The sequence below is a fragment of the Nicotiana tabacum genome, chromosome 4 (genome assembly GCF_000715075.1).
Source record: "Nicotiana tabacum cultivar K326 chromosome 4, ASM71507v2, whole genome shotgun sequence".
Lineage (NCBI taxonomy): Eukaryota > Viridiplantae > Streptophyta > Magnoliopsida > Solanales > Solanaceae > Nicotiana > Nicotiana tabacum.
The window spans coordinates 41,263,545-41,407,723 of NC_134083.1; positions in this window are offsets into that span (position 1 = coordinate 41,263,545).

The following is a 144,179-nucleotide window of genomic DNA, read 5'->3' on the forward strand; positions in this document are numbered from 1 at the left end:
AGTTTCGACTACGTTCAAAATCCTAAGACTTAAGCTTCCGTTTTAGGGACTAAGTGTCCCAAATCACTCTGAATTATCCGATAACTGAATTCAACCACGCACGCAATCAATACACATAATACGAAGTTGCTCAGGTCCTTATGCTGCCGAACGAGACTTAAATTCTCAAAACGATCGTCCGGGTCGTTACAATAACCAAAGGCAGATGCAGCCATAAAGAAACATCAACAAGGGCACTCCCGAGGCACCGCCTCGTAGTCCCAAATCATAAGTAAATTCACAATATCTCATTTCCTTATATCATCGCGGTAGCCTTCACATTTAATTTTTAATGAAATCATTTTTCCCAAAATAGCATCCCACGTTTTCACCACCCTATCATACCGCATGACTTCTAGTAGTTCCCCTACTAGACACGTGTATCAAGCCACCCTTATCTTATCGCATGCGTTTCAACACCCAGACCTTATACCACCGCATGCGTATCAATATCACAATATATCACAATTTGCACCTCAAGTGGCCAAATTTTTCAACTTGCCAAAATAAATCAACAACAACATTATTCTCCACAATAAGGAGCTCATGGCTCAATCCTAATGAATACGCAAATCTCACAAAAATATTTGGGAGGGAATAACTCAACAAAAATAATATTTCATAATTTTAACACGTTGCCTCAACACCAACTTTTAAAATGTCAAATACTTCATATTAATAATATTTAAATTAAGAAATTCAACCTTCAAATAATGCACAGAATAAAAGAAATAAAGTTTCAACTAAACAGGTAAAGCAATTAGCAAGAAAAGGTCACGCAAATTTAAAATATAAAAATAGATCAATGATGACGAATACAACAGGATAATAATTTAATTAATATGTAACAGAGATCTACACAATTTAAAAATATAATCTTCAACATTTAGCCAGTGTACACACTCGTCACCTCGCGTACACGACTTTCAACATATCACAATTTCCATATCAATACCAATCCTAAGGGGGATTTTTCCCACATAAGGTTAGACAAATCACTTACCTCGAACCGAGTAATTCTTTACTCTGTTATGCCTTTGCCTCACGAATTGGACTCTGAAAGCCTCGTATCTAGTCACAATAATTCGATTCAATCAATACAAACTATTGGAATTAATTCCATATGAAAATACTAATTTTCCAACAAAATCTGAAATTTAACTCAAAAATTGCATGTGGGGCCCACGGCTCGGAATCCACGGGTCGCTGATTCTTATACTTCACATGCTGGCAATTTAGGGAGCGAGCTACATATTCAACTATGTCTTTCTTCTTCCGCCTCTTCCAATAGTGCTGTCTCAAGTCCTGATACATATTTGCTTCACCCGGATGAATGGAGTAAAATTGTGAGCCTCCTAGAGAATAATCTCACGCAAACCATCTACATTGGGCACACAAAGTTTTCCCTGCATCCTAATACACAGTCATCTCCAACAGTGACTTCCTTGGCATCACCGTGCTGAACTGTGTCTTTAAAGACAAGCAAATGAGGGTCATCATACTGACACTCTCTGATACGATCATAAAAAGAAGAATGAGAAACCACACAAGCCAAAACTCGGCTCAGCTCGGAAACATCCAATCTAACAAACTGGTTGTCCAATGCCTGAACAACCAAAGCAAAAGGCCTCTCTGCTACTTGTAAATATGCTAAGTTGCCCAAACTCTCCGCCTTACGACTCAAGGCATCAACCACTACATTGGCCTTCCGGGGGTGATAGAGAATGGTGATATATTAATCCTTAAACAACTCCAACCATCTCTGCTGCCGCAAGTTAAGATCCTTCTATATAAACAGATGTTGTAGATTCCGATGATCGGTATAAACCTCACAATGAATACCGTACAAATAATGTCGCCAAAATCTTCAAGGCATGAACAATAGCTGCTAACTCAAGGTCGCGGATCGGATAATTCTTCTCATGTACCTTTAACTGTCTGGATGCATAGGCAATCACCCTACCGTCTTGCATCAACACTGCACCGAGACCAATATGCGACACATCACAATACACAGTATAAGACCCTGAACCTGTAGGCAACACCAATATTGGGGCTGTAGTCAAAGCTATCTTGAGCTTTTGAAAGCTCTCCTCACATTCTTTGTTCCACCTGAATGGAGTACCCTTCTGGGTCAATTTGGTCATAGGTGCAGCAATAGAAGAGAAACCCTCTACAAATCGGCGATAATACCCCGCCAAACTAAGGAAACTCTGGATCTCCATAGCTGAGGACGGTATGGACCAACTCTGCACTGCCTCAATCTTCTTCGAATCTACCTTGATCCCCTCGCAAGAAACTATATGACCCAAAAATCTCACTGAATCAAGCCAAAATTCACACTTTGAAAATTTTGCATATAACTTCTTTTCTCTCAAAGTCTGAAGCACAGTCCTCATGTGAGGCTTATGATCCTCCCAGCTCTGGGAGTACACTAGAATGTCGTTAATAAACACAATGACAAATTAGTCAAGTTGTTGGGGCATTGGTCATCAAATGCATGAAAGTTGTTGGGGCGTTGGTCAGCCCAAAAAACATCACAAAGAACTCGTAATGACCATACCAAGTCCTGAAATCAGTCTTCGGGATATCTGGCTCCCGAATCTTCAGCTGGTGATAGCCTGAACGCAAGTCACGTTTTGAGAACACTCTGGCACCCAGAAGTTGATCAAATAGGTTATCAATATGTGGCAATGGATACTTGTTCTTCACTGTAACCTTGATCAACTGGAGGTAATCAATACACATCTGCATAAAACCATCATTCTTCTTCACAAATAAGACAGGAGCACCCCAAGGAAATACACTAGGCCAAACAAAACCCTTATCAAGTAGCTCCTGTAACTGCTCCTTTAATTCCTTCAATTCTGCTGGGGCCATACGATATGGTGGAATAGAAATGGGCTGAGTGCCTGGTAACAAATCAATGCCAAAATGAATATCCCTGTCGGGAGACATACCCGGAAGATCCACTGGGAATACATATGGAAAATCCCTTACTATCGGAACTGATTCCACGGTAGGAGTATCAACACTAACATCTCTCACATAGGCCAAATACGCATCACACCCCTTCTCAACCATTCGTTGTGCCTTAAGAAATTAAACAACCCTGTTAGGAACATAATCTAAGGTACCTCTCTACTCTATCCTCGGTAGACCTGGCATAACCAACGTCACCATCTTGGTGTAATAATCAAGGATAGTGTGATACGCCGAAAACTAGACCATGCCTAAAATAATATTGAAATCCACCATACTGAGCAATAATAAATCAGCTTTGGTCTCAAAACCATTGATAACAATCAAACACGACCGATACACGCGGTCCGTTATAATAGAATCACCTACAGGTGTAGATACATAAATAGATGAACTCAAAGAGTCATGGGGTACGCCCAAATACGGGGTAAAATAAGATGACACATAAGAACAAATGGAGTCTGGATCAAATAAGACTGATGCATCCCTATGACAGACCGGAAAAATACATGTGATAACAGAATTAGATGCAACTGTCTCCGTCCTAGCCGGAAGGGCATAATATTTGGCTTGGCCTCCCCCTCTAGGGTGACCTCTACCTGTCCGACCTCCACCTCTAGCTGGCTGTGCACGTGGAGTGGCAACTGGTGCAGTAATCATTGCTTGAGAAGCCTGGGGGCCCTGTGGAATTAGTGGTGCCTAAGAAATCTGTGGAGGTGCACCCCTCATAAGTCTGGGGCAATCCCTCATTATATGACGAGTGTCACCACACTCAAAATAAGCCCTAGGAGAATGTGGCTTCTGAGACTAGCTCGTGCCTGATCGGCTGGACTGACCGCTGAAAGCACCCCATGCAGGAGGTACAATAGATACTGGCGATGCATAATATGGAACCTTAGGTTTGGGAGGAGCCGGAGTACTGCTGGAAGCTAAAAGTACTGAATGAATAGGACGACCCACATAACCTCTACCATGACGGGCTACAGCTGGGGCACGAGAACTATTATATGTGCCAGAATCTCGAGGTCTCTTAGCTTCCCTCTTTTCTCTCTCCTGATCCGCATAACCTCCAATCTCCTAGAAATTGACCCCACCTGTTGGTATGTGATGTCCATCTCTAGTTCTCGGGCCATACTGAATCTGATACTATGGTAGAGCCCCTCAATAAATCGATGAACCAGCTCTCGAACAGTAGCAACCAAGGCTAGTGCATGCCTAGCCAAATCACTGAATCAGACTGCATACTCTGACACGGTCATATAACCCTGGCACAACTGCTTAAACTCTACGTGCCATGCATCTTTGAGACTCTGAGGAAAATACTTCCTCAAGAACATATGTGAAACCTGAGTCCAAGTGAGTGAAGTTTCCTCGACCAGACTATCCAAATCGTATGCCACCACCATTAGTAGGCCGCTCCTCTAAGCTGGAATGTCATTAAAGAAACCCCACTAGAATCCACAATACTAATAGTACGGAGGATATGGTGACATTCCTCTAGAAAACCCTAAGCATCCTTTGAAGCCAAACTGTTGAAATTGGGAGGGTGGTACTTTTTGTACCTCTCGAGCCTGAGCTGCTCCCCATCCGAAATTGCTGCCCTAACCCTGGGCCGAACTGGGACAACTGGCTGCACTGGTATAACCTCTAGAGCATGGTCAACCTGGGTCCGTGGATCTGGGGTACGGATGGCGGGAGTCTGTGCTCCTCCCCCGGTCTGAGATGTGGCAAGAGCAAGTGAAATTAACCTTGCTTGAGCTAGAGTGCCAAACATGCTCAAAACCTGGGCAAGAGTCTTCTTAAGTGCAGGAGTAGTAACAGGTGTCTCAAGTGCCTGCTCTAGAACTGAAGCTACAGGTGTCTCTTGTGCAGTAGCTCGAGCGGGTGTTGTGGTTGCACCACGTGGTCTTCCTCAGCCTTTGTCTCGGCCTCTACCCCGGCCCTGGCCTCTTGCGGCTCCAACAAGGGGTGTGGGTGTTTGATCATCGGATCCAGTTGTGCGTGTCCTCACCATAAGTGAGGGAATGGAAATACAATGTTTTAGAATTTCGAAGTCAACAATTGCGCACAATAAGGAATCAAAGAAGTGAACATTTTCCAAACAGTTCCATAGCCTCCCGAAGATAAGTACAAATGTCTCTGTACTGATCCGCGAGACTCTACTAATCCTGCTTGTGACTCATAACACCTATGAACCTATAGCTCTGATACCAACTTGTCACGACCCCAATTTTCCTCCGTAGGATGTCGTGATGGCACCTAGTCTCTAAGACTATGTAAGCTATCAATTATGCAGAATACAAAACTGAAACTCAAATCTCAACATATAAAATTAATCAAACCAAGATTCAAATAGTTACAACTCCCAAAACCCGGTAGAAATAAAGTCACAAGCCTCTAAGAATTTATTCTAAGTGTCTCTATATATCAGAGTCTAAAGAGAATAAGGAAAAACAACATAATAAGGATAGAAGGGGACTCCGAGGTCTGCGGACACTGGCAGATTTACCTTGAAGTCTCCGCGTACGGGTAGTTCACTGATGCCCGGTCTGATAGGAAGTAACTGGATCTGCACAAAAAGATGTGCAGAAGCATAGTATGAGTACACCAACGGTACCCAGTAAGTGCCAAGCCTAACCTCGGTAGAGTAGTGACAAGGTCAGGTCAGGCCCTACTAGAATAATAAAAGACAGGGTGAAAAGTTTAACAATATACTAATAATAATGACAATGGAAATGATCCAAGTAAGGGGGCATGTCACAATTTAACTCAACAAAAATAAAATTTCATAATTTTAACACGTTGCCTCCACACCAAATTTTAAAATGTTAAATACTTCATATTAATTATATTTAAACTAAGAAATCCAACCTTCAAATAATGCACAGAATAAAAGAAATAAAGTTTCAACTAAACAGGTAAAGCAATTAGTAAGAAAAGGTCAGGCAAATTTAAAATATAAAAATAGATCAATGATGATGAATATAACAGGATAAAATATATTAATTAATATGTAACTCAAATCTACATAATTTTAAAACATAATCGTCCACATTTAGCCTGTGTACACACTCGTTGCCTCGCGTACACGACTTTCTATACATCACAATTTCCATATAAATACCAATCCTAAGGGGTATTTTCCCCACACAAGGTTAGACAAGGCACTTACCTCGAACCGGTTAATTCTTTACTCCGCTATGCCTTTGCCTCGTGAATTGGACTCTGAATTCCTCGTATCTAGTCATAATTAGTTCGATTCAATCAATACAAATTATTGGTATTAATTTTATATGAAAATACTAATTTTCCAACAAAATCAGAAATTTAACTCAACCCATGTCTGGTCGCTTCTGCGACCTCGGCCTCAACCCACACCTGGTCGCTTCTTCGGACCATTTTCTCGCATCTGCGACCTCGGTCTCAACCCACACCTGGTCGCTTCTTCGGACCATTTGCTCACTTCTGCAAACTCAGCCTCAATCCATGCCTAGTCGCGACCTCGTCCTCAACCTATATTCTGCAGGTGCGATTGCACCAAAAGGCCAAAATTTCCAGCAGTTGTTTAAGTCCAAATTTCGATTCGATAGCCATCCGAAACTCACCCGAGGCCCCAGGGACCTTAACCAAATACACCAAAAAGTCTTAAAACAACATACAGACTTAGTCTAAACCTAAAATCGTATTAAACAATGCTAAAATCAAGAATCATACCCCAATTCAAGCCTAATGAAACTAAGAAATTTCAAACTTCTACATTCGATGCTGAAACCTATCAAATCAAGTCCGATTGACCTCAAATTTTGCACACAAGTCATAAATGACAGAACGAAGCTATTAAAATTTTCAGAATCGAATTCTGACCCTGATATCAAAAAGTCAGCTCCCCGGTCAAACTTTCAAGCTTAAATTTCTATTTTAGCCATTTCAAGCCTAATTTAACTACGGACTTCCAAATGACTTTTCGGACACATTCCTATGCCTAAAATCACCATACAGAGCTAATTGAATCATTGAAATTTTATTCCGGGGTCATTTACACATAAGTCAACATCCAGTCAACCATTTCAACTTAAGCTTTCAACCTTGAGACTAAGTGTCTCAATTCATTCCGAAATATCTTCGGACCTAAATTGACTATCCCGGCAAGTCACAATATAGCTATAAAGTACAAAATGAGTAGTAAATGGGGGAGCAATGCTATAACTCTCAAAACGACTGGCTAGGTCGTTACAAGAAGTTAGAGATTCTAGAATGGAAATGGGAGTGGATTACTAGGAATTTTGTTGTTAGGCTTCCACAGACTCAGAGAAAGTTTGGTGTAGTTTGGGAGATTGTGGATAGATTGACCAAGTCAACTCATTTCATTCTTGTGGTTACTACTTACTCTTCGGATCAGCTGGCTCAGGTTTATATTCGCGAGATTGTCAGGCTTGATGGCGTATTGGTATCTATCATCTCTGACCGGGGTACACAGTTTACATCACGGTTCTAGAGGGTCGTACATTGTGAGTTGGGTACTTGGGTAGAGTTGAGTACAACATTTTACCCTCAGACGGATGGACTGTCCGAGCGCACTATTCAGATATTGAAGGATATGCTTTGTGCGTGTGTGATAGATTTCGGGGGTTCTTGGGATAAGTTCTTTCCACTTAAAGAGTTTTCTTACAGCAACAACTACGAGTCGAGCATTCAAATGGCTCCATATGAGGCCTTATATGAGAGGCGGTACCGATCTCTAGTGGTTTGGTTCGAGCAGACAAGGATAGGCTATTGGGTACAGACTTGGTTCAGGATACTTTGTAAAAGGTTAAATTGGTACAGGATCAACTTCGTACAGCCCAATCTAGACAGAAGATTTATGCGGATCGGAAGGTTCGTGATGTTGCATTCATGGTTGGTGAGCGGGTCTTGCTCTGGGTTTCGCTCATGAATAGTTTTATGAGGTTCGGGAAGAAGGGCAAGTTGAGCCATAGGTATATTGGGCCTTTGATATTCTTGAAAGGATTGGAAAGGTGGCTTACAAACTTGTACTACCACCTAGTCTCACTGTAGTTCATCCAGTATTCTTTGTTTCCATGCTCCGAAAGTACCACGACGATCCATCTCGTGTGTTAGACTTTAGCTCAGTCCAGTTGGACAAGGATCTATCTTACGTTGAGGAACCAGTGGCCATTTTGGACAAACAAGTTAGAAAGTTGAGATCGAAGAGCATTGCTTCAGTAAAAGTACAGTGGAGGGGTCATCTGGTCAAGGAGGAAACTTGGGAGACCGAACATGATATGTGTAGCTGTTATCCTCATCTTTTCACCACTCCATGTATAATTCTAAACTCATTTGAGGACAAACGTTTGTTTAATAGGGGGAGGATGTAACGACCCGGCTAGTCATTTTGAGAGTTGTAGCCCCCTTCCTCCATTTACTGCTCATTTTGTACTTTATAGCTATTATGTGACTTGTCGGGGTAGTCAGTTTGGGTCCGGTGAGGTTTTGAAATGAATTGAGACACTTAGTCTCTAAGATGAAAACTTAAGTCGAAAAGCGTGACTAGATGTTGACTTATGTATAAACAACCCCGGAATAGATTTTCGATGATTCCAATAACTATGTATGGTGATTTTGGACTTAGGAGCGTGTCCGTAAAATTATTTGGAAGTCCATAGTTAAATTAGGCTTGAAATGGCTAAAATAGAAATTTAAGTTTGAAAGTTTGATTGGGGAGTTGACTTTTTTATATCGGGATCAGAATCCAGTTCTAAAAATTTTCATAGGTCTGTTATGTCATTTATCACTTGTGTGCAAAATATGAGGTCAATCAGACTTGATTTGATAGTTTTAGGCATCAAATGTAGATGTTGAAAATTCTTAAGTTCATTAAACTTGAATTGGGGCATGATTCATGGTTTTAGCATTGTTTGATATGATTTGAGGTTTTCACTAAGTTTGTATGACATTTTAGGAGTTGTTGGTACATTCAGACGGGGTCCCAAGTGGCTCGGGTGTGTTTCGGGGTGAGTTTTGAGGGAGTCTGGGCATTTCGGCACTATAATGATGTTTTGGGACAATTGAAGTGCGGAGGGTACATTTTAGAGTGCGGATGTGCAGCCGCAAACTCCCAAAGTGCAGAGGCAGTGGTAATTGTGCGGACTGCAGTTGAAATTGTGTTGTCCGCAGTTGAAATTGTGCAGTCCATAGAATTTCTCTCGCGGCCGCAGAAAGGAGATTTTCAGGTTTGATGGTCCGACTTCGGAAGCATATATCTTTTAATCTAGAAGGAATTCAGAGATGATTCAAAAACAAAAATTGTAGCCCTTTGAGTCTGGTTGCCAGAAAAGTATACCCTTAATCATTTGGATATTTGTACAGAAAGTTATGATCAATTTACTAAAACCTGGTAGTGCAGTCACACTGAAGTGTGGCCGCAACATTTGGACCGCGGCCGCAGAACATGGAAATGTGTGGACAGTAAAATAAATGTGCGGTCAGCACAATGAGAGGTCAGATTTTTGTACTTTATAAATGAGGGTTAGAGTATTATTACATAGTTGGACTTTGGGAGCTCGTTTGGTGGCGAATATTCGTGGGAATTTCAAGAAATTCATCGGGGTAAGTGATTCTAACTCGGATTTGGTTAATATACAGAAATATATCATTGTTTTCATCATTTCATAAGTATTTTGAGATGGAAATTTAGGGGAAATTTTAGAAATTTCATAAAATATTTTTTTGGGATTTAATTATCGATTCGGAGTCGGATTTGGGTGAAACTAGTATGGTTGGACTCGTAATTGAATTTGAATGGGTTGTCGGATTTTGTGAGTTTCATCGAATTCTGAGAAGTGAGCCCCACGGGTGATCTTTTGAGATAAATTTCAGGTTTTTGTTGAAAAATCTGTATTTTCATATGAAATTAATTCCTATAATTTGTATTGATTGAATCGAATTAATTATGATTAGATTCGAGTTGATCGGAGTCGGAAAAGTGAGGGAAAGGCATACTACTTGACCGATTGAGCTAGATTCGAGGTAAGTGACTTATCTAACCCTGTGTGAGGGAAATTCCCTTAGGATTTGATATTGTTGTAACATTTTGTGATATGTCGCTTACACGGGCTAAATTTGAAAATATCGGTTCTTGGTGAGTAGTCTTCTTTTAAATTCTTTAACTGAGTTGCTTTGGTATATGTAATGATTATGTTTAGCCTAGTATCACATGTCTACGTGCCTTAACGCTTACTTGCAATATGTGAAACATGCTTAGCTGAATTACCTACTTTCTTGATTTGATTTAAATCTTTAACTGTAAGATTCTTGCTGTAAATTCGTTATTCCTTCGGTTATTTGTTGCATATTTACTTTGAGACTACGAGGCGTTTCCTCGGGAAATCCCCCTGTACTGCATATTTACTTTGGGACTACGAGGCGGTTCCTTAGGAGATCCCCATGTACTGCATATTTACTTTGGGACTACGAGGCGGTTCCTCGGGAGCACCCCTGTTGTTTACCTCTATTTGATGTGTTGTTCACTCCTCAGTCATCTCATTATATTATTATATCCTCTGTCGTATATTTATTATTATTTTCAGTAAGGCCTGACCTGACCTCGTCACTACTCTACCAAGGTTAGGCTTGGCACTTATTGGGTACCCCTGTAGTGTAATCATACTACGCTTCTGCACATCTTTTTGTGCAGATCTAGGTATCTCACGACCCAAATTCTCACATGTCGTGATGGAACCTATCTCAATACTAGGCAAACCGACAATCTCAATAAACCACCATATCTTTGAAGTTTGAAAAAAAAATATTTAAATTCAGCAGAAGAAAACTCACAAATACAGATATAAACACTCCCAAAATCCAGTGTCACTGAGTACATGAGAATCTATATGTTACAAGTCTGTAAAATACGGTCTATAATAGTCTGGGGCCAAATACAGTAAACAAGGAGATAGGGAAGGAGAGACAATGTCTGCGAAACATGGCAGCTACTTCTGAATCTCCAGAAAATCAACTGTGCGAAAGAATCAGCACCCACTGTGTCCGGGATCACCTGGATCTGCACACGAAGTGCAGCGTGTAGTATGAGTATAACCAACTCAGTAAGTAACAATAATAAATAAGGAATTGAAACTAGTGTCGAGCATCTCAGCTAAGTCGAAATACATTGATTTCCAACATAAAAGGGGTAGGCGTGCTCTCAAGTTCAACATTTAAAATTTCACAGAAATTTCATATCAAATTTAACTGAAACAGAAAATAATATTTTTCCGAAATTTTCAAAATAGTGATATATGACAGCTGAAATGCGAAAAATAATGAAATCAATGCATCCTCTCAGAGTAACAGTACCTCAGACCTCCCATTCACTCCAACCTCACAGTCACTCTGTCCTTACAGTCACTCAGCATTCGTCACTCGGCACTGGCACTCGGCGCTCGCACTCAGCACTCACACTCAGTAGGTACCTGCGCTTACTAGGGGAGTGTAAAGATTTCGGAGGGGCTCCTTCAGCCCAAGCGCTATATCAAGCCAATCATGGCATTAATCAATGAAACATGTTGCGTCATGCATCCCGATCCATAAATATCCTCATAATTAGGCCCTCGGCCTCACTCAGTCATCAACCTCTCCAGTCTCTCGGGCTCAAGATGTCATGAAAATCAGCCCAAAAATGATAATATGATATATTAATAAATAGCAAGAGAGACTGAGATATGATATGAAATGAATGAACATGACTGAGTGTGAAATTACAATTTGAACATATAATTAAACCACAGAAATGACCCCAGTGGGTACCAATAATAACAGCATATGTCTAAGCATGATTTTTAATACGAGTCTCAGCTCAATTTTCTCTAACACATAGAGAATGTGGTATCAACATATTATTCAACTACACGGTTTCATGGAATTTGACCAAGTCACAATTCTTACGGTGCACGCCCACACGCCCATCACCTAGCATGTGCGTCACCTACAAACCAATCATATAACATATAATCTGGGGTTTCATACCCGTAGGACCAAATTTAGAACTGTTACCTACCTCAAACTGTGTAATTTATTTCGCTATGCACTTGCCACGAGAATTGGTCTCCGAAATCGATCTAGCCACAAATAATTAGATTCAGTCAATAAAATTTATTGGAATTAATTCCATAAGCAAATACTAATTTTCTAACAAAATCCGAAATTTAGCTCAAAAATCGCCCGTGGGGCCCACGTATTGGAACTCGACAGAAGTTACAAAATCCAAAAGCTCATTCAATCACGAGTCTAACAATAGAAATTTTACCAAATTCTGACATCAACTAGACCCTCAAATCTTCAAATTAAACCACGATGGTTTTCTAAATCTTCCAACTTAATTCACTAATTAAATGTTAAAAATAACCACGGATTCGAGTTATTTAACCAATATTGAGTTAGGAACACTTACCCCGTTGTTTTCCTTGAAAATCTCCCGAACATCCTCTCTCTCCGAGCTCCAAATCGATAAAAATGGTCCCATTTTCAGAACATAAACTCTCTGCAACACTCTGCCTAGTCATTTGCTCTACGTGATCGCTGACAACCACACTCGAAGCACAAACTTCCACTGCCCAGAAACTACCCTACGCGATCGCGGTGTCCTTCACGCGATCGTGAAGCTCAAATTCACAGGCCTACGCATTCCTGGTGTCCTTCACGCGATCGTGAATCTCAAACTCAGAGGCCTACGCGATTACAGACTCGTCCACGCGATCGCGAAGCATAAAATGTGTGACCTCCACTTCTGCTCCACTTACTCTACGCGAACGCGACCTTCTTCACGCGTTCGCGAATAACTGACTCCCACAGCTACGCGATCGCGGCCCTCTTCATGCGATCGCGAAGAACAAAATTGTCACTGCCTCAAACAAGCCTACGCGATCGCGGTTGCCTTCACGTGATCGCATAGAACAATTTTACCTCTGCCCAATCAAGCCTATGCGATCGCGGACCTTCTCACGCGATCGCAAAGAAGGAAACCAGTGATATAAAACCAGCATTCTTTAGCTGGAATGCAAAGTCCAAACTTGATCTGTTAGTTGTCCGAAACTCACCAGAGGTCCCCGGGACCTCAACCAAATATACCAACAAGTCCTAAAACATCATACGAACTTAGTCGAAGCCTCAAATCACATCAAATAACATCAAAAACACAAATTGCACCGGAATTCAAGCCTTACGAACATTGAAATTTCCAAATCCTACAAACAATGTCGAAACCTATCAAATCACGTCCGATTGACCTCAAACTTTGCACACAAGTCATAAATGACATAACTGACCTATTCAAATTTTCAGAATCGGATTCCGACCTCGATATCAAAAAGTAAACGCCTGGTCAAACTTCCCAAAAATTTGACTTTTGCCATCTCAAGCCTAATTCAACTACGGACCTCCAAATAATTTTCCGGACACGCTCCTAAGTCCAAATTCACCATACAGAGCTATTGGAATCATCAGAATTCGAATCCGAGGTCGTTTACACATAAGTCAATATCTGGTCAACTTTTCCAACTTAAGTTTTCAATTATGAGGCTAAGTGTCTCATTTCACTCTGAAATCCTTCCGGACCCGAATCAACTAACCCGGTAAGTCATAAAACAACTGTAAAGCATAACTTGAGCAGTAAATGGGAGAACGGGGTTATAATACTCAAAATGATCGGTCGGGTCGTTACATTCTCCCCCTCATAAACAAATGTCCGTCCTCGAACGGGTTTAGAATCATACCTAGAGTCTCAAATAGGTGTGGATATCTGCTCCGCATCTCCTGCTCAATCTCCCAAGTAGCTTCTCCGACTGGATGGCCTCTCCATTGTACCTTCACTGATGTTATGTTCTTTGACCTCAACTTTCGAACTTGCCGGTCTAAAATGGCCACCGCTCCACATCATAAATCAAATTACCATCCAACTGCACTATGCTAAAATCCAAAACATGAGACGGATCCCCAACGTACTTCCGTAGCATAGATACATGAAACACTGGATGAACACCCGATAGACTAGGTGGCAAGGCAAGTTCATAAGCCACCTCTCCAATCTTCTTAAGCACCTCGAACGTCCCAATATACCAGGGGCTCAACTTGCCCTTATTCCCGAACCTCAACACACCTTTCATGGGTGAAATTTTGAGCAAAACCTTCTCCCCAACCATGTAAACAACATCACGAACCTTCCTGTCGGCATAACTCTTCTGTTTAGACTGAGCCGTGTGAAGCCGCTCCTAAATCAATTTAACCTTCTCCAAAGCATCCTGAACCAAATCAGTACCCAATAGTCTAGTCTCACCCGGCTCAAACCAACCTACCAGAGAGCGACACCGTCTCCCATATAAAGCCTCATACGGAGCCATATGAATGCTCGATTGGTACCTTTATTGTAAGCAAACTCTGCCAGTGGAAGAAATTGATCCCAAGAAACCTCGAAATCTATAACACAAGCTCGTAGCATATCTTCCAATATCTGAATAGTGCGCTCGGACTATCCGTCTGTCTAATGGTGAAATGTTGTACTTAGCTGAACCTGTGTACCTAATTCTTGCTGCACTGCCCTCCAAACCTGTGATGTAAACTGCGTACCCAAATTTGAAATGATGGACACTGGCACACCGTGCAGACGAACAATCTCGCGAATATAAGTCTCAGCCAACCGCTCTAAAGAATAAGTAGTACCGACTGGAATATAATGCACGGACTTGGTCAACCGATCTACAATCACCCAAACAGCATCAAACTTTCTCAAAGTCCATGGGATCCCAACTACGAAGTCCATGGTAATACGCTCCCACTTCCACTCTGGAATTTCAAGTCTCTGAAGCAATCTGCCCGGTCTCTGAAGCCATCCGCCCAACTATATCTTTCTTCATTCGCCTCCACCAATAGTGTTGCCTCAAATCCTGATACATCTTTGCGACACCTGGATGAATGGAGTACCGCAAACTGTGAGCTTCCTAGAGAATCAACTCACGCAAACCATCTACATTAGGCATACATAGCCTGCACTGCAATCGTAATACACCATCATCTCCAATAGTGACTTCCTTGTTATCACCGTGCTGAAACGTGTCCTTAAGGACAAGAAGATGGGGATCACTATACTGGCGCTCTCTAATGCGATCATATAGAGAAGACCGAGAAATCACACAAGCTAAAACTTGATTCGACTCGAAAACATCCAATCTAACAAACTGGTTGGCCAAGGCCTGAACATCTAAGGCTAAAGGCCTCTCTATTACCGGTAAGTATGCTAGGCTGCCTAAACTCTCTGCCTTACGACTCAAGGCATCGGCCACTACATTGGCCTTTCCGGGATAATAGATAATGGTGATATCATAATCCTTAAGCAACTCTAACCACCTTTGCTACTGCAAATTAAGATCCTTCTATTTAAACAGATGTTGTAGACTCCGGTGATCGGTATAAACCTCACAATGGACACCGTACGCCAAATTTTCAAGGCATGAACAGTAGCTGCTAACTCCAGGTCGTGGACCAGATAATTCTTCTCATGTGCCTTTAATTGTCTAGATGCATAGGCAATCACCCTACCGTCTTGCATCAGCACTACACCGAGACCAATACGCGACATGCATCACAATACACAGTATAAGACCTTGAACCTATAGGCAACACCAATACTGGGGCTGTAGTCAAAGCTATTTTGAGCTTCTAAAAGCTCTCTTCACATTCTTCCAACCATCTGAACAGAGCACATTTTTGAGTCAATTTAGTCATAGGCGATGCAATAGAGGAGAAACCCTCCACAAAGTGACGATAATAACCGGCCAAGCCAAGAAAATTTTGAATCTCAGTAGTTGAAGATGGCCTGGGCCAACTCTGAACTGCCTCTATCTTTTTCGGATCTACCTTAGTTCCTTCACTGGACACTATGTGTCCTAAGAATGCCACCGAACTAAGCCAGAACTCACACTTAGAGAATTTGGCATAAAGTTTCTCTTCCCTCAACCTCTATAGTACAATACTCAAATAATGTGCATGTTCCTCCTGGCTACGTGAGTACACCAGGATCTCATCAATAAATTTCATGACAAATGAGTCAAGATACGGCTAGAATACAATATTCATCAGGTGCATAAATGCTGATGGGGCATTGGTTAGCCCAAATGACATCACAAGAAATTCATAGTGACCATAACGAGTCCTGAATGTCGTCTTTAGAATATCTGAATCCCGAATTTTCAACTAGTGATACCCGCATCTCAAATCAATTTTGGAGAATACCCTCGTTCCCTGAAATTTGTCAAATAAATCATCAATACACGGCAAAGGATACTTATTCTTGATTGTAACTTTTTTGAACTGCCTGTAATCAATACACATACGCATAGTACAGTCTTTCCTTTTCACAAACAGAACTGATGCACCCCAAGGCGACACACTAGGCCTAATAAACCCCTTATCAAGAAGTCCATGAAGTTTCTCTTTCAATTCTTTTAACTCAGTTGGTGTCATACGATACAGAGGAATAAAAATGGGATGAGTTCCCTGCACCAAGTCAATACCGAAATCAATATTCTTGTCGGGTGGCATAATCGACAGGTCTGCAGGAAATACATCTGGTAAGTCTCTCACTACTGGTACTGAATCAATAGTAGGAGTATTTGTATCAACATCTCTCACAAAAGCCAAATATATAAAACACCCCTTCCCAACCATACGTTGGGCTTTCAAATAAGAAATTACCCTGCTGGGAACATGATCTAGAGATCCTCTCCATTCGACCTTCGGCAACCCCGGCATCGCCAACGTCACGGTTTTTGCGTAACAGTCCAGAATAGCATGACATGGAGACAACCAATCCATACCCAGGATTACATTGAAACCATACTGGGCAATAAGAGATCAACTCTAGTCTCTAGTCCCCCAATAGTTACCACACAAGACCGATATACACGGTCCACAATAATAGTATCACCCACCGGTGTAAATACACGAACAGGTGAAACTAAGGACTCACGGGGCATATCCAGATAATGAGTAAAGTACGATGATAAATATGAATAAGTAGAACCAGGGCCAAATAATATAGAAGCTTCCCTGTGGCACACTGAGACAATACCTGTGACTACTGTATCTGAGGCAACGACATCTGTCCTGGCAGGAAAAGCATAGAATCGAGCTTGACTGCCACCTGATCGACCTCCCCCTCTTGGGCGACCCCAAGCTGACTGACCCTCACCCCGTGCTGGCTGGGGTGGTGGTGTAGTAACTGGTGCTGAAGTCGTAGTATGACTCCTCTGCTGCACTAGACCTCCCGAGTGACGAGGACACTAACTCCACATATGCCTAAATTCCCCGCACTCAAAGCACCTCCCCGGTACTAGTGGTGGTGCAGAATGAATCGGACCCCGAGAACCCGAATAACTGCTAGAAGCACCCGGTGCAAATGAACCCTGAACTAAAGGGGCATGGGACAAACTCTGGGCTGGGAGGGCACTGAGAGATGACTGACCATGATAAGAAGTATACGAACCCTGGACGGATGATGCAACACGGTGAACTGGATGACCGTCTGAGCATGTCTGTAAGAACGACCCCTACCGTGGTAAAAATGACCCACTGAAGGAACACCGCTGAAATCACCTCGACCACAAGGCCTCTTGGCCTCTCTCTCTCCACGTTCCTGACTACGAACCATCTCTATCTGCTGAGCAATGTCAACTACCTCATCAAAAGTAGCAACAGATACTCTCTCCCGAGTCATAAGTAATCGTAGCTGATATGTGAGGCCATCAATGAACCTCATAATCCTCTCCCTTTCAGTGTAAACCAACCAAACTTTGTGATGAGCCAACTCAGAAAATCTCATCTCGTACTGCATCACAGACATTCCATCCTGACGTAACTGCTCAAGCTGTTTACGTAGCTCCTCTCTGCGAGACTGCGACACAAACTTCTCCAAAAGGAGAATGGAGAACTCCTTCCATGTAAGTGGTACTGCACCAACCGGCTTGCACCTCTCATAAGCCTCCCACCATCTGAAGCTAGCTCCAGAAAACTGAAAATTAATGAACGAGACCCCACTAGTCTCCAGAATACCCGCTGTCTGAAGCATCCGCTGGCACTTACCCAGAAAACCCTAAGCATCCTATGACTCAGTACCACTAAATGATGGAGGTCGTAGCCTCCCAAGTCTCTCAAGTCTCATCTGCTCATCATGTGCCATAATGGGGACTACCTGGGCCTGAGTAATTGCAACTGGCTTGACTGGTAGTGCCCCCGGTATTTGAAGTCCATGTACTACCTAATATGGAGTACAGGCAACAGGGGTATGAGTACCTCCCCCGGCCCGAGAATTGGCAGGTGCGGCCTGAGCCAAAACCACCTAAGCAAGGCCAGTACAAACTGTCAATATCTGGGCCAAAGCCTCCTGAAGGCCTGGAATAACAATAGGCACAGCTAGTGCCTGAGCTGGCCCCACCTGCTCAACTATATCTGGAATCTGCTCTTGAGCTGGAGCAACTGGTGGTGCTACAGGTGCTGCTCTAACTGCTGTACGAGCTACACCTCGACCTCTACCTCGGCCCCGGCCTCTCGCGACCCTAACTGGTGGCACTGGTGGTTGACCGTCTGATCCGGTAGTACGTGTCCTCACCATCTATGAAAGAATAGAATAACAGAAATTTAGTTTCCGAAATCAACAAATTCGCACGACAGAATGCAAGAAGGAGAAATTTTCCTAAGGGTTCGACAACCTCTCGAAGATATGTACATACTCTCCGTACAGATCCACAAGACTCTACTAAACCTGCTCATAACTCGTGAGACCTATGTAACCTAGGCTCTGATACCAACTTGTCACGACCCAAAATCTCACATGTCGTGATGGCGCCTATCACAATACTAGGCAAGCCGACAATCTCAATAAACCACCATATCTTTAAAGTTTGAAAACAAAATATTTAAATTCAGCGGAAGAAAACTCACAAATATAGATATAAACACTCCCAAAACCCGGTGTCACTGAGTACATGAGCATCTATACGTTACAAGTCTGTAAAAATTGGTCTATAATAGTATGAGGTCAAATACAGTAAACAGGGAGATAGGGAAGGAGAGACAAGGTCTACAAAGCATGGCAGCTACCTCTGAATCTTCGGAAAATCAACTGTGCAAAAGAATCAACACCGACTGTGTCTGGGAGCACATGGATCTACACACAAAGTGCAGCATGTAGTATGAGTACAACCAACTCAGTAAGTAACAATAATAAATAAGGAACTGAAAGTAGTGACGAGCTTCTTAGCTAAGTCCAAATACATTAATTTCCAACATAAAAGGGATAGGCGTGCTCTCAAGTTCAACATTTAAAATTTCACAGAAATTTCATATCAAATTTAACTGAAACAGAAAATAATGTTTTTCCGAAATTTTCAAAATAGTGATATATGACAGCTGAAATGTGGCAAATAATGAAATCAATGCATCCTCTCAGAGTAACAGTCCCTCAGACCTCCCATTCACTCCAACCTCACAGTCACTCTGTCCTCACAGTCACTCATTCCTCACAGTCACTCAGCATTCGGCGCTCGCACTCGGCACTCGCACTCAGTAGGTACCTGCGCTCACTAGGGGGTGTACAGACTCCGGAGGGGCTCCTTCAGCCCAAGTGCTATCTCAAGCCAATCATGGTATAAATCAATAAAGCATGTTGCGGCGTGCAGCTCGATCCATAAATATCCTCACAATTAGGCCCTCGGCCTCACTCAGTCATCAACCTCTACAGTCTCTCGGGCTCAATATGTCATGAAAATCAGCCCAAAAATGATAATATGATGTATTAATAAATAGTAACATAGACTGAGATATGATATAAAATGAATAAATATGACTGAATGTGAAATTACAACTTGAACATATAATTCAACCACAGAAATGACCTAGTGGGTACCAATAATAACAGCATATGTCTAAGCATGATTTTTAACACGAGTCTCAGCTCAATTTTCTCTAACACATAGAGAATGTACTGGTATCAACAGATTATTCAACTACACAGTTCCATGGAATTTGACCAAGTCACAATTCCTACGGTGCATGCCCACACGCTCGTCACCTAGCATGTGCGTCACCTCAAAACCAATCACATAACACATAATCTGGGGTTTCATACCCTCAGGACCAAATTTAAAACTGTTACTTACCTCAAACTGTGTAATTCTTTATTCTGCTATACACTTGCCACGAGAATTGGTCTCCAAAATCTCGTATCTAGCCACAAATAATTCGATTCAGTCAATAAAATTTATTGAAATTAATTTCATAAGAAAATACTAATTTTCCAACAAAATCCGAAATTTAGCTCAAAAATCACCCTATGGAGCCCACATCTCGGAACTTGACAAAAGTTACAAAATCTGAAAGCTCATTCAACCACGAGTCTAACCATACAAATTTTACCAAATTCTGACATCAACTCGACCCTCAAATCTTCAAATTAAACCAAGAGGGTTTTCTAAATCTTCCAACTTAATTCACTAATTAAATGTTGAAAACAACCATGGATTCAAGTAATTTAACCAATATTGAGTAAGGAACACTTACCCGTTGTTTTCCTTGAAAATCTCCCAAAAATCGTCTCTCTCCGAGCTCCAAATCGGTAAAAATGTAAAATGGGATGAAGTCCCATTTTCAGAACTTAAACTCTATGCCCAGTCATTTGCTCTACGCGATCGCGGACAACCACACGTGATCGTGAAGCACAAACTTCCACTGTCCATAAAAGACCCTACACGATTGTGGTGTCCTTCACGCAATCGCGAAGCTCAAACTCACAGGCCTACGCGATCGCGGACTCGTCCACACGATCGCGAAGCATAAAACGCGTGACCTCCACTTCTGCTCCACTTACTCTACGCGAACTCGACCTTCTTCGCGCGTCTGCGAATAATAGACTCCCACAGTTACGCGATCGCGAACAACAGAATCGTCACTGCCTCAAACAAGCCTATGCGATCGCATAGAACAATTTCACCTCTTCCTAAACAAGCCTATGCGATCGTCGACCTTCTCATGCAATCGCATAGAAGGAAACCAGTGATAGAAAACCAACATTCTTCAGCTAGAATTCAAAGTCCAAAATTGATCTATTAGCCGTCCGAAACTCACTCGAGGTCCCTCGGACCTCAACCAATTACACCAACAAGTCCTAACACATCATACGAACTTAGTCGAAGCCTCAAATAACATCAGAAACACAAGTTGCACCCGATTCCGGGGCCATACGGAGCTATTGGAACCATCAAATCCCGATTACGGGGTCATTTTTCTCAAAATGTTGACCGAAGTCAAACTTGGCCTTTTAAAGCCAAACTAAGGAACAAATTGTTCCGATTTCAACTCGATCACTTCCAAATTCTGAACCAACCATCCCCGCAAGTCATAAATTAATAGAAGCACATACGGGGAATTTTATTTAGGGGAACGGTGTTCTAAAAGTCAAAATGACCGGTTGGGTCATTACATTCTCCACCTCTTAAACAAACGTTCGTCCTCGAACGGGTTTAGAATTGTACCTGGAGTGTTGAATAAGTGTGGATATCTGCTCCGCATGTTTTCCTCGGCCTCCCAAGTCACTTTCTCGACTGGTTGGCCACTCAGCTAGACTTTTACTGCTAAAATTCTCTTGGACCTCAACTAGTGAACTTGTTTATCAACAATGGCAACTAGCTCCTCTTCATAACACAAGCTATTATCTAGCTGAACTGTGCTGAAATCTAACACATGTGACAGGTCGGCATGATACTTCCGGAGCATAGATACATGGAAAATTGGATGAACTCCTGATAGACTGGGAGGCAAAGCAAGCTCGTAAGCAACCTCCCCAACTCGTCTCAACACCTCAAATGAGCCTATAAACCTTGGACTCAACTTCCCCTTTTTCCCAAATCTCATGATTCCCTTCATCGGCGAAACTTTCAAGAGAACTTTTTCAACCACCAGAAATGATAAATCATGCACTTTCTGATCTGCGTAACTCTTCTGTCTGGACTGTGCTGTACGAAGTCGCTCCTGAATCAACTTTACCTTTTCCAAGGCATCTTTCACCAAATTAGAACCATATAACTTAGACTCATCGGGCTCAAACCATCCGATAGACGAACGACATCGCCGACCATATAACGCCTCAAATGGAGCCATCTCGATGCTGGATTGGCAACTGTTATTATAAGCAAACTCGGCCAAAGGCAAGAAGCGATCCCACTGACCTCCAAAGTCAAACACACATGCCCTGAGCATATCATCCAAAATCTGAATTGTCTGCTCTGATTGCCCGTCGGTTTGCAGATGAAAGGCTGTGCTGTGCTCTACACGTGTCCCCAATTCACTCTGTACTGCTTTCCAGAAATGTGAAGTAAACTGAGGGCCTCTATCTGATATGGCACATGGTGCAACCACACTATCTCTTGAATATATATCTGGGCCACCTCTATGAAGTATACTTAGTCACAACCGGAATAAAGTGTGCCGACTTGGTCAACCTGTCAACAATCACCCAAACTGCATCAAACTTCTGCAAGGTCCGCGGCAACCCAACTACAAAGTCCATAGTGATGCGTTCCCATTTCCACTCTGGTATAGTTATCTGCTGAAGTAGGCCACCTGGCCTCTGTGCTCATATTTAACTTGTTGGTAATTTAGACACCTAGCTACATACTCAACTATGTCCTTTTTCAATCGTCGCTACCAATAATGCTGCCTCAGGTCACAATACATATTCGTAGCACCTGGATGAATAGAATACCGAGAACTGTGTGCCTTCTCTAGGATATTTTTCCTCAGTCCAGCCACATTTGGAACACAGAGAAGATCCTGGAGTCGTAGAACACCATCTGCGCCAGTAGTAACATCCTTAGCACCACCCCGTAGTACCGTTTCTCGAAGAACCATTAAGTGTGAATCATCAAACTGGCGAGCCTTGATCTGATCAAATAGTGAAGACTGGGCCACAACACATGAAAGAACTCGGCTGGGCTCTGAAATATCCAGCCGCACAAGTCCGTTAGCCAAGGACTGAATATCCAAAGCTAATGGCCTCTCCTCTGCTGAAATGAAAGACAAACTACCCATACTCTCTGCCTTTCTACTCAAGGCGTCTGCAACTACATTTGCTTTGCCTAGATGATACGGGATAGTAATATCATAATCATTTAGTAACTCAAGCCATATGCGCTGCCTCAAATTTAGATCCATCTGCTTGAACAAATTTTGCAAACTGTGATGATTAGTGTAAACCTCACAAGACACCTCATAAAGATAATGCCTCCAAATCTTAAGAGCGTGAACAATCGCAGCTAACTCCAAATCATGCACTAGATAATGCTTCTCGTAGGGCTTTAGTTGACGTGAAGCATATGCAATAACTTGTCCTTCCTGTATCAATACACAACCCAAACTTTAAGTGTCACAATACACTGTATACATCCCCAAACCGGAAGGCAACATCTGAAAGCTCACCTCACAATCATCGGACCATCGAAACCGGAGTACCCTTATGGGCTAATTTGGTCAAAGGTGATGCAATATATGAAAAACCCTCCACGAACCGACGATAATAACTTGCTAAACCTAGGATACTCATGATCTCAGTTGCGGAAGTGGGACGATGCCAATTCTGAACTGCCTCAATATTTTTGGGATCAACCTTAATGCCCTCGCCCGATACAATATGCCCCAGAAATGCTACAGACTCTAGCCAGAACTCACATTTGGAGAACTTAGCATATAGCTTTTGTTCCCGCAGCGTCTGAAGCACCACTCTCATATGCTGCTTGTGATCTTCCTTGTTGCGTGAGTAAATAAAAATATCATCAATGAAGACAATGACAAACGAATCAATATATGGTCTGAATACCTTGTTCATCAAATCCATAAATGTTGTCGGGGCGTTAGTTAAACCGAAGGACACCACCAGAAACTCATAATGACCATATCTAGTCCGGAAAGAAGTCTTCGGAACATCCGAATCCCGAATCTTCAACTGATCGTACCCCGACCTCAAGTCGATCTTAGAGAACACCCTAGCACCTTACAACTGGTTAAATAGATCATCAATACGCGAAAATGGGTACTTGTTCTTAATAGTGACTTTGTTCAATTAACGATAATCAATACACATTCGCATCATTCCATCCTTCTTCTTCACACATAATACCGGTGCACCCCAAGGCGATACACTCGGTATAATGAACCCTTTGGCTAGTAACTCCTCAAGTTGTTCTTTCAACTCCTTCAATTATTTTAGAGCCATGCGATACGGTGGGATAGATATAGGCTGGGTATCTGGAGCCAAGTCAATACAAAAATTAATATCACGATTAGGTGGCATGTCTGGAAGATCTGAAGGAAATACATCGGAGAACTCTCGAACTACAAGCACTGAATCAATAGTCGGAGTCTCTGCAGTAGTATCCCGAACATAGGCTAGATAATCTAAACAACCCTTCTCAACCATGTGTTGAGCCTTCATAAAAGAAATAACCCGATTAGATGCACTAACAGACGAACCCTTCCACTCCAACCTAGGAAATTCTGGCATAGCCGAGGTAAGAGTCTTGGCATGGCAATCTAGGATGGCATGATATGTAGATAACTAGTCCATGCCTAGGATGATTTCAAAGTCGGCCATCTCAAGCAATAGGAGATTTGCTATAGTTTCATAACCACATAATGTAATAATACATGACCGGTAGATCCGATTCAAAACAACAAAATCGCCCTCAGGAGTGGACACATAAACATGAGTACTCAAGGACTCACGAGAAACACCCAGGAAATGAGCAAATAGAGACGACACATAGGAATATGTAGACCCTGGATTAAATAATACGGTGGCATCTTTGCTGCAAACAGAAATAATACCTGTAATCACGGCATCTGAGGCCTCTGTATCCGGTCTGGCCGGAAAAGCATATAACCGAGCTGGAGTGCTAACTGGCTGGCCTCCGCCTATCTGACCTCCACCTCTAGGATAGCCCCTACCCCACATGTCCTCCATCTCTTGGTGGTCAGACAACTGGTGGAGCAATTGGTGCGGTAATCATAGGTTGTTGACCCTGCTGCACTGGTCTACCCCGAATCCTGGGGCAAAATCTCCGCATGTGACTGGGATCCCCGCACTCATAATAACTCTTAGGTGCGATGGGCTGCTGACTAAGAATATGGCCCAGGTGACCTGAATACCCACTGGAAGAACCCTTAATAGCCGATGGGCGATAAGAACTCTCTGGCATAACACTGAAATAAGGTCGCACTGGAGGACCCCGAGGAAGCGGTGGTGCTGGATATGGGGGCCTGCTGGACTGCCCTCTCACGAACTGACCTCTGCCCCCAGACGAAGCACCTTTGAACTCTTTAGAATATCTATAATGGCTTATCTCTCATAACCTGCTCTCGACTACGCTGACGCACACCCTCAATCCTTCGGGCTATCTCCACGACTAGCTCATAAGAAGTACCCATCTCAACCTCTCGGGCCATAGTGACCTGAATGCCAGTATGTAAACCCGCAATAAACCTCTACACTCTCTCCGCCTCAGTATGGAGTATCATAAGTGTATGGCGAGATAACTCAGAGAACCTCATCTCATAATCGGTTACTGATATCTGACCCTGCTGGAGCTGCTCAAACTAAAACTGCAACTCTTCCCTCTGGGAGGGTGGAATATACCTGTCCAATAAAATACGGGTGAACTTGTCCCAAGTCATGGGAGAAGAATCTGCTGGCCTGCCAAGAAGGTAAGACTTCCACCATCTACGGGCCCTACCCTCTAGCTAAAAAGTAGCAAAGTCAACCCCATGGGATTCCAATATCCTCATGTTGTACAGTCTATCTTTGCAACGATCAATGAAATCCTGTGGATCCTCATGTCGCTCACCCCCGAAGACAGGAAGATGTAGTCTAGTCCATCTATCCAATAGTTTCTGAGGATCGGCGGCTGCAGCTGGCTTGGTCTCAGGTGTAAATGTTGCCACTAGCTGGGCTCTACCCACGGGTAGTACACCCTAGGTCTGATATACAACAGCTGCCTTCCCATGAGATTGTGCGGTCGGAGTATGTGCTACCCCGCCCGCCTGAGATGTGGTCGGGTCTGCCGAAAATAAACCGGTTGGGTCATAGTGTCCATAAACCGCAGCATACGACCCATGACATCCTGGAATCCAGGTGTAGATGTGAAATCCACCGGAGCTGGCTCTGCCACAAGCACCTCGCCCTGTTGCTCAATAATGGGATCCTCTGCTGGACCCATTGGTGGCATAACTGGAATAATCCTGGGACGTCCTCATCCCCTACCACGAGTTGGAGCCCTCCCTCCGCCTCAGCCTCAGCCTCTAGCAATTGGGGGTGTAGCTCTTCCCTGGTTTGGAACCTCATTAGAGCGCGTTCTCACCATCAGTGAGAGAATAAGAGAAATATATTTAGTATTGCATCAATTTCACGATGGAAGATGAAGAAAGGTAGTTTTCTAACACCCTATAGCCTCTCAAAGATAAGTACAGACATCTCTGTACCGATCCGCAAGACTCTATTAGGCCTGCTAATAACTTGTGACACCTACGTGAACCTAGTGCTCTGATACCATATTGTCACGACCCAATTTCACCTATAAGTCGTGATTGCGCCCAACGTCATGGTTAGACCAGCCAAACCAGTAAATTAAACATACACCAATCATTTTTAATAATTTTCTAAGTAATTTTATTCTTTTTACTAGCAATATTAAAGGAAATAAAAAAGATACCGATTAATTTAAATCCAAGAAAAATAATCAAATCCCAATTCTACCAATGTGTGTGCCAATACCTGGTGTCACAAGTGTTTGAGCTTGTAGTAGATTATACAAAAATTATAAATATTGTCCGAAATAAAGTAGACAGAATAAAATATTTAGGAAGAGGCATCAGTTATTGCAGAACGGCTCAGAAAGTAGCTCACCACTAAGCCTCTGGATAACGCGGGTGTGCGTCGATAGATCCAACGATAGCACCTGTCTTAGGTTCTGCACAAAAAGTGCAGCAAGTGTAACATGGGTACGTAAACAACGTGTACCCAGTAAGTATCAAGCCTAACCTCGAAGAGGTAGAGACGAGAGGTCCACTTTGACACTTACTAAGGATCAATAATAATAATTGAAATAAAATAAAGGAATTATTTAAATCAACATGATTCATAGAACTAACAATAATCTTATTTAGCTAACAAAAATAATTAAATTCCTTAAAATGCTACAATTTCTAATCTATTAATTAAATTCACAAGCTGCAATTACAATATCAAGATATCCCGTAATTATTATTATTATTAGGCATGATTTCTGCCGAGGTCGTACGGCCCGATCTAGAGTGTCGTGTACACTGCCGAGGGATGTATGGCGCGATCCATAGATGCATCTATACTGCCGAGGCGTTCGGCCCGCTCCACAAGAAAGGAGGACATTTTCTTATGTACCTCCGGAATGAGAGTATATTATTATAAGATTAATTCGAGAGGATGAGAAATTTCTTTTAATAATTAATTAATTTAAACAGAAAATTAATTATATATGAGATTTTCATCTTTTACTATCTTTCCTAAAATTTCACAATATAGTTCAAATAATTTAATTAAATAAAGAAAATAATTTACGCACATAATTCATGCTTTGAGCCCTAAACTACCTGGACTTTAGCATAGATAGTAGCTACGTACGGACTCTCATCACCTCGTGCGTACATAGTCCCCACAATTAGCAACAATTATTAATTTAATCACCTATGGACTAATTTCTCCCTCACAAGATGTCACGACCGAAAATCCGTTTAAGGTCGTGATGGCACCGGACACCACTGTCAGGCAAGCCAACACTAAATAGTTAATTAAATTCTCATTTTAATATTTCTGAAATAGTAAATTTACTTTAATTTATCTAGTAAAAGATGAATTTACAGAATAAATAACAATGTTTTCCAATTTCAATACTGAACATCCCATAATCATCCCAGAACTCGGTGTCACAGGTGCATGAGCATTTTCTAGGAATTTAAAATAAAATACAATAACTGTCCGGAATACAAATTTGGACAGGAAAGAAAATACAATACTCTGAAGGAGACTCTACTGATTGCGGGTCGTACATAAGATGCAGCTCACCTAAATCCCCGTAATAACCGCGCCTTTGCGCCCACAAGGCCACTAGTCATATGTGTACCTGCACAAAACGTGCAGCAAGTGTAGTATGAGTACGTAAATCAATGCGTACCCAGTAAGTATCCTGCCTAACCTCGACGAAGTAGTGACGAGAGGTCGACTCCGACACTTACTGTGGCCATCAATAATATAATTAGTCGTGGATTTATTAAAAACAGCAGTAAACTCAAGAAAATCATGAATCAAGTAAACAATTCCTTTGTTAATAAGAGGTTTCCAAATTAACATTTCATCATTTATCAATTTATCTCAGACCAGGGAGGCAATATCATTATTTATAAATTTCAAGGAAAGCAATACAAGCATGCGCAAATCATGCCGAGGTCATACAGCCTGATCCAACAAATATTTAAACTGCGCACTGCTAGAGGGTCGAATGGCACGAACCATAGATGCATCCATTTAATTTGTCGAGGCGTTCAGCCCGTTCAGCAAAGATAAACACATTCAAACAATCAATCGAGAATTCATCAAGGGGGAATTATCCAAGGAAATGGAAATTGCTATTTTAACAGTCATGAAATGATGTTTAGCTTTTTAGAAAATTTATTTACCAAGTTCGATATGATTTAAGCATTTTAAATTGACAACAAGGTTGCAAATATTACAAGTAGAGCATGTTTTTTGGTCCTAGACTAACCGGACTTAAGCATAATAGTAGCTACGTACGGTCTCTCGTCACCTCGTGCATATGTAGCCCCCACAAGTAGGAGCACATATTGATTTATTTCACCTATGGGGTAAATTCCCTCTTACAAGGTTAGAAAGGAGACTTACCTCGCTCCGAAGTTCCATAACCGGCTCCCAAGCTATCCCAGGTCCAATAATCGTATTTCATCCAGTTCAAGCTGCTCAAGCAATAAACCACCTCAGATACTGCAAAAGCCTCATATGATGCCACGTTGTGCTAACAAGCTACAAAGTCGAATGTGATACATAAGGAAAACGAATTCTGGAATGAACTATTCAACCCACGTAACTAATTTAATGACCGAAAAGATGTTATGAACCTTTCTCAGAAATGAGACACAAAACACACAAGAATAGCTATGGGAAACTATACTCAACATCTCACTGTTGCGGCGTGCAACCCGATCCACACATGATACCGTTGCGGCGTGCAACCCGATCCAACTATGATACCCGTGGCGGCGTGCCACCCGATGCAAACAACATACCCGTGGTGGCGTGCCACCCGATCCACACATAATAATCTAAAGAAAACACACATTGAGCTGTAATGCTTATACTCACGAAATTCCCAAATATCAACCATAAGCACGTCAAGTGCATAATAAAAATCCTAGGGAGATGGGTAGCGTCATACGCTATAAAACTCAAGCACAACTAAGGTGCGATATATGATCTGCATCTCGAGAGCCATCTTTCTCACACAACACCACCGCTACACGGGACATCAACACACTGTACAAATAATCAAGCCATCTCACAACCCACATGGCACAATAGAGTATTACATGAAATAGTTGGCGATGAAATTAACATCCCACGCCCGAATACTCTTCCATAAGGAATGCTATGCTGAATGAACACACCCAGGCTGGTGTAGAGTACACATCCACATTTGGACCCATCAACGGACCTCGAACCGATTCTGATCATACCATGCTTGGGCAAAAAACCACTCAAGGATCCACAATGACCCTTTTTGCATGACACGCAAGAACAACCGTCGAATCCGGAACAAACTTCCACAATTCACAACTCACTAAATAGAGCGCTTTTTCAAGCCTAAACCCTCACATTAGCGATAGTACAAGAATCTCCATACTTGATTTCAATCTTTAATCAATCAAGTGACTATATCTCATACTTATACAATCTTCCCGTGGGATACGCTCCCACGACCTTCTGCACTAGGTAACAAGCCTGCACATCCATACCACCGGTCATACTAATGCCGTAAAGCGAATTAAGGATCCGCAAATCAGTACACAAAGCCTCTTACACATGACACGGATCTCAGGTGACGCTGAAGACAGTACCAGCTTACTCTAAACATCTGAATTCTTTCCTTCTCATCCGAGCTCGTGACATTCTTGTCAACATCGAACCGCAACCTTGATCCTCAGCTTCTGATTTCCATGCCGCTCACTGCATCTAACATGACAATACGTGAGAGTACAAGAATTCCATAATAACCCTTGATCCACTAATAGTATAAACACTCCGTCATATAGAAACCTTTCACTTAACTCATTTCAGGAGAACCATTGCAACACGCGACCGAATTCTCATAACCACAGAAAATACAACCCCAAGTAGTGGTCTAAACCACCATGACCCTTCCGGGATCCATCTACACATAACAGGCCATAATAACTCGAATGCCTCCAAGTAAAATCAATTATGATGGTCATCAAGCCTCGCACGTACCGCTACAACCACCTGTAAAACTTAACACGTCAAAGGAACTGATCATTGCCACATCATGCCGATTCAACCATTGCTAACCGATTCAACTTCTTTTAATTTACTCCGGGCGTGCCTTAGGAATAATAATAGCTCCATTCAAAACATAACGAACCCAAATCCACACTCATCCTGAGTGACCTTATTTCACGAGACCATGCTGTCTCAAAACCCATGAACTAACTCATACCCTCCTTGTGCTCACATTCGCATCTTCAACTGGTACACCCCTTATGATAATACCTCTATGAATCCGAAGTTATTTTCTCCCATTCCTCCAATGCTACACCGTAGACTGATGATAACATAGAACACTCCAAACCCCTTTCATAATCCACTGCAAAAACTCGATACTTAACCATACCACGGACGCGAAATCCTTAGGCACCGCACTTTAATTTTGAACCCACTAGGACCATTGTTGAGAGTCATCCACTCTTACTTGTTCCTAAATATAATCAAACTCCAAGGCCCTGCTGGCATATGAACACCCTCTCAAAGAAGCAACCGGCTGAATTCCTTTCCTTGTACATCACATCCACATGAAGTATAGACTCTAAGTCTTCCCAAAACCTGAACATAAACTGATAAGGCCAAATATAACGCATATTCCTCAAATTCTTTGCTCAAATTACCACTGATGTTTTCTTTCCTTAGTCGTAATAACCCACCAATACACCGATAATCAGAAATTGCACAAGTAGATAACCATGTAATCCAATCATAGACGGTGGGGCTCTCCTACCTAGCTTGAAGCTATCATTACATAACCCTGGAGCCTACCAAGATTCCTTCTTCCTCACTAACATGACCTTGCGCAATCGACCTGCCAAATTCCTCGAAATCTTCTTGTTAACCATTTCATGAACATTCTGAATCCCTAGCCACATTCACATGTTCGACCTCTTACCGGGTAGCTAGTAGAATTCTTCGAAGGAGCTTCATTAACACCACGCAACCGTTAACCTACTCAGCGAAAATAACCCACCTGTGGAAATTCCATGCCGACATCTTCCAACAACGCTGCACCGAGTATAATTACCATGAAACCAATAAACTATCCTGAGCCCATGCTCGTTCACCAGCTGTACAAGTCCGTTCACTCCTCGTGGACATCAACTAAAGGTGCGACAATACATTTCAATCCAAAGTCATGTTGTATCATTCTTCATATCAAGCAACTCCTTTCCGTCGTATCCAACCTTTCTCCGTATAGCAGACAATATTCCAAATTAAGTTCGTAGACTTAGTCATTGTCCACCATGAGTTCCAAATAACTCTAAACTTTCCTCAAGGCGTGCAGCTATCCTACCACAAAACCCATATGCTACTCTGCCACTCTCCCACTTTGGTCAAACCCTCTCCTATAGGCAACTTCCCGACTTCTGCTTTTCATACTTAACCTACTAGTAATTCAACCACCACGAGACTCCCTTCCGCCATGTCCTTCCTCATCCTTCGCTGCCCAGCTGTTTCCTTAAATCAAAATCCATCTCTGTAGCACTTGGATTAATAGATCGCTACCAACTTTAAACCTTCCCGAAGATCACCTTTCTAGAGCCATCAACACTAGGAACACCGATTCGATTCTAAACCACAGCACACCGCGATCTCTGACAGCCGCTTCCCCGACACTATTCCATCATACCCTGCCCCGAAGTCGAATTGAAGAAAACCATAACATTGACAGACTTAACATATTCGACAAGGACAACGACGCCACATCACAAATAAAAATTTTGCCATGCTTGAAAATACCAACTCTCGTTACTCAATCAACCCAACCCTGAACATTCATAGTCCGATTGCCTTTCCTCTGCTGGAAATAAAACGTTGAACCTCTGAATCATGCACCGAGAAAAATCACCTTTCAAGTCATTCACTGCCCCGACACATAGATAAGAATTTACCATTACACCAATACTATGCGATAAAAACTCATGAATCATCATAACAACTAGTGCCCAACTTCAAAACCATAGGAATTACTAATACTGAGCTGAAACGAGAGGACAGCCTTCCGCAAGGCAACGACCATAGCCCAAGCAATTACGCAGGGAGAAACATCCTCCACCACATCTGTAGTACCATTAAAATTCCTCGATTCCCAATTGATAACAAGTGCTTCATGTCGCATAAGATTGAGTAGGAAAGAAATATAGGCACAAGCCTCAAAGGAATCAAATCGCATGATGAGGAATCAAGAAGGGAAGTGCTCCTATCAGCCCTGTAGCCTCTCGAAGATAAGTACAGATGTCTTTGTACCGGCCCGCAAGACTCTACTAGACTCGCTCATGACTCGTGTGACCTAAGTTAACCTAGTGCTCTGATATCATGGTGTCACGACCCAATTTCATAAAAGGTCGTGATGGCGCCTAACACCGTTGTCAGGCCAGCCAACAATAATTGATTAACTTAATTACTCATTTCAATATTTTTGAAATTAATTTCTTTCAATTAAATAGTAAGAGATATACTTTACAAAGTAAATGATAGTATTCTCACAACTACAATACTGAACAGCCCATAATTACCCCCAAAACTCGGTGTCACAAGTACATGAGCATCAACTAGGAAATATATTAGAAATACAACATCTGTCTGAAAGTACAATTAGACAGAAGAGGGTAGATAACTCTGATGGAGACTATGTGTGCAGCGAATTCACAACATGGGATGCAGCTAACCTAAGTCCCCGAAATAGCCGCGCCTCAACACCCACAAGTCTGCTAGACATATATTCACCTGCACAAAAATGTGCAATAAGTGTAGTATGAGTACGTAAATAAACGTGTACCCAGTAAGTATATCCCGTCTAACCTCGAAGAAGTAGTGACGAGGGGTCGACTCCGACACTTACTATGGGTTAACAATAAATATTGATATTATACTTAAGCATGTATTGTATGAAATAGCTGTAAACTCAATAACAAGAAGTGAGTGGACAATTCTTTTATTAATAGGAAATTTTTCCAAACTTATTCTCGTCATTTAACAATTTATATCTCAAGCCAAAGAAGCAATATCAATTATAATTGGTTCCAAAGATTTATCATGCGCAAATTATGTCGAGGTCATACGGCCTGATCCAACATAATATTTAAACCGTGCACAACCGAGGGTCGAAAGGCACAAACCATAGATGCATCTTTCTGCTACCGAGGCATTCGGCCTGCTCCACAAACACAAAATATTTTAAGGAAAACACAAATTTTCAATAACAGTCAAGTGTTCCATTCACAACTTCAAGTAAGTGAAATTTAATTCTTTTATCAGGTTTCAAAAGAATTAAGCAATTAAATTAACAAGTAGGGTACAAATATTTGTAAGTATAGCATGATATGGGTCCTAGACTACTCGGACAATAGTATAATTAGTAGCTACGTACGGACTCTCGTCACCTCGTGCGTACATAGCCCCCACAAATAGAAGCACATTTTAATTCAATTCACCTATGGGATTAATTCTCTCTTACAAGGTTATAAAAGAGACTTACCTCGCCTCAAAGCCTACTTTCCGGTCCAAGATTATGCTCAAACCCTTAATTTGGTGCCTAACAATCCAAAACTAATCAAATGGTATATAAACTAATCAATACATGTTCAAGAGTTCACATCCTAACTATTAAAGTAATTTTCCAACCCAAATTGAAGAATTCCTAAAATTTACCCCAGGCCCACGTGTCCGGAATCCAAAAATCTTCGAAGGTAAACATTACCCATAACATCATGAACTCGAATATATGATTTATTCTCAATTCCATGCCCAAATTCGCGGTCAAAATCCAAAAATATAAATTTTTAGGTTTTCCTTCAAAATCCCAAAATTCTACAAATTTTCACGAGACCACATTGTCCCTAAAACCCACGAACCATTTCATACCCTCCTTGTGCGCATAATCGCGTCTTCAACTGATACAGCTATTCTGATGATTCTTCTATAAATCCAAAGTTACATGCTCCCCTTCCTCTCATGATACCCTGTAGACCAAAGATAACACGGAACACTCCAAGCTCCTTTATCATAATCCGCTGCAAAAGCTCGATATTCAACCATACTATGGACTCGAAATCCTTAGACACCACACCTTAACTTGAATCTACTAGGACCATTATTGAGAGTCACCCACTCTGACTTGGTCCCGATTATAATCAACTCCAAGGCTCTGCTAGCACATGAGCACCCTCTCAAAGAAGCACCTGGTCAAATCAGCTTCCTTGTAACTCGCCTCTACACAAAGCATAAATCCTGAGTCTTCCAAAAGCCTGAGCATGAATCAATAAGGCCAACTATAGCACACATTCCTCAAATCGCTTGCTCAAATTACCACTGATGTTCTCTTTCCTTAGTCGTAACAACCCATTAATATGTCGATACCCAGAAATCTTACAAATAGACGACCATGAAATCCAACTGTAGGCGGTGGGACTCTCCCACTTAGCTTGAAGCTACTATTGCATAAACCTAGAACCCTCCAAGATTCTTCCTTCATCGACATGATCCAGCACAATCAACCCGCCAAATTCCCCGAATTCCTTCTATTAACCTTTAATAAACACTCCGAACCACTAGACACCTTTACATATAATATCTCTTACCGGGTAGCCAGTAGAATTCTTCGCAGGAGCTTCGTCAACACCACGTGACCGCTAACCCGCTCACAGGAGATAACCCACCTGTGGAAATTACATGCCGACATATTCCAACATCGTTGCACTGGGTATAATTACTACCAAATCAATAGATCATCCTGAGTCCGAGCTCATTCACCAGCTGCACCAGTCCGTTCACTCCTCATAGATGTCAACTAAAGGTGCGACAATACATTCCAATCCAAAGTCATGTGGTATCCTTCTTCATATCATGCACCTCCTTTCTGTTGTATCTAATCTCCCGCCGCATAATAGCCAATATTTCAAATTAAGTCTGTAGACCTAGTCACTGACCACCATGAATCCCAAATCACTCTAAACTTTCCTCAAGACATGTAGCTATCCTACCCCGTAACCCATATGCTACCTTGCCAGTCTCCCACTTTGGTCAAACCCTATCCTTTAAGCAACTACTCGACTTCTGTTTCTCACACTTGGCCTTCTAGGAACTCAACCACCACAAGACACCTCCCACATGTCCTTCCTCATTCTTCGATGCCCAGTTGTTGCCTTAAATCAAAATCTACCTCTGTAGCACTTGAACTGATAGATCGCTACCAACTTCAAACCTTTTCGAAAATCATCTTTCTCGAGCCATCAATACCGGAAATGCCGATTCGATCCTGAACCACTGCACACTGTGACCTCTGACAGCCGCTTTCTCGGCACCATTTATAATACTCTGCCCCAAGGCGAATTGAAGGAAACCATAACACCGGCGAACTTAACACATTATAACCAATCAAGGACAATGATGCCACATCATAGGCGAAGATTCCACAACGCTCGAAAATATTGAGTCCCGCTACTCCATCAACCCAAGTCTGAACATTCTCGGTTCGGTTGCCTTTCCTCCGTCGGAAGTAAAATACTGAATCTCTGTATCATGCACTAAGTAAACCTCATTTCAAGTCATTCACTACCCTGACACATGGGCAAGCATCCTACCATCACATCAATATTATGTGATAACAACTCCTGAGCATTATAGCAACCTGTGCATAACCTCAAAGCTCTCAGAAGTACAGCTACTGAGTTGAAATGACTGAATATCCTTCCACAAGGCGACGACAATAGCCCAATCAACTACGCAGGGAGAAACATCCTGCACCACATCTGTAGAACCATTACAATTCCTCAATTCCCGATTTATAAGCAACACATCACGTCGCATAAGATTGAATGGGAAAGAAATGAAGGCATAAGCCTCAAAGGAATCAAATCGCATGATGAGGAATCAAGAAGGGAAGTGCTCCTAACAGCCCTGTAGCCTCTCGAAGATAAGTACAGATATCTCTATACTGATCCGCAAGACTCCACTAGACTCGCTCATGACTCGAGAGACCTAAGTGAACCTAGTGCTCTGATACCATATTGTCACGACCCAAAATCTGATAAAGGTCGTGATGGCATCGGACATCACTGCCAGGCAAGCCAACACTAAATAGTTAATTAAATTCTCACTTTAATATTTTTAAAATTGTAAATTTACTTCAATTTATCTAGTAAAAGATGAATTTACAGAATAAAGAACAATGTTTTCCAATTTCAATACTGAACATCCCATAATCATCCCAGAACCCGGTGTCACAAGTGCATGAGCATTTTCTAGGAATTTAAAATAAAATACAATAATTGTCCGGAATACAAATTTGGACAGGAAAGAAAATACAATACTCTAAAGGAGACTCTACTGGCTGCGGGTCGTACATAAGATACAGCTCACCTAAATCCCCGTAATAACCGCGCCTCTCCACCCACAAGGCCACTAGTCATATATGTACCTGCATAAAACGTGCAGCAAGTGTAGTATGAGTACATAAATTAATGTGTACCCAGTAAGTATCCCTTCTAACCTCGAGGAAGTAGTGACGAGAGATCGACTCCGACACTTTCTGTGGCCATCAATAATATAATTAGTCGTGGATTTATTAAAAACGGCAGTAAACTCAAGAAAATCATGAATCAAGTAAACAATTCCTTTGTTAATAAGAGGTTTCCAAATTCACATTTCATCATTTATCAATTTATCTCAGACTAAGGAGGAAATATCATTATTTATAAATTTCAAGGCAAGAATTACAAGCATGCACAAATCATGCCGAGGTCGTACGGCCCGATCCAACAAATATTTAAACTGTGCACTGCCAGAGGGTCGAATGGCGTGAACCATAGATACATCTATTTAATCTGCTGAGGCGTTCGTCCCGTTCCACAAAGATAAACACATTCAAACAGTCAATCAAGAATTCATCAAGGGGGAATTATCCAAGGAAATGGCAATTACTCTTTTAACAGTCAAGAAATGATGATTAGCTTTTTAGAAAATTTATTTACCAAGTTCGATATGATTTAAGCATTTTAAATTGACAACAAGGTTGCAAATATTACAAGTAGAGCATGCTTTTAGGTCCTAGACTATCCGGACTTAAGCATAATAGTAGCTACGCATGGACTCCCGTCACCTCGTACGTACGTAGCCCCCACAAATAGGAGAACATATTGATTTATTTCACCTATGGGGTAAATTCCCTCTTACAAGGTTAGAAAGGAGACTTACCTCGCTCTGAAGTTCTATAACCGGATCCCAAGCTATTCAATCAACTCAAATCGATGCCCAACGCTCCAAACTAGCCAGACAATGTGCAAACCAATGAAAATATACTCTAATACTAATAACAATTCAATTTACAACAATTCCCAACTCCGTTCGAAAAGTCGATAAAATCACCCGAGGGACCACGTGCCCGGATTCTGAAAATATTTGAATATAATCATTACCCATAACCTTATGAACTCAAATATATGATTTATTCCCAATTCCATGCCCAAATTCGTGGTCAAAATACAAAATACCAAATTCTAGATTTTCGACCAAAACCCCCACAATTGCTACTAATTTCCATGTTTAAATTCTTGTACAAACCATGTATTTAACTTATACTAAGTGGGGATCACTTGCCTTGAGTTGATTACTGAAAATTTCCCCTTAAAGCTCTTCAAAATCGCCCAAACCAAATGAAAATGGGAGAAAAATGGGCCAAGTCTCGTTTTAAAGAAACACACTGCCCAGCCCGACCTTCGCACTTGCGGTCAAATAGCCGCTCCTGCGGCTCCACAGGTGTGGTCCCAATTCCGCTTCTGCGGTCCTCAATTCCCAGCCAAGACCTCGCACCTGCGAAAATTTCTTCGCTTCTGCGAGCGTCGCAGGTGCCACCTGCTATGCGCATCTGCAAAATGTTACGCACCAGCGGTAGCTGTCTCGCGCCTGCGCACACGCAGGTGCGCTTCTCCAGTCCGCTTCTGCAGCTCCCCCAGCTTCAGTCCCTTCTCGCTTCTGCGAGCAATTCTCCGAACCTGCGATCTCGCACCTGCGGCCATAGTCACGCAGGTGCGATTACACCAGAAGCATTAAGCTTCAGAAATTCTTAAGTCCAAAAATCGATCCGTTAACCTTCCAGAATCCATCGGAGGCCCTCGGGACCTCAACCAAATATACCAACACGTCCCAAAATACGGTACGAACTTAGTCGAGCCTTCAAATCACATCAAACAACGTCGAATTCATGAATCGCACCCCATTCCAAGCTTAATGAACTTTAGAATTTCAACTTCTACATTCGATGCCGAAACCTATCAAATCACGTCCGATTGACCTCAAATTTTGCACACAAGTCATAATTAACATTACGGACCTACTTCAACTTCCGGAATTGGAATCCGACTCTGATATCAAAAAGTCCACTCCCAGTCAAACTTCTCAAAATTATCCAATTTTTTAACTTTCGCCAAATGACCCCAAAATGACCTACGGACCTCCAAATCCACTTCCAGACGCGCTCCCAAAACCGGAATCACCATACAGAGCTATTCCCAGACTTGGAATCCCAAACGGACATTGATAACATTGAAATGCACTTCAACTAAATTTAATGAAATTCTTCCAAAATGCTAACTTTAGTAATAGATGCCGAAACGCTCCCGAGACATCCATATCCCGATCCTAACATACACCTAGGTCCGAAATCATCATACAAACCTGCTAGAACCTTCAAATCCCGATTCTGAGGCCGTTTACTCTAAAATCCAATCTTAGTCAATTCTTCCAACTTAAAGCTTTCCAAATGAGAATTTGCTTTCCGATCCAACTCCGAACTTCCCGAAATTCAATTCCAACCATACGCACAAGTCATAATACCTTAAGTGAAGCTGCTGATGGGCTCAAACCGCCGAACGACGCGCTAGAGCTCAAAACGACCGGTCGGGTCGTCACACAAGATTAGACAAGAGACTTACCTTAACTTGCTCCAATTTAATCTACTAGTAGGCCTTTTCCTCGATTATCCAACTCTGTATAGCTCAAATCTAGCCAAAATACTTCGATACAATCACTAAAAATAATAGAAATCGATTTCATAAGAAAATACTATATTTTTCAATAAAAATCCTAAATTAACTCAAAAATCGTTCGCGGGGCCCACGTCTCGGAATCCGATGAAAGTTACCAAATATGAACGCACACTCAACCACGAGTCTACCCATATCAAAATTACTAAATTCCGATAATAATTCGGCCCTCAAATCCTCAAATCTATCCAAGAGGGTTTTTCAAACTTTTCCAATTTAATTCACCAATTAAATGATAAAAACAGTGAAGCATTCGGGTAATATAACCAATATTGAGTTAAGAATACTTACCCCGTTGTTTTCTCTGAAAATCTCCCAAACATCGCCTCAATTCGAGCTCCAAATCGGTAAAAATGAAAAATAGGACGAAGTCCCATTTTCAAAACTTAAACTCTCTGCCCAGTGATGTTTTCCTACGCGATCGCGAACTTCCTCACGCGATCGCGTAACACAAATTTGTACTGCCCAAAAATAACCCTACGGGATCGCGGACTTGTCCACGCGATCACGAAGTTCAAACTTACAAGCCTACGCGATCGCAAACCAAATCACGCGATATCGATGCACAAACGTGTGGCCTCCCCTTCTGCTCCACTTACTCTACACGAATGCGACCTTCTTCACACATTGGCGAATACCAAACTCCCACACCTACGCGATCACGGCCCTATTCACGCGATCGCTAAGAACAAAAAATATCACTGCCTCAAACAAGCCTACGCGATTGCAAACCAAACTATCTCACGCGATCGCGTAGAACAAAGTAACCTCTGCCCAAATTACCCTACGCGATCGCAAACGAACTTACGCGATCGCGTATAAAGAAATCAAAAGAAAAATACCAGCAGCTATCAGGAATCTCCCAAAGGCAAAAAATTATCCGTTAGCCGTCCGAAACTCACCCGAGCCCCTCGGGACCTCAACCAAATATACCGACAAGTCCTAAAACATCATATGAACTTAGTCGAAACCTCAAATAACATCAAACAACGCTAAAACCACGAATCATACTCCAATTCAAGCTTAATGAAACTTAAAATTTCCAACTTCTACATTCGGTGCTGAAACCTATCAAATCAAGTCCGATTTACCTCAAATTTTGCACACAAGTCATAAATGACATAAGGGAGCTATGAAAAATTTCGGACCAGGATTCCGACCCCGATATCAAAAAGTCAACTCCCCAGTCAAACTTCCAAACTTAAATTCTTGTTTTAGCCATTTCAAGCCTAATTTAACTACGGACTTCCAAATAATATTCCGAATACGCTCCTAAGTCCAAAATTACCATACGGAGTTATTGGAACCGTCAAATCCCGATTCTGGGGTTGTTTTGTCAAAATATTGACCAAAGTCAAACTAGGTCTTTTAAAGCCAAACTAAGGAATCAATTGTTCCGACTTCAACCCGATCACTTCCAAATTCTGAACCAACTATCCCCGTATGTCATAAATTAATAAAAGCACATACGAGGAGTTTTATTTAGGGGAACGGGGTTCTAAAAGTCAAAATGACCGGTTGGGTCACTACAGTTTAATGCATAAATTCTTCTAAATTTTTTTTTATTTTCCTTTAGCGTAACTTATATAGAGATTTATTTAATACTTTGGTTGTCCAATTGATTAATTTCATTTGATAAAGTATTATTTTGTAATATATTTTGTATATATGCATATTTGATGCTATAAGTATATGGTGATAAAACTATGTCGTGCATTCCATAAACTTTTTCTTAAGTGCTCCTTCTCAATGTTGCATCCTCTCTAGATGAAACAAGGAATCTTAAGATTTATTTTGACTGAATTAAATTTTAATGTCATAAGTGTCTTAAGGTTAGAAAGGAGACTTATCTCGCTCCGAAGTTCTATAACCAGCTCCTAAGCTATTCAATCAACTCAAATCGATGCCCAACGCTCCAAACTAGCCAGACAATGTGCAAACTAATGAAAATATACTCTAATACTAATAACAATTCAATTTAGAACAATTCCCAACTCCGTTCGAAAAGTCGATAAAATCACCCGAGGGACCACGTGCTCGGATTCTGAAAATTTTCGAAGATAATCATTACCTATAACCTTATGAACTCAAATAGATGATTTATTCCAAATTTCATGCCCAAATACGTGGTGAAAATCCAAAATACCAAATTCTAGATTTTCGACCAAAACCCCTACAATTGCTACTAATTTTCATGTTTAATTTCTTGTACAAAGCATGTATTTAACTTATACTAAGTGGGGATCACTTACCTTGAGTTGATTACTGAAAATTTTTCCTTAAAGATCTTCAAACTCACCCAAACCAAATGAAAATGGGAGAAATATGGGCCAAGTCCCATTTTAAAGAAACACACTGCCCAGCCCGACCTTCGCACCTGCGGTCCAATAGCCGCTCCTGCGGCTCCGCAGGTGCGGTCCAAATTCCGCTTCTGCGGTCCCCAATTCCCAGCCAAGACCTCACACCTGCGAAAATTACTTTTCTTCTGCGAGCGTCGCAGGTTCGACCTGCTATGCGCATCTGCGAAATTTTACGCACCAGCGGTAGCTGTCTCATGCCTGTGCAAACACATGTGCGCTTCTCCAGTCCTCTTTTGCAGCTCCCCCAGCTTCAGTCCCTTCTCGCTTCTGCTAGCAATTCGCCGAACCCGCGATCTCGCACCTACGACCAAAGTCACGCAGGTGCGATTACACCAGAAGCATTAAGCTTCAGAAATTCTTAAGTCCAAAAATCGATCCGTTAACCTTCCAGAATCCACCGGTGGCCCTCGGGACCTCAACCAAATATACCAACATGTCCCAAAATACGTTACGAACTTAGTCGAGCCTTCAAATCACATAAAACAATGTCGAATTCATGAATCGCACCCCATTCCAAGCTTAATGAACTTTAGAATTTCAACTTCTACATTCGATGCCGAAACCTATCAAATCACGTCCGATTGACCTCAAAATTTGCACATAAGTCATAATTGACATTACGGACCTATTCCAACTTCCGAAATCGGAATCCGACCCCGATATCAAAAAGTCCACTCCCGGTCAAACTTCTCAAAATTATCCAAATTTTCAACTTTCGCCAAATGACCCCAAAATGACCTACGGACCTCCAAATCCATTTTCAGACGCGCTCCCAATACCGGAATTACCATACAAAGCTATTCCCGGACTTGGAATTCTAAACGGACATTGATAACATTGAAATGCACTTCAACTCAAATTAATGAAATTCTTCCAAAATGCTAACTTTCGCAATAGGTCCAATTTAAAGCTTTCGAAATGAGAATTTACTTTCCGATCCAACTCCGAACTTCCCGAAATTTAATTCCGACCATACGCACAAGTCATAATATCTGAAGTGAAGGTGCTCATGAGCTCAAACCGCCGAACGACGCGCTAGAGCTCAAAACGACCGGTCGGGTCGTTACACAAGATTAGACAAGAGACTTACCTCAACTTGCTCTAATTAAATCCACTAGTAGGCCTTTTCCTCGATTATCCAACTCTGTATGGCTCGAATCTAGCCAAAATAATTCGATACAATCACTAAATATTATAGGAATAGATTTCATAAGAAAATACTATATTTTTCAATAAAAATCCAAAATTAACTCAAAAATTGTCTATGGGGCCCACGTCTCGAAATCCGGCGAAAGTTACGAAATATGAACGCACACTCAACCACGAGTCTACCCACACCAAAATTACTAAATTCCGATAATAATTCGGCCCTCAAATCCTCAAATCTATCCAAGAGGGTTTTTAAAACTTTTCCAACTTAATTCACCAATTAATGATAAAAACAGTAATGAATTCGGGTAATTCAACCAATATTGAGTTACGAATACTTACCCCGTTGTTTTCTCTGAAAATCTCCCAAACATCGCCTCAATCCAAGCTCCAAATCGGTAAAAATGAAAAATGGGAAGTCCCATTTTTCAGAACTTAAACTCTCTGCCCAGTGATTTTTCTACGCGATCGCGAACTTCCTCACGCGATCGCGTAGAAGAAATTTGTACTGCCCAAAAATAACCCTACGTGATCGCGGACTTGTCCACGCGATCGCGAAGTTCAAACTTACAGGCCTACGCGATCACAAACCAATTCACGCGATCTCGATGCACAAACGCGTGGCCTCCCCTTCTGCTCCACTTACTCTACGCGAACGCGACCTTCTTCACGCATTCGCGAATACCAAACTCCCACACCTACGCGATCGCAGCCCTATTCACGCGATCGCTAAGAACAAAAAAATCACTGCCTCAAACAGGCCTACGCGATCGCAAACTATCTCAGGCGATCGCGTAGAACAAAGTCACCTCTGCCCAAATTACCCTACTCGATCGCAGACGAACTTACGCGATCGCATATAAAGAAATCAGAAGAAAAATACCAGCAGCTATCAGGAATCTCCCAAAGGCCAAAAATTATCCGTTAGCCGTCTGAAACTCACCCGAGCCCCTCGGGACCTCAACCAAATATACTAACAAGTCCTAAAACATCATACGAATTTAGTCGAAACCTCAAATCACATCAAACAACACTAAAATCATGAATCATACTCCAATTCAAGCTTAATGAAACTTAAAATTTCCAACTTCTACATTCGGTGCCTAAACCTATCAAATCAAGTCCGATTTACCTCAAATTTTGCACACAATTCATAAATGACATAAGGGAGCTATAAAAATTTTCGGAACTAGATTCCAACCCCGATATCAAAAAGTCAATTCCCCGGTCAAACTTCCAAACTTAAATTCCTATTTTAGCCATTTCAAGCCTAATTTAACTACGGACTTTCAAATAAAATTGCGAACACGCTCCTAACTCCAAAATTACCATACGGAGCTATTGGAACTGTCAAATCTCGATTCCGGGATCGTTTTTCTCAAAATGTTGACCAAAGTCAAACTTGGCCTTTTAAAGCCAAACTAAGGAACCAATTATTCCGATTTCAACCCGATCACTTTCAAATTCTGAACCAACCATTCTCGCAAGTCATAAATTAATAAAAATACATACGGGAAGTTTTATTTAGGAGAACGGGGTTCTAATAGTCAAAATGACCGGTTGAGTCACTCCAATTTAATGCATAAATTCTTCTAAATTTTCTTTTATTTTCCTTTAGAGTAACTTCTATAGAGATTTATTTAATACTTTGGTTGTCCAATTGATTAATTTCATCTGATAAAGTATTATTTTGTAATGTATTTTGTATATATGCATATTTGATGCTATGTGTATATGGTGATAAAACTATGTCGTGCATTCCATAAACTTTTTCTTAAGTGCTCCTTCTCTATGTTGCATCCTCTCTAGATGAAACAAGGAATCTTAAGATTTATTTTGACTGAATTAAATTTTAATGTCATAAATGTCTTAAGTTTAGACAAGTTCTAAAAATATTGCCGATCATTCGCACTTTATACATTATTTGTCTGAGATAAAATAAATAGTCTTTTTAGGCTAATCATTCAGATATGATATACAATTGATTATTACGGAAGATGATTGATTAAGGGAGGACGTGGAGAGAAGAATTTAGTCAGATTATCATGAGGTGTGAAATATTTTGACATATTTTGCATACGAAGATCATACTGTCTCGCTTGAGGACTTGACTTACATAATACAATCACCTCCCTTTTTTGTTGGATCTTAAATCTTGGATTGGCTAGAGGTTTGGAGACCTGAGGCACCACAGGTAATCCTTTTCGCTAATTTTTAGTTTAATGATGTTTTATGTACTATTTGTTGTGTTTTTTTAATTTTCAAAATATTTTAAGGAGTGTTATCAAGTTTTTATAGAATTTATATATATTATTCTTGTGATGTTATGGCTAGGTGATTCATCTATTTGAGAAGTTCATGGCCGGGGCGAGTGATGCGTAGGTTAAACTTGTCACAATTTAAACTATAGAGTATCATAATTGATTTGATAACAAGCTACAAGGTAATGAGTTTTATTTTACAAGATGACATGTTTGCATAACCTTCCTACTTCTCTTCCTCCTCCTTACTCAATATTTTTACGATTTATGAAAGTCAACTTTTCAGATATAGGTATTTAGCTCCCATGGTGTGAGTTCCATAAAAGTAAAACAAAGAATCATTCAAAATATGCCTTAGATATGCGATTATATTTTCCCACTTTTAATATAGGATCTTCCATAGGCCTCCTTCTTTATTTTAGGTTGTGGTGATCTCAATTATTAAAAACTTTTGGATCTTTGGAAGCCAGCAATTCAAGACATAGTTTTAATAAGTTTTTGTTATATTTTTATTTTATTTTATGCTCCTTTGAATTTATGCATAAGGATGTACATTTTTTTTATTTTGCAAAGTGAAGTTTACCTAAATTAGTCTATCTACTTGAAAAATATATAATGGAACGCCCTGTAGCTCATAAGTTATTGATTTTTATTTAAATTTTATATTTTCTTTATAGTATCATCCTTCGAGTAGAATCGAGACTAATCGTAATCTCAACATTATTTCTACTTATATTTTTGAAATATTCATAAATTTAATAATGTTAAAATTTCATCTCATTTTGTAGTACTTATATATCTATATATATCCCTAATATAAACAACGTAACATACTTTATAGTGTCTGAGCTTCTTCCTCAAGATGAAGAAAGTAAAAACTTTATTAGAAAGGATTGTATAAAAAAAAAAAAAAAGCAACAAAAAAATTGTTTATTTGAAAACAATTAGGATGCTCCTTTGAAGGTAGAGGAATTATGTTTGAAAGACAACAAATTTTAATTATTTAGCATAAAAGAACCATAAACAGAGAACGCATTTAATAATATAAATTTTTTTCTTTTCTTAAATTTTTGGAGAACATTTAGTTTCATTAAAAATTAATATATTAATCAAGATCAATGCTACCTGCGCCTGTCAGGTCCGATTAGCCGCTCTTTCTAAGAAACGCTATGATTGTCGGTGACTAATTAATTAATTATATAATTAATATAATAATCAAGATCAATCTGCTATGATTGTCGGTGACTAATTAATTAATTATATGAGAGTCTAAAGAGTAGTAAGATATTTAGATAAATAGCAAGGCTAACACTGTTGACAAATTCAGCGACCAAAAGCTTCTCTTCCTTCATATGACAAAACGACACAACACGAAGCAAGTTCTTACGCCTCAATCTATCAAGTCTCTTATATTCGCACGGAAGTCTTCCTTATCTTTTTGTATAAGCAACTAAAAAAGTAATTATGATAAAAAATGAATTAGCTAACAAAAAGTGGTATATTTAATATCATAAGTTGGATGAAATCAACGCTTTACTGTAACAAGTATATTCACATATCTCCCGTTAACTATTAGATATGTTATTATTATACACTTTTTATATTTACTCTCTTGCGTAACCTTTTTGTTTTCACGTTTTATTTTCTTAGTGCTAGAAAATTATGTGTGAGGCACGTACATAGAGATTCGTCTATATTATTATAAAAGCAAGAATGTTACACGCTAAATGTTGAACGACAAAAATGTCCCTGAAATATTGACCGACTTTTTTACCTTTCATATTTAAATTATGTGTAACGACCCACCCGGTCGTTTTGACTGTTAGAACGTCGTTTCCCTAAATAAGACTCCCCGTATGTGCTTTTATTATTTATGATTTACGGGGACGGTTGATTCGGAATTTGGAAGTGATCGGGCTGAAATCGAAAGAATTGGTTCCTTAGTTTGACTTTAAAAGGGCAAGTTTAACTTCCATTATGAGAAAACGATCCCAGAATTAGAATTTGACGGTTCCAATAGGTTCGAATGATGATTTTGGATTTGGGCGTATGTTTGAATCGGATTTTTGACAACCCGGTAACGTTTTGGCGATTAATAGTAAAAATCAACTATTTGAATGTTTATGTTCTTTAAATTTGGTTTGGAGTAGGTTTTGGAGTAATAGAGGTCCGTTTAAAATTCCAAGCCTGAGAATAGTTCTGTATTGTGATTCTGGTCTTAGGAGCGTGTTCGGAATTTTATTTGGAAGTCCGTAGTTAAATTAGACTTGAAATGGCTAAAATAAGAATTTGAGTTTGAAAGTTTAACCGGGGAGTAGACTTTTTGATATCGGGATCGGATTCCAATTCCGCAAGTTAAAGTAGGTCCGTAATGTCGAACGTTGGAGTAGGTCCGAGGTGAGGTTTCGTCATTAGCGAGGTCCCCAATATGAGATCAGTAAGGTTTCCCGCGCGAGGTTCTTTTTTGGCTTCGAGTCGAGTTTTCGTCTTATCTGCTTTTGGATAAACGACTAATTTTCTGTACGTTGGCTTGGAGTTTTCCGTTAATACAAGGTCCCTTTTTCTTCTTTAACATGCTTCTTAGTTCCATGATATTTGCTACAATTTTATTTGCCTAATGAAAGCTAGATGATATTCTTGTTAAAACATAATTATTAGTGTAACAACCTGACCGGTCGTTTTGAGCTTTAGTGCGTCGTTCGGCTGTTTGAGGCCTTAAGTAGTTTCACTTCAGATACAATGACTTGCGGCGTGGTCAGAATTGAATTTCGGGAAGTTCGAAGTTGATTTGGAAAAGAAACTCTCATTTCGGAAGCTTTAAGTTGGAAAAATTGACTACAGGTTAATTTTGAGTAAACGACCTCGGAATCGGGATTTGAAGGTTCCAACAGGTTCGTATGATGATTTTGGACTTGGGCGTATGTCCGAATCGGGTTTTGGATGACCCGGGAGCGTTTCAGCTCCTATTGTGGAAAGTTGGCATTTGGAAGAATTTCATAAATTTGGGTTGAAGTGCATTTCGATGTTATCAATATCCGTTTGGGATTCCGAATTTGGGAATAGCTGTGTATGATGATTCTGGCCTTAGTAGCGCATCCAAAAGTGGATTTGGAGGCCCGTAGGTCATTTGGCGGTCATTTGGCGAAAGTTGGAAATTTGGATAATTTTGAGAAGTTTGACCGGGAGTGGACTTTTTAATATCGGGGTCGGATGTCGATTCCGGAAGTGGGAGTAGGTCAATAATGTCAATTATGACTTGTGTGCAATATTTGAGGTCAATCGGACGTGATTTGATAGGTTTCAGCATCGATTGTAAAAGTTTGAAGTTTCAAAGTTCATTAAGTTTGAATTGGAGGGTAATTCGTGTTTTTAGCGCTGTTTGATATGAGTTAAAGGCTCGACTAAGTATATATTGTGTTTTAAGACGTGTTGGTATAATTGGTTGAGGTCCTGAGGGCCTCGGATGGATTTCGGGTGGTAAACGGATCGAGGTTGAGCTTGGAAGAATGATGGAGATGCTGTCATTTGGTGTAACCGCACCTGCGAGGTTTTGGCCGCAGGTGCGGAGTCGCAAAAGCGGTTAGGAGGTCGCAGAAGCGAAAATGAAGTGGGGGACTGTGTCCGCAGGTGCGGATGATTTGTTGTAGAAGAGGATGCGCACCTGTGGGGATTTTAGCGTAGAAGTAAGTTGGCAAGCTGGGGGACTTCCGCAGAAGCGGAACATTTTGCTGCACCTGCGGAACCGCAGAAGCGATCCAGTGAGCGCAGGTGCGGAGGTCGCCTGGGCAGAATACTTAAGTTTGCCAAATCGGGTTTTGGCTCATTTCACCTCTTTTCTCTCGTTGGAGCTAGCCTTGGGGGCGATTTTGGAGTGCCATTTTGTCATCCTTCATGAGGTAAATAATTCTCACCTATTGCAAGTTAAATACTTGGTTTATCTATGGATTTAAACATGAAAATTGGTAGGAATTTGGGATTTTGAAGAAAAACCTAGAATTTGGGATTTTTGGATTTTGACCACGAAATTGGTCATGAAAATTGAAATAAATCGTATATTTGAGTTCGTAGTGTTACGGGTGAGGATTATCTCCAAACAATTTCGGAATCCGGGCACGTGGGGCCGAAGGTGATTTTTATCGACTTTTCAAGCGGAGTTGAAAATTGTTGTAAATTGAATTTAATGAGTATTAGAGTATATATTTATGGATTTGTACATTTATTGACTAGTTTTGGAGCGATGGGCATCGGTTTGAGTTGTTGGAAAGGCTTTAGAGCCGGTTATGGGACTTCGGAGCAAGGTAAGTCGCCTTTCTAACCCTGTAAGAGGGAATTAACCCCATAGGTGAATCAAATCATTTGGTGCTACTATTTGTGGGGGCTACGTACGCATGTAATGACCTGACCGGTCATTTCGAGAGTTATAGCCCTATTTTCCCCATTTCTGCTTCTTTTATGCTTTACAGCTGTATTATGTCTTAGCGGGTTAGTTGGTTCGGGTCCGGAGTAGTGTTGGAGTGAATTGAGACACTTAGTCTCTTACTTGAAGCTTAAGTTGGAAAAGTCGACCGGATGCCGACTTGTGGGAAAACGACCTCAGATTTGAATTTTTATGGTTCTATTAGGTGATTTTGGACTTAGGAGCGCATTCGAAATGTGATTTGGAGGTCCGTAGTAGAATTAGGCTTGAGTTTCCGGAAGTTGGTGTAGGTTCGTGGTGTCATTTTTGACTTGGGTGAAAAATTTGTGTTCAATCGGACGTGGTTTGGTAGGTTTCGGCGTCGTTGTGGAATTCAGAACTTTAGAAGTTCTTTAGGCTTGAATCCGGGTGTAATTTGGTGTTTTGATATTGTTTTGAGGAATTTGAAGGTTCGACTAAGTTCGTATCGGGTTGTAGGACTTGTTGGTATTATTGGTTGAGGTCGCGGAGGTCTCGGGGTGATTTTGGGTGGTTAATGGCTTGATGGGAGTTGAGGGATTGCCGCTGAAGCTGCTGCTACTAGTGTAACCGCACCTAGGGAGTGGGAACCGCGGGTTCGAGCCCGCAGAAGCGAAGAAGGAACCGCATATGCGGCTAAGGAGGATCTTGGCAGAGGACACAGGTGCGATGACATTCCCGCACCTGCAATGGTCGCAGAAGCGGATTTAGGGGCGCAGGTGCAAGTTTGGACCGTAAGTGCGATGTAGTTCCCGCACCCGCGAAGAGCGCAGATGCGGTCACTTGATCGCAGGAGCGGAGGCAGTGTTTTAGTGATTTTTCTGCACAAGCGGGGCTTTTCCCTCAGATGCGGCTCCGCAGATGCGGAAGTGGAGCCGCAGGTGCGAGAAGTCTAGGCAGGACCTATAAATAGAAGACTTCGAGATTTTTCATCATTTTTTAGCTTAGATTTTTGGGATTTTGAGAGAGATTTTAGAGTAATCGCTGAGGTAAGTTTCTTGTGCCTATTTATCTTCAATAATGGTGTTTCCCCAATGATTGTTACACCTAGTTGGTGAGTGTTTGAGGTGAGATTTGGGAGATTAGGGCTTGGGAATTATAGAGTAAATTTTGGGGTTTTGGAGGGGCAATTGAGGTCAGATTTTGATAAATTTGGTATGGTTATACTCGTGAGTGAATGGGCTTTCGGGTTTTGTGACTTTCATCGGGTTTCGATACGTGGGCCCGGGGTGGTGTTGAACCTATTTCGAATTTTGGCTTATAATTTCGTATTTATCTTATGGAATTGATTCTTTTAGCCTATATTAATTATATGGTACTGCATGTGGCTAGATTCAGGGTATTTGGAGATTTATTCGATGGGCAAAGGCATTGTGGAGTAGGATTTTGCGTGGTTTGAGATAAGTAACAGTTTTAAATCTGGACGTGAGGGTATGAAACCCCGGATTATTGGATTATGTGAGTATTTTGGAGGTGGCGCACATACTAGGTAATGGGCGTGTGGGAGTGCACCATAGGAATTGGGACTTGGTCCATTCCGTGGAACTATAAAGTTGAATAACTTGTTGCTAGCTATATGCTCTCACTGTGTTATAGAAATTTGACTACAAATCGTGTTAGAAATCATGCTTAGACTACGTGATGGTACTGTTGGGACCTGCATAGGTCGCGTACCTGTTGAACTATCTGCTTAATTGTTGTTTTGTACTCAGTCACAGTTTACTTGTTTATTTACCTCATTCTATATTGTTTATTATTGATGCATCATATTATTGTTGTTTGGGCAGATCTTTATGATTTCTGAGAGCCCGAGAGACTAGAGAAGTTCACGACTGAGTGAGGCCGAGGGCATGTTTGTGAGGTATATGATACCGTAGCACATGAGTTGTCCGTGCAACACGTGAGTTGTCCGTGCGGATTTTGATATGATACTATAGCACGTGAGTTGTCTGTGCAGCATGTGAGTTATCAGTGCGGATCTTGATATGATACTATAGCACATGAGTTGTTCGTGCAGCATGTGAGTTGTCTGTGCGGATTATAGCGCTTGGGCTAAAAGGAGCCCCTCCGGAGTCTGTACACCCCCAGTGAGCGCAGGTACATATTGAGTGTGAGTACTGAGGGCTGAGAGCCGAGTTTTGAGCTATTGTGACGAGTTGAGTGATTGTTGCCCTGAGAGGCTGTGCCTGTTTTCTTTTTATTTGTTGATGCATTTAGTTGCTATTTGTCATTGTTGTGAAATTCCTGAAAGATTCTATATCTGGATTACACGAACTTTAACTATATAAAATTGATTGGACTTAAACAACCGGATATGAAAGCATGTCTATTCTTTGCTGGAATTATTGAAAAATGAACTGTAATTGTATAGCTCTTCACTGCTTCTTAGTTCCTTATATATTTCTGTTACTTGCTGAGTTGGTTGTAATCATGCTACACCCTGCACGTCATGTGCAGATCCAGGTGTGTTTGATCAGCGAGGTCGTTGAGTTCGTGTGCGATCGAGTACCGGAGACAACGAGGTAGCTGCCGGCGTCCGCAGACCTTGTCTCTCTTTCTATATTTTCTTTATTTTCTGTATTGATACTAAGACACTGTATTTGTTAGACTGGATATCTAGATGCTCATGACTCGGTGACACCCCGATGTCAGGCTATTTTTCAGCACTTATGATTATGGGTTTTACCCCGTTTTTATTAAAAAAAATATTCTGGTTATTTTAAATGTCTTAATTCATTTTTGTTAAACGTTAAAAGTATTTTGGAAATGTCGGTTTGCCTAGTATCACGATAGGCGCCATCACGACGGGTTAGATTTTGGGTCGTGACAAGTTGGTATCAGAGCCTAGGTTACATAGGTCTCACGGGTCATGAGAAGGTTTAGTAGAGTCTTGCGGATCAGTACGGAGACGTCTGTACTTATCTTCGAGAGGCTGCCGAACCCTTAGGAAATTTTAGATTCTTGAATTCTTGTCGTGCGAATCTTTTGATTCTAGTGACTAAATTTATATTGTTGTAATTCTCTCACAGATGGTGAGGACGCGTACTACGGGGGGAGGATGGATAGCCACCGGTACCACCAGTTAAGGCCGCGAGAGGCCAAGGTCGCGGTAGAGGTCGCGGTAGGGGCAGAGGTGTAGCTCGCACCGCAACTAGGGCAGCACCTGTAGATCCACCAGTTGCCCCAGCTCAGGAGCAGGCTCTAGTTATGGACGAGCCTGTGGGGACAGCTCAGGCACCACCTGTGCCTATTTTGATCCTAGGCCTTCAGGAGGCCTTAGCTCAGACTCTGACCGCATGTACTAGTCTTACTCAGGCGGTCTCTGTTCTGGACACTGCAACCACTTCTCAGGCCGGGGAAGATGCCCAGACTCCCGCCGCCCGCACACCAGAGCAGTTGGTACAGGGACTCCAGACACCGAGGGCACCACCAGCCCAGCCGGTTGCAGCTGCTCAGGACTATGTAGTTCCTATCATACCTGATGATGAGCAGCGTAGATTGGAGAGGTTTGGGAGACTCCAGCCTCCATCTTTCAGTGGCATAGAGAGAGAGGATCCCCAGGACTTCTTCGAGAGGTGTCAGAGGATACTCCATACAACAGGTATTCTAGAGACCAGGGCGGTCTCATTCACTAATTTTCAGTTCTCTGGAGCTGCCTTCAGTTGGTGGGAGGCTTACGAGAGGCGTAGGCCGGTCAGCGCAACAACCCTTACCTGTCAGCAATTCTCCGGTCTATTCCTAGATAAGTTCATGCCTCAGTCCCGTAGAGAGGAGCTGTGCAGGAAGTTCGAGCAGCTTCCTCAGGGTGATATGTCTGTGATGCAGTATGAGATGCAATTATCAGAGTTGGCCCATCATACTATCTTATTGGTTCCCACGGACAAGGAGAGGATCAGGAGGTTCATAGATGGCCTCACTTTTCAGCTGCGATTGCTTATGACTAGAGAGAGAGTGTATGGTGCTACTTTCGACAAGGTGGTCGACATTGCTCGTCAGATTGAGATGGTTCGCAGCCAAGGGCGGGTTGGGAGGGAGGCCAAGAGGCTTCGTGGTCAGGGTGGATTTAGCAGCGTTCCTTCTAGGGGTCAGTTCCAGCACGGTAGAGGTCGTCATTTCAGACATGCTCAAATGGCTCGCCCAGTTCACCATGGTGCATCATCTGGACATGGTTCACATAGCTATCAACAGGGTCAGTCTTCATTCAGTGCACTACCAGCGCAGAGTTCTCACCCTGCCTCGTCAGCTCAGGTGTCTACGGGTAGTTCTGCGGGGCATCAAGAGCAGCAGTTTGGTCAGAGGAGGGGCTGTTTCGAGTGCGGATATTTTGGTCATTTTAAGAGCGATTGCTCTAGGTTATTTGGTGGAAGTCCACAGCATAATTCTCGGTCGATGGCATCAGCATCAGTTTCTTCACCATCCGCCCAGCCATCTAGGGGTGGGGTTCAGTCAGCTAGAGGCCGCCCTAGAGGGGGAGGCCGATCAGGGGGCGTCTAGGCCCGTTTCTTCGGATGATGTGATTACAGGTATTATCTCAGTTTGCCATAGAGATGCCTATGTATTATTTGACCCTGGTTCCACATATTCATATGTGTCCTCGTATTTTGCTCATTATCTAGTTATGCCCCGTGAGTCTCTAGTTGCATCTGCTCATGTATCCACTCTAGTGGGCGATACTATCATTGTAGACCGTGTATATCGGTCATGTGTGGTAACTATTGGGAGTTTGGAGACTAGAGTGGATCTCTTGTTGCTTAGTATGGTTGCTTTTGATGTGATTTTGGGTATGGATTGGTTGTCTCTATGTCATGCTATTCTAGATTGTCACGCTAAGACCGTTGAGAAGGCTAGGCGGGTGGTGAAGAAACTGGTTGTCAGTGTTGTCATGCGCGATCGAGTACCGGAGACAACGAGGTAATTGTCGGCGTCCGCAGACCTTATCTCTCCTTCTATGTTTTCTTTCTTTTCTGTGTTGATACTTAGACACTATTTTTGTTAAACTGGATATCTAGATGCTCATGACTTAGTGACACCCCGGTGTCGGGCTATTTTTCCGCACTTATGATTTTGGGTTTTACCCCATTTTTATGAAACATTATGGCTATTTTAAATATCTTAATTCATTTCTGTTAAATGTTGAAAGTGTTTTGGAAATGCCGGCTTGCCTAGTATCACGATAGGCTCCATCACGATGGGTTAGGTTTTGGGTTGTGACAGTACGCACGAGGTGACGAGAGTCCATGCATAGCTACTATTATGCTTATGTCCGGGTAGTCTAGGACCCATATCATGTTGTACTTGCGATGTTTGTGCCCTACTAGTTAATTTAATTATTTAAAACATTTAGAAACTCGATAAAGAAATTGTAAAAAGGTTAAACTTCATTTACTTGACCATTAAATGAGAAATTGTAATTCATGAAATATTTGCCCCTTAATAAATCTTGAATTGGTTGTTTAATGTGTTTTCTTTTTTGTGGAGCGGGCTGAACGCCTCGGTAGCATATAGATGCATCTATGGTTCGTGTCGTTTGACCCTCGGCAGTGCACAATTTAAATATTATGTTGGATCGGGCCGTACAACCTCAACATAATTTGCGCATGATAAATCTTTGGAACCAATTATAATTGATATTGCTTTTTTGGCTTGAGATATAAATTGTTAAATGACGAGAATAAGTTTGGGAAAATTTCCTATTAATAAAATAATTGTCCACTCACTTCTTGTTATTGGGTTTACAACTATTTCATACAATCCATGCTTAAGTATAATATCAGTATTTATTGTTAGCCATAGTAAGTGTCGGAGTCGATCCCTCGTTACTACTTTTTCGAGGTTAGACGGAATACTTACTGGGTACGTGTTGATTTACATACTCATACTACACTTGTTGCACATTTTTGTGCAGGTACATATATGTCTAGTGGCCTTGTGGGTGCAAATGCGCGGTTATTGCGAGGACTTATGTGAGCTGCATTCTATACTACGATCCGCAGCCAGCAGAGTCTCCTTCAGAGTATTTATATTTTTTTCTGTCCAATTTGTATTTCGGACAGATGCTATATTTTATTCCACTTCCTAGTTGATGCTCATACACTTGTGATTTCGAGTTTTGGGGTGATTATGGGTTGTTTGGTATGAAAATTGTAAAAATGTTTTTATTCACTCTATAAAGTCCATCTTTTATTATTAAATTTAAAGAAAATCATGGTTTCAAATACTAAAATGAGTAATTAAGTTAATTAATTATTGTTGGATTGCCTGACAGCGATGTTAGGTGTCATCACGACCTATAATGGATTTTGGGTCGTGACAACATGGTATCAGAGCACTAGGTTCACTTAGGTCTCACGAGTCATGAGCAAGTCTAGTAGAGTCTTGCGGATCGGTGCGGAGACGTCTGTACTTATCTTCGAGAGGCTACAGGGCTGTTAGGAGCATTTCCCTTCTTGATTCCCCATCGTGCGACTTGATTCCTTTGAGGCTTATGCCTTTATTTCTTTCCTATTCAATCTTATGTGATGTGAAGCGCTTGTTATCAACTGGGAATCAAGAAATTTTAATAGTACTGTAGAGGTGGTGTAGGATGTTTCTCCGTGCGTATTCGTTTGGGTTAATGTCGTCACCTTGCGGAAGGATGTTCTGTCATTTCAGCTCAGTAGCTGTATTTTCGATGGTCTTGAGGCTATGCATAGATAGCTATGATGTTCATAAGTTGTTATCGCACAGTATTGATATAATGGTAGGATTCTTGTCTATGTGTCGGGGCAGTGAACGACTTGAAAAGGGGTTTTTCTTAGTGCATGATTCAGAGGTTCAGTATTTTATTTGCAGCGGAGGAAAAGCAATCAGACTAAGGATGTTCAGGTCTGGGTTGATGGAGAAACGAGACTTGGTATTTTCGAGCGTGGTGGAATTTTTATCTGTGATGTGGTGTCGTCATCTTGATTAAATATGTTAAGTTCGTCAATGTTATGGTCTTCATCAATTCTCCTTTAGGGCAGGGTATTGTGAAATGGGACCGGGGAAAACGGCTGTCAGAGATCACGGTGTGTAGTGTTTTAGGGTCGAATTAGTGTTCCAAGTGTTGATGGATCGAGAAGGATGATCTTCGGAGAGGTTTAAAGTTGGTAGCGACATATTGGTTCAAGTGCTATAAAGACGAATTTTGATTTAAGGCAACAACTGGGCAGCGGAGGATGAGGAAAGACATGTGGGAGGTGTCTTGTCGTGGTTAAGTTTCTAGAAGGCCAAGTGTGAGAAGTAGAAGTCGAGTAATTTCTTAAAGAAGAGGGTTTGACCAAAGTGGGAGAGTGGCAGAGTATCAGATGGGTTCTGTGGTAGGATAGCTACACGTGTTGAGGAAAGTTTAGAGTGATTTGGAACTCATGGTGGACAATGACTAAGTCTACGAACTTAATTTGGAATATTGGCTGCTATACGGAGAAGGGTTGGATACGACGGAAAGGAGTTGCATGGTATGAAGAAGGATACAACATGACTTTGGATTGGAATGTATTGTCGTACCTTTAGTTGATGTCCATAAGGAGTGAACAAACTTGTACAGCTGATGAACGAGCACGAGCTGGGGATGGTTTATTCGTTTCATGGTAATTATACTCTGTGCAGCGTTATTAGAAGATGTCAGCATGGAATTTCCACATGTGGGTTATTTTCGGTGAGCAGGTTAACTGTTGCATGGTGTTGATGAAGCTTCTATGAAGAATTTTACTGGCTATCCGATAAGAGGTCGAATATGTAAATGTGGCTAGTGATTCAGAGCGTTCGTTAAATGGTTAACAGGAAGATTTCGAGGAATTTGGCGGGTCGATTGCGCGAGGTCATGTCAGTAAAGAATAAGGAATCTTGGTAGGTTCCAGGATCATGTAATGGTAGCTTCAAGCTTAAGTGGGATAGCCCCACCACCTACGATTGGATTACATGGTTGTCTACTTGTGAGGTTTCTGGTTATTGGCATATTGGTGGGTTGTTACGACTAAGAAAAGAGAACATCAGTGTTGATTTGAGCCAAGGATTTGAGGAATTTTTGCTACAATTGGCCTTATCGATTCATGTTTAGGCTTTGGGAAGACTCGGAGTTTATGCTTCGTGTAGATGTGATGTACAAGGAAAGTGATTCGACCGAGTGCGTCCTTGAGAGGGTGTTCATGTGCTAGCAGGGCCTTGGAGTTTGATCATAATTAGAAACAAGTCGGAGTGGGTGACTCTCAACAATGGTTCTAGTGGGTTCAAAATTCAAAGTGCGATGCCTAAGGATTTCGAGCTAGTAGTATGGTTAAGTATTGAGATTTTGTAGTGGATCATGAAAAGGGGCTTGGAGAGTATTCTACGTTATCATCGGTCTACGGTGTAGCATTGGAGAAATGGGAGAAAATAGCTTCGGATTCATAAAGGAAATATCAGAATGGGTGTACCAGTTGAAGATGTGAATATGCACACAAGGACGGTATGAGATAGTTTGTGGGTTTTGAGACAACGTGGTCTCGTGAAATAGGGTCATTCTGGATGAGTGCAAATTAGGTTCGTCATGTTTTGAATGGAGCTATGATTATTCCTAAGGCAAGTCCGGAGTAAATTAGAAGAAGTCGGATCAATTAGCAATGGTTAAATCGGCACGATGGTGGCAATGATCAGTTCCTTCAGCATGTAAATTGTACGTGTGATTGTGGTAGTACGTGCGAGGCTTGACGTTCGCCATAATTTGATTTATTGGGAAGTATTCGATTATTATGGCATGTTATGTGTGGATGGATCCCGAAAGAGTTATGGTGGTTTAGACCACTACTTGGGGTTGTATTTTCTACGGTTATGAGAATTTGGTCGTGTGTTGCAATAGTTCTCCTAAAATGGGTTAAGTGAAAGGTTACTATATGATGGAGTATTTATTTTATTAGTGGATCAGGGGTTATTAGGGAATTCTTGTACTCTCACGTATTGGCACGTTAGGTGCAGTGAGCGGCATGGGAAATTGAAAGCTGAGGATCAAGGTTGCAGTTCGGTGTTGACAAGAATTTCACGAGCTTCGATTAGCAGGGAAGAATTTAGATGTTTAGAGTAAGCTAGTATTGTCTTTAGTGTCACCTGAGATCGGTATCTTGTGTAAGAGGTTGTACTAATTTACGGCTTCTTGATTTGCTTTACAGCATTAGTGTGGCCGGTGGTATGGATGTGCAGACTTGTTAGCTGGTGCGGAAGGTCGTGGGAGCGTATCCCATAGGAAAATTGTATAAGTGTGACATGTAGTCACTTGATTGATTAAAGATTGAAACCAAGTATGGAGATTTTGGTACAATCGCTAATGTGAGAGTTTAGGCCTGAAAGGTGCTCTATTCAATTGATTATGAATTGTGGAAGTTTTATCCGGATTTGACGGTTGTTCTTGTGTGTCATGGGAAAAAGGTCATTGTGGATCCTTGAGAGGGTATTTGCCCAAGCATGCTATGATCAGAATCAGTTTGGGGTCCGTTGATGGGTCCAAATGTGGATGTGTATTCCACACCAGCCTGGGTCTGTTCATGCAACATAGCATTCCTTATGGAGGAGTATTCGGGGATTGTATGTTATTTTCGTCGTCAGCTACTTCATGTAATACTCTATTGTGCCGTGTGGGTTGTGAGACGGCTTGATTATTTGTACAATGTGTTGAGGTCTCGCATAGCGGTGGTGTTATATGAGCAGGATGGATCTCAAGATGCAGATCATATATCGCACCTTAATTGTGCTTGAGTTTTATAGCGTATGACGCTACCCGTCTCCCTAGGATTTGTATTATGCACTTGGCGTGCTTATGGTTGATATTCGGCCATTTCATGAGTATGAGCGTTACGACTCGAGGTATGTTTTGTTTAGATTATTATGTGTGGATCGGGTGGCACGCCGCCACAGATATGTTGTTTGGATTGGGAGGCACGCCGCCACGGGTATCATGATTGGATCGGGTTGCACGCCGCAACGGTATCATGTGTAGATGGGGTTGCAAGCTGCAACAGTGTGATGTGAGTACAGCTCCCCATATCTATTCTTGTGTGTTTTGTTTCTCTCTTTCTGAGGAAGGTTCATAACATCCTTTTGGTTGTTCAATTAGTTACGTGAGTTGAGTAGTTCCTTCCAGATTTCATTTCCTTATGTATCACATTCGAGTTTGTGGATTGTTGGCACATGGTGGCATCATATGAGACCTTTGGTAGTGTTTGTGGTGGCTTATTACCGGAACGACTTGTACTGGGTGAGACAAGATTTTTAGACCTGGGATCAGTGCGATCACATTTATATGAAGCATATTAAAGAGCAAATATCATTATTTGGTTCATAATGAGGTAATGGTTCTTGTCAAGAGAAGAAACTCAATGATTTGTTGGCTCGACAGTTGGTTATGAATTTCTGCACATCTCTACCGTCATGGCAGCATTGCAAGAGTTGGAACAGGACTTATACATGTCATGAGGTGTATTGTTGGCATCAGATTCGTGGAATTTCGGCTATTGTTATCAGAGAATGTTATTATGGTCATGTGAATTATGCGGTGCATGGTAAGAATTTAGTAAGAGTATATAATCGTGTTTGGTGCAATGTGTAGTGAATGATACGGTGTTCCTATGTTGGAAACAGGCCTGATGGAGAATTCCGGATGTTGGAATTCGACTCTAAGACTTACTTGACTAAATAAAGGGGAAGATCTTCAGATTGTCTCTAGCTAATGTGCTCAACCGGGTTGTGGTAGCATGGGTAGGTGCACGAGGTGTTGACCAATGATTTCGGCAAATTTCAGAGCAGTTCTTAGCACGTTCGAGGATGAACGTGTGTTTAAGTGGGAGAGAATGTAACGACCCGACCGATCATTTTGAGCTTTAGCGCGTCGTTCGACGATTTGAGGCCTTGAGTAGTTTCACTTCAGGTATAATGACTTGAGCGTGTGGTCTGAATTGAATTTCGGGAAGTTCAGAGTTGATTTGGAAAAGAAACTCTCATTTCGGAAGCTTTAAGTTGGAAGAATTAACTAAGGGTTGATTTTGAGTAAACGACCTTGGAATCAGGGTTTGAAGGTTCCAACAGGTTCGTATGATGATTTTGGACTTAGGCGTATGTCCGGATCGGGTTTTGGATGACCCGGGAGCGTTTCGGCGCCTATTGTGGAAAGTTGGCATTTGGAAGAATTTCATAAATTTGGGTTGAAGTTCATTTCAATGTTATCGATGTCCGTTTGGGATTCCGAGTCTGGGAATATCTCCGTATGTTGATTTTGCCTTTAGAAGTGCATTCATAAGTGGATTTGAAGGTCTGTAGGTCATTTTGGGGTCATTTGGCGAAAGTTGGAAATTTGGATAATTTTGAGAAGTTTGACAGGGAGTGGACTTTTGATATCGGTGTCGGATTCTGATTCCGGAAGTGGGAGTAGGTCCGTAATGTCAAATATGACTTGTGTGCAAAATTTGATGTCAATCGGACGTGATTTGATAGGTTTCAACATCGATTGTAAACGTTTGAAGTTACAAAGTTCAATAAGTTTGAATTGGAGGGTGATTCGTGTTTTTAGCGCTGTTTGATATGAGTTGAAGGCTTGACTAAGTACATATTGTGTTTTAAGACGTGTTGGTATAATTGGTTGAGGTCCCGAGGGCCTCGGGTGGATTTCTAGTGGTATACGGATCGAGTTTAGGCCTGGAGGAATGATAGAGATGTTATCATCTGGTGTAACCGCACCTGCGAGGTTTTGGCCGCATGTGCAGAGCCGTAAAAGCGGTTAGGAGGTCACATAAGCAAAAAGAGAGTGGGGGACTCTGTCCGCAGGTGCGGATGATTTTCCGGAGAAGCGGATGCTCACCTGCGGGGATTTTAGCGCAGAAGTGGGCTGGGCAGCTGGGGGACTTCCAGAGAAGCAGAACATTTTGCCGCCCCTGCGGAACCGCATAAGCGGTCCAGTGAGCGCAGGTGCGGAGGTCGCCTGGGCAGAATACTTAAGTTAGCTAAATCGGGTTTTGGCTCATTTCATCTCTTTTCTCTCGTTGGAGCCATCCTTGGGGGCGATTTTGGAGTGCCATTTTGTCATCCTTCATGAGGTAAGTGATCTCACCAATTGCAAGTTAAATACTTGGTTTATCTATGGATTTAAACATGGAAATTGGTAGGAATTTGAGATTTTGAAGAAAAACCTAAAAATTGGTATTTTTGGATTTTGACCACGAAATTGGTCATGGAAATTGGAATAAATCGTATATTTGAGTTCGTAGTGTTACGGGTGAGGATTATCTCCGAAAAATTTTGAAATCCGGGCACGTGGGTCCGAGAGTGATTTTTAATGACTTTTCGAGCGGAGTTGAAAATTATTGTAAATTGAATTTAGTTAGTATTAAAGTATATATTTATGGATTTGCATATTTATTGACTAGTTTTGGAGCGATGGACATCGGTTTGAGTTGTTGGAAAGGCTTTAGAGCCGGTTATGAGACTTCGGAGCAAGGTAAGTCTCATTTCTAACCTTGTAAGAGGAAATTAACCCCATAGGTGAATCAAATCATTATGTGCTTCTATTTGTGGGGGTTACGTACGTACGGGGTGACGAGAGTCCGTGCATACGTAGCTACTATTATGCTTATGTACGGGTAGTCTAGGACCCATATCATGTTGTAGTTGCGATGTTTGTGCCCTACTGGTTAATTTAATTGTTTAAAACATTTAGAAACTCGATAAAGGAATTGTAAAATGGTTAAACTTCATTTACTTGACCGTTAAATGAGAATTTATAATTCTTGGAATATTTTTCCCTTAATAAATTTTGAATTGGTTGTTTAATGTGTTTTCTCTTTTGTGGAGTGGGCCGAATGCCTCGGTACCAGATAGATGCATCTATGGTTCGTGTCGTTCGACCCTCAACATTGCACAATTTAATTATTATGTTGGATCGGGCCGTACGACCTCGACATAATTTGTGCATGATAAATCTTTGGAACCAATTATAATTGATATTGCTTCTTTGGCTTGAGATATACATTGTTAAATGACGAGAATAAGTTTGAAAAAATTTCCTATTAATAAAAGAATTGTCCACTCACTTCTTGTTATTGAGTTTACAACTATTTCATACAATCCATGCTTAAGTATAATATCAGTATTTATTGTTAGCCCATAGTAAGTGTCGGAGTCGATCCCTCATCACTACTTCTTCGAGGTTAGACGGGATACTTACTGGGTACGCGTTGATTTACGTACTCATACTACACTTGCTGCACATTTTTGTCCAGGTACATATATGTCTAGTGGCCTTGTGGGCGCAAATGCGCGGTTATTGTGAGGACTTATGTGAGCTGCATTCTATACTACGATCTGCAGCCAGCAGAGTCTCCTTCGGAGTATTTATATTTTTTTCTGTCCAATTTATATTTCGGACAGATGCTATATTTTATTCCACTTCCTAGTTGATGCTCATACACTTGTGACATCGAGTTTTGGGGTGATTATGGGTTGTTTGGTATGAAAATTGTGAAAATATTTTTATTTACTCTGTAAAGTCTATATTTTATTATTAAGTTGAAGGAAATCATGATTTCAAATACTAAAATGAGTAATTAAATTGATTAATTATTGTTAGCTTGCCTGACAGCGGTGTTAGGTGCCATCACGGCCTATAATGGATTTTGGGTCGTGACAACTAGTATGTCTAAGTCATGTATCTGTTTAAGAATTTCCATGGGTTAGATACTTAGATGTATATTTTTAGTTTTATGAGTTTGGAGTCATGTGTAGAAGTAGGAAGCAATTTTAAATTTGTTAAAGAGAAATGGAATTGTATGTGCTGACAGAGGTTGAAAATAAGGTGTGGATTTAGTGAAAATGACTTGGTCGTGGGGATTATTTTGAATTTAGAAGAATCTGGGCCAAAATAAGTGGAATCCATGAGTCCAAAACGTTCTTCTCCATTTTTGTGATGCATATTTCCAAATAACCAAATCATGCCATTTCTTTCAACAATAATTTTCATAACTCTTAGATCTATCACTAATAATCTCAAACTTAGGGAAATAAACAATTGATGAACATCGTAGCTTGCTTTAGGCGCGATTAATAAATCATTGTGGCATAGCCATGATACGTAACCCCAGTTCAAGTGCGCGTTTCGCGTGACTTGACCATAACTTCAAATAATAATAATAAACATGTTATAAATCACAGGTGTATTTCACGTGGTGCGGTTTGCAATGTGTACCAAAACGACAAGTGTACGATATCGTAACTTGTTCAAGAAATAACTCCATAAATACTAAAAGGCGGTTATAATTTAATTAAAAGCGGTATAGAAGCGGTAGCGTATAAAAGGTTTTAAACATGTAATAATTCAGCTAATTAAGACATGTGTAATTGTAAAGCCACCGTGTTAAAATTACGAAATCCGGGAGTGCCTCACACCTTCTCCCAGGTTAACATAATTACTTACCCGGAATTCTGTGTTCGCAAACCATAAATAGAGTCAATTTCCTTGATTTGGTATTTTAAAATAAACTAGTAACTTTGTCCCATAATAATAATTTCAAGTGGAGACTCTAAATTAAAAAATAATCCTACTTCGAATAATATTACTTTAATTGGAACAACTCCCCTATCCCTCGGGAAAAAAGAAGTATGACAGCTCTGGCGACTCTGCTGGGTAACGAACCCAGAATCTCTGGTTCAGGATTCAGAATTCGAGCATAGAATAGTTGTTATACTTGGTTTTTGTTTATTATTTAATTGTTTACGTGTTTGAGCCTAATGTTCTAAATGCCACTTTTTATCGTTTTGATATTATTTGAACTGTATATAAAACTGTTACGACACCCTTTTTCTCTCTCTCGGTAGTTAGAGTGGTTTTGCCAATTTTGGCTTTCTCAAGTCCAACTGGGTATTTCACAAAACCGTTGATATATGCTCATGCCGAATTTTACTATCTCTATATTCAATCCTTTAATTGGGGCTATCAATTTCTTGAGTTCACCCCAATTTCTTCTTAGCCAAGTTTTCCTAGACTTAGTCTCTCTTTCTCAATTAGAGACTAAGTTAATTAGGCATGAATCAATATTTGCAACCATTAATTCCTAAATTCAAGCAAGAACTAGGCTAAATATCATACACCCAACCTTAAACAAGCCCTAAATCAAACACCCATTAGGTACCCATACTAGTATTGGGTCAAAACCCTACCTAGAGATTTAGCTACTCATAAGCAAAAATGAAGAAACTTGAGAAGAAAAAAAGATTAAACTCATAATAGCTGATAAAGGGATGAAAATCCAATGTTAAAATGATAAACTAATACAAATTTTCCAAAGCAATAAAAGAAAAACGTCTATTTACATTCTGGAGTTCAAACGTGACCTTAATTTGACAAACAGAACTATTTATACACAGCTGAAATTATCGGACATAATTGACCCTGCGGAGGTTCTGCGGCCGCACAATTCTGTGTGCGGTCCACACTTTGAAGCTGGGCTTGACAGGATGGACTTCTGCGGCCGTACAATTTTGGGTTGCGGCCGCACGTCTTCAGATTCTGCGGACCGCACATTTCTGAGTGCAGCCGCACTCTTGAATTTGAGCTTGACATGAGGGACTTCTGTGGACCGCACATTTCTGAGTGTAGTCACACTCTTGACTTATACGGCCGCACAATAATAGTGCGGTTCGCACTTCTTCATGGACTCAGAACTCCATCTCTTTGAACCTCATCTTTTGCGGCCGCACAATAATTGTGTTGTCCACACTCGTGAATTCTACGGCCGCACAATAATAGTGTGGTCCGCACTTCTTCATGGACTCAGAACTCTATCTCTTTGAACCTCTCTTCTGCGTCCACACAATAATTATGCCGTCCGCACTTTGCAAAGGCATTCTGTTAGAGGTCCTTCGTCGTCTGCGGCCACACTCAATATTGTGCGGTCCGCACTTTGCTCTTTTGCTTGGTTTTAGTCCTTGTCCAAAAATACTCCTTCTTGAGTTGAATTTCATCATTTTGGCTCTTTTTCCAATGCTCCTACAAGTAAGCGTATTTTATCAATTTCGGGAATACCTTTAAGTATTTTTGAGCTAAAACTAAAGTAAAAGAGAGAAAATAAGTAGTCAAAATCCTTACTTATCAACTCCCCCAAACTTAAGCTTTTGCTTGTCCTCAAGCAAATAAGGTGATTCCCACCTCCAAAAGAAAAGAGCTATTTTAGCTGGCCTAAGTTGCATTAAACACACATCAATTGAGACCAACAATTACTCACACACTCATGAATTATCAACAAGGCCATCTTTTGAATGATATAGCACAAGTAGCTCTAATGTGACACTTGAGCATCAAGAGTTGACTTTACTCATCAAGGAAGTTCGCACTTTCATGTAGGTCACTATGGATCCCAAACTCCTCCTATACTCTCCGTAAGCTCATCTCACTCAAGAATGTAGCACTCAATTCAATGATTCATGAAAGGTTCGCTCATCACTCTCCAAAGAATGACACAAGTACGGCTCTAAGTACCATATGCTCATGTAGATCACTACTAATATAAGCTTACTCGGCTTGAAATCACGTAGGACTTTTTTGGCATGTAATGAAGGCTTTTGGACTAAGGAGGGAAATATTGGGATGGAACAGGTTCATCTTTCCTTTAGTATTCCATTTTCTCTTTTCGGCTCATACTTTGCCGACTCTTTGAGTCATTTTCCTTTTCCTTAGGGGACTAGAGAGACTTGATATCAGTCTTACTTGGTAATGATATTAATATTCTCCTTCTTTGTTTTTTCCATGCTTTGCATTTTTTTTACTTTTGAATCCTTTCAACCCATCAAATTATTCACTTTCTTTTTGTGTTTTTCTTTTGTTCTTTCTTTCTTTTTCTTTGCCTTTCCTTTTCTTCATTTCTTTTATCTTCTTCTGCCTTGATACCACTTTCAAACTCCTCATCTCTCCCCCAAACTTATGTTTTCACCATTTGTTTCTCATGAGTGCTAAGGAAAACTCGGGTGCCAAGAGAGGGTCACTATAAAACGGGTAAAGGCTTGTAACATGGTTATCGAATGAAAAAGACTTTAGGCTCAAAAGGGTTGACTAAGGATAACATCATTGGTGGGCCATAAAAGGTTTCAAATTGGGCCCAGGAGAGCCTACAATCATTTCTCAAGCCAAGCAAACTTAGAATTTCGCCTAGAAATACATTTGGGGCAAGTTCTAGACCATTCGCACGAGTACTTGGACTTGTAACAAAATATCTCACCTATCACACAACCGGATTATTATAGAGGATAGAGTCGAGGGCCCACAACAACCGTATTCAAGTTTGAAGATCACTAATGGTACAATTAAACCACCCGATGATTGCCTAAGTCAACACAAGAGTCACAAGGTCACTAACTAGAGATATTTCTTTCCAAAAGCTTGTTGTTAACCATAAGCGTGTAGTTAAGTGTGTTGGTACCAAGTGAAGCATGCTTGACCCCCTTTTGTTTCATTAACACTACTATTTCTACCTAAACATCAAAAATGGACTCAATCCCTTAAGAAGGTTGTCACGCCATCCATCGTTGGGAAGAGCCACTCGGTTCACACAAAATCCACCTTTGGAAAGAACCGTGGTATTAAGAAAACGAAAGGCTTATTGCTCACTTAAACATAAAAATAAGTTACCAAATCAAAAAGAAGCTATTAACATAAATAAGAAGCTAGACTACTAAGTAAACAAAATAAAGAAGCTATGAAATAAGCTACTAAAAGTAAGACAAATGAATATACAAACCGAGGGGAATAGAATATATACATCAAAAGAGAGGGAGGAATATATACATAATAAAAGAGAAAATAAAGATAAAACAAAAAAGTATTAAAGTTATTACATGCCAATGTCATCAAATCAAACCCATCAAAATTGACCACCCCCTGAATAAAAATAAGTATTATCCTCAATGCTTAGAAAAATCAAAATAAGGGGGGGTAGAGAGTAATGAAAAATCCCTATGTGGTCTCAGGGTGCATGGCAGCATCACCACCCTCGGGATCCTCCAACTGTATCTCATCATCCTCTTCTCGGTGAACAACGGGGTTGATGAGCATTTGAAGCATCTCCTTGGCAGTATGGGCAACAAGGTCTGGCTCGTCAGACTGGCCAGCTGGTGCCTCTACTGATAGTGTTGTTGGGTCTGCTGGTACTGATAGATCTGTCTCCATCAGTAGGTCAAATGGTAAATCACCAGCTGCTGCAATCTTTGTCACCTCCTTTCTCAAACTCTCCACTGATTTCTTCGAGGCCTGGGATTTCCTCATCTTCTTCACCTGTTTGCCCAACTCCTTCATAGCTCCCTCATATGCCACCAGTGTATCCATAATGGTCTTCTGGTTATCCAGGATCTTCTTTAATGTTTCCTCTACTAACGGAGGAACCTGTGGTGTTGTTGGTGTAGAAGACTGTGCTGCAACATCACTGGATATGTCATAGAACTTTGAAGTAGTTATCTGCATCCAGTTGTTGAGACTCGCAAATGGCTGGGAGACTCGCAGCGCAGTGAGTGGATATATGGATGAGGAAGGCACTGGTATTGATGTTGATGGTCTAGAATATGAGGGTGGTAGCATGTCAGCTATCTCGGTGGAAGGACCGGCCACTGTGGAAGGCATGGGAGTTGTAGATGGCTCAGCAGCAGAATTTGTAACCACCACCGATGGCTCATCAGACTGGCCAACGGTGGCAGTTGCCTTACCCTTGAACTTTGGGCTTCCCGAACCTTGTAGAGAGTACCATGAAAAGGGATTCTTGGCCAGCACTTTTGTATCAAAACTCCTCAGCTCCACCTTTGCATCCGTGAGATATTCTGTGAGGGTGTTGGGATATAGGTAGGAGCTTTCACCTTTTCGGACAACCACTGACATGTTGGCCGACATGATGGAACCCACATTGATTGGGTACCCGGCCATGATAGATGCCACCAAAGCAGCTCGGGGAACTGGAAGATTGTTCTCATTCTGGCTTGGGTCAATACGACTGCACATAAAAGTTTGTCACCCCTTTGCTTCAAAGTTGAGGGTGGCCTGTGCAATGGGAACCCCTGCTGTGATCCACGGTGGTGGTGGTCCTGGAGGAACCAAAATATCTGCTAACCAAGGGTGAGCTGCATCACCCATAATAAGCTTCTCCATGTACTGGATTGCCTCTACCTCCTCGAATCCCAGGTAAGTGTTCAGAGTGCTTGGGTCGAATCTGACTTTCAAATTTCTCGCTTTGGTCACTTTGGTACCGTTCTTGATGTGTGCCACATTGGCATAAAACTCCCGTACCAAGTGCTCTTTGGCATCCATAACACTCTTGGTGAAACATATCCACCCCTTGCGCTCCCTGAACTACTTAAGTATATTTGGGTTGTATTTATCCAAATCCTTCAGCAAGAATTGTTGCTCGAGTGTGAGCAATCTCTGAGGCCACCACTCTCTAAACATTGTGAAGGCAACCAAACTCACGAACCTACCTTTCCATGCTTCCTTCTTCTTCGACCTGTCTAGGACACCCACTCTTGTGTCACCTCTCATACCATCATCAGGAACATCATTATCATCTACTACGACTGGTGTAGAGGGAGTGTGTGTAGAGTAGAGATCTGAACCCTGGAAACCGACATCAGAATCCTCAGAAGAACTTGTTGTGGTAGAGGGTTCGTTGCGCAGTTGGTATCTCCCAGTGAATTGTGGTGGTTGGGACTGGGCCTCAGGTTGTACCTCCACTGAGTGACCCTCAGAGGCTTCCCTAGACGGGACAAACGAGCTTGATTCTGAGGGCTCTATGGCCCTACCTCTCCCAGTGGTCGGTTTTTTGGTTATTGCTTTGGATTGCACTCCCAGAGGTTGAGTGCCCTTTCCTCGGCCTCGGGAGTGTTCACCCCTCCTTTTAGATGTATCACCTATACCTCGTGAATTGAACCATTGTCTGCAATACGAAGCACATAAGTCAGTTAAAGTTTAGAAGCATGTTAATAGTTGCAGGAAATCAGTGTACAAAAGAGACAGTTTGGACCGCACAATATTGAGTGTGGACGCAGACTGCCTTGAGCGGACCGCATAATTCCAAAGTGTGGTCGCACATGCTGAAGTGTGCACCACATAATTTTGAGTGCGGCCGCACAAAACCAGGTTCATGCTGAAGTTTCAAAGTGGGGTTGCACACATTTTTCCGCGGACCGCCCAATTTGTCTGCGGACCGCACAATTTTGAGTGCGGCCGGACAAAACCAGATTCAGACTACTGGTTCTTTGAAGTTCCAAAGTGCAGTCGCACCTACTTTTTCGTGGATCGCACAATTTTGAGTGCGGTCCGCACTTTTCATGTATCACATTTTGACCTAACTCAAGATCTGCGGACCGCACAATTTTTTGTGTGCGACCGCACAATCAAAAATAAAATGGCACTAACTTAGGTTTTGCAACTTTCGTTTTTGCACAATTTAAACATGGTATTTGCAAATTAAACATGATGAATGATCTACCCAGTCCCCAATGAGCACACATGAACTTACCCACACAATTTCAAGCACACATGAAGAACATTTGACATTTTAGGCCTAAAAATAACTATACTAATTAAGAACAAAAAAAACAGAAAAAAAATTGAAAAATCTAAACATGAATTGAAAATACCAGTGATGAAGTATGCATGTAAGAATCTACATTGATGAAATGAATGTGGATTGTAAGGTACTTTGTATGCACTGTGCTTGCTTGGGTCTCAGAAGTTAAGAGTAAGTAAAGTTGTGAATAGTGCAATGAGGTCCTATTTATAGGTTGACCAAAGTTGGTCAAAATTGAAGTTGAGAGCAGCCGCATAATTTTAAGTGCGGTCCTCACTCTTTACCTGAACCTTGCTGAAGTTCTGCGGTCCGCACAAAAGTGAGTGGGGCCGTAGAAATTTGTGCGGTCCGCACAATTTTGTGTGCGGCCACTGTTGCATCCCTTTTGCTCGCGAAATCAGGCTTCGACATGTGACAACTCTTTTAAAGGAGGTATTAAAAGAGTAGAGTCGCCACCTAACAATTTTTAAGGTGCGTTAGGGCACCTATTTGCAAATAACTCTGTTCTAACTAGTCAACGCCACCAAAGATCGGGTAAGGGCTCAAGTTACCTCAAAAAGAAGGTGTTAGGCACTCCTCGAGGTCTACAACTGTGGGTCCCGGCCGAACATAAATTATATGGATTAGTCTATGTGATCAAGTAAGCTGAACTTAAATTATATAGATTAGTCTATGTGATCAAGTAAACAAAGAGAGTATAACTATTTGTTTTCATTCTAATAGAAAAGAAAGGAAAGGGGGGGATCCTAAGTTTTTTAGCCTAAAGGATCACCCCGTGCAACAAAAATAATATTTCGTAACTACCTTAAGATAAGATGTTACTCATATTATCCAGCGGGCACAGACTATCATCTCCTACTACCCGATTACTATGTTAAAGGTTTACCTAAGAGCGCTCTAATTCAATTCTAAGTTGTGCCCTATGCATGCACTGCCCGTCCCATACCTATGGTCCAGTAGGCTTTGGACCTCTATTTAGGTAGTTCTAGACCTTATATAGGCTGCTTAAAAATGTCAAAACTAGGCGACATACAAAATACATATTGGACTTCAAATATGGAAGTTAAGGGCTCAAGTTAGCCTCCACACTTAAGCAACAAATGCACGCGAAATAGGTTTTCATGTTAGGCCATTTCGGAATTAAGAACCGTAATCCCTATAGACATGATTTCTATGTGACTATGCATTAAAACATACAAGCGGTTTCAAAGGCTAGGCGCTGCTTATCTCCAAATAATTATACGATTGTTGCATGCTGATTTGAGATTGCAGATTTTCAGTTATTTAACCTATAGATGTTGTGTCTAGGTGTGAATCACTAAGTAACAATTAAATCTATTGGAGGAAAGCCCAGAATTATTCATGCTTTCTAACAATAGCATACGTGAAACAATGTTTGAGCGATTTAACATTAACAAATTATGGCTAGTAATTATATCCTATAGGCAGGGTCTCTAACGTTTAGCACTTAGAGCTGATTTTATCGTCATACCTTAATACTATAGACATATTTTCTAGGTTACAGTGGCAAACAGAATAGTCAGAATATTGTAGGCATGATTTCTAGTGAATGCTGATGCGAATTGAAATCAATGACATTTATTCCTATAGGCAGGTTTTCTAGTAGCACGTAGCAGTAAGCATAATTGCAGCACTTTGAATTCATGTTTTCTAGAAGACTGTGTGTATGTGTGTTTTTCCCCTAATGGCATGATTTCTATAGTGCACATAGTGATGGAATAGCATATATATAACAAGTAAATCATTGAGTCCTATAGGCATATTATCTACCCATTTGGTATGCAAATATTAGAAATCTACCAATTCCTCACTTTACTAACACCCCAATCGTTTATACAAAGTTATTACAGGCCCATTAATGAGTAAGATACAAATGTTATACAAATAATGACAATAGGCCCACAACAGGCCCAAATGAAATATCCAGCACTGTTTGGGCCTTCAGCAATTCTCACACAGCATACCCAGACTTCTAACAAGGAGTCGTATTCATCAACATAACCCCAGAATCCATAGAGGAGCCCAAAGTCAATTCATATAACCATATTTCCAAGCATTACATCATTTAAACCAACCGACTTAGATGTACAACAGATAATAGGAAGAAAGGGGTTGAATGGGGGTAGTTTAAGTTTCAAGGAATGACTAAGGACCCAAATCCTAGTGTGTCAGAGTTCACAAGGGCCTCAAATGGACCCCGAGCAGTGCTCACACTAGGAGGTCAGTAGTAAAGCCTAGGTAGCCTTATTGCCAAGCATTACATCATTTAAACCAGCCGACTTAGATGTACAACAGATAATAGGAAGAAAGGGGTTGAATGGGGGTAGTTTAAGTTTCAAGGAATGACTAAGGACCCAAATCCTAGTGTGTCAGAGTTCACAAGGGCCTCAAATGGACCCCGAGCAGTGCTCACACTAGGAGGTCAGTAGTAAAGCCTAGGTAGCCTTGGCTTTCAGTTGGCTAAGAATGAGAAATTTAAGAGAGCATATGTAACAAGTGAAGGAGAGTGGACCAAGGTTGAGAGACAGGAATTAAGGAATACAATTATAACTTAAAACAAACATGGTCACGTTGAGCATATAGAGTAGATAATTGAACAGGCCACAGGATTTAAAAGCAAGTTTAGTAAAGATTTAGAAGCAGGTTCAACACTTAGCACATAGGTAGTCACATATTGGCAGAGTTAAGGAAAGGACAAGTTTGCAGGATTGACAAAGATTATCATGCACAGATGCCCAATACCAAACAAGTGAAAACCTAAAGGTCCAAATTATGCTAAGTATATATCCTAGTGTCATAAAATAGCCATGATAATTTCACATCAGACGGCAGAACTGCATTAGACATGATGGGGCAACACAAATTATGAATATTACAGGTGGATCAAGTGAGCCAAAAATATGCTGAGGGACATATTAATAAGGAACTAGTCATGGTTGGTAGAGAAGGATCTTAACACAGACTCAAAACATACTACATAGGCAAGATTACCATTATACAGATTTAGAACATAATGGGAAAACAAGCTCATGTCAGATAGTAAATGTAAATATTCAGGTTTTGGACACAATAGACCAATTAACTAAAGAACGTACAAATTATACAGATGAAGCATATTCAAATAACATAATTGACATTTTAAGCAAAACTAAACATTAAAGAGATGCTAACAAGTTCAAAGGTCACACACAACAATAGTTCAGAACACATTGGCTAAACGGATTTAACATAATCTAAATTGCTCAAATTAGGCAAATACATGTTTCAGAGTAGCCACATTGTGTGAAATTAAATTCTAAAGAGACCTAAAACTGAGGTAAAGCTAGCAGAATTGCACATAAGGGCAGTCCAGAAACATATTAAGCTATGAATTTCAGAAGTGAGAATGTATGCAAATCACAGACACATAAAAATGAAATTGCAGAAGTCTAATAACTTAGAAGTTAAACGAATAAAAGTAAAGAGCAAAAATTCCAAAAGAACCCAGAATCTCAATGCGTCAAAGTCCCCAAGAGCTTCGAAAGAACTCCGGGCAATGCTTGCACTAAGAGAAGGTTGAATAACAGCCGGCCAAAAACAGAATACAGAACAAGAGAATAGCATAACAAAGCCTCAATTTGTTTTAATGAAAATATGTCGATTCAAGTCTGTCCTAAAATGGGTAGGGGTTTATATAGCAGTAAAAATTGAACGAACAAACAAGGAAACAAAATAAATCAATCATAGAATAAGGAAATAAGGCATGCAAAATCAGTTTGAAATCAATTTAGGAGAGAAATCAGGTAAACCCTAGTTTTTTTAGGGAAAGTGTAAATCACATAAATTCAAACGAAATCGGACCCACATAATACATTGTTGAACGTATGTAGACAAAACAGTGCCCAAAATCAAAGATTCCAACCCCTTTTTGCTCGATTTCGGAGATTATTGCTTGCCATGTTTAGGCAAGCACTTAGGTAACACCACAAACGGATGACCAGTAGTGAGAGGAGACCAATAAGGTAAGTGAATCAGTGATTGATTCCATTTTAGAGCCGGATTTGGAGAAGTTGAGTGATACAGCGGCTAGGGTTCCTCAAAGAAGAAGAGAGAGTCAAGAGGATTTAGGGGCGGCGGGTTAAGAGAAAATGATAGGGTTTGGCGAGTCTGCTTAATTAAAGAAGGAGAGTGAACGAATGTCATTGATCTTGAGAGATCAACGACTGGGATTCAAAAACGAACGGGGCGGGTCATAAAAACGGGTGCCGACCGGGTATTATACAAGGGTCGCCTGGTTTGGGCTTGGGGTCTATTAGGCTAAGGATATTGGGCCAATTTGGTTAAAATATTAGCTTAAAGCTAGGCTATTATTTAAATACACGAAAATAATTTATAAAAATGCTTGACAAATAAGTAAAAATATTATTTATACACTGAAATAATAACTTTGTATTATAAAAATATAAAATGCTATTTTGACACAAGTAATATAAATAAAGAGCATTTCTGTACAGATATAGGTACTGTTGTTACAATGTATGGATGCTAGTTGAAGTTGCCACTAACTTTTGCTACGTAGGAATGATTTAAAGATAACCAACAAGAGAATCACAAACAAGCACCAACAACAACCTTTCTTCACAATTCACCACCTAGTCATCTTCAAAGTTTTCAACACACACAGGAACCTGGGAGCACAACACTACATCCTAACTTGTTTGCTTTATCTTGCAGAGTTCATAGACAGGATAAGACTGCTTTGGCAAGTATACAGAGGGGTGTTGACAGTACAAATAATCAATAGAATACTGGTTCAACACAACATATGTTTGCTGCTCCTCTAAAAACTTTTTATGCCTATTGGTGCTAGCATCAACTCCCAGAGGTATTAGCATATTGCAATGCTCATTATGGGAGTCTCTCTACACATTACAACAACCAAATATCAGCAACACAGATGACAGCAGAATCATGCTACATAGATTATTTTCAATACGACTGAAGTGGTCAGTAATTTGCTGTATATACACAGAAACAACACAGATATCAGTACAAGTCAGGATCAAAAAAATGGAAGCTATCCTGCTATACATCACAAGCAATTTGACTTGGACATCAATCAGATGCACATACACAGACGGTTATCACATGGCCTGAGCTTGACTACTGTGTATTACTTGTGTGATGTTAGACCATCTCTCAGTGGTATTAGCATGTTATCATGCTCAGTCTAGGGGTGGTGTAACACCATATAGAACCATGGAGTCAAGCAGCCATCTCATAGATACTGATTATACTAAATGTGATTGCATTTATACACACTATATGGCTGCACATGAACAACATCTTTGTGTATTATTTATTGGTACTGGTATATCAAACTGAGGATACCTACCCACATGAAATACAAGGAAAACTGCTGCTTACATCTGTTTTTTGGTATTGACAGTATAGTGTCATATCATTATCCAGTGGTATTAGTGTGCATGCATGCTCAATCTGGAGATGAAAAGACACTATATTGTCTTTATGTATAAAGCTGGCAGATCTGTCTCTCATAAGTTTTCACCTCAAATTCATGCTCAATGTATCAACAATGATGCTGGAATTTTCAACCCCAAGAACACAATGTCCAAAATGCTTTGCTAGACAACTACTGGATTTAAACATACCTACTCCTTGGATTGCAACAAATGGCGCCTGGTGAGAGCTTTGTAGGTGCTATAACAAATTGTTGGCAACTGGTGTGTACATTCACAATCGTCGGCAATACTTGGATGCTTCAAATTACTAGCCTTGTAGTTTCCATCGTTTATTACGTTACTTCTACTTTGCTTTGTTTGTAGGTTATTTAAACATTTTTTAATTTTTACCCAGTTGGGAATTTATTATATATAATAGCTACTAGGGTAATAACCTAGTAGTATATTTGCTAAAAAATACTATTTTTACACAAATAATATAAATAAAGAGCATTTATGTACATATATAGGCTATTACTGTAAAATTGCGCAAATAGCTTAAAATAATTAATGTAATTACATACAATGAAGTAAAATATTTGAAACATGTATTATAGGTGCAAAAATAATAACTTTAAGTAGTTAAGTCATCATAAAATAATTTGAAGGAGTAATTAATAAATATTCAAGCAATTTAAATACAGAAAAATCAATTTTAAAGCTCTAAGAATTATAGGAAATTATAGAAAAATGATTGTATAGATTTGTAAACTAAATAATGATATAAAAATGATGTTTTGAAAGTATATATATTTTTGAGAAAATATGACGGCAAAATTGGGTATCAACAACTACCCCTATTTACCCGGGAATGATGAAAGAATTGTCGGGTAAAGAAATTGATGACCAATTTTGGCCGAATTAAATGAGGGATGATGTGATTTGGAAACAAATGGGGGCCGAACCCCGGTTCATGAGTTGCCTACATATCCCTGGTGTTACGGGAATCAGGTCGTGTGTAGTTCTGGATCCAACGGTGAACGAAATCGATGGAGTTATTATAGGAATGGTCGTATGTTTTGGAAAGGGTTCATGTGGGTCGGATAGTATCGGATGAATTTATGCGAAGTCGTGAATGTGAATTTGAAACATTATGGATGTATCACTGAGCAAATATATGAACGGTCATAGAGTAAAAGGCGGGTAATTGATGGTGGTTGGTTATATTTGAAATAATTGTAGGATGTGAACATTGAACGGAAATCGGAGCGAAGATTGCTTCCGTTAGGAGAACGGTTACTTCCTAGATTACCTGCAAAACTTAAAACACGATGCATGCAAGTATATATGGATTATTACGAGAATTTAAGCGTGATGAAGATTCCCTTCGGACCACGAGGGTTGTCTTTGGATGGTGAGGATAGTGTCCTTAGACCATGGCATCCTGGGCCATGAATCATGTGATAAGGGATTCGCAGGCCATTAAATGATGTCCTCGGGCCATGATAATGGTGCCTCCAAACCATGACGCCTTTGAATAATGATGTGCACTTTTAAGAGATCCTTGGACCATGGAATGGTGTCTTCCGGCTATGAGGATGATGCCTTCAGACCATGACGCCTTTGGATAAAATGGCGATATTTCAGCCCATGAAATGCAAAATATGATGTTTGGTCGTATGCGAAGATGAGACAAGACAAGGCTTAGTCTTGGGTAAGATGCGAAGATGAGACAAGACAAGGCTTAGTCTTGGGTAAGATGAGGGCAATGCTTAGCCCTGGGTGAGAAGAGGATAATGCTAGGTCTTAGATGGCGTAATGGAGATAGAATTTAATCATGAGGAAAAGGTAGTGCTTAGCCTTGTGGAATTAGGGAGGCAATGCTTAGCCTCATGCAGGAAGAGGAGACAATGCTTAGTCTCATGCAAGTAAGGGAAGCGGTGCTTAGCTTCAGGCAGGAAAGGCAGTGCTTAGCCTTATGCAATTAAGGAGGCGGGGCTTAGCCTCATGCAAATAGGGAGGCAGGGCTTAGCCTCATGCAAATAGGAGACAACGCTTAGTCTCATGCAAAGAAAAGCATTGCTTAGCCTTATGCAGTTAAGGAGGTAGTGCTTAGCCTCATGCAAATAGGAGACGATGCTTAGTGTCATGCAAAGAAAGGAAATGCTTAGCCTTATGCAGTTAAGGAGGAAATGCTTAGCCTCATGCAAATAGGAGACACTGCTTAGTCTCATGCGGAAAAGGCAATGCTTAGCCTTATGCAAGAAAAACGATGAGTGACAATGAGAAAGTAAAGTATTTCTAAGCTGGAAGTGTTTGCGTTTGGTAACTTGTCGTCATGAACGTAGTAATTTGATGCATCTACGGGTATTATTGTCTAATCATGCCTGCATCCAAAGAAAAATCGTGAGTTTTGTGGGGGAAGGTTGGTTTGCACTTTTGTCTTCTGTTTTGCCTTTGCTCTTGTCTTGAGGTCCTGTTTGAGTTGCCTTGGGTAGCATCTGGCTGTCATAGAAATAACGTTTTCAAAAAATATGCATGCATTTGATAAATATAGTTATTTTCAATGTAGTAGTATGCGATTTAAAATAATTTAGATGAACCGGTGACTGTGACATATTTTAGAGACATTGCGACCTCCTTGCTTTAATTCTGCCCCAGTTTAAATGTAATAGTTTGGTTGTTCCGTGTATGATGATGTCGGCTGAGCTTGCTTTAGAATTTTGAGATTCCTCCTAAAAATTCTGCCCCAGTTTTCTGATCATGGAAAAATGAAGATTTTATTAAGATGTGACCGAACCCACATGGTTGCCTACGTATCCCCTCTTAAATGGGAATCAGGTCAAGCGTAGTTCAGTTACATCAGATGAAGAAATGTAAACAGTCTCAACATAGTATCTCTTGACTGCGTCTAAGTTGATAGGTTCTGGCCAAATTTCTCCAACCATTCTGCAAGTATAAGTGCCCCTCCTGTTAGTACTCGATGAACCACGCAAGGCCCTTGCCAATTGGGTGAGAATTTCCCTTTGGCTTCATCTTGATGCGGGAAGATCCGCTTTAGCACCAACTATCATAGTGTGAATTATCTAGGCATGACCCTTTTTTTGAAAGCTCTAGCCATTCTGTTTTGGTAGAATTGACCGTGACATACTGCACTCATTCTTTTTCCATCAATGAGGGCCAGTTTCTCATATCGGCTTTGTACCCATTCTGCGTCGCTGAGCTCGGCTTCTTGTATGATTCTTAGAGAAGGGATTTCTACTTTGGCAGGGATAACCGCTTCAGTACCGTAAACCAACAAATAAGGAGTTTCCCCAGTTGATGTGTGAACCGTGGTACAATATTCGAGAAAAGCAAATGGTAGCTTCTCGTGCCACTGTTTGTAATTATATACCATCTTCCTCAATATATTCTTGATGTTCTTGTTGGCGGCTTCTACAACTCCATTCATTTGCGGCCTGTATTCTGTGGAATTCTTATGCTTGATCTTGAAGGTTTCACATATGGATCTCATCAAATCACTGTTAAGGTTGGCGGCGTTGTCGGTGATGATTGATTCCGGCACCCCGAACCGACAAACAATACGATCCCTAACAAAATCTGCGATGACCTTCTTATTTATAGCCTTGTAAGATGCAGCTTCAACCTATTTTGTGAAATAGTCTATGGCCACTAGAATGAATCTATCCCCATTTGAAGCGGCGGGTTCGATTGGACCGATAACATCCATCCCCCAAGCGGAGAAAGGCCAAGGTGCACTTGTTGCATTGAGTTTATTAGGTGGCACTCGTAACATATCAGCATGTACTTCGCATTGATGTCACTTTTGGACATACCTGATGCAGTTTGTTTCCATAGTCATCCAAAAATATCATGCTCTTAATATATTCTTAGCTAAGACAAAGCCATTCATGTGCGGTCCGCAAGTTCTGGCATGTATCTCTTCGAGCAATTTGGATGTTTCCTTGGCATCGACACACCGTAATAATCCCAGATCTGGAGTCCTTCTGTATAGAATTCCTCTGCTTTGGAAGAAGTGGTTAGATAATCTCCGGAGTGTGCGTTTCTAAGTATGATTTGCGTGCTCCGGACACTCTCCTTTTGCCAAACATTTTTTGATGTCGTGGAACCATGGATTTCCATCCATTTCCTCTTCAACATGAGCACAATAAGCTGGCTGATTATGAATCCCTACTGGGATATGATCGATTAAATTCTTGTCTGGGTGTTGTATCATAGAAGATAAAGTGGCCAATGTATCTGCGAACTCATTATGGATTCTCGAAATATGTTTGAAATCTATTTTTGTGAATCTCTTCATGACAAGAAGACCCAACGCCATCACCCATCTTAGTGTTCTTCGTGGCCCACTCTCCTGAAACCTGATGTACCAAGAGATCGGAATCTCCAATCACCAGCAACTCCTGAACGTTCATGTCAATGGCCAACCTGAGTCCCAAGATGAAAGCCTCATATTCTACCATATTTTTGGAACATGAAAACCTGAGTTTTGCGAATACTGGATAGTGTCGGCCAGTTTTTGATACTAAGACAGCTCCAATACCTACTCCTTTGAAGTTCGCAGCTCCGTCGAAGAACATCCTCCAACCATCGTATGCTTCAGTGATGTCTTCTCCCACAAATGATACTTCCTCGTTGGAAAAATACGTTTTCAATGGTTCGTATTCTCCGTCTACAGGATTTTATGCCAAATGATCTGCCAATGCTTGCCCTTTGACTGCCTTCTGAGTTACATAGATGATGTCAAACTCACTCAGCAATATCTGCCATTTTGCCAACTTTTCGATAGGCATGGGTTTCTGGAAGATGTATTTCAATGGGTCCATTCTTGGTATGATATATGTGGTATAAGCACAGAAGTAATGCTTCAACTTTTGAGCTATCCATGTCAAAGCGCAGCAGGTGCGCTCTAGCAAAGAGTACCATGCTTCATAGGGTGTGAACTTCTTACTTAGATAGTATATGGCCTGCTTCTTTCTTCCCGTCTCATCGTGTTGTCCCAAGACACAGCCGAAAGCCCCATCTAGTACAGATAAATAGAATAGCAGAGGTCTCCCACGTTCCAGTGGGACCAAAACAGGTGGTTTGGATAAATATTCCTTGATCTTGTCAAAGGCTTTCTGACACTCTTCAGTACAACTTATTGCAGCATCTTTCTTCAACATTTTGAAAATCGGTTCAGAGATCACAGTTGATTGTTCTATGAAACGGCTAATATAGTTGAGACGCCCTAAGAAATTCATCACATCTTTCTTGTTCTTTGGAGGTGGCAAGTCCTGGATAGCTTTGACCTTTGACGGGTCCAATTCAATCCCTCAGCGGCTGACGATGAATTCTAGCAATTTTTTGGCAGGGACTCCGAAGGCCCACTTTGCAGGATTCAGTTTCAAATTGTACCTTCGAAGCCGATTAAAAACTTTCCTCAAATCCTTTATGTGATCTGTACCCTTTTTTGATTTGATGATGACGTCATCCACGTACACCTCTATCTCCTCGTGTATCATGTCATGGAAAATGGTTGTCATGGCCCTCATATAAGTAGCTCTAGCATTCTTTAGGCCAAACGACATAATTTTGTAATAATATACTCCCCATGGTGTAATAAAGGTTGTCTTTTCGGCATCCTCTCCATCCATCCAGATCTGATGATATCCCGCGAAGCAATCCACAAAACACTAGAGTTCATGTTTGGCACAGTTGTTGATTGTATGTGTATATTGGGCAATGGGAAATCATCTTTGGGTCTTTCTCTGTTTAGATCCTGATAATCGACACATACTCTGACCTTCCCATCCTTCTTCGGAACCGGAACAATGTTGGCTAACCAAGTCGGATATTCAACCACTCTGAGAACTTTGGCTTTGATTTTCTTAGTGACTTCCTCTTTTATCTTCAAACTCATATCTTGTTTGAATTTTCTGAGCTTCTATTTCACTGATGGACACATGGAATTGGTGGGTAACTTATGAGCCACTATGGATGTGCTCAGACCAGTCATATCATCGTAAGACCATGCAAAGATGTCTTCATACTCCTTCAGGGACTGGATGTACTCTTCCTTCTCTGACGGTGATAGGTGAATACTTATACGGGTTTCCTTGACTATTTCTGAATCCCCTAAGTTAACCGTCTCGGTCTCATCCAAATTAGACTTAGGCTTGTTTTCAAAATTTTTCACTTCTCTGACAATTTCCTCAGGTATTACATCATCTTCCAGATCCTCTGAATCACTATTGTTACGTTGTGTTGTCTCATTACATGTCACAGTCGCAGGTTCATCGGGATAGGTAATAATAATATTGTAGATAAAAATGTAAAGAATAATAATAAATACTAAAAATAACAATGCATTAAATAAATCTTGAAAAAGTCAAACAAGTATGACTCGTTGACTCGAGCAATTATTTCAAAACAAAATATGCTTAAAATAAAATACTGAAAATGTCTTAGATGCTCATAAAATTGCTTTCAAAAATAAATGATGCTAATTTCCATGCTACCCAGGAACTCGACAAGCCCTTGATGGTGCAGCAGTCCAGTTCTTGAGAAAAACACCCTTCTCCACGGTCTGAATAATAAGGCCTTCCTCCTCCTCCTCCTCAACTATCGCATTGCAATCCATGTCTTCATCATCCAGAAACAAATTCCTTATGCCAGCTAAAACTTCATCTTCTTCGGACCCCCACGTCATGTCAGCTTGATGAAATGACTGGAGCAAATATGGTACTGGTTGTTTTAGAGGGTAATAAGGACCACGCCATGGTGTCAACCAATTCTGACACTCTTGCCGAGTATATTCATATCCAAACCCAAAAGTTGTCCCATGACGCTTTAGCTGTATCGGTTTAGTGATCCCAAGAGCTTCGAAAGAACTCCAGAATCTCGATGCGTCAAAGTTCCCAAGAGCTTCGAAAGAACTCCGGGCAATGCTTGCACCAAGAGAAGGTTGAATAACAGAGTCTTAGTGGCCTTGGCTTTCAGCCGGCCAAAAACAAAATATAGAATAAGAGAATAGCATAACAAAGCCTCAATTTGTTTTAGTGAAAATATGTCGATTCAAGTCTGTCCTAAAAGGGGAATGGGGAGGGGGTTATATAGCAGTAAAAATTGAACGAACAAACAAGGAAACAAAAAAATCAATCATAGAATAAGGAAAGAAGTCATGCAAAATTAGTTCGAAATCAACTTAGGAGAGAAATCTAGTAAACCCTAGTTTTTTTAGGGAAAGTGTAAATCACAGAAATTCAAACGAAATCGGACCCATATAATACATTGTTGAACGTATGTAGATAAAACAGTGCTCAAAATCAAAGATTCGAACCTATTTTTTGTTTGATTTCGGAGATTATTGCTTTCCATATTTAGGCAAGCACTTAGGTAACACCACAAATGGACGACCACTAGTGAGAGGAGACCAATAAGGTAAGTGAATCAGTGATTGATTCCATTTTAAAGCCAGATTTGGAGAAGTTGAGTGATACAGCAGCTAGGGTTTTTCAGAGAAGAAGAGAGAGTAGAGAGGATTTAGGGGCGGCGGGTTAAGAGAAAATTATACGGTTTGGGCGGGTCTGGTTAATTAAAGAAGGAGAGTGAATGAAGGGCGTTGATCTTGAGAGATCAACGGCTGGGATTCAAAAACGAACGGGGCGGGTCATAAAAATGGATACCGACCGGGTATTATACAAGGGTCGCCTGGTTTGGGCTTGGGGTCTTTTGGACTAAGTATATTGGGCCAATTTGGTTTAAAAATTAGCTTACAGCTAGGCTATTATTTAAATAAACGAAAATAATTTATAGAAATGCTTGACCAATAAGTAAAAATATTATTTATACACTGAAATGCTTAAAAATAATAACTTTGTATTATAAAAATATAAAATTCTATTTTGACACAAATAATATAAATAAAGAGCATTTCTATACAGATATAGGCTATTACTGCAAAATTGCGCAAATAGCTTAAAAATATTAATGTAATTACATAAAATGAAGTAAAATATTTGAAACATGTATTATAGGTGCAAAAATAATAACTTTAAGTAGTTAAGTCATTATAAAATAATTTGAAGGAGTAATTAATAAATATTCAAGCAATTTAAATACAGAAAAATTAATTTTAAAGCTCTAAATATTATAGGAAATTATAGATAAATGATTGTATATATTTGTAAACTAAATAATGATGTAAAAATGATGTTTTGAAAGTATATATATTTTTGAGAAATATGAGGGCAAAATTGGGTATCAACAGCCGAAGAATGGCATTTTCTCTACAATTCAAAACTTTAGAGAGTTGGGTTTTTTTGGGTCTACAGTTGTGCGGCCGCACAAAGAATTGTGCTGCCGCAGATTCTTCTCTGCTGTGGCATACAAAAATGTGTGGTCCACACAATAAATGTGCGGTCTATATTTTTTTCAACACTTGGCCAATTTTTTCGAACACAGTACCTGCAATGCACACTCATTCTTGCAATTCACTTCAAAACCAGTTAGCTCAATACCAAACTTATCTAAAAAAGAAGAAAATAAAAGAAAATAAAAAGAAACGTGGGTTGCCTCTCAAAAAGCGCTTGATTTAACGTCGCGGCACGACGCAAATTACCATCAATCACTTGAAATGAATTAACGCCACGACGTGACCATCATCAACTTTGCCCAGATAATGCTTTACCCGATGACCATTGACTCTAAACACTTCATCATTTATGTTCTTCAAGTCTAATGCACCAAAGGGTGTCATATTCACAACCTCAAACGGACCACTCCACTTAGACTTCAACTTTCCCGGGAACATTCGTAATCGAGAATTGAATAATAACACAAGATCACCTTCTTTGAACTCCTTGTTCCAGATGTACTTGTCATGGAGATACTTCATCTTGTCCTTATATAAGGATGAACTTGTATAAGCATGGTATCAGAATTCATCAAGCTCATTCAATTGTGCCACCCTTAAGTTGGCAGCGACATCCCATTCAAGATTAAGCTTCTTTAATGCCCACATAGCCTTGTGCTCAAGTTCCACCAGAAGGTGACAAGCTTTCCCGAACACTAACTGGTATGGAGACATACCAATCGGTGTTTTGTAAGCCGTCCTATAATCCCAAATAGCATCATCCAGTTTCTTTGACCAATCCGTCCAATTTGCATTCACTATCTTTGACAAAATACTCTTGATCTCCCTGTTGGAGACTTCCACTTGCCCGCTTGCTTGAGGATGATAGGGGGTCGAGACTTTGTGAGTGACGCCATACTTGGTGAGTAAGGTATCAAAAGCTTTGTTGCAAAAGTGCGATCCCCCATCACTAATAATGGCCCTTGGAGTACCGAATCTTGTGAATATGTTCTTTTTTAAAAAAGCCACCACACTTCGAGCTTCATTGTTGGGTAAAGCCACGACTTCAACCCACTTTGACACATAATCCACATCTACCAAAATGTAAGTGTTCCCACAAGAGCTCACAAACGGACCCATGAAATTAATGCCCCACACATAAAAAAATGTCAATATCAAAGATGGTGGTGAGGGGCATTTCATTTTTCTTATAAATCCCACGAGCCCTTTGACATTCATCACAACGCTTGACGAGTCGCTAGCGTCCTTGTAAAGAGTAGGCTAATAGAATCCACAACTCACTTTTGTTGTCATTCTAGCTCCACCATGTTGACCACCAAATGGTGAAGAGTGTCAAGCCTCAAGAATTTCCACTTATTCCTCCTCCGGTACACATCATCGAATTACACCATCGGTACAAATCCGAAAGAGATACGGCTCATCCCAATAATAGTCAAGGTAATCCCATTTGAGCTTCTTCCTTTGGTTTGAAGAGAACTCATTTGGTACAATACCACTCACAAGATAATTTGCTAAGTCGGCGAACCATGGCATCCCAGTCATTGAAATGGCTAGAAGTTGCTCTCCGGAGAAGGAATCGTTTATCTCAAGGTCGTCATATGGCCTTCCCTTCTTCTCCAAACGAGACAAGCAGTCCGCCACTTGGTTTTCACTACCCTTGCGGTCTTGAATCTCTAGATCAAACTCTTGCAATAAAAGCACCCACCACATTAACCTTCCCTTTGAATCCTTCTTGCTCATTAAGTACCGAAGCGTCGCATGATCAGTGTGGACAATCACCTTTGAACCCATCAAGTACGGGCGGAACTTCTCCATAGCAAAGATAATAGCAAGTAGCTCTTTTTCGGTCACTATGTAGTTGACTTGGGCATCATTCATGGTCTTGCTAGCATAGTAGTCCGGATGGAAGATTTTGTTGATACGTTGCCCCAAAACTGCTTCAACCGCCACATCACTTGCATCACACATGAGCTCAAAAGGCAAGCTCCAATATGGTGCGGTGATAATAGGAGTAGTAGTCAATTTGAACTTGAGCAATTCGAATGCCTTCACACAGTCCTCGTCGAAATGGAACTTTGCATCCTTCTCCAACAGTTTACACAAAGGGATCACCACTTTGGAAAAACCCTTGATGAATCGGCGATAGAACCCTGCATGACCCAAGAAGCTCCTCACTCCCTTCACGGATGTAGGGGTGGGAGTTTAGAGATCACCTCTATTTTCACCTTGTCGACCTCAATACCATGCTTTGAAATTTTGTGGGCGAGGACAATGCCTTCCTCAACCATGAAGTGGCATTCCTCCCAATTCAAAACCAAGTTTGTCTCCTCACATCTTGCCAAGACTTTATCCAAGTTTTTCAAGCAATCATCAAAAGCATTTCCGACCACGGAAAATTCATCCATGAAGACCTCAAGAAAATCCTCCACCATGTCGGTGAAGATGGCCATCATACACCGTTAAAAAGTCATCGGTGCATTGCATAACCCCAATTAGCATTCATGAGAATACGAAAGTACCATAGGGACAAGTGAAAGTAGTCTTCTCTTGGTCCTCCGGAGCAATAAGAATTTAATTGTAGCCGAAATATCCATCAAGGAAATAATAGAAATTTCGATCGGCCAACCTATCAAGCATTTTATCAAGGAATGGGAGTGGGAAGTGATCTTTCCTACTGACTTTGTTGAGCTTCCGATAGTCCATACACACTCTCCATCCGGTCACCGTTCTTGTAGGGTTCAATTCGTTCTTGTCATTTGTGACCACAGTCATTCCCACTTTCTTGGGGACACATTGCACCGGAGAGGTCCACGAGATATCGTAAATGGGGTAAACAACCCTAGCATCCAACCATTTTATGATCTCCTTCTTCACCATCTCTTGCATTGCTTCATTTAATCTTCTTTGATGTTCAACAGAGGGTTTGGCATCCTCCTCCAAAATAATCTTGTGCATGCAAAAGACATGTATTGTACCCCGAATATTTGCCAATGTCCATCCTATAGATTTCTTCCTCTTTTGTAGCACCGTCAAAGTCGAGTCTACCTGCACATTAGTCAAACAAGAAGAAAGAATAACCGGTAAAGTAGAATATGGCCCAAGGAATTCATACCTGAGTTGTGGAGGCAATGGCTTTAACTCCAAAATGGGAGGCTCCTCGGTTGAAGTCTTTGTTGGAGGAGTCTTCCGGTTCTTAAGATCTAAGGACAATTTTCAGGGTTTATAAGTGTACGACCACATTCCTTGCAATGCATTTACACATTCCACTTAGCCTTCCTTCTCATCATCATCATGATTAAGCAATACTGACTCCAAAGTATCATCAACTGATTCTGGCAGATGTAAAGATGTCTAGAGAGGAGACAGGAAAGGTAGCAAGTACGGAAGCAGCCACACCAGCATCTATCTGAGAAAGAAGTAATAGAGCATGCAACGATAAAGGCAAGAAGAGCGTCCAGGCAAATCAGTTTATCATTTTTAAAAAAATATTACTTGTATGACAGAGAGCATTCATCATGGCACTAGCATCATCAACAATCACCTCGGTCGCTAAGTCCACAAACGAACAAACTTCATTGCTATTCGGTTGCCTCATAGATTTGAATACACGGAAAACCACATTTTCATCACCCACCCGGAAGGTGAGCTCACCAGCTTCCACATCAACAAGAGCCTTCCCCGTAGCAAGGAAAGGTCTACCCAAGATAATAGGCTCCTCATAGTCCACTTCGCAATCAAGAATCACAAAGTCCGTCGGGAGGATGAACTTATGAACGCGAACCAACACATCATCAATAAAACAATATCCAATGGTCTCTTCATAGTACGATCCGCCATTTGTAACCTAATAGATATGGGTCTTGGTTTCCCAATTCCCAAAGTTTTTAACACCGAGTAGGGCATCAAGTTGATACTCGCCCCTAGATCACATAAAGCTTTGGCAAAGTCGGTGCTCCCAATAATCCAAGGGATTGTGAAAGCGCCATGATTTTCCAATTTCGGAGCCATTGAGTTCACAATGGCACTCACTTGATGTGTCATCTTGATAATCTCACAATTCATTGATCCTTTCTTTGTCACCAAATCCTTCATGAACTTTGCAAAGCCGGGCATTTGTTCCAACGCCTCAACCAATGGCACATTAATGGATTAGCTCTTCATGATGTCAATAAACTTCTTGAATTAGTTCTCGCTATTTTGCTTGGCGAGCCTTTGAGGGTATGGAGGAGGAGGCCTTGGCATTGGTGCCTTATCCTTTGGCACTACCGGTTCCGATATGTCAATCACGTGTTCCCTAGACGGGTTTACTTCTTCTTGAGTCTCCTCCACATTTTCATCAATATCAATTCTCACTTCTTCATTAACTTGAACCACATTGTTTGGAATTTAATCCTCTTGAATCATTACTTCATCATCCACAATTCTTCTTTGGTTTGAGGTTGTTGCCTCCCCACCTTTTCCACTCCTTGTGGTTACGGCCATGGCATGTCCCGTTTTGTTCCCACCCTTCGGGTTCACCATCGTGTCACTAGGCAACGCCCCCTTAGGACGAGTGTTTAAAGCTTGCGAAGGTTGCCCTAATTGAACCTCCAAATTGCGGATTGAAGTGTTGTGAGAGGATAGTTGAGCATCGGAGTCGGCATTTTTCTCCATCATTTGTTTGAACATATTTTCAATTTGTCCCATCTCATTATTGGAAGATCTAGAACCATGAGACAGATAAGGAGGCGGGTTGCTTGGTTGTTGATACATCGGGGGCCTTTGAAAGCCCGATCCCCGATTCCCTTGGTTATTATTCTAACCCCCTTAGTTAAAGCCTCCCCAATATCCTTGATTCTTGCTATCCCAATTGCCTTGGTTGCCTTGATTAGTGCAATTTCTTTGATTATTGTTATTGTTCCAATTACCTTGATTGTTGTTACCACCACTCCAATTACCTTGGTGGTTTTGATTGTTCCAATTTTCTTGATTTCCTTGAGATCACCATTGTTGATTCGGGCCTTGAGAGTTGTTTCTTTTCCCTTGGTAGTTGTTCACATATTGCACTTCTTCCTCTTGCTCATTGTATCATTCGTCGTGGTCAAACCCACTATCATCTTGCACAAATTATTCCATATGGTTTTGCACTTGTTGACCCTTTTGCCTTTGCTTGTTTACCATCATGTTGACACCTTCCATTGCATTTACTTACTTAGAACCTTGAACTTGTTGAAGTTATACTTTGGCTAATTGATTCATTGTTGTGGTCAACTCGGCAATTATTTTCCCATGATCATGCAATTCTTTGTGTAGGTGAATCACATTTGGATCACCTTGAGGAACATTAGCTCTACTTTGTCATGTCGTTGAAGTATCCGCCATTTCATCTAAAATTTCACAAGCTTCGTCATATGGTGTTTTCGTTAAATTCCCACTGGCAAGTTGGTTGACTACGCATTAATTGGTAGTATTGATCCCCTTATAGAAGGTTCGTTTAATCATAGCCTCAGTCATGTCATTATTCGGGCACTCTTTCACCATAGTACGATACCTCTCCTAAATCTTGTGCAAAGGCTCATTGGGTTCTTGCTTTAATGCTAGAATTTCATCTCGAAGAGTAGCCATATGCCCGGGAGAAAAGAACTTGGCAATTAATTTTTCCGCCAATTAATCCCATGTGTGGATAGAATGGTTTGGCAATCTTTCTAACCAATCCAAGGCTTTCCTCCATAGAGAGAAGGGAAATAGCCTCAACCTTCGAGCATCCTCGGAGACGTTGGTCTGTTTACTCCCCCAGCAAGGCTCCACAAACCCCTTCAAGTGTTTGTATTCATTTTGACTCGGAGCCACGGTGAAGAATCCCCATTTATCTAGAAATGTGAGCATAACATTGGTGATTTGAAAGTTGCCCGTCCTAATACGGGGCGGGACTATGGCACTTGCGTATCCTTCATTTGGCAACACCTGGTGTGGAGCCGCTCTTCGTAGAGGTGGGGGAGGGACAAGAATATTGTCCTGAGGCGGTCGGCCTCGCCTATTTTCTTGAGTTTCAAGATCAACCTCATCACCTTGGTCATCGTCCACTTCCTCCCCCAAAGGCAAGTTTCATAGAGGATCATTGTTGAGAGCCATTTCTGTACTTACAATCAATTCACAAAAAGGTTAGTAACTCGGAAGGAAAAGAAGACAAGTCACACACAAAACCAAATATATAGCTATATTCGTTTTTTAGCTCCCCGGCAACGACGCCAAATATTGATGTCTCCCAAATTCACAGCACTAATTGGGATTGTGAAGCGGTCGATGCAATTATAATTACCCAACCTTGAGTCGAGGTCTATTCCTTAGAGAGCTTATATTGGATTAGGTATATACTTAGACTAGGTGTATGACATGCCTAAAATGCACTTCCACATACTTGGTTGTTTCTTTCTACTTCTAAAATTTATGCTATTGTTTGTAAATGTAAAGCTACAGAACGATATTTTTGGTGTTGTTGTTTTTCAAGTTTATAAAAGATCTAGGGCTGTGACTTCTACCTAGGTGTTTACCTAATGGATTGTGGGCTTTAGGGCATGTGTCGTTTGTCGGGGTGTAATATAGCAATCAACACGCGATTACCCACTCGATATATCTCGGTAGTTAGAGTGGTTTTGCCCAATTTGGCTTTTTCAAGTCCAACTGGGTATTTCACAAAACCGTTGATATATGCTCAAGTCGGGTTTTACTATCTCTAGATTCAACCCTTTAATTGGGGCAATCAATTTCTTGAGTCCACCCCAATTTCTTGTTAGCCAAGTTTTCCTAGACTTGGTCTCTCTTTCTCAAGTAGAGACTAAGTCAATTAGGCATGAATCAATGTTTGCAACCATTATTTCCACAATTCAAGCAAGAACTAGGCCAAATATCATACAGCCAACCTTAAACAAGCCCTAAATCAAACACCCATTAGGTACCCACACTAGGGTTGGGTCACAACCCTAGCTAGATATTTAGCTACTCATAAGCAAAAATGAAGAAACTAGAGAAGAAAATAAGATTAAACTCATAATAGATGATAAAGGGATGAGAATCCAATGTTAAAATGACAAACTAATACAAACTTTTCCAAAGCAGTAAAGGAAAAATGGCTATTTACTATTTGGAGTTCAAACTTGACCTAAATTTCCCATGCGGAGGTTCTGCGGCCGCACAATTCTGTGTGCGGTTCGTACTTTGAAGCTGGGCTTGAAAGGATGGACTTCTGCGTCGTACAGTTCTGGGTTGCGGCCGCACGTCTTCAGATTCTGCGGACCGCACATTTCTGAGTGTGGCCGCACTCTTGAATTTGATCTTGATAGGAGGGACTTCTGCGGACCGCACATTTCTGAGTGCAGCCGCGCTCTTGACTTCTATGGCCACACAATAATAGTGTGCTACGGACCGCACAAATGCAATTGCAGCCGCATAGCTGATCTTCTGCGGCCACACAATAATTGTGTGGTCCGCACTTTCGTTGAACTTGATATGCATGTTCTCTGAACTTTCAGTCTTGCCTTGCTTCTGCGCTGAACCTCTCTTCTGCAGTTGCACAATAATTGTACGGACCGCACTTTGCAAAGGCATTCTGTCAGAGGTCCTTCGTAGTCTACGGCCGCACTCATTATTGTGCGGTCCGCACTTTGCTGTTTTTGCATGGCTTTAGTCCTTGTCCAAAAATAATCCTTCTTGTGTTGAATTGCATAGTTTTGGCTCTTTTTCCAATGCTCCTACAAGTAAGCACATTTTATCAGGTTTCGGGAATACCTTTAAGCATTTTTGAGCTAAAAGAAAGTAAATGAGAGGAAATAAGTAGTCAAAATTCCTACTTATCAACTTGCATATTGACCGGCTTCTAGAATAAAGAAAGGAAACCAAGAAAAAAAGAGTGAGGTAGGAGAGAGAAAATTTACCCGATTCTAAAAATCCAGGTATTTGAAAAGTCCCGAAAATCTGCCTAAATTTTGAAGAAAAAAAAGAGAAAAAGAAAAGTCATTGCAAAATAAGCCAAATATTTTCAAAAAGTCATGTTTTTTTTTCTGTTATGTCAACACTGACCGAACTACACCGGTCTGATTCTCACCGGATATGAGATATGTAGGCAAACCTCATCGGTTCCGGCCTCCAATTTTTAAAAATTCAAAAAATATTTTCCTTTAATTCCTTCATTATGAGTCTTTTCTTAGAAAATTTCAAACAAATAAAAGAATAATAAATAAAAAAAATTTAAATCCAAAAATATTTTCTTTGAAGAGGTCTTTCATTCGAAAAAAGAAAACATATCAAATCAAAATCCAAAAAATATATTTTCTACCTTTTTTTTAGAAGTCTTTTTCCCAAAAATTCAAAAACAAATATCAAAAATCCAAAAAAATATTTTCTTTCTTCTCTAGAATTCTTTCTTTCAAAAATTTCAAAAAATATATCCAAACCAAAAATCTAAAAAAAATTTCTTTCTTCTTTAAAAATCTTTCTTTTGAAAATTCCAAAAAAGAAATAGAATGCAAAAATATATATTCTTTTTCTAAACTCTTTCATGGTCTGAGTGTTATAAAAAAAGTTAAAAAATAAAGAGTTAGTTTATTTACTCCATTCCTGATTTTTTCGAACTACGAAAGATCTGATTTATGCGACGTCATGATACGTAGGCAATCCCTATCGGATGCGGCCTTCCTACAGGCCCAAGAGGCGGACTACTTCCAAAACATGATATTCACTATGGGTAAGCCGTTTGCTGAGGCTAACAGGCCGAATTTTTGAGATAGTCGAAAATGGCTTAAAAGCAGGCCGAATTTTGAGTCATGTTGCCTTTAAGGCCACATCACAGGCCGTTCAAAATGGTTCGGATGGTTTGATGAACAAAAATTGGAGAGAAGAGGGAGCCATGATGGCTTCAAGCTCGAAGGGGTGCCGCACGACATTCAATCAATCATATATTCTTTCTAAGGTCCCTCAACATTACTATCCCCATCAAGATGCTGCTTATGTCGTTGCACCACCTCCCTATGTGGTGATGAACGCGCAACCTTACACGCGGCCACAACATTTTACACAAAACGGAGATCGACCTCCCAGAAATGCCCACCTTTACCAAGCTCCATATAATCCCCAACCAAATGATCCCCAATTCAATCCTCGCCCAAGAGAGTCTTTAAGAAAGAATCAGTTCATCCATATTAGTGAATCAAACTTGAGCTTGTTCCAAAAGCTAGTCAGGCTAGGTCTGCTGCAGCCAGTGGCCCCGGACCGACCAAACCCCGAGTCCCCCTCGCACCGGGTTATTGCTAGATGTGAATACCACTCCGGAGCAGTGGGACATGATACTGAAGATTGTTGGACTCTCAAAAGAGCAGTGGAAGACCTCATGAGGTCAAGGCAATAATTCTTCAAGACGAAGAGGCTCATGATGTGACGAACAATCCCTTGCCTGCTCACAACACTAGGCCAGTAGTCAGAATGATTGGTGAAGATGAGGAATTTGATCCGGCACTGAAGACCATTATAGCCATTGCCGAGATAGAAGAAAAGCCAAAAAACGGTCGCCAAACCTGAAAATTCCCTGTCACACAGGAGTCTTGGTAGCAAGTCTTGCTATTCTTTCTGTGTCCATATTATTTCAGGGTGTGATCCGAATATTGTACTTTATTATCTTACTTTCCTATGTAAACCCTTCTATCTTTAAAATTCAAAATAAATAATCAAAAACCTAAAAAAATAAATGAAATTAATATTTCATTGTCGAGGAATGTCACTTTTCTTAATCTTGTCACTTTTCTTATTCTCTTTTCAGTTCTGTTAATGTAGATTTTAACGACATGACATGCTTGCAGACTTCATGCCCAGATCCTAAATGCTGTCAGACTTTGAAATAATTATTTAAGAATCAGAATGAAATGAAGATAAGTTTAAGGAAATAAAACAATGAATCGGAACATCGAAAGGAAAAATGGCTCCAGATTGGAAAGGTCCATATATTGTAATGAGAGTATTGCCAAAAAAGAGCGTTGTACCTCGGAAACATGGATGGAAACATCCCTGAATCAACTGTCAATGGAGGTGCAGTCAAAAGGTACTAGGTTTGATCCTCTATATAACATTAATGTTCTTAAGTTGGGATGAAGAAGGCTTTCTTTCTCACTATCCAAGTACTATCAACCCTTTGAAAACCCTTTGAGTTGGTTCCCTTTTCTTTGATTACCCTCTTTGGAACTTCGAAGTTATTATTGAAAACAAAATGAATGAATATGTAAAAAAAAAGATAAAAAAAAAAGGAAAAAGAAAGAGAAAACAAAACAAAACAGAAGAAAAATAAAACAAAAACCAAAAACAAAGTTTATTCAACTACGTTTGACTTGATTCCGTAAGGATACGTAGGCAGCCTCTCTCTGGGGTTCAGTCACACCAAAACAAAAATTCACATTCCCTCAAAAGTTGAATATGGGTATAAATTATAATGATTCGTCGATGGTTTCGCCTGAAAGGTTCTAAAGTTCTAAATCAATCCGAATCCACTTTATCCATAAATGGAGGATACAATTACTTGGATCTGATACAACCAAATGAGAAAAATAAAATAAGAGAGTCTAATTGGTGAAAATTCTCACTGGCACCGTAAGGCGATGGTAAGTAGAGAAATTGAAAATGAGAGAGTCTTGTTAGTGAAAACTCACAAAGAGCACTATAAGGTGATGGTGAGAAGAGAAATGAGAGAGGTCAGTTGGTAAAAACCCACAAAGGGCGCCAATGAACGAAAAGAGAATCCTCACAGACAATGGCATCAACACGACCCTCGGCAAGGTTTCTCAGTTTCGAGGCAAAAGTTATGGTGAATTTTTGAGAGTCAGACAGTTTACACAGATCAGGTATCCAGTTCAAAAGGTATGTCATGTTCATTTAAGTCCGCATGTACTCCAGATAAGACCTTATTTCCTTTCCTCGAAAGGGATACCTCTTGTCTTTATTCATTGTCCATTCCATTGTTTGTTTTTCTTTGAATCCCTTATGGTCTAACTCTGTTCCGAAACTGATGGCAAGACTGATTTACAAGGCTTTCGTTTGATACAAGTTAGTGTGCAAAAAGGCACCCAGCCTCGGCAGGGGCATCAAGTCAACCCCGACTGGCCATGGCGGTCGATGCTTCAAAATCAAAACTCTTGGAAGGAGAAACTCAATTTGAAGTGCCTTCAAAGGCAAAATGAAGTTGAAAAGGTTAAGTCCCAAGTGGCTAACTATCTTGGCAAAGTTTGAAAAGCCAAAGATTCTCTAATACTCTGAATATAAAATTGGAAGAAAGAAGTCAAATGCCCACAAAGGCAAAATAAAGCTGAAAAATGTTAAGTCCCATGCGACCAACTGTCATGGCAAAGTTTGGAAAAGCCAAAGGTTCTCCGGGGTCAGAAGTGCAACCGACTCAGGAAACAACCAAATGACTGAAACACTCAAGCCCGCAAAATCAACCACCATTTCAAACTGACAAATTATTCTTTATTTGAAAAAAATAGGAAACAGGTGCAATCCAAAACAACCTTGCAAGAATCAGATGCAGCCAAAAAGAAACCACGCGGAGACTAAAATAGCTTCGCAACAGCAATAACTTCAAAAGGTGAGTCTTCTCCAAATTCTTTTCCACATTTTACTCATTCTATTTTTAAAAAAAAAGTCCAAAATCATGGTAGTATAGGGTCTCCAATCCCTAGTTGCGTTTTCCAACATAGGGTCTCCACTCCCTAGTTGAAATTATTTTAGACATAGGGTCTCCACTCCCTAGTCTCTTTTCCAACATAGGGTCTCCACTCCCTATTTAAAGTTATTTTAGACATAGGGTCCCCACTCCTTAGTCTATTTTCCAATATAGGGTCTCCACTCCCTAGTTGATGTTATTTTAGACATAGGGTCTCCACTCCCTAGTCTTTTTTTCAACATAGGGTCTCCACCTCCTAGTTGATTTTATTTTAGACATAGGGTCTCCACTCCCTAGCCTCCTTTCCAACATAGGTGCTCCACTCCCTATTTGATGTTATTTTAGTCATAAGGTCTTCACTCCCTAGTTGATGTTATTTTATACATAGGGTCTCCACTCCCTAATTGATTTTATTTTAGACATAGGGTCTCCACTCCCTAGTTGATGTTATTTTAGATATAGGGTCTCCACTCCCTAGTCTCCTTTCCAACATAGGGTCTCCACTCCCTAGTTGATATTATTTTAGACATATGATCTCCACTCTCTAGTCTCTTTTCCAACATAGGGTCTCCACTCCCTAGTTGATTTTATTTTAGACATAGGGTCTCCACTCCCTAGTCTCCTTTCCAACATAGGATCTCTACACCCTAGTTGATGTTATTTTAGACATAGGGTCTTGTCACGGCCCAATTTCCTATAGGTCGTGATGGCGCCCAACATCACAGCTAGGCAAGCCAACTAGTGATTTAAACATATATTCATTTCTTTAAAAATTATCTGAGTAATAAAACACTCTGTACTTTGCAAAATTTAAGAAAATATGAAAGGTCTGATAAATTAAAAACCAAGAATATATCCAAAATTCTACTAGTGTGTGTGCCGTGACCTGGTGTCACAAGTGTATGAGCATCTAGTAGATTATACAAAAAAAATTATAAATATTGTCTGAAATAAAATAGACATAATACAAATATAAGAAGAGGCACTAGTTGCTGCAGAATTGCTCAGAAAGGCAGCTCACCACTAAGCCTCTGGGTAACGTGGGTACGCGCAGGTGGGTCCTCCTATAGAACCTGTCTCAGGTCCTTCACAAAAAGTGCAGCAAGCATAGCATGAGTACGTAAACAAAGTGTACTCAGTAAGTTTTGATACCCAATTTTCCCCTCATATTTTCTCGAATTGTATAGATACTTTCTAAACATCATTTGGCACCATTATTTAGTTACAAATCTATACAAGAATATTTCTATAATTTAGTTAAAATCGATTTTCCTGCATTTAAATTACTTGAGTATTTATTAATTACTCCTTTCAATTATTTTGTGATGACTTAATTACCTAAGATTAATATTTTTTGCATCTATAATACTCGCTTCAGATATTTTACTCTATTGTTTTATAATTACATTATTATTTTTTAGGCCATTTGCACAATCTTGTAAAAATAGCCTGTATTTTATAATTTTATTGTATTTGTCATTTTATTTAAGGTCAAAATAATATCTTACATTCTTATAATCTTCTACTATTATTTTAAATATGACTTTGCATAAATAGCATTTTTTATAATTTATTTAATTATTTTATTTAAATTATTTTTCCCTTAATTTCCTATTTTTAAAATCTTGCCCAAAATTTGGATTAATTTCGGACCAGACAAGCCCAAACTCCTTGGCCCAATAACCTCAACAGCCCAAACGGCCTAACCCAGTCCAAAAATCGACCCAACTCTTCTCAAATCCCAGCCGTTGATAAAAAATGATCAATGACTCATAACACTCCTCACCACTCTCCTTATATCCCCTCACCCAAACCATAATTGCCAGTTTCTCTTCATCGGCCGTCCTCAAACACTCCTCCCTCCCACCGAAACCCTAGTCACCCTCTCAATATTTTACGAATCCGTCTCAATCATGGATTCCTTCTGTGATTTTCTTACCTTTTATGTGTTACCTTAGTATTACTTACAAGATTGTGGTATTACTTAGTATTTTTCCCATTTTCTGGCAAATATCAATATACGAATCAAGCGAGATCATCTTCACCCTTCGGTATTTGGACGATATTCCATCTATATACATTCATGGCAAGGCGATATGAAGCCGATTCACCAAAACCTTTGGTCGATTCCTTGATTTTTGTCGAATTGGGGTTCGGAATTTTACACTTTCCTTTTACCTGTTCCATTAACTGATAGCATGTGGTACTTTCTTTTCATATTTATGTTTGATTGGTTATTTTCCTTGTTTGTTTGCTTGACTCTTACTACTATATAAACCCCTCCCCTGTCTCCTTTGAGACAGACTTTAATCACCGGGATTCATTAAAAATCGAAGCGATTACTCTATTGTTCTGTTATTCTCTTGTTCTATACTCTAATTCTTGGCCGGCGGAAAGCCAAGGCCACCGGGATTTGATTTTTACCTTTTCTTAGTGCGAGCACTACCCGGGGTTCATTTGAAGCCCTTGGGAACTCTCACACACTAAGAATCTGGGTTCTTGCTCTCTGTTGACATTCAGAGCACTGTGGAATTTGTTCTTTCTAGTTGTTTGTTTATTCAACTGATAACTGGTAAGTCTCTTGGATTTACAGTTTCATTCTTCTGTGTCCTTGTCCTGCATATTCACGCCTCTGAATTTCATGACCTAAATGTGCTCTTAGACCATCTCTATGTGTAACTTTACTAGCATTGCACTCGTATTCTGATTTGAACCCCCTTTAGCATTTGGCCTTTTACTTAAAATCTCCAGTTCTTTTTTGAGATATGTTATTTGAATATGCTTCATCGGAATAATTTAGACTATGTTTAGTTCATTTAGCCTAATGTATTGGTAATTGAATGTCAACATTACTGTTTGACATGAGTTTGCTTTCCTACTCTACTTTGAATTCCTGCAATGACTGCCTTACATCTGTAATGTGTTATAATCTATTACTTTCTCCCCTGCTATTGTGTCACTCAGCATGTCTTTGGCTTACTCAATTCCATACCCCTTTAGTGATTATTTGAGACTTTAGAGTGGCTATCTTAATATGTGTTTCCTTACAATATTTGAGACTGTTTGTCTTAGTGATAAATTGGCATGTCTGCTTTCTCGTGTTGTGGAGGATATTCAGCATGATTTGGACCCTTATGCTTTAACCCTTTAAGTTAGTGCCTTACCTAGACCTATTTGGTATTATGCATATTTGTATGTTAACCTTGTGATCTCAGGAAATTTGCTTCTCCTCTAACTCTCAATGTACTTTCTACCAATGTGTTATCTATTGCTAAGTGTTTAACCTGTAATAGCCATCCGCCTTTAAGTCTTGTTGACCTTATTAACTAGCATGTTCTGTGTTTTAGAAAACTTTGTTATCTTTGCTTTCTAAAAAATAAGTGCATCTCTTCAAATTATGTTTCTTAACCATTGTTCTCTTACTCGCTTTATTACATTCTCATATATATTCCACGAACTAACTTCTTCCTTTGTTTTTTTGTCTTATGTTTTTAGTGGTTTAACTTATTACCGTATTTACTGCTTTTACATATTTATCATGCAAATACTTGACAGCATGTTATTATCTCTGCATAAAGCATGCTTCACATCATACTCCACTCGTGCCAATTATCAACATAGCGGCACTTGATGAGTGTCTGCGCTCTTCTAGAAATACCCTTTTTAAATCGGAAAGGCTTATTTGCGGTAGACTAGTCGATCAGCGGTGCAGTCGATGGTCCCGTGCCATTCCCTCTCAAGTTGTCCACTTGAGAGTACCAGTCTAGACCATTCTAGAAACTTTACTCTGTCATCAAATGTACATGCATCATGTTAAACCTAGTATGGGTTATGACGTTATTAACATAATAGCCCGCTAAGATAAGCCTTGTCCAAAGTTCGACGGGATTTCCAGAATCCCAGTGGACACTACCATGATAGGCGCATTACTTGGAGAAAATGTGCCAATATGTTGATCATTATTGTATAAATGGTCGAATCTGTAGGGGGAGAGGGCTAACTTTATTTTCTTGCAGAAAATGAAGCACGAAGTCCCCAGGTTGGACATGGTCCAAAATATTCCACCTCTGTTACTTGATTGGTGGAAAAATCTTGCGCCTTGCGACAAGAATCATGTGAGAAGGGTCCTTGGTAATTTGCCGTCCTTGCTAGACATCCGACCAAATGGGGCATTGATCGAGGCCGCTACCATGTTTTAGGATGAGAAAAGGGTCGTCTTTCGCTTTGGTGACATAGAAATGACTCCTCTCTTATAAGAAATACGAGGCTTCGCTAAGCTGTCATGGGATAGTCCAAGGTTATTAGTGCCAGAGAATCGCACCCCTCGCGGTTTTCTAAAAATGCTAGGTTTCAAGAAAAATTATGAGTTGCTTTGTTTGAAGAAGTCATACATCCCGTTTGAATTCCTTTATGAGCATTAAGGGAATAGTAAGTCATAACGTCTTCATCATGAGGAACTTGCCATTACTTCCTTAGGTTGGATGCACCACCGAGTTTATGTATTCATCATTTGCTTCTTGGGTTTGGAGACCTTACCCCACACCCCACAACAAACCCTATACATACCTGAATCAACCAAGAAAGACCTGCTCATTAAGAACATGCCAGAAGATTTCAAGAAGCTCACTGGTAGAGTTCAAAGTGTCGAAGGTGGTAAAGGAATTGAAGGTTTAAACTATAAGGACTTGTGCACTCATCCCGATGTGGAACTGCCGGAGGGTTACAAACCTCCCAAGTTCGAAATGTTCGATGGAACTGGTGATCTGAAGGTACATCTAAGGATGTACTATGACAAACTTGTGGGAGTGGGCAAAGATGAACGAATCCGTATGAAATTGTTCATGCGAAGACTCACCGGAGATGCATTGTTTTGGTATATCAGTCAGAACCTGAAAAAGTGGGTTGATTGGGTAAGCATGGCGTCAGATTTCATGGACAGATTCAGGTTCAACACAGAAAACGCATTAGACATTTTCTACATTCAAAACCTCAAGAAGAAACCTTTCGCGAATATGCTACTCGGTGGAGATCTGAAGCCGCGAAAGTAAGACCAGCACTTGAAGAAGAACAAATGAATAAGTTCTTTGTCAGATCTCAAAACCCGCAGTACTATGAAAGGCTGATGGTTATTGAAAACCATAAATTCTCTGACATCATCAAGTTGGGAGAAAGAATAGAAGAAGGGATCAAGAGTGGAATGGTGACGAATTTCGAAGCATTACACGCCACGAATAAAGCCTTGCAGTCAGGAGGTATCTCGAAGAAGAAAGAAATGGGTGTTGTAATGGTGGCCCAGGGTCCTAAGTCTCCTCTCACATACTAAACACCTCCACCCACATACCAGCCTTCACCCCCCATATACCAACAACCTGCCACCACCTACCATGCCTACAACACCCAACCCGCATATTATCACTCACCACCACCCGCACGCCAAAATTAACAAAAACCAAGACCAAACTTTGACCGCAGACCACCCAGACAATACACTCCAATTGCTGAACACATAGACCAACTGTATGAGAGATTGAAGGTTGCTGGTTATGTCACTTCCATTCCCGTTGTTTCTATGGAAAACTCTTCTTAGTGGATTAACCCAAACAAGACATGAGCTATCACTCAGGCATGAAAGGTCATACCATTGATGAGTGTCACACTCTGAAGGACAAGATTTAGACACTGATCGACAACAAGGTCATACCGGCAAAAGAAGTCGCACCCAATGTTCGTAATAATCCTCCCTCAGATCATAGAGGTGAGGGAGTGAATGTGATAGAGACCGATGAAAAATGGGATCCAGAGGGGTCAATTGGACTTATTCGGAAGGGGGATGATCCTAAAACATCTCCAGTCACCCTCACACCCATTGTGGTACAAACCCAAGCACCGCTTGAAGTCGAGGTAACCGCACCAGCACCGTTTGAAGTTGAGGTAACCACACCCTTCACTGTGATGATATCACCCGCACCATCTTACAAGTCTGATGTTATACCATGGGATTATGTTGCGGAAGCGAGAAGGAAAGGAAAAGCGAAAATGAAAAAAACAGGCGCAGCACAAGGCATGACTAGAACTAGCAAGGTTTATACACCAGAGCACTTAGGAGAAACTGCATCTAGGCCACCTGTTGTTGAGACTGGCCCTGACGTCCTTCGAAGAAAAGTACAAGCGAGAGAATACTTTGTGGTTGACCATTTGAATAAAACTCCTGCTCAGATATCTATCTTGTCACTGCTACAAAACTCTGAGACACATAGGAATGCCCTGATGAAGGTGCTGAGTGAAGCTTATGTACCCGCCAACATCACTAGTGGGTAAATGGCCAACATGGTCAGGCAGGTACTGGAAAGCCACAAAATTTCCTTTCATGAAGACGAGCTTCCACTAGAAGGACTAAGTCACAACAGGGCACTGTATATCACAGTGCAATTTGAGGATAAATTCATCGCCAGGGTCCTGATAGATGGGGGTTCGAGTCTCAATATATGTCCATTGACCACTATGAAGAGGTTGGGTAAAGGCCTGCACAAAATACGAGAAGGAAGCATGAATGTGAAGGCTTTTGATGGATCTCAAAGAGCCACAATCAGAGAAATCAACCTCAGCCTAAAGATGGGCCCAACCTGGATTGATGTTGAGTTTCAAGTGTTGGATATATCTGCCACCTACAATCAATTGTTGGGACGACCCTGGATACATGCTGCTGGGGCAGTGATCTCTACTCTACATCAGGCCGTGAAATTTGAATGGAACCACTAGGAGGTGATCATCCACGGAGACGGAAGTAATCCCATTTATACCAATCAGGTTGTTCCGGTCATCGAGAATAGGAAGAAGTTAGGTGGAGAAACATACCATCGCATTGAGCACGTCAACGTAATTGAAACGGACAAATGGTGGAGCAACAAGATAGAAAGCATACTGCTATGGACAGGGTATGAACCTGGCAAGGGTCTCGGCAAGAATCTCCAATGGATCACCAAACCGGTACTTCTGAAGTGTCATGGTACAACTTTCGGACTTGGGTACGAATATACTTGGTAAGAGTGCCAGGATTGGTCGCCACCATGGCGCGGTCCTTATTATCCGCTGGAACAACCGGTACCACATTTGCACCAGATATTTCATCAAGCTGACATGATGTGGGAGTCTAAGGAAGATGAAGCCTTAGCTGGCATAATGAAGCTATTTCTGGATGACGAAGACATGGATTGCAGTGCGATAGTTGAGGAGAATGAGGAGGAAGACCTTACCATTCAAACCGTTGATAAAGGAGTTATTCTCAAGAATTGGGTTGTTGCACCATCCTGGGCCCGTCGAGTTCCTGGGTAGCCTTGTAATTAACATCAATTATTTTAAAGCAATTTTTTGAGCATCTAAGGCATTTTTAGTATTTTGTTTTGAACGTATTTTGTTTTGTAATAATTGCTCGAGACATCGAGCAGTACTGGTTGACATTTTTCAAAGTTTTATTAATGCATTGCTATTTATTGTTATTCTTTATATTTTCTCTTTACAGCATTATTATTACCTATCCCGATGAACCTATGACTGTGACATGTAATGAGACAACGCGACATAAGGATAATGATTCAGAGGATTAGGAAGACGACGTAATACTTGAGGAAATTGTCAAAGAAGTGGAAAATTTTGAAAACAAGCCAAAGTCCAATTTGGACGAAACTGAAGCAGTTAACTTAGGGGACTCCGAACTAGTCAAGGAAACACGCATAAGCAATTATCTATCACCGTCAGAGAAAGAAGAGTACATCAGGTTCCCAAAAGAATATGAAGATATCTTTGCATGGTCATACGACGATATGACTGGTTTGAGCATATCCATAGTGGCTCACAAGCTACCTACCAATCCCATGTGTCCACCGGTAAAACAGAAGCTCAGAAAATTCAAGCCGGATATGAGTTTGAAAATAAAAGAGGAGGTCACCAAGAAAATCAAAGCCAAGGTTCTCAGAGTGGTTGAATATCCGACTTGGTTGACCAATATTGTGCCGGTTACGAAGAAAGATGGGAAAGTCAGAGTGTGTGTTGATTAACAACACTTAAACAGGGCGAGTCCCAAAGATGATTTCCTATTGCCCAATATACACATACTGATCGACAACTATGCCAAGCATGAACTCCAGTCCTTTGTGGATTGTTTCACAGGGTATCATTATATCTGGATGGATGAAGAGGATGCCGAAAAGACAGCCTTTATCACATCATGGGGAATGTACTGCTATAAAATGATGTTGTTTGGTTTGAAGAATGCCGGAGCCACCTACATGAGATCCATGACAACTATCTTCCACGACATGATACATAAGGAAATAGAGGTCTACATAGATGATGTCATCATCAAATCCAAAATGAGTACAGATCACATAGCAGATTTGAAGAAATTCTTTGATCGGATTCGAAGGTACAATCTGAAACTGAACCCTGCAAAATGTGCCTTCGGAGTCCCTGCTGGAAAATTGTTAGGGTTCATCGTTAGCCGCCGAGGGATTGAGTTAGACCCATCAAAGGTCAAAGCTATCCAGGACTTGCCACGTCTGAAGAATAAGAAAGATGTGATGAGCGTTTAAGGCTTCTCAATTACATCAGTTGCTTCATAGCACAATCAACAGTGATATGTGAGTCGATCTTCAAAATGCTGAGGAAAGATGTTGCAACAAGTTGTACTGAAGAATTCCAGAAAGTCTTCGACAAAATTAAGGAATATTTATCCAAACCGCCCGTTCTGGTCCCACTAGAGCCAGGATGACCACTGCTGCTTTATTTGTCTGTACTAGATGGAGCTTTCGGTTGCGTTTTGGGACCACATGATGAAACTAGAAGAAAGGAGCAGGCAATATACTATCTGAGCAAGAAATTCACACCCTACGAAGCCCGGTACTCTTTGCTGGAATGCACCTCTTTGACATGGATAACACAGAAGTTGAGGCATTATTTATGTGCATACACTACATATCTCATATCGAGAATGGATCCACTAAAATATATCTTTCAGAAGCATATGCCTACAGGTAAGTTAGCAACGTGGAAAATATTGCGGAGTGAGTTTGACATCATCTATGTAACTCACAAGGCAGTTAAAAGACAAGCATTATCAGATTATATGGAAGAAAATCCTGTAGACGGAGAATACGAACCATTGAAAACATATTTTCCCGACGAGGAAGTGTCGTTCGTAGGAGAAAATATCACTGAAGCATATAATGGTTGGAGAATGTTCTTCGATAAAGTATCAAACTTCAATGGAATAGGTATCAAAGCTGTTTTGGTATCAGAAACTGGCTAACACTATCCGGTATCTGCAAAACTCGGGTTTCCATGCACCAACAATATGGCAGAATATGAGGCTTGCATCTTGGGACTCAGGTTGGCCATTGACATGAATGTTCAGGAGATGTTGGTAACTAGAGATTCTAATCTATTGGTGCATCAGGTTTTAAGAGAATGGGCTACAAAAAACACCAAAATATTGCCATATTTGCACTATGTACAAGAGCTGAGCAAAAGGTTCACAAAGATAGAATTCAAACATGTTCCGAGAATTAAAAATGAGTTCGCAGATGCATTGGCCACTCTATCTTCCACGATACAACACCAAGACAAGAACTTCATCGATCTTTCCCGAATAGGAATTCATAAACAGCCAGCTTATTGTGCTTATGTTGAAGAAGAGAGCGATGGAAATCCGTGGTTCCACGACATCAAGGAATATTTGGCAAAAAGAGAATATTCAGAGCACTCTACCCATACTCAGAAGCGCATGCTTTGAAGATTAGCCAACAATTTCTTTCAAAGCAGAGGAATTCTATGTGGAAGAACTCCCAAATTGGGGTTACTATGGTGCGTCGATGCCAAGGAAACATCCAGATAGCTCGAGGAAATACATGCCAGAATTTGCGGACCGCACATGAATGGGTTCGTCTTAGCCAAGAAAATACTAAGAGCAAGGTATTTCTGGATGACTATGGAAACAGACTGCATCAAGTATGTTTAGAAATGTCACCAATGCCAGATACATGCTAATATGATACGAATGCCACCCAATGAACTCTATCCAACAAGCGCATCCTGGCCTTTCTCCGCTTGGGGCATGGATATCATCGGTCCAATCAAACCCACTGCTTCAAATGGGCATAGGTTCATTCTAGTGGCCATAGACTATTTCCCAAAGAGGGTTGAGTCCGCATCATACAAAGTCGTAACTAAGAAGGTCATCATAAATTTTATTCGGGATCGCATCGTTTGTTAGTTTGGAATACTTGAGTCACTCATCACTGACAAAGCCGCCAATCTCAACAGTGATTTAATGAAGTCCATATGTGGAACTTTCAAGATCAAGCATCAGAATTCCACAATATACAGGTCGCAAATGAACGGAGTTGTAGAAGCCGCCAACAAAAACATCAAGAAGATACTAAGGAAAATGGCAGACAATTACAAACAATGACATGAGAAGCTACCATTTGCTCTACTCAGGTATCATACCACGGATGGCACATTAACTGGGGTAACTCCCTACCTGTTGGTTTATGGCACTGAAGCAGTTATTCTTGCCAAAATAGAAATCCCTTCTTTAAGAATTATACAAGAAGCCAAGCTCAGTGACGCAGAATGGGTACAGAGCCGTTACTAGCAACTAGCTCTCATTGATGGAAAGAGAATGAATGTCGTATGTCACGGTCAACTCTACCAGAACAGAATGGCAAGAGATTTCAACAAAAAGGTCAGACCAAGGCAATTCGCACCGGGGCAATTGGTGCTAAAGCGGATCTTCCCACATCAGGACGAAGCCAAGAGGAAGTTCTCACCCAACTGGCAAGGCCCCTACATGGTTCATTGATTACTAACAGGAGGAGCACTCATACTTTCAGAAATGGACGGAGAGATTTGGCCAAAACCTATCAACTCAGACGCAGTCAAGAGATACTATGTTTAGGATTGTTTACATTTCCTCACTTGATGTAACTGAACTACGCTTGACTCGATTCCCATTTAAGAGGGGATACGTAGGCATCCCTGTGGGTTCGGTCACATCTTAATAGAATTTTCATTTTCCCCATGATCAGAAACTAGGGCAAGATCGCAAGTTCAGCCAACTTCGTCATATGCGGAACAACCAAAAGTATTGTCAGAAGTATGCATTTAAACTGGGGTAGAATTTTGAGGGGGAGAATTTTGAGGGGGACCTCAAAATTCTAAGGCAAGGAGGTCGCAATGTCTCTAAAATGTGTCACAGTCATCGGTTCATCTAAATTATTTGATATCGCATTGCATATTTTTCTAAAAATTTTGTCTCTATGACAGCCAGATGTTGCCCAGGGTAACTCAAATAGTATCCCAAAACAGGAGCAGAGGCCGAGCAAGAAGACAAAAGCACGAACCGAACTTCCCCCCACAAAACTCACAATTTTTCTTTGGATGCAGGCACGATAAAACAACATTATCCACAGATACATCAAGTCACTACCTTCATGATGACAAATTACCTAGCACAAACACCTCCAGCTAAGAAAAACTTTACTTTCTCACCGTCACTCATCGTTCTCTTGCATAAGAATAAGCATTGCCTTTCTTCGCATGAGACTAAGCATTGACTCTTCTTCTTGCATGAGGCTAAGCATTGCCTCCCTAATTGCATAAGGCTAAGCACTGCCTCTCCTTGCATGAGACTAATTAAGCATTTTCTCCCTTCTTTGCATGAGACTAAGCATTGTCTCTTCTTCTCGCATGAGGCTAAACATTGCCTCCCTAGTTGCATAAGGCTAAGCACTGTCTTTCCTTGCATGAGACTAAGCATTGTCTCTTCTTCTTGCATGAGGCTAAGCACTACCTCCCTAATTGCATAAGGCTAAGCATTGTCTTTTCTTGTATGAGACTAAGCATTGTCTCCCTTCTTTGCATGAGACTAGGCATTGTCTCTTCTTCTCGCATGAGGCTAAACATTGCCTCCCTAGTTGCATAAGGCTAAGCACTGTCTTTCCGTGCATGAGACTAAGCATTGTCTCTTCTTCTTGCATGAGGCTAAGCACTGCCTCCCTAATTGCATAAGGCTAAGCATTGTCTTTTCTTGTATGAGACTAAGCATTGTCTCCCTTCTTTGCATGAGACTAAGCATTGTCTCCTCTTCTTGCATAAGGCTAAGCACTGCCTTTCCCTACACAAAACTAAGCATTGTCTCCCCTTTTGGCGTAAGGCTAAGCATTGACTTTCCCTTGCATAAGATTAAATATTGTCTCCACTACACTACCTAAAACCTAGAACTATCCCTCTGTTCACCTAGGGCTAAGCACTTCCCTCATATTACACAAGACTAAGCCTTGTTTTGTCTCATCTTCGCATGTGAACAAGTGTCATATTTTTGCATTTTCATGGGCTAAAACATCGACGTCTTGTCCAAAGGCATCATAGTCAGAAGGCATCATCCTTATAGCCGGGAGACATCATGCCATGGCCTGAGAATCTCTCAATATTGCACATCATTATTCAAAGGCGTCATCATCCAGAGACTCCATCCTCATAGCCCGAGGTCACCATTTCATGGCCTGCAAATCCTTGTCATGCGCTCCATGGCCCAGGACGTCATGGTCTAAGGATATCATCCTCACCGTCCAAAGACAACCTTCATGGTCCAAAGGGAATTTGCATCATGTTTTAAATATTCGCAATAATTCATATGTATATTCGCATGCACCATGTTTTATGTTTTGCAGGTAATCCAGGAGGTAACCATTCTACAAATGGGAGCAATCTTCGTTCTTCTTTCCGTTCACAACGTTCACATCCTTCAATTGTTTCAAACGTAACCGACAACCAGCAATTTCCCACTTTTACTCTATGACCGTTCAGATATTTGCTCTATGTTATATCTGTAACGTTTCAGATTCACATGCATGACTCCGCATAAATTCATCTGATACTATCCTAACCCAAAAAGAACCTTCTCTGAAACATGCGAACACTCCTATAACAACTCCATCGATTTTGTTTACCGTTGGGTCCAGGACTACACACGGCCTGATTCCCGTAACACCAGGGATATGTAGGCAACTCAAGAACTAGGGTTCGGCCCCATTTTTCAAATCACATCATTCCTAACTCAATTCGGCCAAAATTGGTCATCATTTTCTTTACCCGCCAACTCTTTCATCATTCTCGGGTAAAGAGGGGCAGCTGTTGATACCCAATTTTGCCCTCATATTTTCTCGAATTGTATATATACTTTCAAAACATCATTTGGCATCATTATTTAGTTACAAATCTATACAAGCATTTTTCTATAAATTTCCATAATTTTCAGAACATTAAAATTGATTTTTCTGCATTTAAATTACTTGAATATTTATTAATTACCCCTTTCAATTATTTTATGATTACTTAATTACCTAAAATTATTATTTTTTGCATCTATAATACTCGCTTTAGATATTTTACTATATTTGTTTTATAATTACATTATTATTTTATAGGCCATTTGTACAATCTTGCAATAATAGCCTGTATTTTATAATTTTATTGCATTTATCATTTTATTAAAGGGAAAAATAATATCTTACATTCTTATAATCCTCTACTATTATTTAAAAATATTGCATTGCATAAATAACATTTTTTATAATTTATTTAAATTATTTTTCCCTTAGTTTCCTATTTTTAAAATTTGGCCCAAAATTGGGATTAATTTCGGACCAGACAGGCCCCAAATCCTTGTCCCAATAACCTCAACAGCCCAAACGACCTAACCCAGTCCAAAAACCGACCCAACTCTTCTCAAATCCCAGCCGTTGATCAAAAATGATCAATGGCTCACAACACTCCTCCCCACTCTCCTTATATCCCCTCACCCAAACCCTAATCCCCACTTTCTCTTCATCAACCACCCTCAAACACTCCTCCCTCCCACCGAAGCCCTAGCCGCCCTCTCAATCTTCTCCAAATCCGTCTAAATCATGGATTTCTTCTGTGATTTTCTTACGTCTTATGTGTTACCTCAGTATTACTTACAAGATTGTGGTATTACTTAGTATTTGCCCCATTTTCAGGCAAATATCAATATACGAATCAAGGGAGATCAGCTTCACCCTTCGGTATTTGGACGATATTCCATCTATATATATTCATGGCAAGGCGATATGAAGCCGATTCACCAAAACCTTTTGTCGATTCCTTGATTTCTGTTGAATTAGGGTTCGGAATTTTACACTTTTCTTTTTTACCCGTTCCATTAACTGATAGCATGTTGTACTTTCTTTCCATATTTATGTTTGATTGGTTATTTTCCTTGTTTGTTTGTTTGCTTGATTCCTACTACTATATAAACCCCTCCCTTTTTCCCTTTTGAGACAGACATTAATCACCGGGATTCACTAAAAATCAAAGTGATTACTCTATTGTTCTCTTATTCTCTTGTTCTATACTATGATTCTTGGCCGGGGGAAAGCCAAGGGCACCGGGATTCGATTTTCAACTTTTCTTGGTGTGAGCACTGCCCGGGGTTCATTTGAAGCCCTTGGGAACTCTAACGCACAAAGAATTTGGGTTCTTGCTCTCTGTTGACATTCAGAACACTGTGGAATTTGTTCTTTCTTGTTGTTTGTTTATTCAACTGATAACTGGTAAGTCTCGTGGCTTTACAGTTTCATTCTTCTGTGTTCATGTCCTGCATATTCACGCCTCTGAATTCCATGACCTAAATGTGCTCTTAGACCATCTCTATGTGTAACTTTACTAGCATTGCACTCGTATTCTGATTTGAACCTCTTTAGCATTTGGCCTTTTACTTAAAATCTCCTGTTTAATTTTTTGAGATATGTTATTTGAATATGCTTCATCTGAATAATTTAGAATCTTTTAAGTTCATTTAGCCTAATATATTGGTACTTGAATGTCTACATTACTGTTTGACATGAATTTGCTTTCCTACTCTACTTTGAATTCCTGCAATGACTGCCTTACATCTGTAATGTGTTATAATCTGTGACTTGCTCACCTGCTATTGTGTCACTCAGTATGTCTTTGGCTTACTTAATTCCATACCCCTTTAGTGATTATTTGAGACTTTAGAGTGGCTATCTTAATATGTGTTTCCTTACAATATTTGAGAATATTTGTCTTAGTGATAAATTGGCATGTCTGCTTTCTGGTGTTGTGGAGGATATTCAGCATGATTTGGACCCTTAGGCTTTAACCCTTTAAGTTAGTGCCTTACCTAGACCCGTTTGGTATTATGCACCTTTGTATGTTAACCTTGTGATCTCGGGAAATTTGCTTCTCCTCTAAATCTCAATATACTTTCTACCAATGTGTTATCTCTTTCTAAGTGTTGAACCTATAATAGCCATCCGCCTCTAAGTCTTGTTGACCTTCTTAACTAGCATGTTCTGCGTTTTAGACAACTTTGTTATGTCTGCGTTCTAAAATACCAGTACATCTCTTCAAATTCTGTTCCTTAACCATTGTTCTCTCACTCTCATATGTTGCCTACACTATTTTGAATATATCACCCTTGGCCGGCTGAAAGCTAAGGCCACTAAGACTTTCTCTATTGACCTCCCTAGTGTGAGCACTGCTCAGGGTCCATTTGAGACCCTTGTGAACTCTGACACACTAGGACTTGGGATTCTTTGGCCACCCTCTTTACTACTGAGACCTTAGTTGTCTCTGACACTCAATTCTTTCCTCATTCTATCAGCGGAATATATAAATTGGGTTGTTTAAGTGGTTTCTGTGTGATTCAATGTTTGGGTCATATGATCAATCTGTGGCTGTTTGGTTTTGTTTGAGTTCCCCTATTATTTCTGTTTGTGCTGATGAATATAGCCCCATGTTGGGATCTGGGCATGCTATTTGTGAAGAAAGGAAGGCCCAGGCAATACTGTGTATCTCCTTCTGGGCCTATTATAGGTCTACTACTATTGCTTCTTGTATAATAGTTTATAGTTAAATTCATCATTGGGTCTGTAATAATTTTGTAACAAACAATTGGGGCATTAGTGAAATTGGAAAAATGGGTATACTCTAATGTTGCATAAAAGGGTAGAAAACATGCCCATAGGGTTCGTATGATCTACTTGTTATCCAACCTGCTATATATGCCATTCAATTACCATGTTCACTGGTAGAAATCATGCCATTAGGAAAATCACACACTCACATAACTTGCCTACTGTCAAAGCATAAGTACTTTATTTATTCCTATGTTTACTGCGAGACAGCATGCCTATAGGAAATAAAATGTTAATGACCATTCTTTCAATTCGCATAACCGCATCATATTCATTAGATACCATGCCTATAGGATTTTAATTGGTTAATTTTCTATTGTTATCGTATTGCTCACCTAGAAAACATACCTATATGGGCTAAGTATAAAAAATCAGTTTCAATCGTTAATCGTTAGAAATCCTGCCTATAGGGTATTACCACTCGCTTTAAAGTGTTAATACTGAACTTTCAAACACTGTTTCATTGCTTAGCCATGCCACTATTAGAAAGCATGCCCATAGGATCAAGCTGAGTAATTCTGAATATTTCCAATGGTTATCACTGCCAACTACTGCGTAAATCACCTGGAGATCATGTCTATAGTTTTAATCACTTATAACCTGTAATTTCAATAATGAGCATGCAATACCAAATACCCCTAAACTGTATAGTTGTTTGGAAATCATGTCTATAAGTTTAAAGTGGCACCTTACATCTGAAACTGCCTGCAAGTTTGAATCCAATGTCATATAGAAACCATTTCCATAGGGCTCAAATGGCTTTAATTCGCCTCAATTCTGAAATTGGCTAATGCCTAATGTTAGAATTTGTTTGCGTGCATTTGTTGTCTAAGTGTGGAGGCTAACTTGAGCTCTTAATTGCCTTTACATGAAGTCCAACTTATTTTGTATGTCGCCTAGTTTTATCATTCTGAGCAACCTAAGAAAAGTCTAGAACCACCCTAAATAGAGGTCCAATGCTTCCTGACCATAGGTATGGGACGGACAGTGCACGCATAGGGTACGACCTAGAATTAAATTAGAACGCTTTTAGGTAAACAACTTTAACATAGTAATCGGGTAGCAGGAGATGATAGTTTGTTCCCGCTGAATAATATGAGTAATTCCCTACCTCAAGGGAGTTGCGAAGTATTATTTATGTTGCACGGGGTGATCCTTTAGGCTAAAAAACTTAGGACCTCCCCCCCTCTTCTTTATACATTTAGCCGTCTAACATAGACCGTCATAGTTATATCCTTGTAATCCTAATTTCTCATTGTGTTATAATAAAAATCTTTGAACCTTACTTCCTTTGTTTATCTTGCCTAATTATAATCAACATAGTCTTAAGTTCGGCCGGGACCCACAGTTGTGGACCTCGAAGAGTGCCTAACGCCTTCTCTTTAAGGTAATTTGAGCCCTTACCCAATCTTTAATGGGTTTGACTAGTCAAACAGAGTTATCTGCATAATAGGTGCTCTAACGTACCTTAAACATCTTTAGGTGGCGACTCTTCTTCTTTTAACACTCTATATCCCATCCAAAAGAGTTGTCACAATGTTGAAACCCGCTCTAGCGAGAAAACGGGGAGCGACAGTAAGTATCAAGCCTAATCTCGTAGAAGTAGTGACGAGAGATCGATTTTGACACTCACTATGGGTCAATAAATTTTAAAAATAAAAACATTTAATTAAACATGATTTATATGAACAACAATAATTTCCTTAACAGACAGAATCAAATAAATTCTCAAATTTTAATAATTTTTAATTTATCAATTAGCTTCACAAGCTGTAATAAAACATCAAGGTATCATGTAATTATTATTATTATGCACGATTCCTGCCAAGGTCGTTCGCCCCGATCCAGAGTGTCGTCAATAATTTCTTTAACAAGCAGAAATAATTAATTCTTCAATACTGCCAAGGCGTTCGTCCCACTCCACAAGAAAGGAGGACATTTTCTTATGAACCTCCGGAATGAGAAGTCATTATTATATGGCTAACATATAAGGATGTACGATTTCTATTAACAGTCAAATAATTTGTACAAAAATTCAAGTATATGAAACTTCAGTCCTTTATTATCCCTTCTAACAATTCACAATATAATTCCAGTAATTTAATTAAATAAAAGATGCAATTATCACAAGTAATTCATTATTTGAGTCCTAAACTACCCGGACATAGAATAATTAGTAGCTACGCACGGACGCTCGTCACCTCGTACGTACGTAGCCCCCATAATTTAACGACAATTATTAATTAAAATTACATATGGGGTAAATTTCCTCTTACAAGGTTAGACAAGATACTTACCTTGTCTCAAGGTCCACTTCCCGATCACAATGTTGCGTTAAAATCTCAATTCGATGCCGAAAAATCCGAAACTATCCAAAAGTTATATAAAATAATTAATACATGCTCAATAATTCAAAATTAGACTATTAATTAAATTACCCGACCCAAAATGGTAAAATTTCTAAAATTTATCCTGAGCCCACATGCCCGGATTCCGAAACTATTCGGAGGAAAATGTTACCCATAATCTCAAGAACTCAAATATACAATTTCTATCCAATTCCATAACCATTTTCGTGGATAAAATCTCATTTTTATAAAAATCTAGGTTTTTCATCTAAACCCTTGATTTCCTAAATTTACAAGTTATAATCTACCCATAATCTATGTATTTAACTCAAAGTGTGTAGAATTAACTTACCTTCAAGTTGCTGGTTGAAATCCCCTCTCAAAAAGCTCCAAAATCGCCCAAGAATGGAGTTAAATGGGTAAAAATGGTTGTTTTCCCGTTCTTTAAGAGTTCTACCAAACATCACTTTCGCATCTGCGGCTCGCAAGCCTCTTCTGTGAAAAAAGGCACTGCAGATGCGGCTTCCCCCTAAGTCGGCCCCGTCGTTTTTGCGGTCAGCGGCTCGCATCTGCGACTCCGCTTCTGCGACTTGTACCAGCGCATTTGCGCCCAGACCGCTTCTGCAGTGTCATCCACGCACATGCGGGCTCGCACCTGCGGCTGGCCAAGCGTAGGTGCGGTTGCAGCAGAAGCTGGAAGCTTCAGCTGTTGCTCCAAAGTCGAAAATTGATCCGAGCCTCATCCAGTTAACACCCGGGGGGCCCGGGGACCCGCCCGAACATACCAACAAATTTGAAACCATAAAACAGACTCGCTCGAACCCTCGGAACGTGTAAAATAACATCAAAACTAAGAATCACACCCCAAACCAAATTGATTCAAATTAGAAATTTCAAATTCTTCAAACTTACTCCGAACGCGCAGAAACATACATAAACTACTCGGAATGACAGCAAATTTTGCGTCCGAGTCTTAAATCAGAATATAGATCTATTCACAAGCTCGGAATTCCAAACGGACCTCAATTACTCCAAAACCTACTCCAAAACAAATTTAAAGAACCTTAAACCGTTAAATAGTGATTTTTTACTATTAAGCACCGAAACGCTCCCGAGTTGTCCAAAACCCGATTCAACCATACGCCCAAGTCCAATATCATCATACGAACCTATTGGAACCGTCAATTTCCAATTCTGGGGTCATTTTCTCAAAATATTGACCGAAGTCAAACTTGGCCTTTTGAAGCCAAATTAAAGAACTAAGTGTTTCGATTTCAACCCGAACACTTCCAAATCTTGAACCAATCATCCCCACAAGTCATAAATTAGTAAAATCACATATAGGGAGTTTTATTTAGGGGAACGGGGTTCTAAAAGTCAAAATGATCGGTTGGGTCATTACAGGTCTCCACTCCCTAGTCTCCTTTCCAACATAGGGTCTCAACTCCCTAGTTGATATTATTTTATACATAGGGTCTCCACTCCCTAGTCTCTTTTACAACATAGGGTCTTCACTCCCTAGTTGATGTTATTTTAGATATTAGGGTCTCCACTCCCTAGTCTCTTTTCCAACATAGAGTCTCCATTCCCTAGTTGATTTTATTTTAAGCATAGGGTCTCCACTCCTTAGTCTTTTTTCCAACATAGGGTCTTAACTCCCTAGTTAATGTTATTTTAGACATAGGGTCTCCACTCCCTAGTCTTTTTTCCAATATAAGGTCTCCACTCCATAGTTGATTTTATTTTAGACATAAGGTCTCCACTTCCTTGTCTCCTTTCCAGCATAAGGTCTCCACTACCTAGTTGATGTTATTTTAGACATAGGGTCTCCACTCCCTAGTCTTTTTTCCAACATACTGTCTCCACTCCCTAGTCTCTTGTCTAACATAAGGTCTCCACTCCCTAGTTGATTTTATTTTAGACATAGGGTCTCCACTCCCTAGTCTCCTTTCCAACATAGGGTCTCCACTCCCTGGTTGATTTTATTTTAGACATAGGGTCTCCACTCCCTAGTCTCATTTCCAACATAGGGTCTCCACTCTCTAGTTGATATTATTTTAGACATAGGGTCTCTACTCCCTAGTCTCTTTTCCAACACAGGGTCTCCACTCCCTAGTTGATGTTATTTTAGACATAGTGTCTCCAGTCCCTAGTTTCCTTTTCAACATAGGGTCTCCACTCCCTAGTTGATTTTATTTTAGACATAGGGTCTCCACTCCCTAGTTTTTCTTTTCCAACATAGGGCCCCCACTCCTTAGTTGATGTTATTTTAGATATAGGGTCTCCACTACCTAGTTTTCTTTTCCAACATAGGGCCTCCACTCTCTAGTTGATGTTATTTTTGACATAGGGTCTCCACTCACTAGTCTCTTTTCCAATATAGGGTCTCCACTCCCTAGTTGATGTGAATGTCGGGTACACCACTCCCTGATCTCCTTACCGGTATAGGGTATACCAATTCCTAGCTGTGTATTTCCAACATAGGGTACACCACTCCCTAGTTGATTTGATCTTAAACATAGGGTATACCACACCCTGATACCATTGTTAATATAGGATATACCATTCCCTGGCCATATTTTCCCAACATAAGGTACAGTAATCCTTAGTTGAGACTTTTTTTTTACAATAAAAGAATACAAAAAAATAAAAATCAGCATGATCTTTTCGGGGTGCACAATTCCCGACCTTTTATTGCTTTCAATAAAGAAGTAGTTTAGAATTTTGTTATAATAACTCACGAAATTTTCCTAGTGCAAACTTGGGCAGAAAACTTTCGTTTGTTTGTCTGTTTTGGTGTCTCAGTAAGTTGTACCTCGAGGCACAGGGTTCGAGATGACCAAAAGAAGAAGTCTCAATTTAGAATAAAAGAAAAAAACATAAGTGAATCTAAAATGCAAAAGCAGTTGAAAAGATGTGGAATGCTCAAGACATGACTGAAGCCACATGCATTGGAGTCCCGTTTTGATTAGAAGAAGTTATAGAACAATGAACTAGCACCTACAGCTAGCAAGCATCAAGGTTTAGATCAAAGTCTGCATGAAGAACCACTCAAGACTCAAGATCAAGTTTCAAAAGACTCATAGAAAGGAATTTTGTAACTCATAGCTGATAGGCTTGTTTAGTTTCTTTTTTATTTTGATATAATAGTAGGACCGCAGACCGGAGCCTCGACGGAAACTCATTTGACTCCTCAACTCATCATTCCACTATTCTTCTTGAACTACACGCGATCTAATTTCCCTATAACCTAGGATATGCAGGTTGACCAAAACCAGGACTCGGTTGCACCCTATCTTTTATTTCTTTTCCTTTTGAATACGGTTTGGTCAAAAATTAGTCACATGGCTCATCTAGTCTTTGCCTGAAAACTCTTCATGTTTCCAAGCAAAGAGGGGCAGCTGTGAGCACCTAATTTTTGACTATATTTGAATTTTTATCACCTTCTACTATGTAAATATTTTTAGAAATTTAATATATATTTTTTAGCTTTGTTACATTTGTTTTATATAGGGTAAAAATTAAAAATAATTTAAAAGGTCAATTATTACTATTAGTATTATTTGTATTTTTATTTTATCTTTATTTTAAAATAAATTAAAAAATCGAAAAAAATTATTGAGTGTTGTTATTATTAAGACCATTTGAACAGGTACTTCCAATTTTGTTGTGTTGTTAAGAACTTCAATTATTGAGTGTTCCTCTTGAATCTATTCATTTACAGTGGTTGTGTGTAATTACACCTGATTTCTATTATGTGAATCATTCGCGAAAAAGAAAGATAAAAGCTTTTAAAAAAATTATCCATCGGTGTTGTGATTAAAATAGAATAGTAATATAAGTATAAGAAATAAAAATAAAAGCTACGATTTTAGTACCCCATTAGCATGAGGGTGAACGTAAAGATTTTGCCCAGGGTTCATAAAATCTACAATAACATTAATAAAAAAGACACATATACAATAACTTTTGGTAATTCCAAACAATGCAACGTGTAACGCACGTTCATATATAACGACCTAGCCGGTCGTTTTGAGTATTGCAATTTATGCTTTACAATTGTTTTATGACTTACCGGGTTAATTGGTTCGGGTCCGGTGAGGTTTTGGAATGAATTGGAACACTCAGTTCCAAGGTTTAAAGCTTAAGTTAAAATAGTGACCGCATGTTGACTTATGTGTAAACGATCCCGGAATGGAGTTTTGATGATTCCAATAGCTTTGTATGGTGATTTTGGACTTAGGAGCGTGTTGATACCCAATTTTGCCCTCATAGTTTCTCAAAACTATATATACTTTCTAAACATCATTTTTACATCATTATTTAGTTTGCAAATCTATACAATCATTTTTCTATAATTTTCTATAATTTTAGAGCTTTAAAATTAATTTTTCTGTATTTAAATTGCTTGAATATTTATTAATTACTCCTTCAAATTATTTTATGATGACTTAACTACTTAAAGTTATTATTTTTCACCTATAATACATGTTTCAAATATTTTACTTCATTTTATGTAATTACGTTAATATTTTTAAGTTATTTGCGTAATTTTGCAGTAATAGCCTATATCTATACAGAAATGCTCTTTATATATATTGTTTGTGTCAAAATAGCATTTTATATTTTTATAATACAAAGTTATTATTTTTAATAATTTTAGTATATAAATAATATTTTTACTTATTTGTCAAGTATTTTTATAAATTATTTTCGTGTATTTAAATAATAGCCTAGCTTTAAGCTAATATTTGAACGAAATTGGTCCAATATCCTTAGCCCAATAGACCCCAAGCCCAAACCAGGCGACCCTTGTATAATACCCCGGTCGGTACCCATATTTATGACCCGCCCCGTTCGTTTTTGAATCCCAGTCGTTGATCTCTCAAGATCAACGGCCTTCATTCACTCTCCTTCTTTAATTAACCAGACCCGCCCAAACCCTATCATTTTTACTTAACCCTCCGCCCCTAAATCCTCTCTACTCTCTCTTCTTTTTTGAGAAACCCTAGCCGATGTATCACTCAACTTCTCCAAATCCGGCTCTAAAATGGAATCAATCACTTATTCACTTACCTTATTGGTCTCCTCTCACTACTGATCGTCCGTTTATGGTGTTACCTAAGTGCTTGCCTAAACATGGCAAGAAATAATCTCCGAAATTCAACAAAAAGGGGTTCAAATCTTTGATTTTGGACATTGTTTTGTCTATATACATTCAACACTGTATTATGTGGGTCCGATTTCGTTTGAATTTCTGTGATTTACACTTTTCCTAAAAAAAACTAGGGTTTACCGGATTTCTCTCCTAAATTGATTTCGAATTGATTTTGCATGCCTTTTTTCCTTATTCTATGATTGATTTATTTTGTTTTCTTGTTTGTTCGCTCAATCTTTACTGCTATATAAACCCTTCCCCATTCCCATTTTAGGACAAACTTGAATCGACATATTTTCACTAAAGAAATTGAGGCTTTGTTATGCTATTCTCTTGTTCTGTATTATGTTTGGCCGGCTGAAAGCCAAGGCCACTAAGACTCTATTATTCAACCTTCTCTTGGTGCAAGCATTGCCCGGAGTTCTTTCGAAGCTCATGGAAACTTTGACGCATTAGAATTCTGGGTTCTTCTGGAATTTTTGCTCTTTACTTTCATTTTTTTAACTGGTAAGTTACTGCACTTCTGCAATTTCATTCTTATGTGTCTGTGATTCGCATACGTTCTCACTTCTGAAATTCATAGCTTAATATGTTTCTGGACTGCCCTTGTGTGCAATTCTGCTAGCTTTACCTCAGTTTTAGGTTTCTTTAGCATTTAATTTTACATAATGTGGCTACTCTAAAACATGCTTTTGCCTAATTTGAGCAATTTAGATTCTCTTAAATCCGTTTAGCCAATGTGTTCTGAACTACTGTTGTGTGTGACCATTGCACTTGTTAGCATCTCTTTAGTGTTTAACACTGCTTAAAATGTCAATTTGTTATTTGAATATGCTTCAACTTCATAATTTGTACTTTCTTTAGTTAATTAGTCTATTGTGTCCAAATCCTGGATGTTTACATTTACTATCTTACATGAGATTGTTTTACCATTCTGTTATGAATCTCTGTAATGGTAATCTTGCCTATGTAGTATGTTTTAAGTCTGTGTTAAGATCCTTCTCTACCAACCATGACTAGTTCCTTGTTAATTATCATAATCGGTGTTGCCCCATCATGTCAAATGCAGTTCTGCCGTCTGATGTGAAATTAACATGGCTATTTTATGACACTAGGATATATACTTAGCATAATAGGGACCTTTAGGTTTTCACTTGTTTGGTATTGGGCATCTGTGCATGATAATATTTGTCAATACTGCAAACTTGTTCTTTCCTTAACTCTTCCAATGTGTAACTGCTTATGTGCTAAGTGTTGAACCTGCTTCTAAATCTTTACTAAACTTGCTTTTAAATCCTGTGACCTGTTCGATTATCTGATCTATAAGTTCAACTTGGCCATGTTTGTTTTAAGTTATAATTGTATCCCTCAATTCCTGTCTCTCAACCTTGGTCCACTCTCCTTCACTTGTTACCTATGCTCTCTTAAATTTCTCATTCTTGGCCGACTGAAAGCCAAGGCTACCTAGGCTTTACAGCTGACCTCCTAGTGTGAGCACTTCTCGGGGTCCATTTGAGGCCCTTGTGAACTTTGACACACTAGGATTTGGGTCCTTAGTCATTCCCTGAAACTTAAACTACCCACATTCAACCCCTTTCTTCTTATTATCTGTTGTACATCTAAGTCAGTTGGTTTAAATGATGTAATTCTTGGCAATATAGTTATATGAATTGGCTTTGGGCTCCTCTATGGATTGTGGGGTTGTGTTGATGAATACGGCTCCTTGTTAGAAGTCTGGGTATGCTATGTGAGAATTGCTGAAGGCCAGACAGTACTGAGTATTTCATTTGAGCATGTTGTGGGCCTATTGTCATTATTTGTATAGCATTTGTATCGTACTCATTAATGGGCCTGTAATAACTTTGTATAAACGATTGGGGTGTTAGTAAAGTGGGAATGGGTAGAATTCTAATATTTGCATACCAAATGGGTAGATAATATGCCTATAGGACTCAATAATTTACTTGTTATATATATGTTATTCCATCAGTATATGCACTATAGAAATCATGCCATTAGGGGAAACACACACACACACACACGGTCTGCTAGCAAACATGAATTCAAAGTGCTGCAATTATGCTTATTGCTACGTGCTACTAGAAAACCTGCCTATAGGAATAAATGTCATTGATTTCAATTCGCATCAGCATTCACTAGAAATCATGCCTACAGTATTCTGACTATTCTGTTTGCCACTGTCACCTAGAAAATATGCCTATAGGATTAAGGTATGACGATAAAATCAGCTCTAAGTGTTGAACGTTAGAGAACCTGCCTATAGGATATAATTACTCGCCATAATTTGTTAATGTTAAATCGCTCAAACACTGTTTCACGTATGCTATTGTTAGAAAGCATGAATAATTCTGGGCATTCCTCCAATAGTTTTCATTGTCACTTAGTGATTCACACCTAGACACATCATTTATAGGTTAAATAGCTGGAAATCTGCAATCTCAAATCAGCATGCAACAATCGTATAATTATTTGGAGATAAGCAGCGCCTAGCCTTTGAACCGCTTGTATGTTTTAATGCGTAGTCACATAGAAATCATGTCTATAGGGCTTAAGGTTCTTAATTCTGAAACGGCCTAACATGAAAGCTTTTTTCGTGTGCATTTGTTGCTTAAGTGTGGAGGCTAACTTGAGCCCTTAACTGCTATATTTGAAGTCTAATATGTGTTTTGTATGTCGCCTAGTTTTGACATTTTTGAGCAGCCTATATAAGGTCTAGAACTACCTAAATAGATGTCCAAAACCTCCTGGACCATAGGTATGGGACGGGCAGCGCACGCATATGGCACGACTTAGAATTGAATTAGAGCGCTATTAGATAAACAACTTTAACATAGTAATCGGGTAGCAGGAAATGATAGTTTGTGCCCGCTGGATAATATGAGTATCACCCTATCTCAAGGGAGTTATGAAATATTATTTATGTTGCACAGGGTGATCCTTTAGGCAAAAAAACTTAGGACCTCCCCCCCTTTTCCTTTCTTTTCTATTAGAATGAAAAAATAGTTGTACCTCCCTATTCAAGATCTCTTTGTAATAAAATTCTTAGATTTTGTACTCTCTTTGCTTACTTGATCACATAGACTAATCCATATAATTTAAGTTCGGTCGGGACCCATAGTTGTGCACCTCGAGGAGTGCCTAACACCTTCTCTATGAGGTAACTTGATCCCTTACCTGATCTTTGGTGGCGTTGACTAGTTAAAACAGAGTTATTTGCAAATAGGTGCCCTAATGCACCTTAAAAATCGTTAGGTGGCGACTCTCCTCTTTTAATACCTCATTTAAATGAGTTGTCACATGTCGAAACCCTCTTTCGAGAGTAAAAGGGACGTGACAGAATGGCAACTCTGCTGGGGACTTACACTTAGGCTCTTACCATAGAGAATTTGGCTTATATGGATTAGTCTTCTTTGATATAAACACTCTTCCCTTTTTCATTTTTATTTGCTACTACATGCACATCCCTCTCCCATTTTCCTTTTACTTGTTTAAATTCGTTGTAATATGCACATCCCTTCCCTGATCCACCTTCCTTTGCTTAAATTGGTTATAACATGCATATCTCTTTCCTATTCACCTTTATTTGCTCTAAACTGCTCTACATTTATTTAAAGATTGCTACATCATGTCTCTCCCGCCCCTACTCCCTTGCTTACTTTATTACATTCCATATATTCCATGAACTAACTTTTTTATTTGTCTTTCTTTTTACGTCTTTTATGTTTTACCTTAATACTGCATTTATTGCTTTTACATATTTATTATGCAAATACTTGGCAACGTGTTATTATCTTTGCATAAAATATGCTCCACATCATATTCCACTCGTGCTCGATTCATAAGATAGCGGCACTTGATGAGTGTCCGCGCTCTTCCAAAATTACCCTTTTAAATTGAAAAGGCTTACTTGTGGTAAACTAGTTGATCATCGGTGCAATCAACAGTCCCGTGCCTTTCCCTCTCAAGTTGTCCACTTGAGAGTACCGGTCTAGACCCTTCTAGAAACCTCACTCCAATATCAACTGTGCATGCATCATGTCAAACCTAGTATGGGTTAGAACGTTGTCCACGTGATAATCCACTAAGATAAGCCTTGTCCAAAGTCCGACGGTATTTTCATAATCCCAATGGACACCATCACGTTATGTGCATTACTTGGAGAAAACATGCCGGTATGTTAATCATTAATGTGTAAATAGTCAGATCCGGAGGGGGAAATGGCTAACTCTATTTGTTTGCATAAAATGAAGCATGAAGTCCCCAGGTTCGGTATGGTTCAAAACATCCCACCTTTGTTGCTTGATTGGTGGAAGAACCTCTCACCTAGTGACAAGAATCATGTGAAAAGAGTACTTGGTAATTTACCTTCCTTATTGGACATTCGGCCAAATAGGGTGTTGATTGAGTCCGCCACTATGTTTTGGGATGAGAAAAGAGTTGTCTTCCGATTTGGTGACATAGAAATGACTCCTCTCTTAGAGGAAGTAGGAGGCTTCGCTAAGCTGCCATGGGATAGTACGGGTTTATTAGTACCAGAAAATCGCACTCCCCGCGTTTTTTTGAAAATGTTGCGTTTCAAGAAAAATGATGAATTACTCTGTCTAAAGAAGTCATACATCCCATTTGAATTCCTTTACGAACGTTATGGGCATAACAAGTCATATCACCTTCATCATGATGAACTTTCCATCACTTCCTTGGGTTGGACGCATCGCCGAGATTTTGTGTTCATCGTCTATTTCTTGGGATTGCTGATATTTCCTATGAAAGGAGGAAGGATCCACACTCGTTTAGCCATGGTTGCTAGGACTCTAATGGAAGGAATTGAGGGACAAACTTACACAATCATCCCCATGATCTTGGCCGAAATGTATCGCGCTTTAGATCGATGCAAGCAGGGGTATGGACACTTCGAGGGATGTAATCTGTTGCTGCAGGTTTGGTTATTAGAACATTTCCAGAGAGGTGAATATCACCAAGAGCTTCTGCGGCAACTATTGAATGACTACATAGCTTACCATCATCCAACGAGAATGACATTTATCCAAAATAGGTTTGCGCAACCTGGAAGTGCTATAAGTTGGGTGCGTTTCTTTAGCAATCTGATTGACGAAAAGGTACATTAGATGTTTGAATGGTTCCCTAGCAGTGAGTTCATCATCAGATCAAGAGAAACAACTCATTTAGTGTTGATGGGGTTAAGAGGGATCTATCTGTATGCTCCTATAAGGGTAATGAGGCAAGCAGAAAGAAAACAGGTTACACCTCAGGTTTCCAAAATGGTCCAATGCAAAGCAAATTTTAAAGGGAACATCATTATGTTCAAGTTCGAGGCACAGCATATGTGGAATCAAAAGGTCATTGTGGAGAAAGATACTATCAAGCCAGGCAGGTATCATGCAGGCCATGTGTACTTCTACCCATCATGGTTGGTAGACGATATAGTAGGAGACGTCAAGCCGGGAATTAAGCTGAAAAACAGGATCATAAATGACGTTGTTGAAGCACAAGTCAAGTATAGGAGGTTACGCAAAAGGGTCTTTGAGTCTGAAGCTAGGCATCTAGAACAACAGAAAGTGGATATGGAAACAATCAATGAATTGAGGGAAACCTCCACTAAATCAACAAAAATATTAGAATATTTGGAGCAAGGGTTGATGGAGCTTGGGGGAAAAATGAGAAAGAGGCTTTTAGATTGTCAGAACACGGATGGAAATGAAGGGGGGCATCTAGCAAAGGCTTACCAATTGTTGGATATGCGCGACCTGGAAAATCTGATTGATGGAGTCAAGAGAACCAAGCACGGGGAAGGTTCTTCTGGGACCAAGTAGATTAGGAAATGATGTTCTTTACTGCGTTTTAGCTTAGTTTTAGATTTCGAATGTAATAAGGCAAATGCCATTAGTAACTTTCTTATTATTGTCGTTTTAGTAAGGATTTGATTCATTTTTGCATTAATGAAATGACACAATTATTGGTATTAATTTTCTCCAAGTCTTTGTGTCGCTTAGGCCTACCTCGGGCACAATGAGGCCCCTCAAATTAGGATGCGAATTTATTAATTCTGCAACACATGTTCAATATCGCAAACATTCTTTTAATACTCCTTACTGACTTGGTTACCTTTTTATTTTTTTTCTTTTGTTTTGTTTATTCCTATTTCCCAAGGTTGGTTTGTGCATACTGGAATCGTCAGCATATCACACTAGATCCAGAGGTCCTCCACCTCCTCTTCCACCAAGTGATCCCAAGAACAAAGAAAAAGTGAAAATGGATGATATAAGTGGTATTAGAAAAGACAATGCTACCCACGCAGAGAACATTGAAACTTCAGACGGCCGGAGTACGCCAGCACAGAATGATTTGGCCCTACATCTGGAACAAAATATATTGGAGCTACAAGGGTAGCTTAAGCAGGTCCGGAACTTGGCAAACCTTTTCCTCACCCTAAACGTCCCTGATATCAACCAACAAAACACAAATGCCCAAAACCCGGTACCTCCCCAAAGCACACAAAACCAAAATCCGCAAAATCCTCCCGCGCCTCATCAATACGCCACACCTCCTCAAAATCATAATCCTCCACCAGTATCTACCCCTCCACAACACCATCACCATCTGACTCAATATCTACAAACCACCACTGATCACACTCCTCAGAATGCACCACATCCCACCCTTGATCCCCAAAACTCAACCAACGATCACCATTATGCCCAGATTCCCAGAGTCCATCAAAGCAATCCCATCTATGTGGAAACTTTACCCCATACCCCATAACAGACCCTATATATACCCAAATACACCAAGAAAGACTTGATCATCAAGAACATGGCGGAAGAACTCAAGAAGCTTACAGGCAGAGTTCAAAGTGTCGAAGGTGGCAAAGGCATTGAGGGTTTGAATTATGAGGATTTGTGTATTTAGCCAGATATAGAACTTCCAGAGGGTTACAAACCTCCTAAGATCGAAATTTTTGACGGAATTGGTGATCCAAATGTGCATTTGAGAACATAGTGTGACAAACTTGTAGGGGTTGGCAAGTTGAACGAATCAGTATGAAGCTATTCATGAGGAGCCTCACCGGAGACGCCTTGTCTTGGTACATCAGTCAGAACCCAAAGATGTGGGTTAATTGGGTGAGCATGGCATCGGATTTCATGGATCGGTTCAGGTTTAACACAGAAAACACACCAGACATTTTCTACATTCAGAATCTCAAGAATAAACCAACGGAAACTTTTAGCGAGTATTCTACTCGGTGGAGATCTGAAGCAGCAAAAGTAAGGCTGGCACTTGAAGAAGAACAGATGAATAAGTTCTTTGTCAAAGCTCAAGACCCGTAATACTATGAAAGTTTGATGGTTATTGAAAACCATAAGTTCTCTAACATCATCAAGTTGGGAAAGAGAATAGAAGAAGTAATCAAAAGTGGAATGGTGACGAATTCCGAAGCACTCCAGGCCACAAATAAAGCATTGCAGTCGGGAGGTATCTCTAAGAAGAAAGAAGTGGGTGCAGTAATGGTAGCCCAAGGTTTGAAGTCTCCTCTCACATACCAAATACCTCCACCCACATATCAGCCTTCACCTCCCAGATACCAACAACCTACTGCCACTTACCATACCTATAACACCCAACCAGCATAGTACAACTCACCACTAGTCCACTAAAATTACCAAACACCAAGACCAAATTTCGACTGCAGACCACCCAGACAATACACTCCAATTGCTAAACCCATAGACCAACTATACGAGAGGCTAAAGGTTGCCGGTTCTGTCACTCCCATTCCCGTTATTGCTATAGAAAACGCTTCCCAGTGGATTAACCCAAATAAGACATGTGCATATCACTTAGGCATGAAGGGTCATACTATTGATGAGTGTCGTACTTTGAAGGATAAGATTCATACAACAATTGACACCAAAGTCATACAAGCAAAGGAGGTTGCACCCAATGTATGTAACAATCCTCCCGTATCACAGGGGTGAAGGGGTAAACGTGATACAGACCAATGAAGAATGGGACTCAGAAGGGTCAATTGGACTCATTCGAGAAGGGGATAATCCTAAAACATCTCCAGTCACTCTCACACCTATCGTGGTACAAACTCAGGCACCAATTGAAGTTGAGGTAGCTGCACCAACTCTGTTTGAGGTTGAAGTAACAACACCCTTCACCGTGATGGTAGCACCTACACCGTCTTATATGTCTAATGTTATACCATGGGATTATGTTGCAGAAGCAAGAAGGAAAGAAAAAGCAAAAATGGAAGAAACAGGTGCAGCACAAGGCATGACCAGAACCAGTAGGGTCTATACACCCGAGCATTTGGGAGGAACGAGCAAAAAAGCTGCATCTAAGCCGCTTGTCATTGAGACTGGCCTGGATGACCTTTGGAGAAAAGTGCAAGAAAGAGAATATTCGATGGTTGATCATTTGAACAAAACCCCTGCTCAAATATCCATTTTATCACTGCTGCAAAACTCTGAGGCACATAGGAATGCCCTGATGAAGGTATTGAATGAAGCCTATGTACCCAATAACATCACCAGTGTAGAAATGGCCAACATGGTAGGGCAAGTGTTGGAAAGCCACAAGATAACTTTCCATGAAGACGAGTTGCCACCGGAAGGACTAAGTCACAACAGGGCACTGCATACCACAGTGCAGTTTGAGAACAAATTCATTGCCAGAGTCCTGATAGATGGGGGTTCGAGTCTCAATATATGTCCACTAACTACTCTGAAAAGATTGGGTAAAGGCCTGAACGAGATACGAGCAGGAAGTATGAATGTGAAAGCATTTGATGGATCTCAAAGGGCCACAATTGGGGAGACCAACCTCAGCCTACAAATGGGCCCAACCTGGTTTAATGTTGAGTTTCAAGTGTTGGACATATCTGCTACCTACAACCTATTGTTGGGACAACCTTGGATACATGTCACTGGGGCCGTAGCTTCTAATCTACATTAGGCCGTGAAGTTTAAGTGGAACCATCAGGAAGTGATCATCCATGGAGACGGAAGTAATCCCATTTATACCAATCAGATTGTTCCGGTCGTCGAGAATAGACGGAAGTTGGGTAGAGAAACATACCATCGTATTGAGCGTGTCAACGCAATTGAGAAAGACAAATGGTGGAGCAGTAAGATATAAAGCATACTATCATGGACAAGATATAAACCCGGCAAGGGTCTCAGCAAGAATCTCCAGTGGATCACCAAATTGATACAGCTAAAGCGTCATGGCACAACGTTTGGGCTTGGGTATGAATACACCTGGAAAGAGTGTCAGAATTGGTCACCACCATTGCGTGGTCCTTTTTACCCTCTAGAACAACCAGTACCACATTTGCACTAGTCATTTCATCAAGTTGACATGATGTGGGGGTCCGAAGAAGATGAAGTTTTAGTTGGCGTAAGGAATTTGTTTCAAGATGATGAAGACATGGATTGCAGTGCGGTAGTTGAGGAGGAGGAGGAGGAAGGGCTTATTATTTAGACCGTGGAGAACGGAGATGTTTTCAAGAACTGGACTGTTACACCATCAAGAGCCCGTCGAGTTCCTGGGTAGCCTGGCAATTAGCATCATTTATTTTTTAAAGCAATTTTATGAGCATCTAAGACATTTTTAGTATTTTGTTTTAAGCATATTTTGTTTTGAAATAATTGCTCGAGTCATCGAGCCGTACTTGTTTCACGTTTTCAAGATTTATTTAATGCATTGTTATTTTTAGTATTTATTATTATTCTTTACATATTTCTCTACAGCATTATTATTACCTATCCCGATGAACCTACGACTGTGACATATAATGAGACAACGCAACATAAGGAGAGTGATTCAGAGGATCTGGAAGCGGATGTAATACCTGAGGAAATTATCAGAGAAGTGAAAAATTTTGAAAACAAGCCTGAGTCTAATTTGGACGAGACCAATACGGTTAACTTAGGGGATTCCGAAACAGTCAAGGAAACTCGTATAAGCATTCACCTATCACCGTCGGAGAAGGAAGAGTACATCCAGTTCCTGAAGGAGTATGAAGACATCTTTGCATGGTCTTATGATGATATGACTGGTCTGAGCACATCCATAGTGGCTCAAAAGTTACCCACCAATCCCATGTGTCCACCAGTGAAACAGAAGCTCAGAAAATTCAAGTCAGATATAAGTTTGAAGATAAAAGAGGAAGTCACCAAGCAAATCAAAGCCAAAGTTCTCAAAGTGGTGGTTGAATATCCGACTTGGTTAGACAACATTGTGCCGGATCCGATGAAGGATGGGAAGGTCAGAGTATATGTCGATTAACAGGATCTAAATAGAGCAAGTCCCAAAGATGATTTTTTGTTGCCCAATATACACATACTAATCGACAAATGTGTCAAGCATGAACTCCAGTCTTTTGTGGATTGCTTCGTGGGATATTATCAGATCTGGATGGATGAAGAGGATGCCGAAAAGACAACCTTTATTACACCATGGGGAGTATATTGTTACAAAATGATGATGTTTACCCTAAAGAATGTTGGAGCCACTTATATGATGGCCATGACAACCATTTACACGACATGTTACACGAGTAGATAGAGGTGTACGTGGACGATGTCATCATCTAATATAAAAAGGGTATAGATCACATAGCGGATTTGAGGAAATTTTTTAATCGGCTTCGAAGGTACAATCTGAAACTGAATCCTGCAAAGTGTACCTTCAGAGTCCCTGCCATAAAATTGCTAGGATTCATCGTCAGCAACCGAGGGATTAAATTGGACCCATCAAAAGTCAAAGCTATCCAGGACTTGCCACCTCTAAAGAACAAGAAAGATGTGATGCGTTTCTTAGGGCATCTCAACTATATCAGTTGTTTCCTAGCACAATCAACTGTGATTTGTGAACCGATTTTCAAAATGTTGAAGAAAGACGCTGCAACGAGTTGGACTGAAGAGTTTCAGAAAACCTTTGACAAGATCAAGGAATATTTATCCAAACCACATGTTCTGGTCCCACCGGAACCTGGGAGACTTCTGCTAATCTATTTATCTATACTAGATAGGGCTTTCGGCTGTGTCTTGGGAAAATACGATGACACGGGAAGAAAGGAGTAGGCCATATACTAGCTGAGTAAGAAGTTCACACCCTATGAAGCACGGTACTCTTTACTGGAGTGCACCTGCTGCGCTTTGACATGGATAGCTCAAAAGTTGAGGCACTACTTTTGTGCTTATACCACATATCTCATATCAAGAATGGACCCATTGAAATACATCTTTCAGAAACCCATGCCTACCGGAAAGTTGGTGAAATGGCAAATATTGCTAACTGAGTTCGACATCATCTATGTAACTTAGAAGTCAGTCAAAGGGCAAGCATTGGCAGATCATTTGGCAGAAAATCTTGTAGACGGAGAATACGAACCATTGAAAATGTATTTTCCTGATGAGGAAGTATCATTTGTGGGAGAAGACATTACTGAAGCATACGATGGTTGGAGTATGTTCTTCGACGGAGTCGCGAACTTCAAAGGAGTAGGTATTGGAGCTATCTTAGTATCAGAAACTGACCAACACTATCAGGTATCCGCAAAACTCAGGTTTTCATGTACCAACAATATGGCAGAATATGAGGCTTGCATCTTGGGACTCAGGTTGGCCATTGACATGAACGTTCAGAAGTTGCTGGTGATTGGAGATTCCGATCTCTTAGTACATCAGGTTTCAAGAGAGTGGGCCATTTAGAAAACTAAGATATTACCATATTTGTACTGTGTACAAGAGTTGATGAAGAGATTCACAAAAATAGAGTTCAAACATGTTCCGAGAATCCAGAATGAGTTCGTAGATGCATTGGCCACTTTATCTTCCATGATACAACACCCAGACAAGAATTGCATCGATCCTATCCTAGTAAGGATTCATAATCAGCCAGCTTATTGTGCTCATGTTGAAGAGGAAATGGATGGAAATCCAAGGTTCCACGACATCAAAAAATATTTGGCAAAAAGAGAGTACCCGAAGCACGCAAATCATACTCAGAAACGCACACTCCGAAAATTATCCAACCACTCCTTCCAAAGCGGAGGAATTCTATACAGAAGGACTCTAGATCTGGGATTATTACTGTGTGTCAACGCCAAGGAAGCATCCAAATTGCTCGAAGAGATACATGCCAGAACTTGCAGACCGCACATGAATGGCTTTGTCTTAGCTAAAAAGATATTAAGAGCAGGATACTTTTGGATGACTATGGAAACAGACTGCATCAGGTATGTCCAAAAGTGTCATCAATGCCAAGTACATGCTTATATGATACAAGTGTCTCCCAATGAACTCAATGCAACAAGTGCACCTTGGCCTTTCTCCGCTTGGGGGATGGATGTCATCGATCCAATCGAACCCGCCGCTTCAAATGGGCACATGTTCATTCTAATGGCCATAGACTATTTCACAAAATGGGTTGAAGCCACATCTTACAAGGCTATAACTAAGAAGGTCGTCGCAGATTTCGTTAGGGATCTTATTGTTTGTCGGTTCGGGGTGCCAGAATCAATCATCACCGACAACGCCGCCAACCTTAACAGTGATTTGATGAGGTCCATATGTGAAACCTTCAGGATCAAGCATAAGAATTCCACAGCATACATGCTGCAAATGAATGGAGCTGTAGAAGCTGCCAACAGGAACATCAAGAAGATATTGAGGAATATGGTAGATAATTACAAACAGTGGCACGAAAAGCTACTGTTTGCTTTGCTCGGATATCTTACAGCGGTTCGCACATCAACTGGGATAACTCCTTATTTGTTGGTTTACGGTATTGAAGCGGTTATCCCTGCCAAAGTAGAAATCCCTTCTCTGAGAATCATACAAGAAGCCAAGCTCAGCAACACAGAATGGGTACATAGCCGATATGAGCAACTGCCCCTCATTGATGGAAAAAGAATGAGTGCAGTATGTCATGGTCAACTCTACTAAAACAGAATGTCCAGAGCTTTCAACAAAAGGGTTAGGCCTAGACAATTCACACCGGGGCAGTTGGTGCTAAAGCGGATCTTCCCACATCAAGATGAAGCCAAAGGGAAATTTTCACTCAATTGGCAAGGGCCCTACATGGTTCATCGAGTACTAACAGGAGGGGCACTTATACTTGCATAAATGGACGGAGAAATTTGGCCAAAACCTATCAACTCAGACATAGTCAAGAGATACTATGTTTAGACTATTTATATTTCTTCATCTTATGTAACTGAACTACGCTTGACCGGATTTTCGTTTAAGAGGGGATACGTAGGCAGCCCTGTGGGTTCGGTCACATCTTAATAAAATCTTCATTTTTCCATGATCAGAAAACTGGGGCAGAATTTTGAGGAGGACCCTCAAAATTCTAAAGAAAGTTCAACCGACATCGTCATACACGGAATAACCAAAGTATTACATTTAAACTGGGGCAGAATTTTGAGGGGAACCCTCAAAATTCTAAATCAAGGAGGCCGCAATGTCTCTAAAATATGTCACAGTCACCGGTTCATCAAAATTATTTTAAATCGCATACTACTACATTTCAAATAACTATATTTATCAAATACATGCATATTTTTCGAAAACTTTATTTTTATGACAGCCAGATGCTACCCAGGGTAACTCAAACAGGACCTCAAGACATGCATTTGATAACTATATTTATCAAATGCATGCATATTTTTCGAAAACTTTATTTCTATGACAGCCAGATACTACCCAGGGTAACTCAAACAGGACCTCAAGACATGAGCAAAGGCAAAACAGAAGATAAATGCGCAAACCAACCTTCCCCTACAAAACTCACGATTTTTCTTTGGATGCAGGCATGATAAGACAACAATACCCGTAGATACATCAAATCACTACCTTCATGATGATAAGTTACCAAATGCAAACACTTCCAGCTAAGAAATACTTTACTTTCTCACTGTCACCCATCATTTTTCTTGCATAAGGCTAAGCATTGCCTTTTCCGCATGAGACTAAGCATTGTATCCTATTTGCATGAGGCTAAGCATTACCTCCTTAACTGCATAAGGCTAAGCACTGCCTTTCTTTGCATGAGACTAAGCATTGTCTCCTATTTGCATAAGGCTAAGCATTGCCTCTGTAATTGTATAAGGATAAGCATTGCCTTTCCATGCATGATACTAAGCATTGTCTCCTCTTCTTGCATGAGGCTAAGCATTGCCTCCATAATTGCATAAGGCTAAGCACTATCTGCATGAGACTAAGCATTGTCTCCTCTTCTCGCATGAGGATAAGCATTGCCTCTATAATTGCATAAGGCTAAGCACTGGCTGCATGAGACTAAGCATTGTCTACTTTCCTTGCATGAAGCTAACCATTGCCTCTGAAATTACATAAGGCTAAGCACTGCCTCTCTTTGCATGAGACTAAGCATTGTCTCCATTCTTTGCATTAGACTAAGCATTGTCTCCTTTCCTTGCATGAGGCTAGGCGTTGCCTCCATAATTGTATAAGGCTAAGCACTGCCTTTCTTTGCATGAGGCTAAGCATTGTCTCTATTCCTGCATGAGGCTAAGCATTGTCTCTATTCCTGCATGAGGCAAAGCCTTGTCTCCCTTCCTTTGCATGAGACTAATCATTGTCTCCACTTCTTGCGTAAGGCTAAGCATTGCCTCTGTAATTGCATAAGGCTAAGCACTGTCTTTCACTGCATTAGACTAAGCATTGCCTCCCTTCTTCGCATCGGTCTAAACACTGCCCTCATCTCATACAAGACTAAGCCTTGTCTTGTCCCGTCCTCGCACATAACTATACATCACCTATTTTTTATCAAACGATCGATAGTGACATATCCTTGCATTTCATGGGCAGAAACATCGCCATCTTGTCCGAAGGCATCATAGTCCGAAGGCACCATCCTCATAGCCGGGAGATACCATTCCATGGCTTAAGGATCTCTCGATACTACACATCATTATTCAAAGGTGTCATAGTCCAGTGGCACCATCCTCATAGCCCGAGGATACCATTTCATGGCCTACGAATCCCTTATCATACGCTTCATGGCCCAGGACGTCATAGTCTAAGGACATCATCCTCACCGTCCAAAGACAACCTTCATGGTCCAAAGAAAATTTGCATCACATTTAAACTTTCACAATAACCTATATATATATATTCGCACGCACCGTGTTTTAAGGTTTGCAGGTAATCCAGGAGGTGCTCGTTCTACAAACGGGAGCAATCTTCGCTCTGGTTTCCGTTCACAACGTTCACATCCTTCGATTTCTTCAAACATAGCCGACTACCAGTAATTGCCTACCATTTACTCTATGACCGTTCAGATATCTACCTTGTGACACATCCGTAACATTTCAGATTCACATTCATGACTCCGCATAAATTCATCTGATACAATCCTACTCAAAAGAACCCTTTCCGAAACATACAACCATTCCTATAACAAACTCCATCGGTTTCGTTCACCGTTGGATCCAGAACTACACATGGCCTGATTCCTGTAACATCAGGGATATGTAGGCAACTCAGGAACCAAGGTTCGACCTCCATTTTTTTAAATCACATCATTCCCTACTCAATTCGGCCAAAATTGGCCATCATTTTCTTTACCCTATAACTCTTTCATCATTCCGGGTTAAAGAGGGGCAATTGTTGATACACAATTTTGTCCTCATATTTTATCAAAAATATATATACTTTCAAAACATCATTTTTACATCATTATTTAGTTTACAAATCTATACAATTATTTTTCTATAATTTCCTATAATTTTTATAGCTTTAAAATTGATTTTTCAGTATTTAAATTGCTTGAATATTTATTAATTACTCCTTCAAATTATTTTATGATGACGTAACTACTTAAAGTTATTATATTTGCACCTATAATATATGTTTCAAATATTTTACTTCATTTTATGTAATTACATTAATATTTTTAAGCTATTTACGCAATTTTACAATAATAACCTATATATGTACATAAATGCTCTTTATTTATATTTTTTGTGTCAAAATAGTATTTTATATTTTTATAATACAAAGTTATTATTTTTAAGCATTTCAGTGTATAAATAATATTTTTACTTATTTGTCAAGCAGTTTTATAAATTATTTTTGTGTATTTAAATAATAGCCTAGCTTTAAGCTAATTTTTGAACCAAATTGGCCCAATATCCTTAGCCCAATAGACCCCAAGCCCAAACCAGGCGATCCTTGTATAATACCCGATCGGTACCCGTTTTATGACCCGCCTCGTTCGTTTTTGAATCCCAGTCGTTAATCTCTCAAGATCAACGTCCTTCGTTCACTCTCCTTCTTTTATTAACCAGACTCGCCCAAACCCTATCATTTTCTCTTAACCAGTCGTCCCTAAATCCTCTCTACTCTTTCTTCTTCTCTGAGAAACCCTAGCCGATGTATCACTCAACTTCTCCAAATTCGGCTCTAAAATGGAATCAATCATTGATTCACTTACCTTATTGGTCTCCTCTCACTATTGGTCGTCTGTTTGGGGTGTTACCTAAGTGCTTGCCTAAACATAGCAAGGACGCATCCAAATTGCTCAAAGAGATACATGCCAGAACTTGCGGACCGCACATGAATGGCTTTGTCTTAGCTAAGAAGATATTAAGAGCAGGATATTTTTGGATGACTTTGGAAACAGACTGCATCAGGTATGTCCAAAAGTATTATCAATGCCAAGTACATGCTTATATGATACGAGTGCCGCCCAATGAACTCAATGCAACAAGTGCACCTTGGCCTTTCTCCGCTTGGGGGATGGATGTCATCGGTCCAATCGAATCAATAATCTCTGAAATCGAACAAAAATGGGTTCGAATCTTTGATTTTGAGCATTGTTTTGTCTATATACATTCAACATTGTATTATGTGACTCCGATTTCGTTTGAATTTCTGTGATTTACACTTTCCCTAAAAAAACTAGGGTTTACCGGATTTCTCTCCTAAATTTATTTCGAACTGATTTTGCATGCCTTCTTTCCTTATTCTATGATTGATTTATTTTGTTTCCTTGTTTGTTCGTTCAATTTTTACTGCTATATAAACCCCTCCCCATTCCCCTTTTAGGACAGACTTGAATCGACATATTTTCACTAAAGAAATTGAGGCTTTGTTAAGTTATTCTCTTGTTCTGTATTCTATTTTTGGCCGGCTGAAAGCCAAGGCCACTAAGACTCTGTTATTCAACCTTCTCTTGGTGCAAGCATTGCCCAGAGTTCTTTCGAAGCTCTTGGAAACTTTGACGCATTGAGATTCTGGGTTCTTGTGGATTGTTTGCTCTTTACTGTTATTCGTTTAACTGGTAAGTTACTGGACTACTATAATTTCATTCTTATGTGTCTGTGATTCGCATACGTTCTCACATCTGAAATTCATAGCTTAATATGTTTCTGGATTGCCCTTATGTGCAATTCTGCTAGATTTACCTCAGTTTTAGGTCTCTTTAGCATTTAATTTCACATAATGTGGCTAATCGGAAACATGCTTTTGCCTAATTTGAGCAATTTAGATTCTCTTAAATCTGTTTAGCCAATGTGTTCTGAACTACTGATGTGTGTGACCTTTGCACTTGTTAGCATCTCTTTAGTGTTTAGTTCTGCTTAAATGTCAATTCTGTTATTTGAATATGCTTCAACTTCATAATTTGTACTTTCTTTAGTTAATTAGTCTATTGTGTCCAAATCCTGAATGTTTACATTTACTATCTTACATGAGCTTGTTTTCCCATTCTGTTCTGAATCTTTGTAATGGTAATCTTGCCTATGTAGTATGTTTTAAGTCTGTGTTAAGATCCTTCTCTACCAACCATGACTAGTTCCTTGTTAATATGTCCCTTAGCATATTTTTGGCTCACTTGATCCACCAGTAATTATCATAATCTGTGTTGCCCCATCATGTCTAATGCAGTTGTGCCGTCTGATGTTAAATTAACATGGCTATTTTATGACACTAGGATATATACTTAGCATAATTGGGACCTTTAGGTTTTTCACTTGTTTGGTATTGGGCATTTATTCATGATAATCTTTGTCAATCCTGCAAACTTGTTCTTTCCTTAACTCTGCCAATATGTGACTGCCTATGTGCTAAGTGTTGAACCTGCTTCTAAATCTTTACTAAACTTGCTTTTAATTCTTGTGACATGTTCGATTATCTGCTCTATATGGTCAACTTGACCATGTCTGTTTTAAGTTATAATCGTATCCTTCAATTCATGTCTCTTAACCTTGGTCCACTCTCCTTCACTTGTTACCTATGCTCCCTTAAATTTTGCATTCTTAGCCGACTGAAAGCCAAGGCTACCTAGGCTTCACTGTTGACCTCCTACTCTGAGCACTACTCGGGGTCCATTTGAGGCCCTTGTGAACTCTGACACACTAGGATTTGGGTCCTTATTCATTCCCTGAAACTTAAACTACCCTCATTCAACCCCTTTCTTCCTATTATTTGTTATACATCTAAGTCGGTTGGTTTAAATAATGTAATGCTTGGCAATATGGTTATATGAATTAGCTTTGGGCTCCTCTATGGATTCTGGGGTTGTGTTGATGAATACGGCTCCTTGTTAGAAGTCTGGGTATGCTGTGTGAGAATTGCTGAAGGCCCAGACAGTGTTGGGTATTTCATTTGGGCTTGCTATGGGCCTATTATCATTATTTGTATAACTTTTGTATCTTACTCATTAATGGTCCTGTAATAACTTTGTATAAACGATTGGGTGTTAGTAAAGTGGGGAATGGGTAGATTTCTAATATTTGCATACCAAATGGGTAGATAATATGCCTATAGGACTCAATGATTTACTTGTTATATATATATGTTATTACATCACTATGTGCACTATAGAAATCATGCCATTAGGGACACACTCACACACACGGTCTGCCATTAGGGGAAACACACACACATGGTCTGCTAGCAAACATGAATTCAAAGTGCTGCAATTATGCTTACTGCTACGTGCTACTAGAAAACCTGCCTATAGGAATAAATGTCATTGATTTCAATTCGCATCAGCATTCACTAGAAATCATGCCTACAATATTCTGACTATTCTGTTTGCCACTGTCACCTAGAAAATATGCCTATAGGATTAAGGTATGATGATAAAATTAGCTCTAAGTGCTAAACGTTAGAGATCCTGCCTATAGGATATAATTACTCGCCATAATTTGTTAATGTTAAATCGCTCAAACATTGTTTCACGTATGTTATTGTTAGAAAGCATGAATAATTCTGGGCTTTCCTCCAATAGATTTCATTGTCACTTAGTGATTCACACCTAGACACAGCATCTATAGGTTAAATAACTAGAAATCTGCAATCTCAAATCAGCATGCAACAATCGTATAATTATTTGGAGATAAGCAATGCCTAGCCTTTGAACCGCTTGTATGTTTTAATGCGTAGTCACATAGAAATCATGTCTATAGGGCTTAAGGTTCTTAATTATGAAATGGCCTAACATGAAAGCATGTTTCACGTGCATTTGTTGCTTAAGTGTAGAGGCTAACTTGATCCCTTAACTACCATATTTGAAGTCCAATATGTGTTTTATATGTCGCCTAGTTTTGACATTTTTGAGCAACCTATATAAGGTCTAGAACTACCTAAATAGAGGTCCAAAGCCTCATGGACCAAAGGTATGGGATGGGCAGTGCACACATAGGGCACGACTTAGAATTGAATTAGAGCGCTCTTAGGTAAACAACTTTAACATAGTAATCGGGTGGCAGGAGATGATAGTCTGTGCCCGCTGGATAATATAAGTAACACTCTATCTCAAGGGAGTTACGAAATATTATTTATGTTGCACGAGGTGATCCTTTAGGCTAAAAAACTTAGGACCCCACCCCCCACCCCTCTTTTTCTTTCTTTTCTATTAGAATGAAAAAATAGTTGTACCTCCTTATTCAAGATCTCTTTGTAATAAAATTTTTAGACTTTGTACTCTCTTTGCTTACTTGATCACATAGACTAATCCATATAATTTAAGTTCGGCCGGGACCCACAGTTGTGGACCTCGAGGAGTGCATAACACCTTCTCTTTTGAGGTAACTTGAGCCTTTACCCTATCTTTGGTGGCGTTGACTAGTTAAAACAGAGTTATTTGCAAATAGGTGCCCTAACGCACCTTAAAAATCATTAGGTGGCGACTCTCTTCTTTTAATACCTCCTTTAAAAGAGTTGTCACATGTCGAAGACCTCTTTCGAGAGAAAAAAGGGTGCGACAGAGCGTGTCTGAAAAATTATTTGAAAGTCCGTAGTGGAATTTGGCTTGAAATGGCGAAAATTAAATTTTCGACAAGTTTGGCCGGGGAGTTGACTTTTTGTTATCGGGATCGGAATCCAGTTTTGAAAATTTTCATAGCTCTGTTATGTCATTATGACTTGTGTGCAAAATTTAAGGTCAATCGGACGTGATTTGATAGGTTCTGGCGTCGTTTGTAGAAATTGAAAGTTTCAAAGTTCATTAGGCTTAAATCTATGTGTGATTCGTATTTTTAGTGTTGTTGGATGTGATTTGAAGACTCGACAAAGTTCGTCTGATATTTTAAGACTTGTTGGTATATTTGGTTGAGGTCCCGGGGGCCTCGGGTGAGTTTCGGATGGTTAACAAATCAAATTCATACTTAAAACCACTACTGGAAATTTTGCTTCGGGTGTAACCGCACCTGCGAAGCTTTGACCGCAGGTGCAACAATGCAGGTGCGCAAGCACCATCACAGAAGCGGAAGGAGCAGTTTGGACTCGCCACAGAAGCATGTCCGCGGAAGCGAAAAGGGGCACAGAAGCGGTTGCACAGGAGCGGTTAAAATACCGCAGATGCGGAAACCCTAGGCAGTATACATTTCGAAAGGGTTCCGAGTTTTGCCATTTTTGGAACTTCAAGCACGGTTTTTGCGGCGATTTTCAGAGAGAATTCAAGAAAAACTTAAGGTAAGCCACTTGTGATCATTTCTACTCCATAATATTGAATTATTATGGAATAATCCGATCAGATTACGTATTTTTGAGGCATAAATCGGGGATTTGAACCTAGGGATTTGAAAATAAGATTTGAGGGTTTGGAGCTCGAGTTGAGGTCAGATTTTGGTAAAACTAGTATGGTTAGACTCATGGTTGAATGGGCTTTCAGATTTTATAACTTTTGTCGGGTTCCGAGACGTGGGCCCCATGGGTGATGTTTGAGCTAAATTTCAGATTTTGTTGAAAAATTAGTATTTTCTTATGGGATTAATTCCAATAAATTTTATTGACTGAATCAAATTAATTGTGGCTAGATTTGAGGTGTTTAGAGGCCAATTCACGAGGTAAAATCATAGCAGAGTAAAGAATTACACGGTTTGAGATAAGTAGCACTTCTAAACTTGGTTATGAGGGTATGAATCCCCGAAATTTGGTATGATATAAATTGTTTGGAGGTGATACACACGATAGGTGACGAGCATGTAAACGTGCACCACTGAAATTGTGTCTTGAATAAATCCTGTGCAGTTGTAAGATTAATGAATCATGTTATTATCTGAACATGCTCCACGTGTTAGAGAAATTAAGCTGAGGCTCTTATTAAATATCATGTTTGGGCTACGTGTCAATATTTGGGACCCATGGGGTCGTGTTGTTGTTGAATTAATTATTTAAAAAATATACACTTCACACTCAGTCATATTCGTCCATTATGAGGATATTTGTGGGATCGAGTTGCGCGCGCAGCAAGCCATATTGGCTTTATATATGTTATCACTAAATGGATCGGGGTTGCCCGCATACAGGAGGCCAGAATGGCTTTATACATTATTATTATATGGATCGTGGATGTCCGCCTGCAGCAGGCCTTATAGACTTTACTATTTTATGGATCGGGGGTTGCCCGTCTGCAGCAGGCCTTACAAGATTTATTATTATACGGATCGGGTCTGCCTGCTTGCAGTAGGTCATATAGGCGTTATATCACGCTTGGGCTGAAGGAGCCCCTCCGGAGTCTGTACACACCCCTAGTGAGCGTAGATGACTATATATATTCGGGATGGATTTCCTAGGGCATGGACTTGCCTTACTTATTTATATTGTAATGAATTTACCTGGACATGGATCTTGTCCGTATCATTTACATTTGGGGATAAATTACCCTAGGGCTGGATTGGCCTTGTACGGGACTGAGTGACTGACTGTCAGTCGATGTGTATTTATATAAGCAGTAGCGAGTGACCGATTAATTGATGACAAGTATTTACATGAGGTCTTTCTACTGAAATGTCATATTCCTCATATCACTCAGTATTGATCTATTTCACTTGTACTGAGTTTAAATGTTGAACTTGAAAATATGCCTACATTTTATACCATTATTTATACTGGACTATACCTACGGAGCTCGTCACTACTTTCAGCCCAGAGGTTAGTCTTGTTACTTATTGAGTTAGTTGTACTCATACTACACTCAGCATCTCGTGTGCAGATCCAGGTGCTCCCGGATACGGCGGCTGCTAGATTTCGAAGTTAATTTTGTTGGGGACTATCAAGGTAGTTGCTTGACATTCGCAGACTCGATTCCTGTCCTGTTTAATTATTGTACTTTTCTATATTTTCAGACAGTGAATTTTATCCGTCAGACTTTCTATTCATATTAGATGCTCATGTACTCAGTGACACTGGATTTTGGGAGTATTATATTTGAAATTATGAGTTTCTACCGCTGAATTTAATTATTTTATTTTCAAACTTAAAAGATATGGTGATTTATTAAGATTGTTGGCTTACCTAGTATTGAGATAGGCGCCATCACGACAAGTGCGATTTTGGGTCGTGATAACATATGTCGGCACACTTCATTCGGGTGATGACTCTGTATTCTCCATATTTATTGTAAACCATAAAGTTTAGAAGTTAATTACCTTGTATTTTTCATTTATTTTTTATGTTGAATAATGAGCTAATAAGAATTATTTATGTCATTTGTGATTTATTGATTAATTTTATTTTCGAAAATTAACTTCTTCTAACGTTCTATGCATGCATCACCATTTAAGAGCTAGCTTTTATAATTTCATAGCCGATTTATAAAAACAAAAAAAATAGTAAAACTTAATTACATTAACCAATGTTCTCTTCATTTTTGTAAAATATTTGGAGAATTTGAGGAGTCGCTTTGAATATTTTGTTTGCCTAATTTCATCCAACAACTTATTCGGTTACTATTCTCTTTTTTCTCTTCCTCTTATTTTTATTTTTAAACTTTAAACACTCAAAATATATTTCTCCAATAAATTATAAAAGAATTGACTATTTGTGAGCAATCCATACTATTATGTGAAAACTAAAAATGAATTTCATGTTTTGAGATGCAAATCCAATTCCTACAGTGCGTTGTAAGTTATCTATTTACATTGACTAGTTCATTAAAATTTTTAAAATATAATACTAAAAGAATCTCAATGAATTGCTAGGATCATTTTGAAGTAAGATAAGTCGAAATGTCCTTATGAATGCTTATTTTACCAGTAAAATATTGCAAATTATTTATCTTTTCATTTTTAATTTATCAAAATTATTGCACACCTCCCTAAAATGAAGCTTTATGAATGTGATTTGGGCGTTTGAGAAAATGCAAAGGCATTTTGGTCCCTCTTCAATGTTCAAAACGACGGTGTGGATGTAACGACCCGACTTGTCGTTTTAAGAATTTACGCATCGTTCAGCGATTAAAGGTTTCGATCAGCTTCGTAATATATATATTATTACTCGTGGGTGTGGTCGAGTTTGGTTTTTGAAAGATTCAGAATTAAATTAAAAGAACAATTCTCATTTTTGAAGCGTAAATGGAAAGAGTTGACCGGAGAGTTGACTTTTGAGCAAACGACCCCGGAATAGAATTTTGATGGTGTCAATAGCTTCATATGATGATTTCGGACTTAGGTGTATGTTCGAATTTGGATTTGGAAGTCTGTAGGACAATTCGACGCATTTGGGCGAAAGTTGAAAAAATAGAAGATTTTTGGAAAGTTCGACCGAAGGTTGAATTTTTGATAACGAGGTCAGATTTTGATTCCGAAAATTGGAATAGCTCCATTACGTCATTTAAGAGTCGCGTGCAAAATTTGATGTCATTCCGGATTGATTTAACATGTTTCGACGCAAATTATAAAATTTGAAAATTTCATAACTCATAATTCGATTCGAGGCACGATTCGTAGTTTCGGCATTGTTTGATGTGATTTGAGGCCTCAACTAAGTTCGTATCATGTTTTGAGACTTGTTGGTATGATTTGAAGGACTAGATTAATTAGTTGTACATTTATTTATTATTTGTTGAGTAATATTAATGGTGTTCATGTTGTCGTGCTGTGTATATCACTGGTTGATTAGTATTTTCATTATTGTTATTTGTTTTCGATTATTCTTGTATACTATATTGCACAGGTTATTAGACTAGTGAGTGTCTTGATTGTACCTCATCACTACTCCACTAAGGTTAGTCTTGATACTTACTGGGTACCGACTGTGGTGTACTCATACTACACTTCTGCATATTTTTGTGGAGA